The 121,896-nt window shown below is 40.7% G+C and overlaps 1 protein-coding gene across 2 annotated transcripts; it reads left to right on the top strand.

The window, feature by feature from the left end:
- Positions 1–8,268: 8,268 nt before the first annotated feature.
- SLAIN1 (SLAIN motif family member 1) lies at positions 8,269–71,653 on the top strand. 2 transcript variants are annotated; one of them, XM_072854093.1, is made up of 8 exons: positions 8,269–8,863; positions 12,099–12,238; positions 41,835–41,984; positions 44,139–44,288; positions 46,501–46,839; positions 56,915–57,079; positions 59,349–59,646; positions 70,637–71,653. In XM_072854093.1, the coding sequence occupies exons 1-8, from the start codon at positions 8,379–8,381 to the stop codon at positions 70,710–70,712; spliced, it is 1,803 nt and encodes a 600-aa protein (XP_072710194.1). In that variant the 5' UTR covers positions 8,269–8,378; the 3' UTR covers positions 70,713–71,653. The 2 variants fall into 2 exon arrangements, with proteins under 2 accessions (XP_072710194.1, XP_072710203.1); XM_072854102.1 differs by lacking the exon at positions 41,835–41,984.
- Positions 71,654–121,896: the final 50,243 nt, after the last annotated feature.

The raw sequence follows: 121,896 nt of genomic DNA, 5'->3' as shown, positions 1-121,896 counted from the left end.
TGGTCTAATTCATAATTAAAAGCAGTCTGAATGATTCTCTATCTCTGTTAACGTCATGTTCCTTTCTTAGAGGAGTTGTCTGCACTCAGATTTGGCCGGAGTAGGATGGTGAGGGAGTGGAAGTTTGGGGGTTTTCATCTGAGAGTACTAGGAATGTCTTCATATGATGATCTCTTCTAAGCCTTAGTATCTTCTTTGCCTTTCTAGTCTCTGAGCTCTTTTGGACAGGGACTAACTCCTTGTTTGTGCGGTGCCCAGCACAGCAGTGGCCTCTAGGTGGTACAGCTGCACCTGTGTAAGTGGCTCAAGAAAAATTCAGATTTCACCTCCCTTTCCAAGCAAGCTACTTGTAAATGTACTATTTTTCGTGGGGTTTTTATAACTAGGTCAGTTATAAATTGACAGCTACAGTCTCATAGCCTGTGCCAAGATCTAAAACTGGTTGGTTTTGTCCTGTTAAGAGTCAATACCTGAGTATAATCATGCCAAAAGCACTTGTCTGAGTCTTGGCATTGCTGTGCAATCATCAGACATCTGTTTAGGGAGCTTAGACAGCTATTGTGGTCAAAACAATGGGCAGCTAAGGTTTTAAAACTACCTACTCAGGAAAAAAAAAAGAAACAATAATTTCTGGAAGGCAAATTCAAAGTTTTGCTGGCATTCAAGCCATTTTTCCTAATGGGGGAAAAATAGTGTTCACTGTCAAAATACCCAAAAGAAGCAGAAAAAGGAGAAAAGATTAAGAAAAAGATGAAAGCATTATGCAAAGAAGCCAATTAAGGACAAGTAGAGTATGTGATTTTGAAAACTGCGGATAGGAATTTTAAAAGTAATAGTGTTGCCACAAAAAATGGTGCCATTGAAATTAATACTCAAACTTGACTGTAAGATGAATATGCCAGAAAACATTGGTCAGTCTTCATATCTTCTGGTTCCTCGAGGGAGTTTCCACCCATGGAACTTTGAATTATGTTATCCCCGTACGTAGTTCAAATCTTGGAATTAAGAACAAGAATCCAGCTAACTGTACTTGTAGCATTATAATCTCAAACAGCCAAATATTTAAAATACTAATATTTGGAAAATCTACAGAAGTGTATGATTGATAATGCATTTGAACACTGTTTTTATCTGTTTACACAATTGATAACGCATTTGAACATTGCTTTCATCCATTTACCAAAGTAACAGATGAGTAAAAGTAACAGTAAAGCCTTTTGTAGTAAAATAGCAGTTTTCTCATGACAAAATTCTCCATGGGAGCAAGCATACCAGTTTTGACATGAATGACATCTGTGGAACGCTGAAGGAGGAAAGCAGGGAAGGAGCAGTAATTTTTCTGTGTCTTCAACTGTAGTGTGAGACATCCCAGACACTCAGTCAGAGGAGAGCACATGCTTTGAGAACTCCGGTTGCTGGTTTTTAACTTGGTGATCACCAGGACTGTTTAAAAACTCCCCTGCCTTCTAATTCAGAATCAGGATCTCCTCAGAAGGAACATAAATGAATCAGGGGAGTGGAGGTAGCAGGGACTTTGCTTCTCATAATGAAATTGGAATAAACACGAGGAAAAGATCTAGCTAAGAAGAATATGCTCTTTTTGTAATACCACAATTCATACGTCCTTCATCAATTCAGTGAACGTACTCAAGAAATGCCTTTGCTGCACCGCATTTCTTCTATTTCCAGATTGTCCCAGAAAGGGCTGATTATAGACCAGCTCTCCTCCAGCCTTGGAGGTGTGTCTGACACTGACTGTACCCCTCCAGAATGGACAGAAGGGACCCAGAGGCAGAAAGATTGATAGATCCATCACTACCTGGGCCCCGGAGACCTGGCATGGCAGGAGGAATGGCAAAGGTTTTTATGCTGGTCTAATGACCTGTTGCAGGAAAGATCTCAAGTACTCTGCAAGTTATACAGCATATCGAAGAGAGGGTCTGGAAAACAAGTTTGGATTTAGGTTTTCTAACTGTACCTAAATCCCCCTCTGGGTATCTTTGCCATTTATTGGATCTTTTGTGATTGAGTGGGCTATAGATAGTGCAAGGACAGGTTTTTGCATGCTAGGCTTTTTTTTTAGATCCCATCTGATGGGAAAAAAGAAATCACTAAAATAAATTACATGGGCATTTCTGCATATTCACCAAAGATTTTTGCTTGATCAAACTAAACTTGGATGAAAGTTCAGGTACTTATTTTTTTAAATTCCCCATCTGAAAATGTAACACACCCACTTAGACACGAGGAAAACCTTCTAAGTAACTGCAAAGTTTCCATGCTCTTTTGACAGTCATTCAACCATGGTATCAGTGCCATTCAGATGTGCCTTCTCAAAAAACATATTTACTGCTGGACTGAGGGGTTTTTGCAATATTTAATTTTTCCTACGTATGTCACATAACCAATGCTAAGCATATTGCTGTTTATTTTTTTAACATGGCAACTTCTAAACCATTTTACAGTATCATAAAGCATTCAGCCTATTGGCCTATACTTACTAAAATTCTGCAAACTGTAAAAATCACTTAGTTATCCATATGATGGAGTTGCAAAATGGATAGTAAATTTTTTCTACTTTATTGCAAAGCTGCTGAATTTCTTCAATCTGCTTCTCCAACTATATGCAGATAGACAAAATTAAAGATGACAGAAGACAAAAAAAAAAAGAAAAAAATGACCAGAATTAGTTGAACCCTCCAGTATATTAATGTCATCATGAAATAAGGCATTTTTTCTGTGTCAACAGCCACTGTTCCCTGAAGACAAATTAAGCTGAAATTGGGATTCTTAGCAAAATGTGTGTCATGGATTTTTAGCCTCCTGGAGACAAGCTGTACTTCTGTCATTATGATCTTCAGCATTTTACACTCAGACAGCCTATCTGCTATTTCAAAACCTTTACTCTAACATTATCAGCTCATTTATTAACAACTTTGAACTCCACATCTCCCTCTCTACCCTCTCCTTCTTATTCATCAGCAGTAAGGTTCTGCGAACCAAATTACATTCTCCAATATACATGTATACTGGAGACAATGCAAATGTTCAGGCCTCTTTGGAAGCATAATTAGTCTTTGTTCTCGATGAAGACTCATTAGAAAGAAACAACCCATCCTGATTTGTAAGATTCAGGCCTGATGCTTTCTGTCTATAAAGAAGGAAGGGAAGGGAAGGGAAGGGAAGGGAAGGGAAGGGAAGGGAAGGGAAGGGAAGGGAAGGGAAGGGAAGGGAAGGGAAGGGAAGGGAAGGGAAGGGAAGGGAAGGGAAGGGAAGGGAAGGGAAGGGAAGGGGAAAGGGAAGGGGAAAGGGAAGGGGAAAGGGAAGGGGAAAGGGAAGGGGAAAGGGAAGGGGAAAGGGAAGGGGAAAGGGAAAGGATAGGATTAATGCATTTGAAAGCCATAGTGATTTGATATGGAATTGATGAGTCAAAATAAAATAACAATCCATTAAATTAGAACTGTTATGTATAGTTTTGTCTAGATGGATCTACAGATTAGGAGTCCCTAAACTTAATGCACAGACAATATCTTTGGATACCATAAACACTGATTTTCTGGAGCAACTGGGGCTCACAGAAAACGATGAAATTTTGGATTCGATCCTATAGAAAATCAATTCTAATAGTGATTACCATGTACTTCAATTTAATATTAACTCAATAAGGAAAAAGCCAGAAGGAATCATAGTAGTTTAAAAAAGGAAATTGTATAAAAAGCAGAAAGCCAATTAGCAGGAAATTAGCAACAGCTAGGAAGTAAAAACGTTTGCAAGAGACATTCAGAAGAATCTATGCTGTAACTCCAGGAAAATGCTTAACTACTCAAATATTTTAGAACAAATTTATAAATCTAACAATAAAACATTGCTAGGACCAGGTAGTATCTATGCAAAAACTCTACAGCAGCTGAAGCGTGACATTGTTGAACTTCTCACAGACATTTACCCTATCATTCAAAGCAGGCTTGGTGCCAAATGAATTGGAAGCATCAGCTGGGACATCAGTCTTGAAAAAATATGAAGGCTGTTTTGGGGAAACTACATTTCAGTTAGTCTGATTTTCTATCAAGCCAATTTGTACAAATTATAATAAATAACAGAATATAGAGGCATCTGGTTACGTGTGATATATTGGAGGAGAATCCATACAGCTTTTTTACAGCAAGGTATGCTCATGAATATATGAGTGTTGCTGAAGGAGCCAATATGCTTTTGGTTAAGCTGACTTCTTTAACTGAGTACATTTGGATTTACAATAATTTTTTGTCACAGTCTTTCCCTAAGCTATCACGACATAAGAAAACATGGAGTATTAATAGAAAGGAAACAAGGGGTTAGAAAATTCAATTTTCATTATGGAGGGAGACAGGAAACAATGGGAGGTTCAGCCCAACTTCTGTGGGGGCAAGGCTATATAAATTAGGGCTTGTCAGCTTGGAAGAGAAGTAACTGAGTTTTATAAAGTCATGAATGACAAAGAGAAGCTGAATAGAGAATGATTAATCATTCTGTCTTTCTCAGAAAACCAGAACTAAGGGACACCGAATTAAATTACTAGGCAGCAGATTTAAAGTACATAATAGGAAGTAGTTTTTCTTACAATACATAATTAAATTGCAGTGCTAATTGCCACAGGGTGTTGTAGAGTCCTAATGTTTAAATGGTTTAAAAATGGGGCTCAGCAACTGTAGTATTATTACACATTGGTGGCTATCAAAAATAAACGGTCCAGATGTCTCGATTCGGCAACTTCTGAAAGCTGGAGAAAATCCCTCAATATTTGTCCTGTTTCCGAGATATTTTCCTTACAAAGCTACTATCAGCCTTTGTTAAAGACGGAATACTGGATTAGATGCACTTCTGCTGGCATGGTAGAGGCTCTATTTTTATAAAACTACTTTCACAGTCATTTCTCAGACTGGAACTGCACTTTAAAATAATCTCACCAGCCTTGGAGTTTACTGTCCGTGCTCTGACCTTATTGTAACACATCTTTTGTACAGCCCAGACTGGATTACTGCAATTAATTCTTTACTGGCTTGCCTGAAAGGCAGGTCCAGCCTGCAGCTATTGCAGCATAAAGCAACAGGCTTATTAACAGAGAAGAGCAGATGGGATTTGTAGACTTCCTGCTTCTTTGTTCTCTGCATTGGGAGTCTATTAGTAACTATACTGATTCAGAAATGTCTACTATAGGATACCATGTAAGCAGCATCCTATAGTAGATCTCTACCGATTTAGGGCATATAAATTCTCAGGTCCAGGAATAACAGGTTTCATGGGCACGTTAAGATGATTGGGGTTGGTGTTAAACACATTTTATCAATGCCCTAAAAAAAGGAATGGAACCATCAAGTCTTCACTGTGGTTTGTAAAGAGCTTATGAAGCTCTGGGTTGATCAAACTCATCAGCTAGTGTTGGGATATGGAATGGAGCTCCTTAACAATTTATTAGTAATGTCAATAGTGGGAGAAGAATAATTTTTGTTTAAAAAAACAAGCAAATAGGTCAAATATTTTAATGACTAAGATGTTCAAACCATCTTTGCAGAAGACTAGCAGGCCAGCATGAAGACCATGAGACAGTATGTTCATGAACACACGTTTTATCTGCCAGCACCTCTACGTGAAGCTACATTGTTAGTGAAATTACATGTACATGTAGTATAGAGCAACAAATACACTACAGTGAAATGCATTTTTACCCTTTACTAGATCCACCTGTCCAGGAAACGCCTGGAAAAAAGACAGGGTCTCTCACACTGACTGTGAGCATGGTAGTTGAAGCATGCACAAGTTTAAGCTGGTTTCTACCCATACTGCTGGATGGAAATTAGGCTCAAAGTGGTCCCACTCAAGGAAGATCCAACCTTCTGGACCATTTTCTTGGGGACGAGACGTAATGAGCCTGATCCTGCCTGTGATCAATTGATCTGAACTGCCTGGAAAAGCTTTTGTACCCATACTAAGGCACTATGCTCAGTCCTAAGCTTTTTTTCCTGGGGAACTCGGCCCAAACAAGTGCCTGCATGCAACATTTGCGTAGGCGGCACAAACAGGAGAAGGCAGTTGAAAATTTGCAACTACTTTTACTCATAACTGAGGTTATGAGTATGTATATTAGTATTATTATTATAGTTATTATTAGTATTATTAGTATATTAGTATTATTTTACTAATAAACATTTCCATGGTGACTCTTAAGATCCTGTGCCATGATGCTACATGCTGTAGTGTGTCTCCAAATGTGTCTCCTGATGTATCTCCAAACTGGTGTCTGCATTAGATTTTTTTATTGATGAAACATCCTGACCACACTGTCATGTTCCTGCTCTGGCAATTGAAGAAATCAGATACCCATTTCCTGGTTTTTTGTTGGTCCACTAAATAACTTTGCTTGCCTGGTTCAAAGAGAAAACATAATTCCTCCATTTTGAATCACTTTTGAGTATTTCTTGTGCCTTATTGCATCATCCAGCACTGACATTATTATAAACTTCTTCTTGGCTTTTTTTCATTGTATATTAGTGATGTCTAATAAACTCTATATTACATACACTGCTAATTATCTTTTTTATCACTTTTCAATCTCACTGGTTTAGCATACGCATTTCTAAGAATTAAGGCTAGTACCATTATTAGTGATAACAACCTGAGATATATACCTTTTGCCCAGGGCTAAACATGTAGAAACTCAATTCTTCTTTTACTTATGGAAACAAAGATTACAGCTATCTGTAGTAGTGAAAACTGGATGACGTTACTCACTCTGATGACGTGTGGGAGAATTGGGGCCAGATGGTTTTTACACTCTCGGCATTTTTCCACTTCTTTTTCCCAAAGAGACAGAGGAGACCAAACAAAAGTTTTGGATTAAGCGCTATCTGGTTGCAATCTAGTACACTGAGGGCTACATTTTTTCTCTTCAGTGATAAAAGTTACATTATCTGGAAGTCAATGCTTCGTGCCGTGCTGTATCTTCCTTTCCAGCCATTCTTGTAGTCGGGTTGTTATTATTTGCACTGTAAGAGTGCTTAAAAGACTGACAAATAGTGCCACTGTCCTACGCATGTGCGGAAGAAAGTTTCCAGACTATAAACAAAAAGAGAGAAAGCTGTGACAGGCTGGATGATTTCAAAGTTGACTTACGCCCTGAACAGAGAATTAATCGCTGTCCCTCCTTACATAAGAAACCTGAGACAGCGACGGAGCACCGTGAAGGCAGCGGTGGCTGTTATTGCTACCACTCTGCCTAAAGCTGATGCTCAAGAATTGGGTAGCGACCGACCGATAGCTATTATCGGTGGCTGGCTGAGCAACTTACACGCTTTCTGGAGATTTGCTCCCTATTTCGTATCAGGGCTTTAGGAGACTTCAGGACAGTAACAAAGGAGGTTGTCCCCTGTAATTGTAGTTAAGGGAAATGAACCCAACGGGGGCTGTGTGATGGCTGAGCTGCCTAGGGCAACACAGAATCGCCTGCCAGGCGGGAGGAAGGGATGCAAGCAATGGTGTCTTTCCATAATGGGCAATGAAGGACAATATAAAACTGCTACCATGAGTGAACGTTATTCATCTCTCTCTCAAGCAAAGACTTGAATGTTACAAACCCTTCTATATATCCGGACTGTGTTAAAAGAAGTCATTTCAATATGAGGGCATATTTCATCTCAGGGATTCTCCTATACATAAGCAATCATGTAGTTATGTAGTCCTCTGCTACGCTTGGTTCGGTCTTCTTGCTTCACCAGCAACGCATCTTCAAAATTACGTCGCTTCCGTCGCTATGAATCAAAACTCCTAGAATCAGCAGGTTTGCAACCCACAAACGCCTGCTTTTGGATGAATCCGTTCCTTTCAAGCCCAACAAAGCCTCTATTTGCGATCCCCATTCCCATCACACTTTCAATCTGCATAATTACAACCCTGACACCACCAGGCTCTAATTACACGGCTCACGAGAGGAGCGGCGTCCTGGGCCAGATCCAACCCGCGGGTGGGGTGGGGTGGGGGAAGGCACCTTTGTTTAAAGACCCGCGCGGAGGCGGCCCCGCCGCTCCCGGGGCTACCCGCCGAGGCGGCCCCCGCCGCCCTTCCCCTGGGCGGATGGCGGGGGAGCCGGGCGGCTCTTTGTTCCCGCCGTGTGCGTGTGCGCGGCGCTCCGGCTGCCGGAGTGGGAGGGGATCCCACCCGCGTCCTCGTCGCCGCTGACGGGAGGCGCAAGAGCAGCGGGGGCGGGCAGCGCAGCGCAGGGCCGGGCCGGGCCCCCAGCGCGGCCAGCGGCGCTCCCCGGCGCTCCCGCCTCCCCGCCGCCCGCGGGGGCCGGGCGCTGCCCTCCGGCGGCGCGGCGGAGCAGGTGCCCGCGGCGGGCCGGCAGGATGGAGGCTGCCTTGCTGAAGCCGGCGATGATGGCGGAGGTGAAAGGGAGCGGCGCCGGCCCCGCCGTCAGCGCCGAGCTGGAGGTGAAGAAGCTGCAGGAGCTGGTGCGGAAGCTGGAGAAGCAAAACGAGCAGCTCCGGAGCCGCGCTGCCGCCGCGGCCGTGGCCGCCGGCCCGCCCAGCCCGCACCTGCTGCTGGCCCCGCTGCCGGCCCCCGCCGGGCTGCGCCCCGCCAGCCCCCCCTGCGCGGCGGGCGGCGGCGGGGCCGCACCGTGTATGCCCAGCCCGGTGCCCACCCTGCTGTGCGCCGCCGCGCTGGGCCCGCCGGAGCCCCTCGCCTATTTCAAGCCCTCGCCCGGCCTGCCGGCGGCCGGCGGCGGGGGGCAGGAAGCCGGCGGCGGTCCGGGGGCGGCGGCCACGGTGCTGGACGAGGTGGCGGTGCTGGAGCTGGAGGACGGCAGCTGCGGACAGGACGAGGATACATGGTACATGCGGCTCGGCCCTGCCCCGCCCCGCCCCGGCTGCGCCCCCGGGCCCGGGTGTCCGTCGCCCCCCGGTCCCCAGCCGGGCTCCCCCGCCTCCCGCAGCGCTCACCCCGCTGATGCTCTCCGGGCTCTGATTAGCATCAGCCCCCAGATCCACTTGATCTCGTTCTGCTTAAACTTAAATCCGCCTTTCTTTCTTCCCCCCAACGTGTCCTCAGTGCGGTTAACCCCACCGACGGAAGGGGCCGTGTCCGGGATGGGGTCCAGGTGGGGCTTTACCCCCCATCCCGCCCAGGGGGTCGCGCTCTCGGCGGGGGATTTGTGCCCGTTTTCCCCTTTGAGGAAGATCGTTCCTCTTTAATGTCAGGTCTCAGCCTAGTTTCACCCCCCTGTTTACATAAGGAATTAAAAATAGCGGAATCGTTCCGGGAAAGCCGCTGTCTGAGCAGCGCTGCCTCCCCATCCTAAAATCTCTGCCCAATTGTCTCCCATCTTCAGGGATTTGGGAGGGCTTTTGTCTTTTAGACATTGATCTAAATGGTTGGTTGTGTATCTTAAGCGCCCCTGTAGCTCCCAAAAGGCACGGTTGGGTGCTAGTAAATTGAATAAAGCAGAAATGAATAGTGAATGAATAAAGCAGAAAATAAAATCGACCTAGAAGAATGATTATGCTCGCTTAAAAACAAATAGAAGGGGAAACTGTAGACTGGAGATATAAATAAATAAGTGAGCCTGGTGCCTCAAAACTTGTCTTGGCAACGTGGACAAATATCGTAGGGACTATTCAAACACTGCTGGAATAAATCATTGGCTGCGTAACCATGTTAAACGTAATTGATGCTCAATTGTTTTAAAGCATCAGTAATAAAGTCTATATTAAATAACTGATTTAAGTATCTGTCAAAGCTTCAACGTAGCTTTTTATGTGGTTAGTTTTTAAACCAAGTTGAAGTTGACATCAGCTGGGAATAAAATACAGTATAATGCAGCTGACGTGCATTTAAACATCCTTATTTTTGGTAGCAGAGAAAGGAGTTAAAAATTAATCTAAATATCATAAATATTTCTTGAATGCTGGTTATGTGTACTCCATGGTACAAGTAATACCATGCTGCAGTTTTGGAAAATTGCTTTTGAGAATCATCAACAAATCCTATGGAAATTTTTGTCAGTGTTGTTTCATTGTGTGTACCATTAGTCTGGGCAGGGCTGCTCTGGGGTTGTCGTTCCGGACTTGAATCAAATTTTACCTCCATCCTAACCCCTAACTTGCCTTCACATTAAGGAATATCGAATTTGTTTGATCCCGTCCTGTTAAACAAAATGTTTTCCCTGTTTATATTTCAGGGCAGTACAGAGTCAGCATTATTTCATGTGCCTCAGTAGAGTTTCTGATTTGATTTGCCCCCTGGAAGCAATCCTAAATGCTTTTAGGGGGGTAAAACTTACCTTCATGTTACACACGTATGTGTCCACGGGAAGGATTTCATGACAGGGATTTGTTAACAAATTTATTCCACTAAGAATGAGTTGGTTTAGCTCTTTAACGTTTTTAGTTCAAGGCTGAATCTCTGTCTTTGTCCATGAAAGGTCAGCTGTGTGATGCCAGCTGCTTGGGGCTTTTTTATAATGTCAGTCTTTAAAGCAAACTGCTATCTGGAAAACCAAAGACCCATGCGTATCCTAGTTGTTGATTAGTAATTTTAGGCCTTAAGTACCTTTACTTTTTTTTGTAAAAAAAAAAAAAAAGTAGAATTAGCATAATTGCAGGCAAGCCAAAGCTCTTTTTACTGTTCAGCATTTTACATGAACGTCTGATCACTGAGAATTCATCGGTCAGATGTTTAGCTTTTGAAGCACTTCTGCAAGTTAACAGGAAAGCTGAAAGCTTTTTCTTTTTCTTTTTCTTCTTTTTCTTTTAGTTTTTCTCAGTATCATTTTTTAAATGTGTAGCCAGGCACCACAGGAAGTCAGGGGAAATGAGTCCTCTCCTCAGAGAAATTCAATAGTTGATCTCTGCTGGGATTGCCAAGAGAGATAGCAATCGCAGTGAGGATATTTGTTCCTTGTGAGCTGGATAGAGAGTGCTGATTGACTTCACAGGAGAAAAAAAAAACATTGAGCAGACACTGGAGAACAGTTGCTCTCAGGGGACTTGGGTAACTGCTGGGCCAAAACCCTGAAGGTGAAAGGCTGCTACCTGTTAGTGGTTCCCTGAGGAGCTCAATCCTTTTTTTGTTTTGTTTTGTTTTTGCCTTTCGTTTTTGCCTTTTGCCTGCACACCCCCTGTGTGCAGGCCAGATGCCTTTGCAGCCCATGGAGAGTTTTGCTGGTGCCTGAGAATCTGCCTCTGACTGTCTGCAGCCCCGTCGATCAGAAGTGGTCAGGCCAAGGAGCTGCGAGCCCTCTCCAGCGGCCAAGAATAGTTCCCTTCCTGGGAGATCTGCGCTCTCCCAGGTGAACCGGCATCAGCTTGTGTCCTGCAAGGGCAGCAGCAGGAATGCAGATCCCAGCTCCAAGAATTTCCCATGAAATCTGCTTTGATACCTGGCTTCCTAATGTGCTCGACAATCTCATTAGTTGCCTACTCTTGTCTGAGAATAACGCATAGACGCTAGCTTTTCTTGCATTTTTTTTTTTTTTCTGCTGGAATTGAATATCAAAATTGCATTTTCATTGTTTCTCAGAAAATGTTTTCTAATCTTTAAAAATCTGACTTGTACAACATTTGGTTCATCTGGAAGAAGATACTGAAAATTAAATTATAATCAGCACTCTGACAAGTGATTAAATTGTTATAGGTAAGAGAGTGAAATAAATAACAGTGAAATTGTGATTTAAATGTAAGATCAAATACTGAAATTATCTAATCTCCAGTACAGGTAAATATAAAAGGGAAAACTGATAGCATCTTTGGTGTGTGTACAGCTCCTAATGGATTTGAACTTTGGGCAGTGCTGAAATTCAGACTGTGGTAATGATGAGATGTAAGATTTTTGAGAAGTCTCCTTCAACTTTCATCTGACATGCCAGGCCTGTAGAGTTCATTTTTTTGCCACCTACTTTTCTGAGGAGGAAAGAAGAAAACTAAACTCTTTTACTTTGTAATATCTTTTGTTATTAGAATATCATATTGCAGGACATTGCACTGTTATACATCATTAGTATTGAGAATACAGAAGTAGACTTTAAAGTATTGCATATCTTGCTGATATCTGTGTGTATTTTGGTTAAGGTTGTACGTCTTGCCTACCAAGACTCTCGCTCCTCAAGAGAAATCACTGAGTCCTCTCCAGTGGTGCAGGCGTGTTCTGGATCATCCAAGTCCTGAGATAGAGGCTGCAAAACGTTCCCTATGCTTTAGATTGGAACAAGGTAATCATATTCTTTGAATTTCTTTACTAGTAAGTTGGCATTTTTGGTCTGGCATTTCAGTCACGCTTTGTTTTTTTTCACAATTTAGCAAGTTTTATGAATGGCAAACATGCAGTTTTTTCCTATGTACCCAAGTCTTCCTCCACTACATAAATGCAAACAACAGTTTGAAATTTTTTTTTTCTGATTGTGCATTTTTTAAAGTCTTCTCCTCCTTCATTATCCTTTTCTTCCCCTGCATAACTCGTGATTTTTAAACTTGGCAGTTTTCATCTGTTGCTTAAAATAGTGGACCTCTTGGCAAGAAAACTTTGATGTTAACTTTACTATTGGTATCTTTATTGAGATTTGGAAAACAGTGCTTTTGTGTTTTTGTAAAGCCAAAATTATCACGGTGCTATAAATTTTTAAAGGCATACTTGTCCACATCTAATGTACTGTTGGGACTTTATTAAATATTGGACAGATCAAGAAGAGCTGTAACATGACTGCTAGCACTACTTTGTTGGGCTCTTAGTAGCCTCAAGTACTGGGATCAATCTGATGGCTGTTTGGTGCCAGTGAACTTGTAGAGTTATATCTGGGTGTGCTGAATTTTGTTCTAAATAAGTATCAGCCGCCATTATGTTCAGTTTTTTACCATCTAGGCTCCCATTAAGATTGTAGTTAAGTGTTGTTGAAGAGAGTGATTAAAGTAGGAAATATTATCTTAAGACTTATAATTCACTAGGAAAGAAGATGCAAATGAACAATACAGGAAGACGACAGGAGAAAGAAATAAAGCTAATGACAATATGAGCATATGGTTGTATAAGCTAGCTACAGCCGTCATTAAGAGAGATTGAGCATGTGCCTGTATGCTTTGGAGGATATGGGTAGTTGTGGATTAGTCTTATCCAAAATCAGGCATTTAACTGAATCAGTCTCTGAAGGCATTTGTCTCTTTGCATTGACTATAAAAGATCCTACAATGGTTATTGTCCTAGCAATATGCAGTTGAAGTCATTTGCATAAAGTTAGGTGGACCAGACTGTGGTTTCTATGTTGGTAATCATCCCACCTAGCTTTAGGGTGGAATTTGGCTCATGATGTGGACACCTCAGTGTAGGTGTCTGTAGTGTGAGCTGGGTGTCCCTGCTTGGCAGTCAATGTGAGTTTTGCCCATAGAGTTAGAGCAATCAGGGGAGCTGCTCAGGTGACAAGGTGTAGGTGTTGGCCGTAGGATGAAGTCGATAGCTCTCTCAAGTCCACTGACAGTAATGGGTGCTTGGTACTCAACTCCCATCTGGTCACCTGAAGGTATGTCTGTGTGGTGTAGGGTGTCCCAGTCTGGCACTGAATCCTGGTGTAGAGGCTCCATTGAGATTGCCCTGCATAGTGCCATTCGAGATGTCCTCGGTTACCCTGGCTGACCTCCAGCTTCCACTCAGGATGGATACAGACCTTCCATAGGTCCTGCACCCTGTCTGCCATTCCTTTGATGATATCTTGGCCTCCCGAGGGCGCCTCAGATGGACCAGCACACCTAGGTATGAGCAACTGAATCAAGTCCATAATGTGAATGTAGAAACAAGCCAGAGGAATGTATGACCTATTTTTCTCTTACAAGGTATTATTGAAATTTAATAGGCAATAAAGACATTAGAAAGGCAGATTTATTGTTTCAAATTTAAATAATTCTATGGTTATCAGTTCAATCTCTCTCGATGCAGAAGTCACAGCGAGTGACATATGTCACGTAGAGTTACATTGACAGTGAGTTGCTTTGTTCCATATGTTCTGCTTGTGGTGATGTGGATGATGGAAATTCATGAATTTCCTGGGCTCTGTAGAAAGTTTCTGAGACATTATATGCCACCTATAAAACCCATTATGGGAGCAGTATGCTCAAGGACAGAATGGGCTTGTGTTTTTACTGCAGTAATTCTATGCTAAAATTGTTTTAATTAATAATTCAGTTAGACTTGATTTAACTCGTATTGCTAAAGATTTTCTTTTTATCACCTATACCTTTACAAATAATACGTAATAAGCAAATGTCATATTTCTTACCCTAACTTTGTAGAGGTTGGTTTTACAATATTTATTTCTTCTTCAGTTTTGAAACCAGGTGTGAGATTGTTGTAAGAATCTAATAATTCTGTTTTAAAGTTCAACAAACTTTCTGTAATCTGACTTCCCTGGGTTTTGTTTTGCAGCCCACTCTATCAATAAGTATATGTGTATAAATACGTATACATAATTTTATCCTAATTTTAAAAGTGACTCAGTAAGAATGGCATTATTCTTTTCTGGTACTAAAGTTTCAAACTTCGTACGTGTAAACTGAACAGTGGTTTTCCCCTTTAGCCGTATGCTTTGAAAGGGCATTTTAGAGGGGTTTTAAAATCTAGTCGTGCCTTTTCTGTTTGACAGTAAGTCAATGGTAACACCGATGTACTTGAGAATTATTAAATATGTAGTCAAAAAACATTTATAATGTACCAATCTGTGATTTCTGAAATGGCTTATAGGTAGAATTTGCATAGTAATTTTGTCCATGGTGCATTAGCCAAAAATTAATCCAGTTTAGATTGTCATAGCTCTTTAGGCAGTATAGTACGCATAGAAATAAAAAGCAGTAAAAATTGATTTTTTGTCTACAAAATCAGCATATCTGAATGAATGCACACAGAGAGAAGAGCTGTGAGCCAAAAGAAGTAAAATTTTTGTCAGGCTGTTTTTCTGACTTTTAACTAATTCTCTCTTCTATGTTTTTAAAATCTGTGCTCATTTATCCCTGCTCATGTAATTTTTCTTGTTACGTTTGTCCTGGTTTCAGCTGGGATAGAGTTAATTTTCTTCCTAGTAGCTGGTATAGTGCTGTGTTTTGGATTTAGTATGAGAATACTGTTGGTAACACACTGATGTTTTAGTTGTTGCTAAGCAGTGCTTACACTGGGCAAGGACTTTTCAGCTTCCCATGCTCTGCCGGGTGCACAAGAAGCTGGGAGGGGGCACAGCCAGGACAGCTGACCCCAACTGGCCAAAGGGCTATTCCATACCATATGGCATCATGCTCAGTATAGAAACTGGGGGGAGCTGGCCAGGGGGCAGTGATCACTGCTCGGGGATTGGCTGGGCATCGATCGGTGGGTGGTGAGCAGTTGCATCACTTGAGCTTTTTTCCCTGGGTTTTGTTCCTCTCTCACTCTCCTTGTTTTCCTTTTCATTACAATTTTATTATTATTATTAAACTATTCTTATCTCAACCCACGAGTTTTCTTACTTTCGCTCTTCTGATTCTCTTCCCCCATCCCACCGGGGCGGGGAAGGGGTGAACGAGTGGCTATGTGGTGCTTAGTTGCCGACTAAAACTAAACTATGACAACATTATATCCATATTTTCATAAAAGCATTCATTTGTTGTCTGAATTATCCCAGCATTAGGATAGCTCATAACAAGAGCTTGTGAGAGACTTCTGGCAAAGCAATCCTAAGCAATGAAATAATACAATGACTACTTGGTCTTTCAGGCTGGAGAATCACTTGAATGATGCTAGTTTACTTTTCACCCTGTTGTGCTCACCAGCCTGTTTCTTTTATAGTGAAAATGACTGGTTTAAGTATTTCATGGTGGAAGTAATATTCCATTTTGGCAAAATCTTTAAGGGTATAAGCACAGTGGTGGTCTCCAGCAGGTGGTTCTTCTGTGAACCACTGTGAGAACTTGGACAAGCTTCTCAACATTCCTCTGGTTTCCCACTATGTAGGTAAAGCTTTTATCGAGTTTATAATGAACTAGACTTATTACAAGCCCTGTTTCTGTGGATTAGGCATGCTAGCTTTAAGGAGGATGAAAGTTAAATGTAACCTCCTATGATAAGATCTTTGCTTGGAATTGTTCCTGTTTTCCATAAGCAATTCTAGTGTCGAGGTAATATTTGTTTGTTTGGATTTTTTTCTCTATGGCCTGACCTGGATCAGTTCTTTCTTTTTGCTCTTCTTCAATCATCATTTGTTTGAAACCTTTCTGGTTTGTTTCATTTACAGCAGTTCTCTGTCTACTGTAGGGTCAGTTCCCTCTCCCTTCGGTTTTTAATCTTGCTGTCTATTTTGTTTCTTTAAATTCGTTCAAATCAACAGGGACACATCACAGTCTTAACAGTGTGGTGGAGCTTCTTCTGTATTTTCTTGGTAGTACTTAGAGATGTTGGGACGTGTCAGTATTAAGCCCAGTGAGCAGAGGGATGCAATGTGTGAACTTCCTTGCTGGTGCAGATGGGTGTAACTCCTCTGAAATCGATGAGTGGTGTTGATTGACACCCTGGCTGAAGATGCCTTATATAGCTTCACTTCTGCAAAATGCTGTGGAGCGGGAGGGTGGATAAACTGTGGAGTTAAGAGGCTTAGCAAGGAGTCAGTCTGTAGGAGCTCAGCTTTTTATGCAGGGCTTCAAAGCATATCTCATCCAATTCAGCCTTCCAGACAGAAAACTCCTCTTTCTTGGAGAATATGAAGTATTGGCTAGATGCAGAGTTTGGCTTAGATGAGTTCTTATTCAGAAATGCTGCTTCAGATGTTTAAAAAGAGTAGGCAACAGAAGTCTGTAGGTTTTGCACTTGGCTGCAGTAATTTATAGTCTTAAGATTAAACTCTGCTTTGTTTCTTAAAATGAGTAATGTGTTTCAGGAGGAATGCTATTATGTCATCTGTGGATGATAAGGTATGTTGTGAAACAGATCCATTGTCGTTTCTTTGCGATTGCTCATGATTTCACAAAACCCAAGAATCTCATCAGTGAAATTTTAGCTTTTATTGTGCTGGATCCCAGTGTCACGTCAGTTAAGTCTGATGTCCAAACATGTAATATATCTAGAAGAAAAATGAGGGGGAAGATTTAATTTGACAGTACTATATTATTTTTACCTGTAAAAAAAAAAAAACAAAAAACAAAAAAAAAACCCCCAAAAAAACGTTACAGCTGGTAGGGCCCCAGGCAGAATGTTTTTACCTGGATGTGAAACTTTTTGCTTACACAGGAGGAGGCCAGGTTCTGTCCCGTTCTCTTAAATTCGCTTCCCCTTCCCAGGGGTTCATAGTGAAGTCACTTAGTTTGGAGTCTTGACGATATAAAATACATTTCATCAACTACGAATTGCTGTCATAGGGGACTTTTACACTGTAGTCTAACAGCAGAAGCAAACAAAATACTGTAAATGGACGAAAGCTTCTATTTTGTATGCTTGAGCTGGATCCAGTGCTGCACCCAGGGCAGGGTGGGATTTTTTTATTATTCTAAAATAGGTTTATTTGCTGTCCATTGATGCATCAGAGATGTATGTTCTAGCACTCAGGACTGGATTAATAAGATTTAATACAGCTTTCTCATCCTTACTTTTCATATGTAATGGAGATTAAAGTTTTATGTAAAATGCTTTTGGGGTAGCAAATGATAATGTGCTGAAGCTTGCAGATGATTGGATGGTTTCCATCATAAATAATAACATTTCTAAAGCTCTAGAAGGAATGAAAGAGGTGGCACGACTGATTTGGTTCCTTTCTGTATATGTTTCTGATAATAAAAGGTGATGACCAACAGTAACTCCTATCAGCATCTGAGCACCTGCCAGGGAATGTGACATCTTGGAGGACAGAATGCATAGCAGTCTTCTGCTGCAGTTAGCGCTCAGAGCGCACATATACATGCACAGGAGTTATTTCCTATTAGATTTCATTTATTTAACGTAACCTGTTGTAACAGCTGCATAATTCCAAGCAGTTCTTAGAGGTTTTGCAAATGCTGTTATCACTGGATTTTCTAACACAGCTGCTGAGGATGATTTGTATATTTCAACTCGGAAAAACTTGGTTTTGATATTCTGCGTAGAAGCGTGTACTTGCATTTCAAACAGAATATTTCTCTCTAGCACTGGAACATTTCTACTCTGCAAGTACACCTCAAGGTAGAAGTGTTTAGTTGAAAACCCTTATGGCAACAAATGCATAGAAGATCAGATGCTTCACTTTTTATTCATTTTACAGATATACCTTGCCTTTTTAATATGGCTCTTAGATATGACTTCTGTTTTTTATTAAATTGTAATATGCATACTATTTAAGAATTTAATTTCATATTTGGGGATAGATTGTTGTACAGCTTATAATTAAATATTTTCATAGAATCATAGAATGGTTTGGGTTGGAAGGGACCTTAAAGATCATCTAGTTGCAACCCCTCTGCGATGGGTAAGGGACACCTTCCACTAGACCAGGTTGCTTCAAAGCCCCATCCAACCTGGCCTTGAACGCTTCCAGGGATGGGGCATCCACAACTTCTCTGGGCAACCTGTTCCAGTGCCTCACAATGGTCATAGTGAAGAATTTCTTCCTTATATCTAATCTAGATCTACCCCCTTTCAGGTTAAAGCCATTACCCCCTGTCCTATCACTACATGCCCTTGTAAAATGTCCCTCTCCAGCTTTCTTGCAGGCCCCTTTCAGGTACTGGAAGGCTGCTATAAGGTCTCCCCGGAGCCTTCTCTTCTCCAGGCTGAACAACCCCACCACTCTCAGCCTGTCTTCATGGGAGAGGTGCTCCAGCCCTCTGATCACTTAGAATTGATTTCTGGTTGTCATGATACTTACAAGAAGATGCTGAATTCTGAAGTCTATGTAAAGGTTGGTAGAGAGGTGGCGTTGGATCTTACCTTAGTTGAGAAGATATCCATCCTGTTTTAGAATGTGTTCTATTAATCCATGCTTGCTACTGAGCTGGGATTATCAGCTCATCATGAGTGGTTAAACAGCTAGAAACACTGTCAAATTTTACATGAGGATTTCAGTAGGCTTGTTTAAAATAAGAATAATTTATGCTTGCAATGTAGGCTCAAAGTCTGTAACGCAGCATATGTCTAAAAGCAATAGTAGTAGCATCAACCCTAACAGTTACGCTAAAAATACAGGCACAATTGGTGTTATCCAGCAGAGTACTAATCACTGGTTTTCTACTTTCCTGGATAGATATTAAAAAGAAATTAGGTTTTACTAATGGACCTGGGGGCACTTGAAAGCTTATCCTCTGAAGATATTTTTTCTATGGAAAAGATGATCTTTTCAAAACTGGGCTGTTCTGGAAGCTGTCATTTCATTCTTGCTCCTGATAGTCTATGTGTCTTTGCTCATTGTTTGCTATTCCCCAAATTATTGTTACAGCTTTTGTCTTACATGCTGACTTTCTTTCGCTGCCTATTTTTGATGTCTGCAGAAGAGAGCTAGGAATAACATTTCAGAACATAGATGAGCCTCCCTCGTTGTATATAGAGGTAGCACTGCTTCTTTACTAAAATGTTGTTTATTTCTGTGTTTTCACTTTCAGGGAGCACTTTGGTTCTTGTCTTTATAACATTGCATCTTTTGGGAAGCTTTTGTTCAGACTGTTTTATGCCATGACCCCTTAAGTATCTTTTTGTTGGTTGCTTCTGGGATATAGTCCACAGTCTTGTAAATATGCCATACAGTCTTTTTCAATATATTAGAAAAAAGTTGATTATCTGCACTTGCTTTACCAAGTGTTCAACATCCAGCATATCTCTGTTCATATTTTGTGGAAATACAACAAAAGTAATTTGCTTTTACCTGGAGATCGTGTAAAAGTTCTTGTAATACAATAAAACTTTTTTGACTCTACCTGATAATGAAATGTAGTCAGTAAGCTCTAATCTGAATATTTGTGAGGCCTGGACATTCACAGATTTGCTTGATCTTTTTTATGTTGCAAGACAGATAAGTTAGTATGAATGACATAGGAGTTTATAAAAATCAAATTCCCAAGTCTTTTATATCATTTTCTCTCATGCACCTCCCCTAAAATATGTTTTTTTTTAATTTTACTTCTAGATGGGATATATTTGTAAAATTTATAATTACAGAAAATGTTTTCTTGTGGAATATTCACTTTTTGGTAGGTTACTAAGCCAATCTTAGTCTTTAAATGCGACTTGATCAAACACTGTAATTGAATCCTTAAAAGCTTCACACTTCTGAGAAGACTGAGGGAGAAAAGTAGTGTAAGACTGCCTGCAAGACTAAAAATTGCTTTTCTCAGCAAAAAGAAGTTGAAACCCAGGTAATTCTTGTTTTGAAAAGCATTTTGCAGCAGTTTAAAGGTTACACTTTTACTAATTTTAAAGAATCATAAGAAAATAAGTCACAAAATAGACTTCAACATGTTCTTGAATATTTTATTTTATGATTTAAGTATTTGGCTATGAGATGTTATGGAAAACTGATATGGAGTAACAATTGATTTTAAAGTGACATTGAGCTGATAGCTTAGGCATTATTTATTTACTTTGTTTTATTTATTTTTATTTTATTGTTTTACCACAATTAAAAAGTGATGTAAACCAAGACACAAGAGGTGAATTTGGACCACCATTACCGCTTCTACAATGTAAAATACCTGAAAACGGATTCTACCCATCTCGCTGAGCTGAGATTGTACCCACCTTGTAACACCAGAGAAATCTGTATGGTAACACCATTTTGGGATAGCTTTTTCTTGAAAGCAGAAGCATGGAAGTACAGCTGATGGCTGAACATACTCAACCCTGTGTGCCCCCCCTGCTGCAGAGGGGCATTGCAAATGAATTCTGATGTGGAAAAAATTAAGTTTTCCCACCTTTGGAAAGAAAGCCAGCTTCTTTTGTATTAATTTGTCTTTATTACATAGTACCAATATTGATCTTGCTACCCGTGCTATATTAATTCAGGATGAGATGACTTGTACTTGGAAGTGCGCATTTCTAAAATGGTTACACATAGAGGTAGAGGTGGCTAACTTTGAAGATGTCCTCAGGTAGTCAGGTAAATTTCACTATAAGAGTTGATGAGTTGTATCCTCTGCTGCATATGAGAGAAGAACAGTTAATTTATCTTCTCGCTCAGTTTTGTCTGCAGCTGCTGGAGGACAGATTGTTTCTGACTAAGTAGGGGAAGCATTAGTAACTATAGAGCTCTTGTAATTGTTGGTACTAAAAGTTATGATTAATTTAATCTAACTTTAGTAATTAAAGTTAGATACCTGGAAAAAAGCAGTTGTCTGTTGGCTCTGAAGGAGCCAAAGGGCAATTCATCCAACCTGTCTCACTCCGTTCTTAAGCAATTGTCTGGACTGCGTCTGGAGATACTAATTTCTCTCCACTAATTAGAAAAAAAACCTTGGGTAGTACTTAACATTGGAAGGAATTAGATGAGAATATTCCTTTGTACTTTTAACAAGTCTTGAATACCCTCTGCATTTTGCAACAACTCCCCTGATGGCTTTCATTCAGAGATTGTTTCTCATTGTCTCCTATTTCTTCAGTCATGGCACTTCAGACCTTGCTCATAATCATTTGTTTAGAAGCCTAAGTTCATCCTCCAGAATGGGGACAAACAGGACACTTGGGGGGTTTTTTTGTGTGTTTTCACACACTAGTAGCTGATCTGAATCTTTCTGTGATAGTTAGGCACAACAATTTTGTGCTGTAGTCCATACACTGGTGAAGCAGTTGATGTAAATACTATAGTACGTGTTTGCTGGTGTTAACTGAGATACATGGGGTATTGCTTTGTGTTGCATCTGAATCACAGAGGAAAATCTGGGCGATTGAATCTCCCCTGGAAAGATTTTTTTGTGTCTCAGTTACCAGGGCCAGACATGGAGCTGTTTCTGTTGTATCTGACTGTAAGTACCTTGTCCTTGGGTCTCACGCATTTGTTATGTGAATTCATAGAACATGATATGGCCCAGATTTATTCCACCTAATTTTAGGCATGTGTCTGGTATACCTAATTTAATAGCACAGTCACTTTGGCCATGATTCATTTATCTTAATAAAGGTGCTAAGAGTAATTTGTAATTTTGGGTCCTTGAGATATCCAGATGGGGCAGATGGGTATGATACAGGAGCTGCACAACAACCTCACTCATCTGAACCAGCCGGAGCACCTCAAATGTCATTACATTCTGGTTTTAGACAACTGAATCATGCCCCTGCTGTTTCGTGCTGAAGAGTGGGCTCTGCTCCAGACTCTAGGTATTTAAATGCAGCTGCCTAAACATATGAGGTATGTTTAGAGTGGCCAAATCCAGTGGACTTCAAGATGCAAGGGAGTGCACTGATCCATTTCTCTGAAGTTGCTGGAGTCTCAGACCCAGGAGACTCCTCCTCTCCGGTCCACTAGATGTGAGGCTGCTGCACTTCCCTGTTCCCAGGTCCAGCCAGTTGTAGGGCTGAGCCTTGCTGGCAGACCTCACGCCCGCACTTGTACATGCACACCCCATGTACCTACCCAGACCTATGGTCCCCCAGATGTCAGACCCCAGACCCCCACTCTCTGGTAGCTGACCGCTAGACCTGTTGTGCCTGCAGTGTCCAGCCCCCAAACCTCCAGTCCTATCCACTGGCTAGTCTGACTTGACATTTGCTGGCATCTTACCTGCATACTCATATGGACCTCTCTGTTAGCTGTCCTAGACTGAAAGTCCCTCCAGTGTCAAGCCTGTAGACCTGTAGTTGCTTGGTAGCAGGTTCCCAGACCTCATGTCCTGCTCACTGGCTAGTATGGTTTGAAGTCTGCTGGAGTCTCTCTCATACACATGGCACAGAGGACACCCTTAGTTACGAGAAGAGTTCAATAAGAAGTAGAAAGAGACTGATCAGGAGCAGGGCTGGCTCAGACCAGTGTGCTGACCAGGAGCTTGTTTCCACATGGCCAGTGCCTCTCATCCCCTTTCTCTTCATTTCCCATGTATGTTCTTTACCCATTCATTGTGATTCCCCTGTTCTTTGTCCTTGTCTCCTCCTGAATAAGCAACCTGCCCCTAATTCCTTTTGCCCATTGTTCCTGGTTTTGCTACATCTGTACCCAGATTTGATATTTCTGGTACCGTTACCCAAGTCATCTCAGCTTTACATGGTGTTACGGATGGGATTACTGAGGCACTGCTGACCTTGCAGCACTCTGCCCCTAAAGGTCCCTGGTGCTCCCCTTCAGCTACCTGTGATGTTCAGCTGTTTCTCATGGAACCGCCCTCAACCCCCTGCAAGACCCAGCCATCCCTGTCGGTCACTTTTGGCAGCTTCACAGCCTGTTCCTTGTTACGTTGAACATCATCTCGTGTCCGGTCCTGTAGTTCCTCGTGTTGCGTCCAGTTACCTTCACCTCTGGCCAAGGAGGACAAGCCATCTCCTGGCATACCTTCACACAAACAGTATTTAAATTCCCATTATAGCCAATAGAAAGACAGGGCTAGGTTTGGTTGTCCATATACATGGCACTGATGCCTTTGAAGTGCCCTGACCAATTGTCTAAATGGCACGAGATGCCTACATGGAGGCAGCTGAATTAAGCTGTAGATCTCCATTGACTACAATCAGAGCTTAGATGCAAAACTTGCTTGTGGACACTGTAGGTGCTCAGAGGAAAGGTCTGTGGTATACCGATGAATGCCTGAAACAATCCTATGAGGGAAGGTTGATTTCTTTTTCTCCTTAGAGATTTATTTCTTTTTCTCCTTAGAGATACATGTATTAGTGTGTTAAATTTTTTAATAAACATTATTTTTATTGGTAACAAAATTAATCTCTTCAACAATACATGTATTAACATTGCAGGTGACTTTAATATGTAACCTGTTTAATTTGATGGAAGTACTTTAAGAATTTTGGAAGGAAAATTTGTAATTCTTTTCTAATTAATTCTGGATATAGCTTCAGGCTATAGCTTTTAAATTATTAGCATGTTGGCATATGGCTCTCAAGGTTTTTCATGTGTCATACAGCAGTATGTATTTATTATTTTGTCTTTTCTGTTTAGAATTGCTTTTGACATATGAAGAAATTCAGTATGCACTTTATATTGATGCTGTCATGTCATTGAAAAATTATCAGCATGCAAGAAAATAAGTCATGCAAGATAACTTGCACCTGCATATTTTTAGCATGTGAATGGACTTTAAGTAGCATTAACTGCTTGCCACTTCTTTTAAAATCACTTGAAAGCCATGTAAAGATTCGTGTCAGAAATAAAAGTAAGCTGTTAGAGCTAGGGGCTGTCATTTGTTTTATCCTTCAGGAGTGGCTCATATAATGTAATTCCAATTTCATTGGGCCCAAGGTACTACCACAGTATAGCCTTAGTAAAAGAGTAGAATTGAGCATTAAGTCTCAAGAATTTGCATCTGACTGATAGCATATCTTTTTTTTTTTTAATTTTAGAGTTATTTGGGACTTGATGTATTTCTGATTTTTGGCTTCAGGCAATATTTTCTTCCTAACATGTCTTAAGTTTGTTATGGGTGCAGGGAAGGATTTTGTGACCTGTAGTGTGTGGGTGATAGCAACTTAGTCATCTGTTGTGTTGTTGTCTGCACATACAGAGGCTCAGCATCCTAACATCTTAAGGTCCTTCCTTCCTAGAAGTCCACTATGTCCCTCAAGTAGCTCTACGAAACACTAGCAAACCTCCTCAATATTCTTTGTTCCTCTTCCCAACCCATAGGAAAGGCAGAGGAGAGAGCGATTTGTAGGCCAGCACGAAATAGGACAAGATGGAGGTAATCATTCCTTCAGCCTGCTCCTCTGTAGTGTCACCAGTTTTCTTTTTTGTCATTTCTGCTTCATGTGTTGCAGTCATATGGCCTCATGGTTGTTTTTTAAGGTCTTTTCAAACACTGGGTGTGAAGTACTTCACTGTAATCACACATGGATCTTTATTTATAAATAAAAAAATAAATTTCAGTTTGTAAGTAGGCACATATGTTCTTGTTATGTTGGACTTAGTCCAAAACCCATTTTGTTATTTTTGGCCTATGTGGGTGCTGATAAATCTGAGATAATTACTTGGAAGAAACAAATTGTTTTTAAGGAATAGCTTGAAGAAACATCTCAAAATTTGTTGTTCAAGCCCATTTCTCCTTACTGTGGACATGACTGTTTTTGGTGGTGGAAATGCTTAAAAGATACTGTAGAGTGCCTTTTACCCTGAAAAGTAAGATATGGGCAGAAGGATGTTGCAGCAGCATTAATAATTGTACTGATGGTGCTTCTGCAACTTGTGTGCTTTGACTCCTGTCTTTTGTGCCATTATCGTGCTTCCCCTATTGTACTGTACTCTTGGTCGATAACGTTACACTCCTCTCTTCTTATCTGTCAGCTTATACTTGTTTGCGAGGGGCGAGGATTGCCTCTTTGTTAAATGCTTGTGTAGTTCTCGCTGCAGTGTAAGTACCTCTGGGAGGTACGCAGAAGGCAAAGTTTACTTAGTGAGTCTCTCTCGAGATGGCTGAAATCACCCCAGAGGAGCTTGAATTTAGGAACGTGCTCTGAGTTAGTGCCAAGAGGAGTCAGTCTTTCTCTAGGGAGTCTGAAGAGACTAGTCTCTCTAGGCTAAAACTTGTCGTTGCAGAAGCCCTGACCTCCGTAACAGTAATGATAATGGTAATGGTATCGGGGTCAAACACCTGTATGTCATTTTACCCATTTTTCTAGAAATAACTATCTGGTTAGTGCTTCTTAATGTGACCCTAGGTTGGTGTTGAACCTTAATTCTACACGAGGATGTGGATTCTGAATACTTTATTATATTTGGCAGTCACTTAAACCTCTATCAGAGCTTCTCTTAATCCTTAACTTTCATTATTTTTTCCCTGTTTGGCATTTTAGAAGTATGAAAAACCTATTTTACAGTATCTTTTATTTTTGAAGGGTTTTGTATCTTTTCTCTGCTTTGGGTAATAGTGTTAACAGTTTCTCGTAATAAGCACATAACTGTGACACCTGCTGTATTTATCCAAAAAGCCACAGGGGTCCTGAAGGGTAAGTGCTGCTTTTGACCTCAATTTCAGCCTAACTTTTAGCTTTTCCAGCCTGATTCAATATAGGCAGTAGGTGTACTTGCGCAAAGAAAAGAGTGTGGTGGCATCTTGGAACAGGGTGTCAGAGTCAGAAACTGTAGATGGAGAAGCTCCCCTGCAAAACCCTCTTACCAGAGGTTTAACCTGTGGATGAAGATGGCAGGTAGGTACCGTTGTAGGGGAAACGATAATGTGTTTAAGGGTGTTTCTTGGATGAAGGGGAAATTCAGGACTAACCGGTAGGGTTAGAAAAAGCACAATTTAGGGTTAACGTTTGAATTATTTAATCTTTTTTTGGGTTATGATAAATGATCAAGAAAGTTATATCCCAACAGGCACATATATTTGGATTCCACCTGGTATGCAATTATTATCCTGTACTGTTAAGAGAAGGATGGAAATTGTCCTTCTGTGAGTGTTATTTACAGAACAGGTTCCTTACCTGTTATGCTTACCTCTGTTGCAGATGGTAATGTACAGAAGAAAAAAAGAATTATGTATGCTAGCAGAAATTTTAAATTTAGGAAATGTAATTAGCTATATTTTTCCTGCAGCCACCTGTTCTCCTGAGCAAAAAATTACATCTTTGATTCGAATTGTTGCTAGCATATCTGTTTAGCAGTATGGTACATGTCCACTTAGGAGAACTGTTGTATATGCTGTGTGGCATGTGGAAATGAAGTTCTCTCTTATTAACTGGAGCAAAACCCTAGCTACCTTCTCTGAAGTAGTGCACTAACCACTAGATAATAGGTTTTTTTTGTTTGTTTTACCTCTAGTCCAATGAATAGACTAAAGGAATAGGACATCTTCTTCAGAAGAGCATGAGAGCACCTTGTGTAGTAGCTGAGCACCGATCTGAGAGGGGAGTTGAACTATTACCTGTTCTTTAAATCAAGCAGAAAAGGGTTAAGTGGCCTTGCTCCTCATCTTAGAGGAATCCCCTAAGCATGGACTTAGAGTGAAAGGGCAAAGGTGCCCTTCATCTTCCTGCATTTTGTGAATGGCAGCTGAGCCCTTCTTGAAATCTATATTAAAAAAACTGTTTTATTCCCTAAAATAATCGTTTCAACATGTTTTTTTTAAAAAAAAAAATGTTTACGCTGTGGTTGAATGTTTGTCCAAATTATTACATATTTGTGAAGAGTTTTAGTTGATGTGATCTTTTTTTTTTTCTGGAATGGCACTTTTACTGCTGTATCCTCCAATCTTTTATTCAACTCCTGAGACCAAAGCTGCAGAAAGGGAGGCTGTCCAGCAGAGTTCTGTGGGACTGCTGTGATTGCAATGACTCAGCTTCTGTACTGAATGCACAGGAAGATAAACACAGTGGCACTGACGATCTTGGACCTTCCAGTACAAAGACACAAAGACTCAACAGATTACAAAGCAGCTGTTGTTCTCTAAGGGATGAAAACAGCATTTCCAAAAGAGTGGATGCACTGCTATCACTGGGGTTTTAAAACTGCTTTTGGCTGATTGAACTGAAGACGTCTAATGTACAGTTGCAAGAGATTAGGGAGATTTATTTCTGCACAAAAAAGCCCTGTTAGGTTAACTGGTTTTGAAAACAGGCCTCCTTCTCAGACTGAAGTTAAGAAAATACACAAGACCCATACTTTTTTGCTATGTAGAAAGCAGCTTGCTGACAAGATAAAAGCTTCTCATCGTCTTAGTAGCCTTGAAGGGTACGCTTGTATACAGAGCATATACAGGCATACAGAAGACCTCACCACTCCTTGTTGTGTTATCAAAACATAAGTAGACCCTAAGAGTTGATCCTGTCAATGCATACAACCTGTCTACACCATGCAGAGGCATGCCAAACAGCCTAGCTCCAATACATCCACACGCTGTCGTGCAGTGCTGCAGGGATAATGTACGTGCTGTCACTTGGATCGAACTTGAATGAATGTCATGATACTTCTTGTATTTCAACTTTCAAGTCACATCTTCTTTAGCTACTGTATATGTGTCTGTTTCTGTGTTAAATATGCTATAAGTGCTTTCAAGATAAGGTTCATACTACTTTATTTCAGCCATCTTAAACTTCAGGCTTTAAATCAGGGACTAGTTGAAAAACAGAGACATCTCCAGAGCATGAGATCTGTCTTCCTCCAGTGACAGGGAGGGACAGAGAGGAACATAGTTGACTAGGTAGGACTGGAGATCAAATTTGAACATTGAAAACTAGTTGAGGTGAATACCGAGCACAGAGTTTATTAAAGACGGAGGACATACTGCATTTTGCAAAACATTCTTCCTCCACCTCTCCCCTCCTGTGTGGCTAAAATTCAGATTGGCTTCCATACCATAGCTTTTCTAAGAAATTTTAGTAATCAAAGAACATTAATTTACAGCCTTTACTTATGCAGTGGTAAACTGGAATTAATTCTGTTGAAAGCAGGCCTTCCACCACTGCAAAATTAACCTGAGACAAGAATCAAGTAAAGTGTCTCCAGTCTTATGGTAGGAGGGGAAGTAACTAAGTAAATAGTTTTTTTAAAAAAATCTTTTGTAATTACATCTCATGTACTAGACAGAAGTAGTAGAAAACTTATAGCAGTAGAAATGTAGTAGGAAAAAGACCATGTTGATCCAAAACCTATTAAAATCACTGGAAATCTTTAGATGACTTTCTTGTGGTTTGTGCATTGTCCTTATGTTAATTCCTTAAGGTATTTTGCCAACTAATTGTATGCTTTTTGGGATGAATGTCAAATAACTTTGAGAGGAGTCTTCTGCTTTATATTTGAGGTTACAAGTATGATAAGCTGAGATTCAGTATTTATTGGTTCCCACATGACTGAAAATGCAGTAAGTTCTTGCTCTTGATTTGGCTGGCAATGATCAGTACAAACTGTTTAAAACTCTGGAGCTTGATTCCCTATAGTCAGCGATTTTGCTTGAGGAGGACTTTGCAAAGCTTGCCTAGACACCACAGGGTTCTTCTCACACACACGTTAGAGATACATGTGGTGGTATTGCCATTGTATAAGTGTCGGGAAGGTCAGGTCTGTGCTGGAGCACCTGAATGCAGCATAGTTTTGTTCATCAAGAATGTGAAAAGATGTGAATCCATGACCTGCTTTGGCAGAAGTCCCTGGTATATACACATTTGCTCTGGAAAGTTTTCCTTGTATTGGTATAACTTCTTCAGTTCATGGCAATGCTTGTAGAGTGTTGACACAAAGAACAACTTTCCTCAGTGGTGTAAGAGTCATTTACAGGTCCTACTATACTGTGTTGGCAAAATACCCCTGCACCAACAGGCTTACTTGGCCTTTATTAAGTAATTCAAAGAATCGAGTGGATGTGTGGAGTAGACTGGTTTGGGGAAAGAAGTATCTTTGAGCTGCAAGAGAGATGCCCAAGAAGAGCATCATTATCATAAGTACTAGTTCAAGGAGTAATCTGACAGAGAACTGTCCAAAAATGAATTTACCTTTACCAGCTTTTACTGCAACTGAAAAAGATTGTCACTGCGCCTACATGACTTGCAGAAGGGTGGATGAAGCCCCTCTGTGAATAGGGGACATGAAACTGCTGCTCCTTCCCCTTGGATGCTGAGGCAAACTCTGCATGTAAGGGTAGCCCCAAGGGACAGAGCTGTGTGGCTGGGGAAGAGGAGGACCTGTAACTAGAGTCGCATACCCAGGATGTGTACCAGATGGATTAGTAGATTGAAAGCCTGCTCCTGAATAATAGATAAGCATGCCCAAAGAAGTGGCAGGCCAGATTTCTCTTAAGTCAACTTTACCACCAGATAGTTTTTAGGATGATGAAGTGCTTACCTAAGTGCACAGATTTATGATCACGGGTCCATATTACAAGCAAACCCCCCACCCCGACATGTGTTATTAAGCTTATATATGATAGTAGGTTTCTCTCTTCATTGATCCAGAATCTCGGCTAGCAAGAGTTGTGAGTTAGAGGGCTCAGCACGCGCCAGGGGACATGCCTGGGAAAGGTGGTAGAGCTACAGCTCCCCGGATCCTTTTTGTAAAGTGGTTTGCAGAGTCTCTCAAAATAGCAACTCTGGTAACTACTTTCCGTCTCAAAGTGGAATGACCCATCCTTGTGATTTGGTACTGGGATAGCAAGTGCTGCTTCTGGGACACAAGGAATTTCTGCCTCCCCTCCTGGTTAAGGCAGTTTAATTAGCATTTTTGTTGAATATCTTGATTAGATTATGGTCCTGGCTTTAGGCTTCAAACTTTCTTTGTTTGAACTTTCTTTGTTCACTAATTTCTGAAAATTAGTGACATAACACATTTTATACAGAAATAGGAAATATTAACTCTCTCTATTCTGGTCAGCACTCTATAGCTGTATATAACCTTTGCACAGGGACAACTGTAAAATACAAACCCTACAAACAACCTGATTTCAGGTAGGGTTGCCAAGACTGCACCTCCTTCTCCCTCCATGAGCGTATGTCGTTGCTCCCATTACAGTTAAAGGCACCTCTCTGAGAGATGATGACAGTAGGACAGTTTTGAGTCAGAGAAAACAGATTTAGGTCCTTCTTCTATTTTTTATAATGCTGTGTTCCACAGAACTGTGGCGTTAATAATCTACCACAGTAGTTATCAAACTGCTGGTCACCAACGCTTTACTGTGTGAGAGCTGCATCCTGGGCAAGTATCTCCAATGAGGATGCTGCAAGTGTTGAATTATGGAGGCTGCGGAGGTGACTCCTGCAGCTTGCATACTCCTTGCTGCTGTTGCTTATCTGCAGACATTTCCTTGACTCCTTTCAGACCTAGAGAGAGTATGTCATGCCGCTCTGCAGAGCAAATGTCCACTGGATTGAAACGGTATGAGTTATATGGCAGACAAAGCTTGTCAGGGCTCTGCAAGCAGCGGGCAGTGAAGAGTTGTCCTGAGACACACACTATAGGCACACTATTTCTCAGACCTGGGAAATGCTTCAGACCTGAGAGCCAACATTTAGAGAAAAAGACAAAAAGATGTCTTTCAGTTCAAAATTTAGTTGGTTTTGATATTTTTGGAGTATTGGGACAAACGGAGAATTTAAACCAGCGTTGAGTGATTGCAAAATATGCTTTCCACAGTACAGATTTTGCTGTATCACGCTGTCACTGAAATATAGGCAAAGCAGTTACCAAAGGTAATGAATTCAAGAAGGAAAATAAGGTTGGGATGAGTTTCACGATGCTTATGCAATGAGCATGAGATTTCTAATTTTGCTTATGGTGATGTTACAGAATATGAATGTCTCTTTCATAGCAGTAACATTAGAGTGCATGTAATCAATGATAGACCTGTGATTTGTAAGGGAAAATGTAAACTGTGTTACAAATTGTGCCAACCAAAATGTTTTTCCTTTGGATTAGCAGGCAGTGAGTAAAATGTGATTCACGCTGATCATCCCATTCTGTCACCACTTCTGACATTGCTTTGCTTAAATCTAATGCTTTGCCATGCTGTAGACTGCAATAGCAATGTCTGTGTGAAGACACCTGTTTCACATTAGAGCAGTGAAGCCACCACTCATAAATTAGTACTGTGTGGACCTTTCGGCAAGGTTATTTGAACTGTTTGAGACCAGATTAGTTGTACCCACCAGGTTGGGTGCAGCTAGCTGCTAGTGAAGGTATGCTGATTGTGGAAGAGATGTTAAGTTTCTTGCCACAGTCCCACCTTTCTCTAGGTGGATGCACCAGCTTCCTCAGGGATTCTTCGGGACTCTTGGACACTCTGCTGTATGGTATAAACAAACCTAAAAGTCTCTTGTGGATCCACTACATTTGGAGTAAGATGATCTTAGATTGCTGTGGTTGAGTCTTTCTCTCATCCCTTTACACAGCAATGTAACCCACTTTCTCTTTGGCAGGGATATATGTCCTGTTCTAACTTCATTTGTGCCTACAGAAATTGCTGCCCCTTCAGATCTATGAGCTGAGACGATTACAGAATCACAGAATCACGGAATCGTATAGGTTGGAAAAGACCTTTAAGATCAAGTCCAACTGTAAACCTAACACTACCAAGCTCACCACTACACCATGTCCCTAAGCACCTCATCCAAACGTCTTTTAAATACCTCCAGGGATGGCGACTCCACCACTTCCCTGGGCAGCCTGTTTCAATGCTTGATAACCCTTTCAGTGAAGTAAAATTTCCTAATACCCAGTCTAAACCTCCCCTGGTGCAACTTGAGGCCATTTCCTCTTGTCCTGTCACTCATTACCTGGGAGAAGAGACCAACCCCCACCTCACTACAACCTCCTTTCAGGTAGCTGTAGAGAGCGATAAGGTCTCCCCTGAGCCTCCTTTTCTCCAGGCTAAACAACCCCACTTCCCTCAGCTGCTCCTCATAAGACTTCTGCTCTAGACCCTTCACCAGCTTTGTCTCCCTTCTTTCGATGTGCTCCAGCACCTCAATGTCTCTCTTGTAGTGAGGGGCCCAAAACTGAACAGATTAGATCATGGCTTCCTTGCCTAACTTGGTACATGCTGGGTGAGCTTAACCAGAGACCTGATAAGTTACAGCTAGAACAGGCTGAGGCAGGAGGTCTATCCAGCTGGCATAGCAAGGGTTGGAGGAAGACGTTTCTGTGGCCTTACGTGCATTGTCTGCACATCATGGTGATAGATCTTTCTTTACCCTTTGAGTGGCGTTGTAAGGTGGTTACCATTTTGTTCCCTGTTTTGTTGCTAATTGTTAAAATAGGATGCAAGTGCTGTTGTTTTGCTCTGTGCTGTATATGTAAGCAAACAATCAGTGTCAGACTTTGAGTTCATCTCACCTGCCTTGAGATGCATCGTAGAGGCTGTTCTCCGCCAAGCGTTTCTTTTGGAGGTAACATTGGCTTCGGCAGCTCCACCTTTCTGCTGCTGTTTTATGCTTCTTCATCTCTCTTTAAAGTGCCCTGGTACAACTGGGCTCCATCTTCCTGGTAAAGGGGATTGAGGAACTCTTCCTTGTTTAAAAAAATAAATTAACAAAAAGGTCTTTTTAATACAGATCGGATAATTGATCTGATTTAGCATGAAGTCTTGCAAGGATGGTTGTACTTGTTGGTACAGTGTATCAGTACAGCTGAGAGGATGGCATGGGGAGGATTGGGGTAAAGCATTAGCCTGCAGGAAGGTAGCAAAGGTTCCCCTTTCAACTGGAACTGCTGCCGAGAAAGATGTTCAACAACTTTAATTAGATATCTACAGCTGTTTCGGTAGGATGGATGCAAGCACTGCAATGCTCTAATGCTGCAAAACAGTTGTCTTTTTCAATTGCTTAGAAAAAAGGAAAACTGAATGCAGTCTCTGAAATCTGTTTTTAAGCTCTGTTTATTGTTCTCTGTAATGAATGCTGTCAGAGTGAGTTTTGTCTGAATATATGCAGAGATCTGTATCCGAGCCAGTCACACTGGGCTGCCTTTGTAGGCGGTGCGGACAAAGAGGCACAGCTCGTGCCCTTTGAAAGTGGAGGTGAGGTGAATGGTGCCACGTCCTTTCTCTTCGGAGTCTACTGCATCCCATGGTGACTAGGTCAGCCATCAATGTCTATACATAAGAACATCTTTATTGAGTCTGTATGACACAGGATCCTGCATCCAAAAGCACCATAAATAGATAGTAGAAGAAAGCGAGAATACGGGGAAAGAGCATAGATGGCTGCCCGACACCCTCCCAGATGTCTTTCCAGTTCAGAGACTGACTGAACCAGATGTGAACTCTGATTTCGATGTGATTTATTAACTTTTGGATTCCTCTTCTGTGAATTTCTGTAGTCTCCCCATGTAAATTTTTGCATTCACAGTGCCCTTTGGTAAGAATTCCTTGTTTTGGAAGGCTTCTAATTCCTTATTTGAAGGCTCCTAAAATTAACTGGGGTAAACCCTCTCCTTAATGAATGAAATGCTAATAGTTTGGCAGAAGAATCTGGGGCTATATATTTTGTTTCAGGTTACCTTATGTAGTAATACACGAGAATGAGTCTTCTGCTCAGAAAGGTATATCTTATTTCCAACTAGCTGAAATGTGAGAGCTTCTATGCTCGTGAGTTCTGGTTAAGAATGCACCAAATGGAATGAAAATGCATCAGACTGGCAGTTTACATAAAATGGCACTTGCTGAGTATGGGAGCTGGGGAGGCAACAGACATTTGGGCCCTAGGTCATGCCTAGGGCTTAATACTTCAGCATAATATTTGTCCAGTTTCTCAAAAAAGAGATGCTGGGAAGCCAAGTTTGGCTATTACCTCTGCTCTGAAAATTTGCTTTTGGACCTCTGCATGCAGGGAGAGTTGTGCACACAGAAAGAAAATGAATGCTGAGACAATTACAATTTTAACAAAGCCTCTGTCCCTGTCTGTTTATATAGTTGTTCAGTAAAAAGTTTGCCTGAAAAAAAAAAAGCAAGTTGAAAAACCTCAACAAAAAACCCAACCCTCCAAAGCACATAGCTAAGATGCAGTATCCTTTGATGTAGGAGTTTTGTAGGAGGTAGCTCATACCTCTCAATTCCATTTCCTTTCTAGTCTTTTGAATACTTTGATGTAATAAAACCATGTTTATCACAAAGTTGGGTCAGAGAATGGTTGTTAACAGTCTCTCTGCCCTTCAGCACACTAAAGTTGGAAAGCAGTGTGGTCATTTTTCCAGTATGCAATGTGTCCAAAGATAATTTTCAGGTCAGCCTTTCACTGAATTATGTTGAAATAGAGTAGCTGTGCATCTGTCTTGAAAAATAGATAAATCTTCCCTGCTCACACCAATAGGTAATCATTGGCACAACTGGAATATGTCAGACAAAGTGCGTCATTCCTGAACCTTACTTAGATTTACATTTTTGTCACCAATTGCAGTATGCCTAACACCACTGCTTTGCTGTGCGAGCTGAAAGTCCTAGAAACTACTGCAATTTAGATAGGCTTTCCAATTGTACCTTTAAAAGAAGTCTATGCTATTTTTGCTGGGGCAGCTTTTGAGATATACGTGTTGTTGCAGTTCTATATATTTAAGCAGTTTTATACCAGTACATACCAACTGAACTGCTTTCTCATTCTACGCTAATATTAGATCCTTTTATATAATTTCTCAAAAAGGACTTGCTTTATGTGAATGAATTGGGAAACAAACTTCTTCAGGTACTCCCAGTTCTCACATACTGTTAAAACTAACATTATTTTTCAGTTTTCCTAGGCTTAGAGGAAAGTGGGCAGTCTGTATTAATTTTCTCAGCTGTTCCTAATCTATCACTCCATGTCCAAACTATAACGGCTGTTGTTTTCATTAGACATTTGAAGATAAGTTTGATTGCTTTTTGTTATTCTAAAGTAGCACAAGACAAGTATTTAATCTCTTTTTTACTGTACATGGCAATCCTGTATCTTGAATATTAAAACCACTGTGAAAACTTAGAATTTTGTAGAGAATTTGATTCTTGCAAAAGACAATCAAATGAAGCCATTTCATTGCTATGTAGTTTCTCACTAGATGACCTATGTTAAGAGCTTGAGAAGCCATAGGATTTTTGTGTAGAAAACCAAAACTAAAGAAAAATGTAGGCATATATTTGTTCAGTTGTTGTAGTCTAATGGAGGTTCAAGGGTAAGGATGTACACTAAATTGTATTTTAGAGACCCCTCTTCACTGACGCTTGAAAGGAGTCCCCTTGTGCAGTCTACACTTAGGGGGTTTCTCTCTGTGATCATTGCAGCTGGGGAAGAGGGGGTGCTTTGCCTCTCTTGACCAAGAAATCAAGGGACAGAAACAGCAAACAAGCCTGGAGAGCATTTTGTGAGCTGGATATGGCAGTGTAGGGAAATGGTTTCAGGCAATAACAGATTCAATGTGACTGAAAATGTGCATTAAGCATATGAAGTTTCTATCACTAGCTGGGTGGCTGGGGGAGCTACAGCTGTGGTAAGGAAACCATAGGTGCTGGAACAAGCTGTTGAGGTGACCATGGCTGTGGGAGGCTGGAACTAGGAGCGTACTGCTTAAAAAAATGAGACATTTGTTGTACAATAGCATTCAACAAGATAGGAATATGTACATGCCCTAGACTAACTTCCAGCTTCACAAGTACAACTGAATGCTCTTACAGTTACTAGAGCTGAAAACATTGCTGCCTTGGGCCTGGAACTTGTAATCTTGTAACTAATAAAACCCCTAATTTAAAAAAAAAAAGGTTTTTAGGATTTGTAAGCTTGGAAACACTGGGTTCAAATAAACCCTGGAAGATGTTACAGTCCTCTTCTCACAATGCCTCACCACGTGAAGCAGACCTAAGGATTGTACGTACTTCTAAGCTCCCTGTGTTTGGGAGCTACTGAGGTACTTGAGAGACAGTATCTACTTAGCCTTTGCTTTGAAAACTTAGCTACCTGAAGATCTGTTCCTACGTGGTGGCACCACCGTGTTGATTGCAGTTGAGTATCTAGCACCTCTCTTCTATCTCAGTTTGAAGTTCTACCTCAGTTTGAAGTTCTTACAAGAGCTCTGGGTTTTCCAGGGACTCAAGGTTGGTGAGTAGTAGGTGAGTAGTCAACATGTCTCCTGCTTCTTGAGCAAGTGTCCCAACAATGGCCCTACTGAGTGAGTAGTGGGAGCTACCTTCATCTCCTCTAACTCTGGCTGTCTTTTCAAGCACGTTAGCCACTTGTCTGTTCCCAGACATATGTCTAACTGCACGAGGAGTTTTCAGATTCTGAATCACCATTTTACAGGGTTCCAAAGCCTGCCCCATCCCTGGAAACATTCAAGATCAGGTTGGACAGGGCTCTGAGCAACCTGAACTAGTTGAAGATGTCCCTGCTCCTTGCAAGGGGATTGGACTAGATGACCTTTAAAGGTCCCTTCCAACCCAAACTATTCTATGATTCTATGAAGATTAAATACTTATTTTTGAGAGGGAGATAATAGAGCAGCTGGTTTAGATGTTCTTACCTACAGTAAGGAGGAGGGAGTTTTGAATTCCCTTCTGAATTTCTCCAGTGATTAACAAAATACTTCTGTTTCCCATGCAGGACTGTGCACTTTACTCCTGAGAGAGATATTTTCCTTTTAAGCGTGGCTGCTGTGCAACTGCGCATATGCAGAACACACCAGGGAAGTGGTTTGGGTTTCCTGCTCTGAGGAAAGTATGTCAGCAGGAAAGTGCTGTGTGTTCAAAACTTGCAGTTACGGGATTGACAGTACTGTAAATATTCCTCCAGTTGTTGGCTCAAAAGAGTGTTTTTGTTCAGGCTGTGTAATTAGTACCCGTATTCAAATATCTGCATATGTGCAATTTAATTTATTTTTAGCTTGAGCTTAAAAAGTATTTTTGACTGTGGCCTGAAGGCCTATATGAAACTTGAGCTAATTGAGTGAATAAACAACCTAGATAGCACCTCAGATATAATTTAGTATGGTTAGTCAGTAGTACAACACAGTTATTTATTACTTTATTGTTTTCTGTCTTTATAGCAAAGAAATATTTTTTTTGTGTTGCTTAGAGTGAAAGTAAGTTACCGTTCTGTCAAACTGAGTTCACTGAGTTTCATAAAGGAGTTATAAAAATTGAAGGTGTTTAAAATGTGCATGGACTTCTTCTGGTTTCTTGGAAACCCTGGTATCCTTAGTTAATATAATGTCCTAGGTATATCTGATTCTCAAGTACAGGACCTGTACTTGGTCTGTCTCTGGTTACATCAGTGTAACCCCACAAAATTAAAACAACATAATGAGAATCTGTGCTGTTTATACCTCATGTCCCAGCTTATGAAGGTTCCTATTGATTTGAATAGCAAATTTAGTCTTCGCTTTCAAAAACATGCTACTATATATGTTTAGAAATTGTGTACCTTATGCAGCTTAAATGAGAAATTGCTTTTAGTAAACAAATTGCTTTAGATATGGTACAGCATGCTCTGGTTTTGCAGGGTGCTCTGTTCCTTTTGAGCCATGCAATTCTGTAGATGTTTACTTGTTCAGGTTTTCATGTGAAATTTTCCATCAGTTCTTATCAAATGCTGATAATTCACAGGAGTCAGTATGGTGAATATTTGTGTTTATGTAGTTGCTCATGTTTTTCTATGTGAGTTACTATTCTCATTTATTTTAGCATTTTGATATCTCCAGGGAAGTTCTAAAAATAAGGTCTTAATTAGTTTTTAAACCTTCAGTTGTGTTAGTAAGTATTTTGAAGTTAGGAACAGGCTCAATTGTCGCTGATTTTGTTTTTTAAAGGAAAGGTTTTGTTTGATTATGTAGTCATTTTCAAAAGTCCTTTTTAAAAATATTACAGTATATCTTGTGTAACGCTGTACGTTATCAGCAGTCTAGTTACTAAGAATTGATCAAAACCAAGGAAATAATACCCAAAAAGTTGGGCACTTCCAATCTAACTGTAGACTTTGACTGGGACGATTTGTGCTTATTGTATTAGAGGATATTAGTTCCTTTGTTGGTGTGAAAGGCCAAGGGTTTCATGCTTCAAGAATTCAAATTGTTAATGCATTTAACTCTTCGCCATCAGTAAATCAAATGGATTTTTCAGCTTCTTTTCTCTTTATGGTTCTTTGGATGCCGCTGCTTTCCTTTCCATGCCTGGTACTTTTTCTTCCTTCAGTGCATTGTCAGTATAAGGTAATGAGCAGGATTATTCATGTTTCTATTCAACTGCAAGGGTTAGAAACTTCCTTTGTTTTTTAAAGGTACCCGAGTTTCTTATTTCATCTGTGTGCAACTAGAGTTGCGGCTTTAAGAAAAACAATAATATTGTAAAACCCAGAGCTTAACAGCTGGGCTTTTACATATAAAATATCTTGACAACATTGTCTCATTCTCTGGAAACAGCCTACTGGGAATGGGTAACAAAGAGCAGGTCCATGCACACCATAGTGGTGTTTTACCATGCTAACCAGGGCAGTCTCACAATCAGTTTGGCGCAAAATGACTATCCTAAAATGACTATCTATGGCACAATTTTTGGATTTTACAAATTTTACAGTAATTTACGTATTTGCCTAGATGTCTGTAGCACTTGCTTCCTACATACCTTTTTACATTTTTGGCATTAGCACAAGACTTCAGTAAGTCTAATTTTGCTGTCTTTGTTAATACTGTAGTAGTACTCAATATGTACTTTGATATTTCCATTGGAAACCTAAAGAAAACAATTTTCTATATTTGATCCTAAACAATGGAGTTAATTGTATGCCTAAAAAGTGTCAATCTGTTGCTGATGCTTAAACACTATGAAGTTTTATTTTAGGCACGGTGGCAAAAGTTCTAGAAACGGGTATATTTTAGATCTGTCTATCTAGAGATTTAGTATAGAGAGAAATTCGTGTAGATAGAGTTTCTTGGCTTCTTCATCTTTCCTTGAGAACACATACTATTTGAAAGAGGAGTTTGGAATCTGGTTTGCCATAAATACTAATTATATTCTTCATGTGGGTTCTTGCTTTCATAGTCGCGATAACTGTTGCTTTGTGCTTAGTGGCCCAGCTCACAGCAGTTATTGTAGAGAGTAATGAATGATGTTTATTTGTGCTGTATGGTTGACCACATCTGGGGGTGAGAACACGCTGGCAGCTAATTTGCCTGGCAAATGATCAGGCTGCTACAAAACAGGATGTTGTGTTAGGCAGAAAAATAAAATTGCAAGGAACTGTCATCCCTTGCTCCTTACTGGTGGTTTCTAGTGGAGGTGACAAACCTTAGCTGTGGATATGATACTGAGATCTGCTCTATCGCGTGCATTTCTTTCAATGAATGCCTCAAATCAATTTGCAGTTATTAACTCCGTGTAAGTTAATCTCATCCCCAGCGATCTGTGTTAATTACTAGTTTGTAGAGTTCTGTCCATCTGCGTTTGCTCTCCTTTTTGTCCTGGGACACTTGCGTACTTGACTTTTGAACTGACCACATTAGTGAATGTTAAGGACGAATAGCCTTGCCTGGAAGTCTCTGTCGTATTGCCTGGCATCGAGCAATTTCCTGGAAGTGGTGCTGATGCTGCTGCTAGTTAACATCTCAGACCTTTAGATTTCTTTAAGCTTGAAGGAACTAGAATAATGAAAAATGAGGGAATTGCAATAATTCTGTGATGAGGGGACAGCAAAGATCACAATTTGCATTTTTGTGTCTTACTGCTCTGTAGTTTAGCTCCCTCCCAGAGAGCCTGAGCCTTGCAAGTGCTCCCCTTCCCTGGCAGACTGTTTTGTGCCTGTGCTGGAACCAGGCTGTTGCCTTTGCTCCAACTCTAGCAGCACAAGTGGGAAGAGTAGTAAAGGCTGGTTATTTCATATAAACCCAGAAGTACCTTTGAGTGGGACAAAGCAAAAGGAATAGAGGGGAAACAGCATCTTTTGGACCGATGACAAACAGATTGCTCCAAAAGGTTGCAAGGATGCTAACAAGAAGGAAGAATAAAGTTCTTATGTCCTGCCAAGTCATTTTCTTGACAGTGAGGTTTTTAAATAGAGAGGGCTTCAATATTATTTGAATATCTGTGTTTAAAACGACTAGATCAACAGGTCCAAATAACAGCAGATTTATGGCATTAACTAGCCGTGTGATGGAGAATAGCTTTTGAGGGCTCTTGGTCCCTTCTAGTTTTGAAAACCTGTTTATGGCATCTGACACAGCAAAGTACACCTGCTAAGCATAAAGGTTATGCCATTGATTTCTACGCTAGGTATAGGTATGTTCCTAGCTTCCTGCCTTGTATCACTGTACTTAACATCTGTCAGGAAAAAATAGATCCTATCACAAATAAATATGCGATAGTATCATTTGTTTTTCATCTGTACAAACTTTGCTTGTATCTGAATGGGTTCTCTGAAATTTACATTTTTTAAATTTTGCCTTTTCCTTCTTCTTAAAACAACTTTATTTATTTATTTTCTGAAGAGCGTGTGAATATTGTTTATTTTACCTTTTGAACGCATGTTAAAAATAGGCAAACCAAAGGACAGTTGTATTCATATTTTACTGGATGAGCTAAGAAAATGTAAATTAAATAAGCCTTTAGGTTTTTTGCCTACTCTGAGCTCTCTGCGGTGTTACTGAGCAGACCAGATGCCTTGCAAGCTTGTTGTAAGCAATATGTAGAAAAAGAGGTGCCCTGTTCTATTATTTGGTTGATCCTCAAAAAACAATGAAAAAATGTCACGCTTATGTAATCAGGAATTTGATGCTGTAAAAAGAGAAGGAAAAATATGGTAGCCTAAAAGCTTGCTGTGGGATTACAGTTGTTTTTAGCACTTGACGGTTAAGCATCTTTTACTGCTGTGTCTCTGAACTCTCATAACTGATAATTTAACTGCTAATTCAATTGTGTGATGATTGATTGCCATGAACAATTCCTTGAAGAGCACTACAAATTTCATCTGTGTTTCTCTATTAACCATAGTGGTTTTTACTTCCCCTGTTACTTTGTGTGTTGGCACACAGTGATGTATGTAATAAATATATAACAAAATGGTATATACATAGAAAATGGTAAACAAGACATACTTGCTAGAAAACTTTTTGGAGCACACTTTTAGATGTAGAAGGCCGTGCTGATCCTCTGTTTTGCTGCTGAACTTTGACCATTATTCTCCTCTTGTCATAAGTAAAAAAATGTGTAATGAACAGATTAAGATGAGATGATTTTTCTCTCTAACAGCACTATTCTATTTATAACTGTAAATCTTTTTTTTTTTTTTTCTTCCCCCCCTCCCCTCCTCCCTTGCATCTGTAACAGCTAGCCGATGGCGGAACCTCTTCTCTACACCTGTCTCCTTGGCTTTTCCCTATAGTCCTGTTGCAAGACTCACCCCATATACCAATGGCTTTAATAGTCCCAGTTTCTCTAAAACCTCCAGTAAAGCAATACTAACACCTGAACGGACAGGTAATGCTTATCTTTTTATTGATTTACGGTGCTTACAAAGTTGCTTAATTTAATCTAATCTTGCTAGCATTTAACAGCAATACACTGTTTGGATGATTGTATATAGACTCTCATCTGAGAGGGAGATTTTTTTAAAATGACCTAAAATTTGGCAATTAACTAGTAGTGTAGGTTATCTTCTGTGTTACACAGGATGTTATAGGAAAGTAATGCTAGTAAACAGAGCCTATTTCTCAATAACAGTTTATCTGAGAGTATAGTTGTGACTGTCAGCTTAAACGGTCCCCAGCTTTGTCTGCCCTTTACTGCTCGCTTCTGCCCCACTGTGCCCCTTCCTTACATCTACAGAAACATTTGTGCAGCTGTGTAATGAAGTTGCAGGGAGAACTTACCTATTATAAAACTAGCCAGCAGAATCATGGCTGTTTTCAAGCTGGCATCGTTGCTACTATCCAGGATTTATTTTATGTTTGTCACTGATTTTCAGGGGACACAGGAGTTTTAGGAAAAATACAAACTTTCTATGGGCTGTAAATTGCAAAGCGTTGCATTTTTCCTTCTTTGCTACAGGTATCAGGAGTCAATTTATATCTGGGACTTCTCTTAAGGTGCAGCGGCAGTGGAGAAAATAATAATCTGGGGAAGAGGCATTAACATTTTATTGCTGGCGGGAGCAGGTGTGGTCTAAGGAAGTTAGCATCAGTGTCACACTGATCTGTGCACAATTTTCTTTATAACGCATGAAATGAGTGCAGAAAGCCCTGTTAGGGATATGGGCACTGTGGGTGAGATACAGCTCCAGACTGAATGCCTGGTGTAGGTGTCAGTGTGAGGGAGGTGTCTAAGCTCCCCTATGCAATGGGATGTAGTTTACTTCCTAAATGAAGGCATCTCCTGCTATTTGAGATACGCTCAGGTATCTTGTCTAGCTTCCCACTGCTGCTCTACGAGGGCACAGCTGTTACCACCTCTGCAAAACCTAGAGTACCGCTGTAACTTGCAAATTTAAAAAAACAAACGCATTTACCCCTTACAGTCCTTCCAAAGCAAAGTAATCCCCTGTGTGTCCTTTTCTGTCAGAGGTGTTATTAGAGAACACCTGAATTTAGGATGAATTTTAGGTGGCTGTTTTGAGCAGTGCTAGAGGACGCAAACACATCTGTGATACAAGCACAGCTGATGAGCCATCGTCACAGCAGTTCTCGCCCTGCAGGCTGTCGGCCTCTGCAGGTCCAGAGGATATTAGCAAGTGATTTCAGAAAGAAATTTTTTACAATGAGGGTAGTGAGGCACTGGAACAGGTTGCCCAGAGAGGTAGTGGAGGCCCCATCCCTGGCAACGTTCAGGGTCAGGTTGGATGGGGCTCTGAGCAATCTGATCTGGTTAAAGCTGTCCCTGCTCTTGCAGGGGGGTTGGACTAGATGACCTGTAAAGGTCCCTTCCAATCCAAAGCATTCTATAATCCTATGATCCTATGATTTACTGTCTTATTTGAAGAATTTTTCTTTAAAGTTGGGCAACAACTAGCTCATGCAACTAATTGCGATTTAGTTTATATTTTACTATAATGCAGCGAAAAAGTAGAATCCAGAGCCCTCCCCAAAAGGCAGCTCTGTGAAGGAGGCAATGCTTTCTCTGTTGTTGCATAATGTTCAGTCTTAATTGTTATTGTCATTGATTTATCTGATGATTATAAACAGTTTAAAAAAAAAAACAAACAGTAAAATGTAGGTAAATGGCTCTGATATGGAATCTGAGTACTGAGCAGAAGTTGGTGACACATACGCGCTCGCTTTTCGGAACAGAGTAGGGAGAACGACAGTCCCATAAGAAGGATTCAAATGCAGATGTGTTTAGACTATGCTAACTAATCTGAGCTGTATCAGAACTGTATTGGGTAAATTATTCATTGTCTGGGCTATGTGATGCTATTTTGGGAACAAGCAAAGGAATTCGTGATCCATTACTACGCTTGCTACTTCTCACAAGTATCGAAGCCCTTTGGTAATTGTTAGTGGATTGCTCTACACTTCTGAAAGTTTTTATCTGTTATACAGAAAATATTTTAAGCTACTGTAACATAAAGGACAGATAGTCATGAATGAAAGATGGCCAGATATATTCACAGACTAAAGGTTATGTTCTCTTACATAGGTTACATTTCTAGGAGTTCCCCTTTGAGCCCACAGTCATCGATAGACAGTGAACTGAGCACCTCGGAGCTGGAGGATGATTCCATCTCCATGGGATACAAGCTGCAAGACCTCACTGATGTTCAGATCATGGCTCGTCTACAGGAGGAGAGTAGGTGGCTTTTTTTCATTTTTCAAAATAGTCTGAGGAAGATTTCCTGCAACAGTCAAAACTGCTCCGGTCAGACAAGTGGATCTTTCTTAAAGGGTTTCACTTCTTGAGTGGCAGGTGGAAAAGCTCTTCGCCTGCACGGAGAAGGTGCACACGTTGTTGGGTTCAGGTTAATGGTACTGGATCTTTCAAAACTTGATGCTTATATATTTCTGAATGCCAACTGGTAGCTCCATACCCATTGAGTACATTTAGATTTAGAAGATTTATAATGTCTTACCACATTAATTAAAATAATTTTCTTTCTGGGGAGGGAAGATGCTAAAACATTTTTCTCATGCATACATTTCATGAGAAAGGTAAAAATAAGCAGCTTTCATGGATTTCTTTGCCTCTACTTTGATTTCCTTAATTGTCAGATGAATTTTGAAATTAATTCCCCTTTACATCCTGAATTGGGGCATTTAAATTTAACATTTTGGTTTGAGAGTAGTGATAATGCACAAGTCTGAGCCCAAGAGCTTGTTTGACACAGATTATAGTTTGGCTTGATAGTAATTTTTGGAAAATGTCTTTATTCATAAATAAAGGGCATTTGACTTAGAAGTCACTCAGACAGTAAGTGCAGTATCTTTCTCACTTCCTGTTAGTACCAAGTGAGACATCAAGGAGGAAATTATGAGAAAAAAGAGAAATTCAGGGATGGTGACTGAAGGAAAATGCCAAGTAATGAGTGATTAAATAAAATAAAAATAAAATGTGAAAGAAAAAATTAGAGCTGCGGTCTGGCGGCAGCAGCCAGACTGAGCAGGTCGGCGCGATCACTTGTCAGCGGTTGAACTTGCTGAGCATCTGGTGACACATGTTATGTTCAGCAGAGAAATTAGCAAGCGTGAGACTTTCCAGGATAGCTGAATTCCCAGCTGGCGAATGTGTGTGATCACAGCTAGGAAAATTTCTGATATTATGAGAAAGTTATAATAATTTAAAAAAAAAATTATGACGATCAAAGATACAAAGGATTGCGTTACTTAAATGACAGCTGTTGTCATCTCCTTCGGAGTGAGGTTTAAAAAAAGACTTCAAGTACTTAGCTCTTTAAGGAATCAGGTCATTGGTGAACTGGAAAGAAAAACACTGTTTTTCTTCTAATCTATGTCAGGTGTAATGGTTGTATCTCATCCTTGTAGTGGCAGCTGGTACAGAATGTTTGAGCACATGACTGTTGTTGTCCACTTAATCCTGTGGAAAGTGGTAGTATTATATGTGCACGCAGGCACGCTCTCTTCATGGCCACGAATAGAAACTCCCACTCAAGGGAGGGGGAAGCAAAGACATTATGAAGCAAAGATATCCGTCAAAGCTGCGGGCTTTTTGTAAATCTAGGAAAGTTGTTATCCGCAGGTGTTGGTGGAATGACTCGGCTCCTGGAAATACGATGTACACCCCCCTTTTCCCTGGCTGCTGTGCCAGTTGGGAAAAGGGGGATGTACAAGGGCTGTGGATGTTTCCGTCTCACTTAACCCGGAGCAAACATGCTCTTTTGGGGCAGTGCTAACAGTGGGATGGTTTTCAAAACCTGGCCTTCTGAGAAGGGGGTGGTAGGATGTGTACCTGTCTAAAACATAGGTGTGTTACCACTAAGCCTTGTCTGTGAGACCGGCTGCTAGCAGGAACTAATTCTGGTTGAGGGAGGTTGGAGAGCCACAATATTTACATGGGTTTTAAGTTTAGGAAATGTCATTGTCAGCATTTTCATTGCATGAATATAGAAGTTTAATAGCAATACCTTGGAAAACTAATTGCGTGTTAATTCCTCTAATTAAGAATGTTTAAAAGTTAAATACTTAATAGTCCTGTAGTCTTTCTGTTGGTAGAGAAATAGGTGCCTCCTGAAGGCAATTCATCTTACGCTGAGAGGCATCTAAGACATCTCACAGGTACTGAGTTTTGGAGATGTCTGTATTCTTTTTTTTATTTTTTATTAAAAAGGGATCTCAAGGGAAATAATTCAGTCTTAGATGCCCAAAAGGTAGACACTGAAAGTTAGATCAGCTGAATCCTACCTCAGATCTTCAGCCTGGTGACACTGTAAATTCAATTCTTGCCGTAAAACTATGTCTCCTTACCTGCTTAGTTTTCAAGATTGAAGTGCATGTTAAGAGTTAATCACTTAGCAGAAGCCGAATCATCCTCTTCTTGGAATTTACAGGCCTTAGGCAAGATTACGCTTCAACTTCAGCATCTGTGTCAAGGCACAGTTCAAGCGTCTCTCTGCATGCGGGAAAGAAAGGGACGTGCGGCGACCAGGAATACGATCGCTATAGTCTTGAGGACGAGGAAGAGTTTGACCACCTCCCACCTCCGCAGCCGCGGCTGACTCGCTGCTCCCCCTTCCCGAGGGGGATTCCTCACTCACAGACTTTCTCCAGTATCCGGGACTGCAGGAGGAGCCCGACCTCCCCGCACTTCCCCTCAAATACTTATCAGCAGCCCTACTACTCTCCTCAAGCCCAAACTCCAGAGCAGCAACCAAATAGGATTAATGGAGGTGGGTTGCATGCTTTTCTGAGAAGTGGTGTTTTCTCTTTTAAAGATCAAGTTGTGTCAACAGAGCAAAGTGCGTTTAGTGCAGGACAGCTAGATCAGTCCGTGAATTGTAACAAGCAATTTAAGCCTGTGCAAATGATTGAGGTTTGCCATTGTTAAGTAATTTGCTACAAAATGTAATCTGTGACCTAGTCATGAAAGTTGTTGCTTTAGTCTGTTTTAAAGTGCTGTAAGTGCGACCACAAGTGAAGAAAGAAGAAAAAGGAAAGAGCAGCATCTTTTAGCAGGCTAATAGTGGTTAGAAGAACTGATAAGGCTTTTGAGCTTGGCCTGTGCATGTCCGTCATGGATACAGTAAAATACAAAACAGGGTTTTCAGTTTTTCATTCCCTTTCTTATTCCTGACTTTGCTGTTAATGCAGCTATGCTGTGAATCCGCAATGGGTGCTTACGGCAGGGGTCAACACTCGGCTCCTGTCCCAGGTCTGGTAGGGCGGACTGTTAAAGTAGTGGGAGATAACGTCAGTCCCAAACTATCCTGAGCCATTGCTGCTTTTTGCACTGCATTTGAGATGTATTCCGGAGTCTCTGGAAGATTTGTGTCTTGGTGCTTACTCAAGACTTAAGTTTCCCTCCGTTGTTGCTGTTACCTTCCTTTCATTCTTTATTATGATCACAATTTTCTTCCTCCTACTGCATCTTACTTTCCTATTCCTTCTGTCTTTTCCCCAGGCTAATTCAAAACAGTTTTCAGTCAGGGTCTTGTTTGTAACTTTACAGGTTACAGCTCACCCTGGGGCAAGAAAATAAATGTGTTGTTCAAAACAACACAAAGCTGCTATTTATAGAGCGCTACAGGTATGCATGTTGCTTTCCAGACAAATCAGACATGATGGGTTGGTGCCAAAAGCACTTGCATTCAAAGTAAGACATGGTGTGGAAGTATAATCAACAAATGGTGATATATAATGAAAGCTGATGTTAACAGAGTGTAGAGAGACATGGGTGTTTGTTGGTACAGCATATGTGCCATATTAATTTCAGTGTTATTTTTCTTGCTGGTGAGGTACAAGAATGGGATAGCGCTGATGGGCTTGCAGAAAATTTGCTGGGGAGATAGAAAGGAAGAATATGGAGCATTTTTTATTCAGGAATGAGGGCAGGATGTGGTGCTGCAATCTTTTTGTATGGTCCCCAAATGCTTTTTCAATGATTTTTTCATGTTCCATGTCAGTGGAACTTAAGCATTGGATTCCCACATGGAAACCTCAGAAAGTACTTACAGGGCACAAAAAGTACTAAACTCCTAGTTTATTAACTAGAAAGTGTATAAATGTAAAAAGGCCACCAATTTTACCACCTGGTTGCCTTTTTTCTCAAGAACTTTGAGGTGTTGGATAACATGTTTGGTGTCGCTGTGAGGACGGACACAGGCGACTTCAGTTACCTGTTTGCTGGAATGGCAGGCAGTCCTATAATAGCCAGTACCACTATCTTTAGAGAGGAATTATCTCTTCAGCTTCTGCACCTTCAGCCTCTGACTCATGCAGCACTGATCCACATAAGTGGCAAATACTGATGGTGAGAAATGTTTTACTTTGTCTGTGTTCTGTTGGCAGACAAGGAGTCAAGCGTTCGCTGTGTTGAGTATGTCTGAGTAATATTACAACATCATCTTCCAATTGGCACTTCTCATCATCTTGGCAACAATTTCATTGTCTTTCAGGACCTCCTACACATTGAAATGGAGGTAGACTGCAAAACAAGAATATGTCTGAAGCTCAATGTGACGGACAGTGTGTTTCCACACTGTTACAGTTTAAGAAGGCAAATGAGAAAGAGGGGTGTGATAGATGGAGGGGCTAAAGTGTTTAGTTACTGCTTTCAATACATGTGGAAAGCACCATCCATAATTAATCAAACTTGCACATGCCGTATGCTGTGCTGCTTTTGGCTGTTCCAACAGTCTCCTCAAATCTTTCTTCCTTCCTCTTCCCCCAAAGAGATGACTTGTGGTCTTGTATGTGCAGTCAACAGTCTGGACACTGGTTCGCGTGATCGTTCACAAGGCTCTCCATAAAAGAAGAGTAAGTGGCAAGTAAATACTGAATTTTGGCACTCAGTCTGGGGTGAAAAAACAGTGTTTAACTTTGACCCAGTGTCTTCCCAAAACTTGTTTATGTGTTTAGGTCAAGTACAGTTTTTTGTTTTTAGGAACAAATGGTATCAGGGGTGCTATCCTACCTGCTTTTAGTGAAGTTTGGTATGGCATGATAGTTGAGGTACTTATTCCAACTTCAACTACCTGTACTGTAACAAATATGCTGCAGGTGTGATAAACTTGGAAAACTTTAATAATTCTTTTTAAGAGTATAATATTGGTCACCTGATGAGGAGCACCTACGTTTAGATGCTGAGGTGTAGGTGCCCACATGTGTATGAAGGGCCCAATTCAGCTGCCCCCATATAAGCACTTAGTGCTGTATGAGGTACTCGGATGCACCCTGCTTGGCTTCACAATCGCCATGTGTCAGTGCTTTTTAGATGCCTTAGACAACCCAAGGTCTCTCAAATGGCATGAGGCATCTCTACATAGGCACTGAATTGTGCACTAGGTGTCCAATCTCACTATAGCCAATGGTCTGCTTGTTCTCCTTCCACAGGATCGCATTTTAGGTAGCAGAGAGATTGTCTGGTGTTTCTGGCACCCTAGTAATCTTCTGCCTGTGCTTGGGGTGAGAATACTCTTCACAGATGTTTTCCAGCTGTGTTTGAGGCCATAATTTTGAACTCATACATTGTTCTTGCCAGTGTATTTTAGCAAAGTGCTGCCCCTTGGTGTAATTTTGACACTCTGCCCTGTTTTACGTTGCTGTACATCTATTTTAAAATACAATACCATACATCTGTTTTAAAATACCACACCATCTAGCCCCCACTCTCAGGCCCAGGTTCTTTCTCTCACCTTATCCCACCAGGATATTTTCTGAGTCAATGGTACCAGTCCTGTTTACTGCCAGTCTCCAACAGCTTGCTGTACTGAAAGGCTCCTGGTAAATGCTACCATGGAGTGGTAGATGTGTGCAAATGTAAATTTGGTAAGATGTGTGTAAAGTGTATTTGGGGCCACCTGTAGCATAGGCTGTGGGCATACCTGTTGTTACCTCTCAAACAACATTTTGCAGCCATCACCTGTAGAGTGTGTGTGTGTTATCTTTGCTTTCAAGTAAGTTTTATTTCCAGTTCTGCCAAGGATTTACAAATAGAAAAGCTTTGCATGAAATCTGCTCTTTTTTTCTTCTTGTTTAATTACACCCTCTCCCTAAATCAGCTGAATTGTCTGTAATGATGAGTTACGTCAGAAAAATTCCATCTCTGAACTTTTTTTAAGGCATTCTGGTTTTCAGGGATTTTGTAATCGGTTAGTGGGTCAGAAATAGATCATTTAAAGATCTGAGAGAGACAGGAGGTGAATAGCTTTGGAGTATCTGTTGCAATTAGCTAAAGCGAGTCCGTCTAGTTAGTGTGTGTTTTATAATTTAACAAAGCTTTTAATATGTTGGCAATTGAAAGATTTATGTTTATACCTCTCTTTCATTCCTCTAATTTGAAGTTGTTCATGGTTAACAACTTAAAATGTTGCTAACTATCAATATCAAGAATACTTTATATTTAGTCATTTTCATGTAAAAAAAAATCACCAAATTTCATAAACCCAAGCTGTTTTCTGCTTTATGTTATCCATAAATGTACTTCTGTGTCACAGAAAAAAAAAAAAAAAAAAAGTGTAATCTCATCCATTTTAACTTTTTAAAAAATAGTTTTTATTTCTGTTTGGTCACTTTATTCTTTTTTAATTTTTATGCCCTTTTATTAGTTCTGATTTTCTGAAACCAGAACTAACAGAACTATAGTACTGTGAAAACATCCAGAACAGTTAAAATTCAGGATAGACAAGATACTGAAAATGGGATTGATCTTCTTGTGTTCAGGCCTACTTTCAAGATCTTTAGATAAGCTTCCTCACAAACTTTTATCCTGGCACCTCTTATTTCATGTGCATTTTAAAGTGACCATTGGTATAATACCTGAAATTTGGAAACTTTGTACTTTGGACAAATTATTCCAGCTAAAGAAGAAATTTATTATAACACAGTAAGAAGGGGCAGATGAAAAATACGTCCTTCATTGAGTAGCAGTGCATGCAATGTGGTTAATATATTTTCCATTACCTTTTCATGTTGATTTTTAACTTTTTAGCTTGGTTGATACCTTCATAAACAGGCCACGGATACCATTCACTTGAAAAACGTTGCTTTTATTTTCCAGAAATTACTAGTTAAGAGTTACTTTACTGCGTACGCTTCTGAGGAACAGCTTTTCTCAGGCAAAATATTATGATCATCATTGGCTGTTGCAACACTCTTGCCTCATTTGGAAAGCTGCAGATGTTTTCATTGCTGGTTCGTTGTGGTTTTTTTTTTAAGCAAACTCCAGGCCAGTATTGAAGAGCAGCATTTCAGGGGCAGTAGGTCTGTGTTTAGATATCAGTTCAGTATAAACTAACATTGATTGGTGTGTTTGGAGAGGTGAGAAAAGGTCTGTTCTTACTGATTTAGAGTGTTTTTCTGCTCAAAACCTCTCTTGTTCAGTAAGGAAGGGAGAATTCACTGTACGAAATTGTTGCAGACTCTTTATTAAAGAAAAGGAGAAAAAATCTTACTTAGTCACCTTTGAAGTTTTATTGAGAATAGTAATCAGTGGGGAGAAGCCATGGAAGGCTAACGGAAAAATCTTTAATTTGCTGTAACTATCTGTGGAGGGAGACATATGCCTGTGAAGCCAGGGTGAGATGAAAGAATAATTCTAAATAAAATGGAAGCGTTCAACATTAGTAAAATGTAGGTATTGACAATTATGAAGAATGGTGTCTCTCGCTTAACTGAAAGACTTGTTTTTAGTTCTTATTCTTTAGTTCTTATTGTATTTTTACACACTGATGTCCCTGTTGTATCAACTGACAATTCCACAGACCTTTAATTAGACCCTGGTGTATTTATGTGTGTATAAATGTTATAACCATAACAAATGTAATGCAGATACTGAACTCAGGTCTTCAAAGATGAGAGAAATTAGTCCCTTAAAGTTAAGTTGTAATTGAGTCTACAAGTTTGTTAAGGATTTCAGAACAAACCCTTAATATCTACATAATATAGAACATAATATTTAAAATAGAAAAGCACAGATCTTTTCCTTATGATTTTTCCCCAACTTATTTGTGCATACAATACAGATAAGGCAGAGCTGAATTTGCAGGGTTTGTGTGAAAGATTTAAATATGTGTAAGAAACTAATGTAGCTTAAACAGTGATATAGATTTCTCCGAGACACTAATAATTATGATTCATTATATCACATTCCTTAACGATAGTGCACTTTTAGCAAGGCTTGTGAGTCCTTTTGTTCAAATAAAACGTTGACAATGCTTGCGGAGAATAACAATGAATGAATAAATGTGTTTTAAGACACTTCACTGTAGAGTCAACTTAAGCTCTCCTTGCAAGGAGATCCTTACTGGATGAGGCATCTTGGCAGAGAGAAGATGATACTTAAGAAGAACCGCTACAGAACTCCCAGTCTGGCAGCTCACCAAGAGCGCACCTCTTCTGGGACAGCTTTGCTCCGAGGGCAAGGTCAGTTTGTGTGCTACATGGACATTAATCTTTGGCTGGTGATAGTATTAGGTCAGGGAAGGAAAAAAAAAAAGAAGCAGTGAAATGAGAGCGGCCACCAGCGGTGCTGGGACCAGAAGACAGAAGGCAGGTGCTGCCTCTTCTGGTGTCCTGCCAGAAGGAAGCTGGACCACCAATCCCAGGCTGACTTCAGAGAAGAAACGGCATCAGGGGAAGAACTTCCTGGAAAAAATCAGAACTGAAGCAGCTGCGTAAGAGGCAAACTGCTGTCTTTACTGCAATTTTGTGGAATGATTGACAAAATAAGGGACACTTTTGCCTGCTTTTTGACCCGTTTCTTACCAGTAGTGAATATGATCTGTGCTGTGGGATGGTCTTTCCATGTACATTTTCAGTGGAGGGCAGAGGACCCTATATTTCACAATTCCCAGTTTTTCCTGTGCTGTAGGCAACAGGCAATTCGGCAGCATGGATGCCACATGGGAGGAAAAGTGTAAACATGCAGTAGGCAATTTTTGATGTATCATTCTGCTGCAGATGAAACAAAGGCAACGTATGCCACCTAAAGAACACTTATGAAGTGACAAGTAGTATGTATATGCACGAACTATTCTGAGAAGGTGGTAATAACCAAGAACTGATTATTAACTCCCTTGCATGACCTATCCTTGCATTTTCTTCACATTTTCAAATATCTCAATAATACAATGTCTGTAGGTCATGCTATTACATCTCAAAGAAGGCTGGGAAAGGTGAAGATACATCTGTGATGCTTTATATGGCTGCATCCTACTTAAACATCATATTTGTTTCGGACTAGGTTATAGTTGAGACTCAGTAGTGGGTCACAATAACTTTGAATGCTATAGAAGGTGCAGGTCCTTTGGAGTTCCTTGCTGGTGTTAATATCCACATCTTCCTAACAGAACAAACTGTAAACAACTGATGATGTTTTTAGGTTTGCCACTGAACCAGATTAGTGCAGAAGAGGTAGCAGAAACCGTAGCAAATTTCAGCATTCATCATAAACAGGACTGTTTGGGCAAATTACTTCTCACCTGAGAATACATCTCAGCTCTAGTCTGCCTCTCTGTTAATTTTCTCATCAGTCTTAGGAGAGCAAAGACCTCTAGAAAGGGAAGGTTTGCTACTAGCGGCTTGGGAAAATATTTTTGTTTTCTTCTCATATATTTCTAGCAAGTTCGTATCTAGTCACGTCTCAGTGGCCTGAAATAATACTAAAATCACATAACTCCCACCTTCTGCTTCCATATATCAAGTTCACAAGAGCCATCATTTCACTTACAAACAAAATGTTTGTAAGGCTCTTTCCACTGTTCTTAGGAGGGGAACAGGTGACAGAACAAACTTCAAGAAAGAGATGAAAGAGGATGCATCATCCAAGGAGATGAAAGCTGCAAAATGCCATCAAGACGAACGTTTCTGGCTTTTCCCCAAACACAAAACTGACCTGCTATTTTCATTGCTTTTCAGGGCCATTTATCTCAGCAGACACAAGGACCCATCAAAGAAGTAACGCAGATGCTCGATGGATGAGAATTTGCAGGTGCAGCAGGAATCTGCTGCCTGAGGACTGAATGAATCAGCAGCAGAGCAGACTGCTGGAACGAGAAGGGACTAATGAACAGGAGGCAAAAGACATGCCCACCCATGACATGGAGGAAATCCAAGCTACTTCTGTACCTATGTTTCCTGCTATTGTAGCTGCATCTACTGGACGATTCAAGGCACAGATCATGCCTGTGGTGGCTGATGCAGTCCCTGAGTGGAAGAGTAGAGTCCAAGGAATTCTGCTTATACAACGTGATATGTGGATAGTATTAGAAGAGCTATATTATGCAGTGCCATCTTCCCTACCACCATCCTGCTGCTCAAACCTTTTTTGCCAAGTGCTGTAATGTTGACCTAGGATTTTAAAGGGTAGGCTAGGGCTCCAAAATTAACAGTAGCTACAGACATCCCATATTCATGAATTTTCTGCCACTCTGGGACAAGGATTGCATTATAGGAAGACAGTTGCCATTCCAGGTTGCAAAATCATGAGTATTTTAGAAATAGGGACATATAGTAGCTGTATGGATGCCATTGTTTGCATCCCCAGGACAATTTTGGAAGCCTGTTAACTGTTTTATCATTGTTATATCAGTGATATTAATACTTATCACCTGACTGAACCACCGTGGTAATCCCTTTGCTAATGTTCATTGCTGTACCACTGGCAGTTTCAGCCTGCCAGTGTCACTTCAGTCATGAGTCACTGAAGCACAACTACTCTAAGGATGAAGGATTACTCTTAAACTGGTTCTTTATTAGGATTTGGCTGTACTCTAGTTTCTGGGAACTCAAACCTTGCATTTCCTTTTCCTGCACTGAACTCCTCCCTATCTTACCTCCCATACCTACTGTTTGATTTCAAAAATATGAAAATGTGTATTTAATTCACGGGAATATTTAAACTATTTCCTAGGCAGCAATGGTTTTCTATGTCAGACCATCTGTAGTGACTGAAAGTCAACTTTAGTTGAGATGAAAGAGACGAAGGTCTCATCATTACAGGACTAGTGTGCATGACATAGTGTCAAGGGTAGGTAGGCACTAGTGATTGGGACTCAGGACATGAGGATATTAGAAATGCTGGACCTTTGAAGTACAAGGATGTTTTTGACTATTTGCAGGATTCTGTACCAGTTCTTACCATGAGGACCAGTCATAAAAACTAGCTGGAGTTGTAGCCTTGCTGCGACTCAGTTTGCTGGAGTTACATAGGCATCCCGTATATTGAAGTTACTGTTAGTGACTACTAATACCTTGTATAGATAGAACTGTACTGTCACTTCTTATTACTCGCCAGTTGTTAGCAGCTTTAAGGATTAGAGGAGCTCATGATGGTGCTAAATAGGTTATATATTTATGTGGACTGATAAACAGAGATTCCCAAGTCAATTCATTGTTTCTGTGGAGTGAACTTGCCCTGTGTGAGCTAGGAGGTCGACCCAAAACAGCCATTCCAAGCTGTGTGTGATGTGTCGTTCCTGTGCATAAATCCAAAACGTCAATCTTGAAATGCCCTGCTGGCCGTTGGAGAGAGCAGTTGTATCTGCTTGACAGAAGACAAGCATACCCTGCTTTCTGTTGCAGTGTAAGAACTGGAGGCAGATATCTGCCAGGCGCTGGAACCTATGGCCGGGGCAGGAGCTGGTGGCCTCCACGCTGACCACGATACCAGGAGAAACATAGCCACCTCAGTAAGGCACAGCACTTGTGCTCCTGAAGCTGGCCAAGGGGCCAGTGTTAGTGGTGTTGTCAATGACAATTTAGCGAATGACCCATTATTTCTCCACAGTGGTGCTTTACTGAAGTCTGTCACATCACAGGAGGCAATTCAGACCAGGTCATTCAGCGTGTGCCTTTCTGGCCCTGCCAGCCTCTTCTGATTATACAGAATTGAGTCATCTCCCTTTGGCCCTATGGCAGAAGAGAGCGAAGGAGCTTCACCTTAGATTGCCTAATGCTGTTGTGGTTGGGAAGTCTGCTTGAGATGTCAGACTTGGTTTCAGCTTCTCCCTCCAAATCAGCTAGTGTGAGTGGGGCTGCAGACATCTTCTGACCTCTTAGACATTTGCCTTAGCTGTTGAACCTGCCCCAGAAACATTTGGGGCATTTGCAGTTTTCTTTTTGTGAAAGGCCCTGCAGGCCTGTTCTGAAAACGCCCAACAGATCAGGCACCACAAGTGGGGTAGGAGGAAGAACCACCAGATTTGAAAATCCTGATGCCAACCCAGGGCTCCAAGCAACTGAACAGCATCAAGACTTTACAGGGTTTGCGCATGGCCACCTGCAGAAACTTAACATGCTAATAAGGTTAGGTACCGAATGGAATTTTTTAGCATCTCATTGGCACCTGAAAGCAAGACTTTAGTCACTTAGGATAGATTCATCTCACCTGTCTTTAGACATCCACAGTGTAGATACCTGTGTGTGACTTTATCACTGCAGTCTTCTTTTGTATTCACTGCAAAGAAACAGGCAAATTTAGGGCATGATTCATCTGACCTACTTTACACATTTATGTGAAACTCATCCTTATTATGACACTTTACTGTTTAAATCCTTGTGATTCCGAAAATGTACTGCCTATTGGTGTTTTTTAAATTATTTGTGAATAATCATGCTGTTACAATAGTCAGAAGGGTTCAATTAGTAGCCTGTCAATAACGTATTCATATTCTTCCTGCAGAGCAAAACCTTTCTTTGTGTTGAAGTAATTTGTTTTAATTTTTATTTTCTACAGAAATTATTCAGAGGCTGCTTGTGTTTGTTGGAAATTTACATGATTATGGACGTTGTCTTCTTTTGCTTCAGATAAACTTCGAAGAAGCATGCCTAACCTTGCTCGGATGCCAAGTACCCCCACCATTAACAGTAGTGCTGGCTTTGCTAGTTCTCCAGTCACTGTGAGGAACAGTCAGAGCTTTGACTCCAATTTGCACGGAGCGAGTAATGGAATTTCAAGGATGCAGTCATGTAGTAAGTACCTGTGTTCTTTGGCTATGTGCAAGGAATTGATAGAGTGGTAAAATACATGTCCCAGTCACTGATCCTCTGCTTTATGAAAAATTAAAAGCAGATTGTGTTCCTTTCCCACCAGATTTTAATATAGCTCAGGATTTTCAAAGTTTCTATTTTGGAAAGCAAATTCTGCCCATCTTGTTATTCAGTATTGAGAGTTTCATCACCTCTTTTTTTCTTTGTCCATTCATTTTGTGCCAACTTTAAAACTGAAATTATAGTAATAATTAGTAGTAGTATTGTAGAAGCACCAATAATGCAATTAATTAATATAAGCTTACATTTTTAGTTCTGACACTAGAATTGAAATCTGCTTTTCTTGGTAATTTATACAATGCTGGTTTTACAGTACACTGTAGAAATGCTATCTTAAAATACATGACCTCTCTCCTACTGAAGTTGAGCCACTTCCTTCCAAGAAAATGTGGTAAACAGAGGGCTATATCCTCAAGTATAATATACTTCTTGAGTGGGGGAATTAAAATGACTCTGTAATTAGTTTAATTTAGGTGACTTCTTGATGGGGGGGATGAAGGGAGTATTGATCTAGTCGATGTTGAATTATTAATGTGGAATGTGAACAAGATAGATCAAGATCCAAACCCATCTTTTCTAGCACAGTGATTGAGGTACTCTGGCAGGAAATGGAAAAAGTGGATTTCATTGGAGACAGGCAGGAGAAAGGATTTAACTTATGCCTTGCATGTCCAGTGAGGTTTCGGAGGGAGAAGTTGGCAAACCCGGTTCCTGTGGGTGTTGGTTTTTGTTTTTTTTTTCAAATTTGAGCAGTTTACAAATCATAGAATCATAGAATGGTGTGGGTTGGAAGCGATCTTAAAGATCATCTAGTTCCAACCCCGCTGCCATGGGCAGGGACAGCTTCCACTAGACCTGGTTGCGCAAAGCCCCATCCAACTTGGCCTTGAACACTTCCAGGGATGGGGCATCCACAGCTTCTCTGGGCAACCTGTTCCAGTGTCTCACCATGCTCATAGTGAAGAATTTCTTCCTTATATCTAATCTAAATCTTCTCTCTTTCAGTTTAAAGCCATTACCCCTTGATAGTAGTGATAGGATATCACTACATGCCCTTGTAAAAAGTCCCTCTCCAGCTTTCTTATAGGCCCCCTTCAGGTACTGGAAGGCTCAAAACTATTAAATTGCATCTTTTCTGGAAAATATACTTGACTGCTGGATTTATTTTGTTTTATTTTTGTCCTGGTTGAATAGGAGAATGGAAGCAGTTGTTCAGGTTCCCACTTGAATTTGCATGGTAGTGTGCTGAGAGTTTAATTTTATTTACTATCTTAGAAGTATGTATTTCTCTGTGTGTTTATGTATATATATGTGTGTGTATAAAATGTGATTTTTATGAAATAATTTTTTGAAAAACATTTCTAATAAGTGGCTGTGCTGGGGTATTTAAGGAGCTGTGTTATGATAAGAGTTCCATAGCAATATATTGCCAGTATTGTTTAATTGAATGACACATCTGTATTTTCTCTTGTGTCTTTAAATGATTTTAAGATGTAGTATGCGGCCTGTATGCGGTATGTTAGTTTATGTGTTTCAAGCTTTTGACGGTTTGCTTTTGATATGTGGACTCCAAAACATGCATGGCTGATGTACACCAGAGGGCAGGATTGTGTAGAAAATCTCTATATAAAGTTTCTGTAACCCATAGCGTTGATTTAAAATTATAGTTTACCTAACGTCGGCCGTAGAATATGCTGTTACATTCAAGACCTTTTTGTAGCCCTTTTATTGTTTTTATACATAAAGCTTAGACTTCTGTGATGTTTTATAATGCTTTAATGCAATGTTCCTTAAACAAGATGTAGTTATTGCAAGCAACCTTACAAAAATTTAAATGATCTGACAGTAATTAATTTATACCTTCAGCAATTTCTCCTGTTTAAAGCTCTAATTGCATAGGTGGAATTAGTGTGCTTATAATGGCTAATGAAACCTCTTTGAGGGGAGAAACAAGGATGAATATGGGGTGGGATTTTTGTTCAGGATGGGGATGAAACAGGGTATTTTAGTTGAATGCAGTGTTACTGAATACAGTAGTGGATCCAAGGGGTTTTTCAGCAGTTTATAAATAGCAAGTGAATTGTATAATGATGTGTTTATCCCTGTTCAGCTCTATCTAGAAATGAGCGTTACTACCCAGCCTTATCTTTGCATACTGACCTTGTTACTTCTTTTCTACCACTCTTTACAGTTCCATCACCAGGACAGCTTCAACATAGAGTTCACAGTGTGGGACATTTTCCAGTGTCTGTCAGACAGCCTCTCAAAGCTACTGCCTACGTAAGCCCAACCGTACAAGGTAGTAGTAGTAGTAGTAGTAGCAGTATTCCAGTGTCCAACAACTTGCAGTTATATTCTAACACTGGGATCCCAATGCCAAACAAGACTGCCAGTCAAGGGATTGTAGGGCGCAGTGCTCTTCCAAGACCATCACTGGCCATCAATGGGAGTGGCATACCCAGAAGTAAGATTGCACAGCCAGTTCGAAGGTAAGAGTTAAACAGGCCTCCTTCCCTATGTGGATGGCTTTGGCTTAGATTGTGGTTTGTTTTTTTTTTTCCTCCTGAATATGAAGTAGGGCTATAAAACAGAAGAGTTTCTAGCTCACAGTGCTGAGTCACTGAATGAGTGAAGATTTCTTTCCAGAAATAACGATGAACAATGCTTGCTGGTAGTTCCTAGCAAACTATGATAATTGGTAGAACGTAATCACATATAAATAAGAATGGATTGCAACCCATCAATAAGAAATCAAAACAAATGGAAACATCATATTAACATATGTGGCTTGCCTTCTTCCAGACTTGTGCCAACTGCTATTTCAATATCACAGGATGAGCAAATCTTAGAGTACTCAAATAGAAAGAGTTGCATCCCTGTTGTTGTAAATGGTGGTAGACTGTAAAAATACAACTTGTGACATTACAGCATCATGAGGAAGGAAATATCCTGGATAGTGCAGTCTTGGGTTGAATCTTTTCAATTCCAGCTGGCAGACAATCGGCAAACAGGGGATCCTGGAGTATCGCATATCTGCAATGAACTATACTGTTACGCAAATGCGTTTTTGCATTTTTCCAAGAGAATTTAATCTCCAAATGATTTTTTTTTTTTTTTTTTAGGGCAAGCAATAAAATAAGCTTGAGGAAGAAGACTGTGTTTTAATCACCTTATCACAGCTGGGAGTTAAACTCTTAGCTGTATGTTCTGTGATTAATAGGTGATGAAGTTTCTCAAAGAGAAACTTCTATCAACTTGTGTCAACTCTTCCAACTATTTTTTCCCATTGCACGCATCCCTCCTCTTGTGAGGGCCTGTGTGACCACCTGGTTTTCTGTTGGATGAACTGTCACTGTTCAGCTCTCACCATTTTTATACTTTTCACTAGATACTGGCTAGATCCAGAATAAGTTCAATTGCTCATATTCTCTCTTTGGTTGAGTTACTCAGGGATTACACCAGTGTGACTGACAACAGATTTTGACCAACTGTCGTGAAACTTTGATAAAGAGCTGTCAGTTTATTTTTTGATGAAGACTGTACCTTGAGATTTCTATTATAACCTCCTTTGCTCTCTGCTGGAACTCTGTGTGTTAGAGTTCTTTATAGTAGAGGGTTTTCTTCCTTTTTTTCTTTTTCCTTTCCTCCACTTTATGTTCTTCTGCAAAGTTCTTAAATCTTTCATAGCAACATGTGAGAAAGAGACTTTCTGGCCCATGAATACCAGTCCCTTGCTATTTTATAACTTTTCGTACAACAGACAATATTAAAGAAAAAAAAAGTTAAGAAGTTTCAGTGGGAGGGTGAGACACTGTACTCTCAACACCGTTTTTATTATAAACTGATTCAAATCAGTAACAAAGCTATTTATAGTCCAGAAAGTCTGGGCTCCTGTTTTTTCACCTTCAAATGTACCTTAGCAGCATCATATGTTGCTGTAGAGCCAGACCAATGATCCTTGAAGATAGATGGTCTTTGCACTGTGGGAATGACAAGTTTACAGGACTCTAAAAGCACAGGCAGATTGGAGCTCAGCCTACAGTTCTTCAAGACCCTTGTTTCATTTTATTTATTCATGTGGAAAATAAAGGTGGTTTCAGTTCACATGGAATTTTCTTGGAAAGAATTCAGCCATCAGTGGCAGATTTTCTCACCATTGATTTTTGTCGCTGTGGTCATTTCTAAGGAATGGTATTTCTGATTATCAGTTTAAGAGTCTAGCTTCTGTTAGTATACTGAAAATTAAAGTGTTTTTAGTCATAACTTGATTCAGCTGACCTGCTGAAAAGATGTTTTGTTTTGGTTTTTTTTAATTAATCAGATGGTCAGGGAGGAAGTGCACATTCAGAGCAAAGCTGTGTCTTCATGCCTATGGCCAGACTGTTAGGTAGCCAAATTATTGGTATTTTAGATACTTAAAATAGGTTGTTAAACACTTTGTATAGGGCCTGCATTAGGGAAGTTCAGTATTTACTGCATAGGATCAAGCACATGAGGGAGTGCTTTTGATAATTTGTAAAATAAAATTATAATAGCCAAGAGAACCAACTTGACTAAATATTAACTGCTTTTCTCCTTGAATCAGAGATTCATGCATCCAAAAAGCAGTTGTCGTGGTTCAGCCCCAGCCAGCAGCTAAGCACCATGCAGCCACTTGCTAACTCCCCCCTGGAATGGGGGAGAGAATCGGAAGAGCAAAAGTAAGAAAACTCATGGGTTGAGATAAGAACAGTTTAATAATTGGAACAAAATAATAGTAATAATAATAATAATGAATTGTAATGAGAAGGAAAACAACAAGAGAGAGAGGAACAAAACACAAGGGAGGGAAAAAGGAAAAAAAATTTTAAAAAAAAGATACAACCGTTCACCACCCGCTGACCGACGCCCAGCCAGTCCCCGAGCAGCGATCGCTACCCCCCAGCCAACTCCCCCAGTTTATATACTGGGCATGACATCATATGGTATGGAATAGCCCTTTGATCAGTTTGGATCAACTATCCTGGCTGTGCCCCCTCCCATTTCTTGTGCACCTGGCAGAGCATGGGAAGCTGAAAAGTCCTTGACCAGTGTAAGCACTGCTTATCAACAGCCAAAACATCAGCCTGTTATCAACATTATTCTCATACTAAAATCCAAAACACAGCACTATACCAGCTACTAGGAAGAAAATTAACTCTGTCCCAGCCGAAACCAGGACAGTATCCACCCTATACCATTTACATGATGCCCAGGTTCTACCCTTTCTAATACAATTAATCACCACCACTTTTCCTGTCTCTTTACATATATATATATATATATACATATATATATATATATATGTACACACAGCTATCATTCCCTTGGTCTATGCGCCATCCTTCTAAAATGTTTAAGTTCATTTAGTCCATGACTTTGGGCTCCATCTGTCATAATAGTCCTTCAGGGCAGAAGAGATCGTGTGTGGTATTGGATTGTTGCATGCTGAAGCCAGTTCTGGTTCCATCACTGCTGCACTTTGCTTGGTTTTCATCGAAGTTCATTCTTCATTAATCTGGGTGGTCCTTACTGAAATACCATTGATATGGTGTATAGTAACCATAAAAGTGATGACATACAGTATTATATAGCAATTAACATCTTACCATTTAGTTCATTGGCTATTCTCACCCAAATCAAAATCTCACCCAAAATCAAATTGGACTTCCCCATCCTTTTGCATCACCCACCAAGTGTACCCGGGTCCTTGAGCAAAAGCAATCCCATGAATGGGCTTGCCTTTGCCTGAGGCAGGAGTAACCCAGACTGTCTTCCCCAGCATGTTTTTTATGTGTACTACAGGGACCTTATCCCCTTCTACAGTATGTAAAAGTTTTGATTGGGCAGGGCCAGCTCGATTGACAGATCCCCTAGAGCTGACTAACCAGGTGGCCTTTGCTAAATGTGTATCCCAATGTTTGAATGTCCCACCACCCATTGCTCTCAGTGTAGTCTTTAAAAGTCCATTATACTGTTCAATTTTCCCAGAGGCTGGTGCATGATAGGGGATGTGATATACCCGCTCAATGCCATGCTCTTTGGCCCAGGTATCTGTGAGGTTGTTTCGAAAATGAGTCCTATTGTCTGACTCAATTCTTTCTGGGTGCCATGTCGCCATAGGACTTGTTTTTCAAGGCCCAGGATAGTGTTCTGGGTGGTGGAATGGGGCACGGGATATGTTTCCAGCCATCTGGTGGTTGCTTCCACCATTGTAAGCACCTGGCGCTGGCCTTGGTGGGTTTGTGGGAGTGTGATATAATCGATCTGCCAGGCCTCCCCATATTTATATTTCAGCCATCGCCCTCCATACCACAGAGGCTTTAACTGCTTGGCTTGTCTGATTGCAGCACATGTTTCACATTCATGGATAACCTGTGCAATAGTGCCCATGGTTAAGTCCACCCCTCAATCACGAGCCCATCTATATGTTGCATCTCTTCCTTGATGGCCTGAGGTGTCATGGGCCCACCAAGCTATAAATAATTCACCCTTATGTTGCCAGTCCAGATCCACCTGAGCCACTTCAATCTTAGCAGCCTGATCCACCTGCTGGTGTTTTGATGTTCTTCAGTGGCCTGACCCTTGGGTACATGATCATCTACGTGACGTACTTTTACAACCAGGTTCTCTACCCAGGCAGCAATATCTTGCCACAGTGCTGCAGCCCAGATGGGTTTACCTCTGCGCTGCCAGTTGTTCTGCTTCCATTGCTGCAACCACCCCCACAGGGCATTTGCCACCATCCATGAGTCAGTACAGAGATAGAGCACTGGCCATTTTTCTTGGTCAGCAATGTCTAAAGCCAGCTGGATGGCTTTTACTTCTGCAAATTGGCTCGATTCACTATCTTCTTCAGCAGTTTCTGTGACTTGTCGTGTAGGACTCTATGCAGCAGCTTTCCATCTCCGATGTTTTCCTACAATACGACAGGACCCATCAGTGACCAGGGCATATTGCTTCTCATTTTCTGGTAGTTTATTGTACAGTGAGGCCTCCTCAGCATGCGTCACCTCCTCCTCTGGTGATATCCCCAAATCTTTGCCTTCTGGCCAGTCCATAATTACTTCCAAGATTCCTGGGCGATTGCGGTTTCCTATCCGAGCCCGTTGTGTGATCAGCGCGACCCACTTACTCCACGTAGCATCAGTTTCATGATGTGTAAGGGGACCTTCCCTTTGAACATCCAGCCCAGCAGTGGCAGTTGGGCTGCCAGAAGGAGCTGTGCTTCAGTACCAACCACTTCCAAAGCAGTTCCAACCCCTTCATATGCTGCCAATATCTCTTTTTCAGTTGGAGCATAGTGGGCCTAAGATCCTCTGTATCCCTGGCTCCAAAACCCTAGGGGTCAGCCTCGAGTCTCCCCTGGTGCTTTCTGCCAGAGACTCCAGGTAGGGCCATTCTCCCTGGCTGCGGTGTAGAGCACATTCTTTACATCTTGCCCTGCCCGGACTGGCCCAAGGGCTACTGCTTGAACTATCTCACGTTTAATTTGTTCAAAGGCTTGTTGTTGCTCAGGGCCCCATTTGAAATTGTTCTTCTTCCAGGTCACTTGGTAGAGAGGGATTACGATCAGACTGTAGTTTGGAATATGCATTCTCCAAAACCCCACAATGCCTAAGAAAGCTTGTGTTTCCTTTTTGCTGATTGGTGGAGACATGGCTGTTATTTTGTTGATCACATCCACTGGGATCTGATGACATCCATCTTGCCATTTTAATCCTAAAAACTGGATCTCCTGTGCAGGTCCCTTGACCTTACTTTGTTTTATGTCAAAACCAGCTTTCAGGAGGATCTGGACTATTTTCTTCCCTTTCTCAAAAACAACTTCTGCTGTGTTGCCCCACACGATAATGTCATCAATGTATTGCAGATGTTCTGGAGCTTCACCCTGTTCTAGTGCAGTCTGGATTAGTCCATGGCAAATGGTAGGGCTGTGTTTCCACCCCTGGGGCACTCAATTCCAGGTGTACTGGACACCCCTCCAAGTGAAAGCAAACTGTGGCCTGCACTCTGCTGCCAAAGGGATTGAGAAAAACACATTAGCGATATCAATTGTAGCATACCATTTGGCTGCTTTTGACTCCAGTTCGTATTGCAGTTCCAGCATGTCCGGCACGGCAGCACTCAGTGGCGGCGTGACTTCATTCAGGCCACGATAGTCTACTGTCAGTCTCCACTCTCCATTAGACTTTTACACTGGCCATATAGGACTGTTAAAAGGTGAACGAGTCTTGCTGATCACTCCTTGGCTCTCCAGTTGATGAATCAGCTCATGGATGGGAATCAGGGAGTCTCAGTTGGTACGATATTGCCTCCAGTGCACCGTTGTGGTAGCGATTGGCACCTGTTGTTCTTCAACCCTCAGCAACCCCACAACAGAAGGGTCCTTTGAGAGACCAGGTAAGGTGGACAGCTGTTTAATTTCCTCTGTCTCCAAGGCAGCTATACTAAAAGCCCACCAGTACCCTTTTGGGTCCTTGAAATACCCTCTCCTGAGGCAGTCTATGCCAAGGATGCACGGAGCCTCTGGGCCAGTCACAATGGGGTGCTTTTGCCCCTCATTCCCAGTTAGGCTCGCTTCAGCCTCCAGTACAGTTAGCTGTTGGGATCCCCCTGTCACTCCAGAAATACAGATGGGTTCTGCCCCTATATAGCTTGATGGCGTTAGGGTACACTGTGCACTGGTGTCTACAAGAGCTTTATACCTCTGTGGGTCTGATGTGCCAGGCCATCGAATCCACACAGTCCAGTAAACCCGGTTGTCCCTTTCCTCCACCTGGCTGGAGGCAGGGCCCCTCTAGTCCTGGTCATAATATTCATTACCCATTTCTTGTATATACGAGTCAGGAGTTCCTTCATTAAAATCAGGAGTGAGATCAGCCCTTTTACTCTGTCTGGGGAACTGTCCACTGGAAACCAGAGCAGCAATTTTCCTGGAAGAACCCCCTTTGGTGATTGTTTTTCCTTGCAACTCACGTACCCGTGCCTCTAGGGTTGAGGTAGGTTTTCCATCCCACTTCCTCATGTCCTCTCTGTGGTCACGCAAGTAAAACCATAGGGTTGCCCCGTGGTGTGTACCCTCTATATCCTCTCTCTTGAGCAGAGGAACGCTGACTCTTAATAGCTGAGACACTGGCCCTTACAGGTGGGGAGTAGGACATATCTTCTTTGAGTCACTGGACCTTCTGGGACAGTTTCTCCACAGCTGAGACAAGGGAGGAAGAGATACTTTCTTTGTATTCCCAGAGGTTACTAGCAGCTTCATTCACTGTTGGACCGTCTCTGTCTTTCCACGTCAGTATTGCCAATGAATTGGCACATGATGGTGGTGCATTCCGTACCAACTTCTGCCACATAGGTTGTGTGCACTGGACCTCATCTGGATCTTTGGGTGACCACACATCATCCAGGTCATCATAAATCACGTCCAGCACAGCTAATTCCCTCAGGTAGTGGATACCTCTCTCCATGGTGGTCCATTTCCCGGGGCGATATACAACATCTTCCTTGAAGGGCTATCTTTCCTTTATAGCTGACAGGAGTCGCCTCCAGAGGCTGCGGGCTGGTTCCCCTTTTCCAATCGCTTTGTCAATGCCCCCTTCCCTAGAAAGAGATCCCAGCTGCTTGGCTTCCTTACCCTCTAATTCTAGGCTACTGGCCCCGCTATCCCAGCATCGGAGCAGCCAGGTGAGAATATGCTTGCCTGGACGACGGCTGAAATCTTTTCGCATATCTCGCAGCTCACTCAGGCATAGGGATCGGGTGGCTTCTGTCTTGTTTACGAGTTCTTCCTCTTCCTCTCCCTGTGATGGCCCTGCTCTTTCATCTTCCCTTTCTAAACGAGCTGACTTTCGCTTCCAGGATTTCTTTTTATGTATAGGGGCAAACTGATACTGACACGGGTTGGTTCCCTGGTTGAACCGCCGTGCTTGTAACGGAGTTGTCCGGAGCAGCTGCAGCCGCAGTGCCTGTCGCAGGGGGGGCTGGAGCAGCCGCAGTGCCTGTCGCAGGGGGAATCGGAGCAGCCGCAGTGCCTGTCACAAGGGGGGCTGGAGCAGCTGCAGTGCCTGTCGCAGAGGGGGCTGCAGTAGCTGCAGTGCCTGTCATTTTGTCACCAGATCCTTGAGGGTTGTGAATAGTGTTGAACAGGGCTCGGTAGGCATGGGCCAGACCCCAGCACATTGCAGTGATTTGCGTCTCCCTAGAATTGCCAGGGTGATGACATACTTTTTCCAAATATTCTACTAATTTTTCAGGATTCTGCACTTGTTCAGGGGTGAAGTTCCAAAACGCTAGAGGTGCCCACTGTCCTAGGTACTTGCCCATGCTATCCCACACACCCTGCTACTCATAACTATCCAGCCTTGGGGCAGATCTCTGGATGATATTCTTAAATTGCTTACTAATCTTGGACAAGATCGAAACAGTATTCCCAAGCAATACCAATAGAAGTATCTTAACTACCCAAGGATGTTCAAGATACTGAAAAGTTATTGTAATGAAGGAGGAAGCATTGTATAAGAAAGTAGTGAAGGTACAATTCTGCATTTCCTCCATAAAAAACCTCTCAGAGGAAGAGGTATAATTGCGAATTGTCTCCATAAGGTAATACCCGACATACAATAACTGTTTCAGCACAGCACTTAGATACCAAAATAAAGCCAAGGTCACTGTTTTAATAACAAATCTCACAGGCAAAACATCACCAATTAAAGCAGAGCACAGCAAACTGCAAAAACCAACACCGATCTTTAACATGTACAGCAAAAAAATGAGCATGGTGCAGATCAGGTAAACCAATGCTAGGAACAGATGGATCAATATCATGTCCCACAACTACTAACAGATCTGAATTCCTTAATATGCTCTGGTTAATCTGTTATTATCTCAAACCCTTCGTGCCCCATGCTGGCCACCAAAAAGGACTGTCGTGGTTCAGCCCCAGCCGGCAGCTAAGCACCACACAGCTGCTCGCTCACTCCCCCCCCGGTGGGATGGGGGAGAGAATCGGAAGAGCAAGAGTAAGAAAACTCGTGGGTTGAGATAAGAACAGTTTAATAATTGGAACAAAATAATAGTAATAATAATAATGAATTGTAATGAGAAGGAAAACAAGAGAGAGAGAGGAACAAAACACAAGGGAGGGAAAAAGAAAAGAAAAATAATAATAATTTTTTTTAAAAAAGATACAACTGCTCACCACCCGCTGACCGACGCCCAGCCAGTCCCCGAGCAGCGATCGCTACCCCCTGGCCAACTCCCCCAGTTTATATACTGGGCATGACATCATATGGTATGGAATAGCCCTTTGGTCAGTTTGGATCAACTGTCCTGGCTGTGCCCCCTCCCAGCTTCTTCTGCACCTGGCAGAGCATGGGAAGCTGAAAAGTCCTTGCCCAGTGTAAACACCACTTAGCAACAACTAAACCATCAGTGTGTTATCAATATTATTCTCATACTAAAATCCAAAACACAGCACTATACCAGCTACTAGGAAGAAAACTAACTCTATCCCAGCCAAAACCAGGACAGCAGTGTAAAGACATTTTTACAGTACAGTCCATCTCTACTTAGCCTTACAAGTGAGGCAGCACTTTTTTTGTTGTTCCTGTTGAATGGATCCACGCAACCCCCAGCCCTTTCCAACTCCACGCTCTGGGCAGCTTGCAGACCTACCTTCTCACCTCCCATCCCGTCTGCCAGTCCTCCACCACCTATCCTTACCCTGGCGCACAATGTGAGGGGCAGCAGAGGCAGCTTCCAGTAAGGCAAGGTGAGCCAGGAGCCGAGTAGGACAGCCAGGCTGCCCCACAGTACCCAACCAAGAGCAGCTTTGATGGTGACCAGGGTCACCCAACAGTCCCAGTCTCCAGACAAGTTCACAGTGACAAGGCAGGTCCCAGATAAAGCCAGGAAGTCAATCAGCAGGTCAGGGTCTGGATCATCCCAGGTACCAGGCACAGTCATGGCAGCAACATAAGCACAGCTCTGGAGCCAAGGTGGGAGACTTGGTTGTTCCTGCTGCCTTGTGCTGGAGCCAGTCACTGCAATGCAGCCTGGTGATGGGAAAGTAGAAGGGGACTACAGCCCCTCCAAAACTCTGTTGTCTCAAACCACGTAGCATCATACAGCTTGTGCTTGTTTGAAACAGTTTTCAATGCTGATGTGTTTTCCTGTTCACTGCCTGGTAGCAGAGATTCGACTCTGGATACCTACCAGTATTCTTACATTTATTTTCAACCTAGTTAATTTTTCTTTACTTCTGTCCTCTCCATTTTCTCTTGAAGATTGTTAAATATACTTTCATCTTTTTCTGTCTGGAAAATAAGAAATGAAAGCAGCAGTTGAAGAAAACGGCAGAGGCAGGTCATGTTTTATGCCTCAAGTAACTGGCTTTATATCAAAGATAAGTGATACTGGAACGAAGTGGAGCTGCACAGAAGCAGCTTGGCTGAACCTAAGTTTAGCCACCTTTTTTACTTAGGTGCAATTTTTTTTGCCCCTAAAAAAGCAGTTGTAGCAGAGAGGCGAGAAGCTGCTCTGGTGACTGCTTTTAACTTACTGACTGTCTGCCTTACAACATACCTCTGCCTTTTTCCAGCCAAGGGCTGGAACATTTGGCAGTGAGAGGAGGCATCAGTAACTCACAGAAAAAAGCAGAGAAGAGTGAGAACAAGGCTTAAGACCTGGTTTTATAAGAAACAGGTTCACAGAATTGGGACACTTTATTTTCAGCAAATTGCGCTGTAACTAAAATGTGGTTGCGGCAAATTAAACAGTTAACTCGGTGGTACCTGGAGGGTTTGGAAGATGGTCAACAAGCATTTTTTAATAAGTCCTCATTCCTTAGTGAGAGATGCAGCCCAGGTGTGAGGGTGGGGGCCCGGAGAATGGCAAGTACCCTGCAAGGGTGTTGGTGCTGGGACTGGTGACTCTCGGACTTTGGCTGTGGGATGGAAACACGTCATCATGTGTCTGGATCAGGAGTTGGTAGAGTTCTTCACCGATAAGATGCCTAAATTCTTCAGTGTTAGTGCATAGTGTTTTTACAAAGTGCTGGGTTTTGATGAGCATGCTGAGCACAACAGCTTTTTAGCAAATATTTCCCATTAGATCTCTGCTGTCCATAGTGACAAAAACAGGTTTTTATCGCCTTTAGTCCTGAAGAACTAAATCTTCCCATTTAGAGGGCTCTCATGCATCATGAGAATTATTCACCAAATTCCTTTTTACCAACCTTTTATCTTGTTAAGACTAGTAACAGTAATGGGGTCTCATTGGAAGTGGCCTTAATTTCACATTTGCATTAGCATGGAGCCAGAAATATACCAGAGTGATGTCTCCAAACAAGCCACAAAGCCAGTGTTGCTACAGAAGTAAATGATGTTTGTAACTTTGATCTTTTACATGAAATATGACTTCCTTTGTCTTTTTTTTTTTTTCATTCATTTAATATAGTTTTCTTCAGCCTCCAAAGCCACTTTCGTCCCTCAGCGCGATGCGGGATGGGAACTGGAGAGACGGCTGCTATTGATGAAGGATGCCCATCAACAGTGGAAAATAAATAATGCGGATTTCATTACCCAGCTGGCTGGGTAGCAATGATTTGGGAAAGGAGGGTCATACAGTATTATTTCCCCCGGGATTTTAATATGTAACCATCCATAATGCAATGTCATTTTTAAAAAATGAACATCTTATCAAATACTAAATATTGCACTTAATCAGTTACCTGAACAGCTGCATTGTTATCAGACTAACAACGGCAGTGTTGGCATTTGGAACTGAAGAAAGTATTATATATGTGCAAAGTACCAGACTATTTCCTTGGAAAGAACTAGGAGATAATGCTTTCCAGGCAGCTTTGCCGTACTGAAATTCTAAGATAATTTATTCAGTGTAAAGGCATCATGCATTTTATTTTGAATTTGGGGGGACTTATGTATGTGCTTTAATTTTTTTTTTTCTAGTGTTTCCAGTACATTTTATTTTGTATACTTAAGTTCATTTAAACTTGCCTGAACCTTGAACAACACAGAGATAATTTAACTTTTCTGTGCCATAAATAATATTTTTGGGGTAATGTACTTTTTTAGCGCTAGGAACATACCTTACAAAATCGTACCATTGGCAATACAAAGCAGTATATTTATGTTGCAGAAGCACAAAAAAAGTAGCATTCACTGGGAATTGCCATCCAGCTGGGTCAGCATGGTTTTGTTGGTCTTTCACCACTTGTTCAATTGTTAATTTATTGTCATAGTGTTTTGTATTTAAAATCGCAGCATAATAAGTCACATTGCACTTACAAAGATGCAGTGATCTCTAAAACTACAGTTGGTTTTCAGTACTTTATTACAAAGAATAAAATTGTAATGTTTTATTAACAGTTGCTTATGGAAAATGAGTTTTAATGCGAATAAATCTTTTTGATAGATCTTTTACAAAATCCAATTGCACTAATCAATGCTTTCTTATAATGGCATATGACTTAATATTTGATTACAACTGTGTATACTGCTGTTTTGGAATGTTTCAGAAATAAAGAATCTATTTCAGCAATAATGCTGTTTGTGAGCGTCCATTGTCAGAATTTAGCAACTGACATCTACTTAACTCCTGAAGTTTTTATTATTTAGCATTTAGATTATACTGGACTTCTGAAAATAGTAACTAAGTTCATCTGAAATTTTTTTAAAACCTGATAAATTTGTGTTATGAAGCCATAGTATGCATAGAAGACAGATAAGTATTTTTAAATCAATCTTATTATTATCTTTTTTTTTTTCCAATTTAACGTTCGAATTCTGCAAGTGCAAGTATGACTTGCAATGGGAAACAGTAGTTGTGTACCAAGTGAGTCTTTCACTGTGGCTCTGCGTTTGCTCTGAATTTGCTCGAGGACCTGTTTTTCTTAAAAGGGCAAACTAAAATAATAAACTAAAGAGAAGCATTTAGTGGTGAGTAAAACCTTTATTACTGTGAGAGGTGATTGTATAGTAGTGCAGTAGTATCTCTGCGCAGCATAGTATTGTTTAACAGAGATAAACAATTCATTTTTCACACTTTAGTTCTTTTAATCCAGTTAAAATCCATTTTTTTTTCCAAAAAAAAAAAAGCAGAACCATTGAAGAGGGTATCAAGAAATATTCCAGCAAGGAAATTACCTCTGCACAGGTAAGTATTTCAGCAGGAGTATGTGGAACTCATCTTGTTCATAAGAAACTTTAATTTGAAGACATTACTGCTGGTTAAAGCAATCAGTCATTTGTGGACAATCGGTGTTGTCTTGAACGGTTTATCTCGCTTACAGACTGCTTGTGGCAGGGGTGCAGAGCCAGCTCAGGGTGCTTTGCTATTTGCCTGTGACAAGGAGGGCTGCAGAACCTCCCAAATTAATAAGATCTCCTGGCTTCTGGTTCTAGGGAACCAGCACCATCTTTTTCATAAAAGATGGCTGAAGACCGGTGGCAATGATTAGCTTCTGCTCCTTGCTGGCCGTGCCAGCCCTGGTCTGAACTGTCTTCACTCTGTTCCCTAGTGCCGGGATTTTATCCCTGTTCCTCCATTATCTGGGACACATCAGCCCCGCGTTACTCTGAATTTTTGAAATAGGTTGCAACTGTTGGAGGTAATGCTGAGTTGTACGCTGGAGGGCACTGTATACTTTGAAAATGTTTTCTTTTTAGTAGCTAAAGCTCTTCTGTTTTCCAGGCTCGTGGTTTGAACCCAGTGCATATGTTTCTTTCCACTGTTGTTTATGCACGATGACAGCGTGTTAAAGGAAGGTGCCCAACTGCTTGTGATTTGCATTTTTAAATTTCACACTACAAAATGTGTCGTGAACCAGAGAGTCAAGCATTTTGGATATCATGAGCTCTTTGAGAAGATGCAGTTGTTTTTCCCTTTTTAATTGTCCTGTTCCCTTGCAATACATGCTTTCATCATGTCAGGATTTGGTAACCTTATAGCTTTGCTGTTTTAAGTGGTTTTGTCAAGTATCTGTCACATTGGATGCCATCAAACTTTAGGAGGAAACCCAAGGTGTGAGCAGCTTGATCTCTTCTACACTCAAAGAATCAGCAATCACACTCATTTCAGTCATGGGCTGTGGTACGGCTGCTGTTTGCCTGTAGCTGAGAGAGCTCCCTTGAGATTACCATCGATGAACCAGATACTACTGCACAGTGCACAAAGTGTCATGTACTTCACCAGTCTCACTGGGAGCAAAACGTGGAATATGCAACACAAACCCACTTCTGTCATGCTCAATTTTGTGAGAGGCAGAATCTCCTCCAGGGCAATGGGAAACAGCAAGGCCATGCAGTTATCTTTATTTTTAAGGACTCAAGCTTATTTTTCACAACCGAAGTTTCATTTCTAAGTATAAGGGAGCATTTGAGAACTCTCTCTTTGCCGCCTCTTTGGTTCTTCTCTTTTGGTCCATGAATGCAAATCACACTCCTGTTTCCTTGTTGCTGCATCCCAAGAATGACCTACCTCCTTCTGTCCAAACTGCAGTCTTGGGCTCAGATCTTGAGCTGATGGCTGAGTCATGACTCTCAACCTTTTTCTCAAAGACTTTTTCCCCCTCCCTTTTTTTGTCACTGGGGATAAAACCTCTACATTTCCAGTCATTCAGCCCCATAATTTGTCTTTGACTTTCCTACAACTTAATATTCTGGTTAAGTCAAAGGCTTGCATACTTTGCATAATAAATTGAAGATATAAATTTCATTTTCATCCCTACAGATAGTGCATTCATCCATGATCTCCTCACCTGAAGTCATCTTTGGCCTTGTAGTGTCTTCAGCATGTGAGGTCTGTCCAAACAATAAACGATAAGATCATTTTCCTGTCTTCCTGCTTTGACCATGTCACTGCTTTGGCCACTCCTTGTGTATTGCTACTGATTTTCTCCTCATGGTGGAATACAGTTTAAAAGAGTTATAAGCTAGCTGTACTCTTACAAAGCCACGGACACTATTCCATCCCACTATTAGTTTCTCGTCGAGTGTGGAAATGGATTCCCCTAATTCAATGATGCCTGTGCTGTGCCTGTTGCAAGCAAAGCACTTTCTTGCTCCCTTCCATGTTGTCCCTCACTGTGGGGGGAATGCCCCATAAACATAAGGGACTCAATTTTTATTCACCCTCAAATCCTTCCGTATAGGCTTTTTCTTTGCAGTACCACTAAAAGCAGGACTACAATTAAACTGCCACTGTCTTCTGACTGCTCTTGAGCCCGTTAACGAATGTTGCCTTGTCATTTTTTCTTTCTCTGACTGGTGTGTGTTGCTCTACCTAAATAACAAGTTGTTGGAGACATGGACTCCTGTCTTTTCCCTTTGTGTTTGTACAGCATGAAGCCCAGGATTTCAGGCCCAACATTACAATGCCTGTATGCTAACACAGATACTAAAAATTAGCATCTTCCTATGGAAAATGCTATTTAAACATCCACTATGAATGATGGGTAAGGCTTCATAATTAAAAATAATTGGGGAATAACACACACTCTCTCTTAAAAACAGATTTGTGGTCTTTAATCCTCAGCCATGATTTACCAATGCAGAAATTCGGGATAAAAAAGGAAATTACTAAGCCCTGATGGCTTTCCCTGTCACCGTTGTGGTGAAAAGGGTATGTCCTGTCTGGTCTGGTTTAATTTTCTTTTTCCTAGCCGATCAGAGTCACATTTCATTTGCAATATCTCCTGCAGCCCATCTGCTCAGCCATCTTTTTCTTTTTGTCTACACTTCCAACTCTTGCTCTCCCCAGATTCCCACCTTTCCTGTGACCTCTGTCAGTGGTTACGTGTGCTCTTGTGGCTGGTGCGGTTCCTGACTGCCCACCTGCAGATCCCGCTGTGGTGGGTTGACCCTGGCTGGACACCAGGTGCCCACCAAAGCCACTCTGTGACTCCCCTCCTCAGCTGGACAGGGGAGAGAAAATACAATGAAAGGCTCCTGGGTCGAGCAGGAGAGATCAAACGGGCAGGGAGAGATCACTCACCAATTACCATCATGAGCAAAACAGACTCGACTTGGGGACATCAGTTTAATTTATTACCAATGAAATCAGAGTAGGTTAATGAGAAATAAAAACTAAATCTTAAAACACCTTCCCCCCACCCCTCCCTTCTCAGGCTTAACTTTACTCCCAATTTTCTCTACCTCCTGCGCCCCAGCAGCGCAGGGGATAGGGAATGGGGGTTGCGGTCAGTTCATCACATGTTGTCTCTGCCGCTCCTTCCTCCTCAGGGGGAGGACTCCTCACCGTCTTCCCCTGCTCCAGCGTGGGGTCCCTCCCACGGGAGACAGTCCTCCACGAATTTCTCCAATGTGAGTCATTCTTCACAAACTGCTCCAGCGTGGGTCTTTTCCACGGGGTGCAGTCCTTCAGGAACAGACTGCTCCAGTGTGGATCCCCCACAGGGTCACAAGTCCTGCCAGCAAACCTGCTCCAGCGTGGGCTCCTCTCTCTCCATGGGTCCACAGGTCCTGCCAGGAGCCTGCTCCAGCATGGGCTCCTCCACGGGGCCACAGCCTCCTTTGGGCATCCACCTGCTTTGGCATGGGGTCCTCCATGTGCTGCAGGTGGATATCTGCTCCACTGTGGACCTCCATGGGCTGCAGGGGCACAGCCTGCCTCACCATGGTCCTCACCATGGGCTGCAGGGGAATCTCTGCTCCGGCACCTGGAGCACTTCCTCCCCCTCCTTCTTCACTGACCTTGGTGTCTGCAGAGTTGTTCCTCTCACATATTCTCACACCTCCCTCAGTTTAAGCCATGAAGAGACACTAATAGGTCTGCCAAGGTAGTAATTAATGCCAGGGTTGGTGATCCCTCAGCAGGGTCATACCTTCACTCTCTCATCTGACCAGGCTGCCTGTTAGTTCCAAGTGCAACACGAGGGGTTGGCTTTGACCTAAAGAGGCCTGAGAGATTATCTTTCCACGTGTGCAGTTCAACAACACTTTTTGCAAAGCATCTAATGGAAGGAAGTGAGAGATTAGGTCGGTTCGTTCTTGAAATCTCATTCCTCTTTTATGTAAGCCAAGCATTTAGGTGGTTTTGGTATTACAAAACTCTTGCCCATAAACAAAACAAAACAAAACAAAATAGGTATGCAGGGTCCTTTGGTGCCTAAATGCTGATTTTGGCATAATCCTTATGGCATATTCGTGAGTGCACCGCTGAAGGTTTGGCAATACCAGGTGGTTCATGTAGCAGTGCAGCGCTCATTGCAGTAGCAGATTTTAAGCATCTTGAGCCCATAAGGGGAAAGGGGAGCGGTGGAAGGTCAGAAGTTTAGAAGCCTTGGTATGAAACCTGTTGTAGCTGCCATTTTCTGAACAGTAGCTCTGTACATGTTTGAAATGTCATTATGATATATTTTTGCAGATCCTGGCACTTTTTGGTCATGACTAGCTCATGTGGCTCCCCAATCCTTTTGAGAGCATGTGTAAATAAGTGCTAATTTCTTTGCATGTATTCTGTGCTACATGGTAGGTTTTAATAATCTGGGCATAGTAAGAGGCAGAACAGGGTATTTTGAGCATAACATTAGCTGAAAACTACTATGTGGTTTCTGTGTCAGATTTAACTCTTCTTTGCTTTACCAGAGAAAAATCTGTCCTCAACCATTCATGTAGAAGCATATGCTTGTGGCTATCTCATCTTGCACTGTGAGCATTATAGTGCTTGTATTGAGTGAGTGTAAGTATATTTTTGAGTGTGACCCTGATTTTAGCAGCTTTTATTCCTCAATAAAAGAAGCTGGGCTAGTGCAGTGATGTTTATGACTACAAATAGATGAGACAGGTGAGAAGATAATTTAATATTTTTTTCTGAGATTGATAGGTACAGTGACAAACAACATACTAACCTAGACCTGGAGAGGTGAATGGTGCATTTTTACTTTGTTTTTTAAGGAAGTGCTAAACAAATTTCTTAATTGGTGCATTACCTTGAGCAGAGTATAAAATTATAGCAGGCAGAAGTACATACATACAAAAGCAACTGGTCATCTTGTTTTCCACTGGTTTATGTGAAAAATAGATAGACATATAGATTGAGCTCTCTGAATGATGTTAAGAAGTTTGGACAATGAACGGTGGTCAAACTTCAAGCTTTCTGTAGAGAAATACTTAAAAAGTTAATCTCTTCTATTGACAGTCCATCTTGACTTTTTAGAGGTGGAGAGAAGCTTGGTGTCTAACACAGTCAAAAGACATGCACCAGATGTTCCCAGATGCAGCTATCAAAATTGAATGAAACTATAGGTAGATAGACAGTAGATAACATTCACAGACCATAAAGTGACGCTTACTTGAAGAAAATGTGACAAACACACAAAATGAAGGCAATTCTGTCACTACCATCACTTTGCCTTTAGCTATTTGGTGATTCACACTATTGAATTCAGCTGTCTTAAAGTAGAGGGGTTAGACATCTGAAACTGATTGAGCCACATAATTTGTTCTTGTGGCTGGGCAGGAAAAAACCTGATGGCTCTTACACACAGAGTAGATTTGGCCATGCGGTGTGGAATTGCAGTGCGGATCCACCCCTGTGCAGCAGCCCCATTGCTTTCCCAGGCTGGCAGCACCTGCTGCACATGTGGTACCCAGATGAACAGCTATCGTTGTCCACTACCCTTCACAGAGGTACCAGAGAGCGGAAGTTCCTTTGCTTGCTAAGGTGGGGTGCTTAAAAGAGGCTAATTACTGGGGCAGAGTCCAACTAGACAATGATACTCAAACGTGTTGGTTTTGTTCTGTGAGCACAGCCAAAAGATAATGTTTTGCCTTTTCAGACATGACCTTTCTGCTCTGTAGAGCTCTTTCCCTACACTCATGCATTTACAATTATATTTTTCTGTTGTGAATATTTTTTGCGTTAAAAGAATGAAAATAATATTTCTTCTTTGTTAAATGCAAATATTTCTTCTTTGTTTCTGTTCGCTTCACTTACTCTTTGCCCCTGAGATTTCTGTTTTTCCCCTAGAAAAATAAAATGTTATTCCTTTGTCCTTGTGGACAGACCTATAGAAAGAATGAGCCTGCAGCCAAATTCCCAAACTGAGCTCTAGCAATCCAGCCAACCTTCATACTTTGCAGACAGTATGCACGCAGATGCATACTTGCACATCTGCACGCAGATGTTTCTAAGCAAGGTGTATTATCTGTATCCAAGACTGAACTTTTCAATAGTAGAAGCAGCAGAAAACATGATGTGGATGTCAACTACAATACATCTAAATTGGACTATCTGGAACCATTTTTTTTTCAATAATAGAAAATAGAAAAGATACCAGTATCTTTGCTTTTCAATTCTTCCTACAGGAGGTTATAATAGCTTCATTTTTGGATACCCTTGATAAGTGCTTTTTACTTCTGATTATGAATTTCACTGAGCCACTAAAAATGTGTTGAATTTATTTTTAGCAAAATGTTTAGTGACTAGTGACTTCTTTAGGAGACTTATACTGGTTCTAAAACTAAGGTATTCCAATGCCAGCATCTGGGTAATGCCGGGTATAATCCATTTTCTTTACATAATGTTGCTAATATCCCATTCAGTTCCTTTAAAATGTAAATAACTGAAGTAAAAGTTCAAGAACTCAGAAAGAAAATCAATTTAGAAAAAGTGACTTTTTTAAGCCAAAGAAAAACATAAAAATGTGTTTTGATCTAATCCATGTTTTTCTAGGCAGTCACTGACTGCACTGAATTATGCAGCTCTGATTACACATACATATACAACAGGAAGGATTTTTCTGTATATGAGAGAAGGAAAAAACCATCAGACAAAATGGTGTTGCTGTATCGCTGGCTTGCTATTCTTTTCTGGATCAGAATTCACATTAAATAACCTACTTCTGCCTCCAGAAGAGGAACACTTTTAGCACCTGATCTTTTCAATCGAAGTGAAATAGCATTGATGTTGTAAAATGGGCCCTATCCCCCTTAATTTACAGATGCAGCTACTTGGGTGGGTGCAGATGGGCTCGACTCCTTTTAGGTATGCTCTCATCTGGTTGATCTAAGTGAAGTCTGATCCAGAAGCTATGCCGAGTGTTAGTGGAGCTTATCTTGCTTCTCAAGATATCTTACTACTTTGGATACAGCCTCATGCAGATGGAGATTTGTGGTTGGGTAGAAGGAGATCGTGCATCTGCCTTACCTAGTTCAGTAATACCAGCCTGGTAGCTGATAGCTGATAACAAATCTGTGGCTTTGTTAGCAGGCCCTACGGTTTGTAAGCGAACTACCGAGTGATGCTCTTTGATGAAGAGCCAAGTGTAATTATGCACAGTCTTACAATATGGGCATGTTTTTCTGAAGCACTGAGTACTTCCAGCTCCCATTCCGTCTAGCTCAAATGGTAAGACTGAATTAGAAATTAGGCACTGGGCAAATTTTATCTTCCTGATATTCTCTTACTGAAGTCCCATTTAAACTGAGGTTTCATTATTGTACTTTCACAGGGCAATATCTTAAAGTCTGTTTCAGAAAACAGTTTATACAATGGCATTGAGTGAAAATGGCTTGGAATAAAATTCACTGTCTGGACATGGATAGTCTCTACTTTTGTGGAATTTCAAACTCAGTGCACAGAACATTCTGTTAAAATAATGTTTTGCATTGTCGATGATACATTTTCCAAAGGAAACAGGAAGAAAAATGCTGTTTATTTGACAAGCTATTCCAGACAATTGGAGTGATAGTCTTCCCTGGCACCCAATTGCTTTATACAGAACTGAGTGTAAATGCTAATATTCATTAAAAAGTCTCAGGTATTCATAAAAGTCCCAGTTAGCTATATAATGCAGCACAGCAAAAACTACACCCAAGGTGCATTTATGTAACAGAGAACTCCATCGTGGTAAGTCTTAGCACTATTCCCAAGAGTAGGCTTACCACCTCCTTATAGACTAAACCAACAGTTTGCTCAAGAAATTCATGTCTTGCTTCAAAATGTAAATCATAGGTGCTTGTCAGGTTTACATAAGCACAAGTATACTTCCAAGAAAGAAATGGAGATGTGGAAATCTGGGAGCATTTCAGCAGAGTTTCAGAACATAAACTGCTGAAAAGAGTTTTGTTTCCTTCTGCATCATTTTGTAGCCTCACTCAATATCCTGTCTACTTTATATCCTCACTGTGAACAATATATGATAAGATGAAAGGCAGTTTACGTAAAAGCAGGCCATCTCCTTGAAGAGAACTTATGAAATACATCTCCTGTATATTCCTTTAATCCTTTGTGAAGCAGTAAACTGCAGTTTTGCCCTCCGTTTTGAAACTTTTCCTTAGTTCCACAGAGCACATGTTTGTTGTGAAATAGCTTTGTTTTTCCCTTTCCTCTGGGAGAAAAAAAGATATGGGAAAAACTGTCTTATGGCATGTGTTAGCCTGCTCACAAAAATCACAAAGCAGTGAAAATGAATGCATTTTTATGAAAACCTCAGTACCACCAGAAAACCCGCTTTACATGCCCACACGTGTGTAACAGGATTAAATGTTTGTGCTCTGGTACTGTCTGTGGGCTGGAATCAAGTTGGACTTCATGCAATAAAACCAAAAAGCCTTGTCCGAAGCAGCTGGCAGTCTAGGTGAAGGCACTGCCTGATATCTGTTTGTGCACCTCTCTGTATGAATACAGCTCTTCCAGCTGCAAGAGAATTGCAGAACTGATTCTGGGACACGAGCAAATAGACAGGACAGAAATCAGAAAACCTGGGTTGTCTTCCCCAAACATCTTCTGTAGGGCTGATCATTTTTATGTTCTTTCCTAATTGAATCTCTGCTTAAACAGTCCTTGCTTTAATGAATTTACCCTGTACTCATAGAGCCTAGCAGAATGTAGCTATTGGTTAGGTCTTACAGGAACTACAGTGAAGCAAATAATAATTTCTGATGCTAATGAACACAGGTGACTGTATAGCAATGAAGAAAAGCAGTGGAATAGAACTTTCTAATTCAAATTTGAAAACAAATTCCTATATGGATATATACTGTAGAGATGGGATTATTTTGTGTTATCAATGCATTTAGTCAATGAGCAAAGGCTCTGTAGCAAGTTTAGGTATCTCTAAGGAAATAACTGCGTACAGCTTATTAAGTTTTGTTCTTTATTCTGTAGGCTGATGAAGGTTTTGTATCTTCATGTCATGGAACAAAATATGACAAACAAAAGTGGAAGGAAACGGGAGAAAGAGAATCAGAAATAAAGCTAATTGATGGGAATAGTACTCGTTTGAAGACAAGGAGGCTTCCTAGCAGGTACTGATCTGTCATTGTGTGCACAAACAGTCTGCATTTTCCTCACTAACTTCAACTCCCAGCACAAGAAAGGGTGTTTAAAGCAACTCCTCTGTTTGTTTTCTCCCTCTTCCAGGCCCTTTATGTTTTTATATTGTTGAGTTAAGTGCATGTTTCTCAGAAAAAATGGCTTTTTGATGTCCTGTAGCAACTTCATAGCTGCCAAAGTAGTTTTCTACAGGGAGAAAAGTCAAAATTTTCCCTATCACTATTCCCTGAACAGTGAGAACCAGTATGGATGGGGCAGGAACTTGATATTTTTTTACCTCACAAGCCATATTTTGGGCTGGCTTAGCTTTTTAATTTTGTTATTTTAAAATCTAATAGAAAAGTGACAACTGTGAGCCAGGTTATTGTCCCTATGCTGTTTCCTTTGAGCTGTAAACAGAGAGCTATCTTAAAAGATCTCCAGAGACCTTAAAAGCACTGTAAATGGTACTATATATCTCATCATTATCTCACACATACTGATTCTTATCCTGAAGGACAGTGGACTTTCCTGGGATGTTCCACAGACAAGATGATATAGATATGACCAGAATTCAGGTAGCAGAAAATTTTTGTCTAAAATGAGGAACGATTAGTGTCCTTTAGTGCCCACTCTGATATGTGCCAGCTGCTAATCCAGCTGTCAAGATTGAGGGGAGGAGAGAGGATGGTAGAAAACAGAGAATTGTGGTTCGTCTGTATTTATTATTATGTTACATTACATTAAGGTGGTTCACAAGTGTAATAGTGAGCCAGAGCATCTGGGCTAGGACTTAATGTTCTGATGGTATATATTGGTTATGCATGCACTTTCCTTTCCATCACAAACCAAACACTTTAGTATTTTTGCCAATGACTGTAAACAAAATTACTGTTCTGTTTTCTGATGTTCAGTGCAGAGTTGCTGCAGAATCAGGCCTGCTGTTCAGCTGCTGTGCACATGGCGTTGGTATGGAGGTAAAACGGGATCAAATCAAGAACAAGTCCCTGCCTTGAAGAGCTTAAGAGTCTAAAAAGCAAGGAAAAAACCAACATAATACTAAACAAAACAAACTGCGTGTACTTTTATAGAGCAGTTCAGATATGTTTTAGATTGTATGTAATTAAAAGGGAAATGTCTCTGGCAACTTTCTTTGGCATCCTCTTTTTTTGGATTTACCACAGAAGCTGGTCTTGAAGTATTTGTTCTGAGATCAGGGACTATGAGAGTCACCGACCACACAACTGTGGTAATCCCTGAGCTGGTGTTGACCCCTTAAAAGGGGAAGAAAGAGCAAGAGTGATAGCATCTACAATGACTTGGAAAACAGCAAAGGAAAAGTAATATGGTGCTGTTATTTGATGTTTTAAAATCTTGTGACACGCTTCTTTTCCTAGCGTGTGAGCTTCTGTCCTGCCTGGCGTCTTAACCACTTCTAAGCAGTTCCAACCGGGAAGCTTCTGTTCTTCATCTAAACTTGCATCAGCAGAGACTGTATGAGCAGAGATTAAGTCTAAGCCTGGTGAAAACCCATAAAAGAAAAACTCTCCATGAAGGAGTGTAGGGACGGATCTGGTTATGGAGGTGGGTGCCTACATGGTACAAAACGCGATGCCTACTTTTGACATTCCCGTCCCTGCAGGAGGTAGTCCAAAATCCTAAGTAAAATAAGGAAGCATCCTAATTGCTAAGGGAGAGAGAAACACCTCAGAGGAGTGCTCCCATTAGGGCTAACTAATAAAAAATGCTCATTAAAACCTTCTCATTTTCTAGACTGTAGGTGCTTGAATTAAGTCTGCAACAGAGATTACTCTGCTCACTTGGGATTCACAACTACAAATCCTCTAATGAGGTTTGACACCCACATATGTTCTTTGAAGTTTTGTTTAAGCTGCTAATTAAAAAGGGGCTATGAGCCAATCCCTGACCTGAAAGCCAAATGGCACAAACTGGCTTATGGCTACGCAGCTGAGGGGTAGCTCCCTCTGGAACAAAATCTATCTTTGAGAGAGTTACCTGAAGCAGTCCAAAAGGGGAGCCAGGGTGTGAACTAACATTTAAATATTGTGGATTACTGGTGGGTTTGCTGCTTAACCTAAATTCCTGGCTCTCTTATTTAGCAGTAAAGATGTGCCTTGTAAGAACTGGGCAGGACTATCAGCCTTAAAAGACAGCCTCCAAGATAGCAACCCTCTATATAAGTATCAATGGTTGTAATGCTTCCTGACGAAGTGGTAGACCTGGTATCTAGGATGTCACAGCTCATGTCCCAAAGGAGTGCCACTGTCACGAGGTTCCCTCAACCACTCCTATTCAACTGGACAGAAGAGACTACCAGAAACTTCAGGCCAGAGAGGGAACACAAGTTGCTGCATAACTTTGAATACTAGTGGTTACAGGAAAGGAAACACTGTGTTGGTTTTGATTTGTTTGTTTCTTTGTTTTTTCTTCTGGGACTATTTCCATGTTTTAGATCAGATGGTTCTTAAATATAGGAAATGCTATGTAGTTTAAATGCCTACAGTTCCTTTTATTTGCTCTATTTCTAAAAAAATAAGCTTGGAAAAATCACCAAATATGCTACTGTAAAGATGTGTACAAGATGTAGATGCAGGCTGTATATATTATCACAGAAAGGATCATGTTCTGCAAGAGAATCTGAAAAGCATCTGTTGTAATAGCCTTTTAGACTGCTACTCTCCTGGAAGCGGCTGCAGCTGTTAGAGGTACTCAGCATAGTAAACCTTTATGCAGATGTTAGTAACTAACATCAGCAGACAGAATGTGTGGTTTCTGTCTGGGGTTTTTTTCTGGACATAGCTTACAAGAATTGTAATTATTCTTTCAAAATGTGACCAGAAGAGAGAAGATCATGGAAGGGAAAATTAGCAGTCTTAAACCCTAGTATTAATTGCCTCAGTGTTTTGTTGCTATATGTAAAGCCATATGCCAAATGAACATGTTCCTTTCTATTGCTCTGCAGATGAAAACTGGAATGTAATAGCCAAGGGCAAATACATTAATCTACAAATATTTTGCAAATACTTTTATGGAGTACTTCTTTAAAAAGATTGTGCTCAGTTTTCAGAGGCTTTCAGTGTGCATTGGTTTTGAAGAGTTTCCAGAAAAAAATGTCTGCAATTTCTTTGTCCTGGAAGAAATCAGGGAGCATTTTACTACCTGAAATGATGCAGAGTCCCCTCTGTATCCAAATCAGGCCTAATGTAATCGAGCAGTTGCTGATCACCCGTTTGTCATCTGGCAAGATCCCAGTTCTCTCTTCTGAACAGAGCGGTGTGTCAGCCAAAATACCAGTTAAATGTTTCAACAGCCGAAAGAATAAGGGAACTAAAAAGGTTTTATTTTTGTTCTCTGTGGTTCTGACACCCCAGCAGCAGGCACTGTTAGGACATCAGGAAACTTTCTGTTTCTGAAAACTAGAAGTTTCACAAGTAGAAGAACATGGAATGAATGTTGCAACTTAAAATGGTATGCTGTGCAGTATCATTCCTCAGTTTCTAGGGAATTCCTATTAGAATTAAACAAACAGAAACTGTATCTACATTGCCCGCCATCCTAGACCCTCCAGTGCCTGCGATATCTTTCATAACCAGCTCAGTATCTTCCCTTCTGGGCAGGACTTGACATACCACACAACATCACTGGAGTGAGAACTACAGAAGTAGTTGTGGAAGGGCATCTCTTACAATAGAGTCCTCCTGTTCACCTGATAGCATTCAAAATGGGTTTAAGCTTATTTAAAGCATGAGTATTACTCTAGTTTTGTTCATTTGGCTTGGTTTGCTTTGCTTTGCTTTAATGACTCCATGCTGATTAAAATCTTTCCTGTTTTCTATGAGTTTACACACTTACCTCACCTATGTGTTTAGCTGAATGTCTGGGAAGTCGTCTAGTCATGATTTGAAGTGCTCAGGAGAGAGAAAGATATAAAAATACTTCCCTGATAAAGTTTTCTTTTGCTCATAGCTCTCCCCACAGGTAAAAGCATATACCTTGCTTCTCACTTCAGTAATGTAAAAGTCATTGACCACCATCTTGATCATTTAGGAAAAATATTTCAAGGAGTTTTATATCTCATGTTAGTAATAAAGACAAGTTAATAAAAATTGTCAGGCTTACCAAGAAAGGTAGGAATCCAAAGCTTGGAAATTGACTGCAAATGCCAGTCACTAGAAAGATGAAGAATGGGTGTCCAGCTCAATACATTTGACTAGATTTTCTCAGTGGCAAGAACTGGTAAACTAAGAGCATCGCGAGTTGCTCTGAGTTTGTCATATGGCATGTCCTAGCATCATCAAACATTCTTTGCAGTATTAAACTCAGGTAGTTTAAACCATTTTATCAGACACACACGAACTAGATTTGCCAGTAACACAGGAAACTACCCTACGGATATGTTTTTGAACATTTTTCCAAGATGTATTTTGAATGCTGTTTCAGCTTTCATTCTTAGATATTGGCAGAAACATTATTGCTTTTGCTCCAGATAAGCAAGGCTCTTTAATCACTCCAGATGCCAGGGAAGGGAACGCTGTGAAAATACAGTTGCAAAAATAGTTTAGAGAGCTTGTACTCTGTGAAATGAACATTGCATAGATATTGTTTCACTACACACAGTGGACATGCAGTTCTGTTTTGAAGCCCCAGAAATGGCCCTACCTATCTGATTCTTTTAATAATAACTGTAGTTGGAATCTGACTGAGAAAGCTCACAGTACCACAGAAAACAACACAGTATCACTCTCATTCAGGAAAGCATGAAAATAGGTGCCTAAGATTAATTACAATGTATATTTAATTAAGAAGCACTTAGTTGCATTCTCTGAATGGGCTGTTCTGAATCTGAAGAGCTGAAGAGTTCATGTGTTAATTTCCAGTTCTCAAATGTTTTAAAAATGCTACTTCTTAAAAACTGAGGACCATATCTTTTACTGAGATACATCCAGTTAGTTCATCAGACTTCAATGAAGCTGCTGTTCTGGGGATCATGTTCTGAGTGTCTTAGTAGTCCTAAAATAAAATTTCATTTTCTAAGATGGCATTGGGACTCTGCAATAAGGTACCTCTTTTTCTATGTTTTTCTGTCCCAGAGAACCAAATACTCATACTGTGAAAGAGCCTCAATGTACTTTATTAACAGTGATTAGTTAAGCTTTTTAGCAGCCATTGAAGGGAGAACAGTGGTGGTTCTTGCCCATTTCACAAAAGAGGTCGGAGGTACAGATGGTAATGTCCAAGTCTCATGCAAGTCTCATGACTTCCGGGCTTGTGCCAAATGCTCTGCCTTCTGGAAAAGCTGCATTCACATCAGAGGTCACCATCAAACAAGCACATGCTGTCTACCTGTGACCCTCTATGTAAATCAAAAACCAATGCTCAAGAAATATTCAGTCATCTCTGGCATGCATGCTACACTAGCATACAGCTTTTTCAGCACTAGAAATAATTGTAGAGCATTTTTCTAGCAGTCCCAAATTTTCTTTTGCGAATATCAGTTTGCTTAATCACATGCTGGCTTCATTTTGCACTATGAAAATGAATTTTGGAGTGGAAATGCTACCGCAGTGTGTAACTTCATTACTGTAATGGAAAAAAGGATGCCACGGGCAGGTCCTGTGGCTTCTGTGTATGTGAATGCAAATGGCTCTAAATCTTCATTCCACTTGGTGGCAAGATTGCAGATTTATATGAGCTAGGTCCTTATAATCATGCAGAGATGAGAAGGGCTGTAGAACCTCTGTAATTTTTTTCTCTACTTTGCACAGTATATGTTGCTGTTGCACAGTTACATGATGGGGAGAAAATGCATCACTGTGCATGTACAACCCAGCACAGCTGGGTCTGTTTTGCTCTTCATTACTCTTACTGAACATGAAAGAAACCTAAATAGGGACATTTGCACAGCTAGCTAAAATGCTGGAATATCTTCCCCCTTCCCTGAAGGAAATATAAATATATAAAAAGGTAAGTTCTAAAACCGTTTTAAACCCAGAATGGGAAACAAAAGTCTTTTTTCACTTGAATGCCAAGAACTTGCTTAAACTTATCTTTTTTCTTGCTATTGAGAGCTATAGAAACTAGCTTTCAAAATCATTATAGAAAATACAGCACAAAATAAGATTTATATACTCTGAATGCATGCACAGGTCACCTACAATCTTCTTGTTCATTTTATGAAACCTGTTCCTAAGAAAAATCTTTTGGACCAAAAGCAGATTATTGTTTTTTGAAAGAGAAAAAATAATATTTTATTGGCATAAATTATTTCTGGTAAGTTCCAGAACCTGGGTATTCAGTAAATCACCATCCCAGATTTTAAGTGCATTTTGAACGAAAGAGTAAGACTTTGCAAGTTATCTTTTCACAGCTCAAGGGGAAAGCTCCCTCCCTTCCTTTCACACCAGCTATTCTTGACTGCTAAATTGTCTTCCTGCTTCCTCCCTCTTAGATTTCATGTTTAAAGCTGCAGAAAGTTAAGATAAACAGGAGCTGTCACACTAACATATGACTCAGTAATATTGCAAAGCTTTGTCTGTTTTGGGGTTTTTTTTTATTAGGACTAGGACTACTAGTGCTGCACAGGATAATTTTTTTTTTTTAAATATAAGCGGCTGTCTGTGGATGCTTTAATTAGAATTGATTTGCTCATAAGAGATCTTTACAGTCTCACTCTTTAGTAGATGGCTGTCATCATTTACAGTCAGACAAGCTATACATGGCTCTCCAATTTCATTACCTTCCTTATAACTTACATTTATGTGGTCTTTCAAATCATCCAAAAGCTGATATATCCCTGTAGGTATGCTGCCACAGAAGAGTGAGCAGTCTGTTGTTGGCAACGTATAAAAGAGAAAAGGCCTAGTTTTATGATCCATGTCCCAGGATCTCAAATGTCCCCTCAGAATAAACAGGAACTTTTAAAGCTTTGTGCATGACACACACTCCCCAGAGCACTAGTAAACTGCACTGCATTTTGTTTGCCCAGAGGATGGGAGGGACAGTAAACACTCACAAGTTTGAAAGTTTTTATTCTGAGATAATAGGATACTTTACCACCTAATGCTTAAAAATGTATCTCCTTTCTCTTTGGGTAAGTAAACTCCTAGTGTAGGGAAAATAAAAGCCATAGGGTTTGTAGGGTTGTGGTATTCCCCCAACCTCAATGGTTCTGCAAATGGTGAAATTTGCCTCTATGTATGTCTGGAGATATTTCATACCTGGTGAAATCAATTACATTTCCTCTAGGACAGGGAGTAGCTTGTCAAACATCTGCGCAGAATGAACTGTATTCTTCCCAAAATAATATATACTCAAATGGTGCCCAATTGGCTTTAATGAAGCACACCTAGTCTGAGCAGCAATAGCCAAAGTGTACGCATCTTTTAGTGCACCTAACAAATGCTTCTTAATACTGAGTGCCACCAAGGGACACCCAAAAGCAGAAACACTGCGGTGTGTGATTCCTTATTACCAGTTTAAGGAGCACTCCTATCACAACTACAGGAAAAAACACGTGCTTTGTTTTATTATTGTTTTAAATCTTTAATAAAGCTTGTCTGGCCTCCTGTCCCCTCATTGTTTTAGAGGGTGTTTTCTTTACTATGTTAAAAAGAACTAATTTTTTTATTCCAGCTGTATCTTTCCCATTTACTGGCTATCACAAATGATTTTTCATTGACTCTAGGATTGTTTGGGTACACATTCTCTTGCATCCTTATATTTTCGCTTTACTGCAAAACACTCCACTAGTGCATTCAGTGCGCTGCCTTCCCTTTCTTCGAGAAAGAGATTTACTTAGAAAATGCCTTATGCATTTCTCTTTTCTGCTTAATCCCACTTTTCTTTCCTCTTGTCTTGTTCAGGTGACTTAGATTTGGAGCACCTGAGCACCACCACAGCTCTACAGGTCTCTAGCTCTTCCGAAGCTGGAGAGAAGCTGTAGCGCAGTGCAGCAAGGAGTAGTGCAGGTGCCTGTGTCAGGTCTGTGCTCCTGTTTCCCAAACTCTGGCTCCATTACTACCCCATGCAATGGGGCTGCTTCCACTATCTTACTTCCCCTATCTCCCTTTCCGCAGCCTCCCACCTGAACATTAAATAATTTAATGCAAAACCTGTTGCAAACTATTCTAAAACTCATATAACGTTTCATGTCCCTGGGTTCATGTTGCTTCTTGTTACATCCCTTCCTGACAAGCATTTCTCTGTACTGACTACTGAATTTCAGGTTGAGGAAATCTGTATTCAGGTGTGATCCTTAATTCAGGTATGGATGGGTGTGTTGCTTGTTGGTTGAGGAAGACAACCCAACTGACGTTGGAAAAGGTTCTTTAAATTAAATGGTCATTTATTATTCACATTGGCTTACTAAGGGTTTTATTGGGTCTCATTTGCCCTTGAAAGACTGTAAAACAATGGTAAGTTGTTGTGGAAATGTTTTTGAGTTTTGTGCCTCAGGTCTAACCTAATGCTCACAACATCAAAGGAGATACTCTGTTTTCAAGAGGATTGCCAGTTTGCTTAAATTTGGAGCAATGATGTAGTCACAGCAATGCCTTTTTTTGTTCTGTTGGGCTGTGGCACCCGAAAGCTCTCTCAGTGGGGAAGCACTTAAAAGACCGCCTGGGAAATTCAGCTAGAGCGAAACACAGCCACTTGGTTTGCTGAATAGGGATCCTGTAAGGGAGGATCTAACGCTTTGCTGAAGCACAGTGCTCACAGCTCTGCTTAGCTGCAATTCTTTCAAGTTTGGTCGCAGGTGAAGAAGAGAGTGGCAAGACTGCCCTTGGGAATCTGGGATGTCTTTTGGATGGCCTGCTGCCTGCTCTCGGTGGGCACTGTTCAAAATGCTTGAACCTTTTCTGGGCACAGGATTTGGGCTAGGAGGACTCACTAATGGATCTGGGTCCTGTGCTTGTAATTAATAGAAATATGAAGGAATCAGAGGACCTACAGGTCTGCAGTACCATAACAGACTATTTTTGGTTTAACACAAGCAATGTGTTCTGCATTTGCAATGTCTTCTATATACATTGCAAAGCACTATTGGATGTAGGTAGCCTAGAGTTTACAAGACAGACACAGGAAGATAGGAAATACATTGGTCGAGATAACTTAGTGCTTATTGTCATTGCTTCCATGTCTTCTAAAGTTTCTTGAGTAATATTTGTTTTTATTAGTTTTATGTATTTTATATCAAGCAGTGGCTAAACTATACAAAGCAAACTCAAAAGCTAACAAAGGCAGTTGGCCAAATTTAGATTTAAAACATAAAGGGTAGAAAGGAAAACCCTTCCAGCTTTGAGAAGGTAGCTTTTTTGTGCATGACTGCTAATATGGTGAGGAAACTGCAACAGCACTGAAAAAACTAGACCCTTAGTTTAAATACAGTGCAGGTTTTCATCTGTATTTCTTAGCCGGTTCAGTTCTCCAAACCAGGTGTGAATCATTCCCTCAATGGTTTGACCTAAATCTGTCAAGACGATCAGCTTGCTGGTGGAAATGCAAACTAGTTTTAGCAGTCGCCAGCAGTAACATCTGAACTGGACTAGCGCACAAACTGTTTAGTCAATGTGAGAAGGTGTTTTCAGCAGCATATCTTGTTGTATTAAAACGAAATTTGCTTGGGAGATATAGTTCAAATACAAAGGGGGCCTTTCTCTTTTGTTTGATTTGTAATGTTTGCCTGCTGTGTATGTCTGCTCTTTCATTGCTTTCATGTATTCACAGTTCAGCCCCAGTAAAAACCTAAAACGTTACAAACAAGTAATAAAACAAGACAGGTGGTTTGGATATTTGATTTATTAATCTAAGGGGAGACAAAAACTGGCAAGTGGAGCAACTGACAGTGAAAAACCATGTCGTATACACTGCTTGCTCCTGCTAAGTCAATTGCCTTCCCACTCCTTCCATGTCATTACAGGTGGGCCGATGTTTCTCTGTCATCTGTTCTTCACGGTTTCTGAATTGAAAAACATTTATTCCCAAAGTGTAATTTCTAAAGCTAGGATTTTTTTAAGCTAACTTTAGCCATCCAAAAGTTAGGTATCTCCTCTAAGCTCCAAAAGTTAGGTATCTCCTCTGAGCTAGTCATGAGGGATTTCCCTATATTCAATGAAGAAAGAGAAGTTTCTCTTTGGACCAATTTTTCTCTTTTACTGAGACCTTTATTCAGATCAGCTTTCCTGTGGGGGTGTCAGTGTCTCTCTCTTCCATTAAAGCAGAGAAGACCTAGGCAACTAGATAAGACTTTGGGGAGAGACGAATCGTGCCCCCAATCTAACAACATATACCTGTCATTTCCTAGGGCTTCTGGGACTGTTGCAAAGGCTGTTACCTGTGCTTTCAAGACTCCTGCCAGCAGAACATTAGCTTTTATATTAAGTGAAGTAACAGACTGTCTAGTTGTCAAGATCAAGGTACATTTCATCCAAATGCTGCTTGTGGTCCCGGTGACAACTATGGAAGGTGGTTTTATACATGTAAAATAAGTGATTCGATGTCATTTGGTACATGCCCATGGGCAACTTTGGAAAGACTTAAGTGACATTGGAAGATAAACTTTCTCTGTCTTCTTTGTACACGTACTCACATATAATATTTATACTGCTTGTCTAATAAACATTTTATGTCTGAAGCACCATGATTGCTAAGTTACTCTAGACAGATGAAAGCAAATATGATGGACTGTAGCTAATCAAGTAACCACTGGAATTTGTGCAGAAAGAAGGCACTGATAGGCAGCAGGGGAGGCACCCATCATACTAATTAAGTAGCAGCAAGACATTTGTCCTCAGTTTTTTCATTTCATCATGTTCTCGGTTTCAATGCTCTGCCACATTATGATTCTTATCCTTAAATGTCAATTTGTCACCACTTACTGCTGTTCCTCTCCACTCCACAAGTGTTCTCCTCCATGGTTTCTGCTCACAAACTGTTTACTTCTGGCTCCTGGAGTTATATGTACCCCTTGTTTCCCCAGTACTTAAAGTCACTCACACTTCATGCATTCCTAAACAGATATAAATGGGACACATCTTACGTTAATGTGTAGTGGCTTTACAAAATAACAGCTATGTACAAGAAGCAGTACTCTCTTAACAGATAACAGAAGAAAATCAGGTTGTCTGTCTTTTGTCCTTATCACAAAGAAAGTATTCTGGGAATTGAGTTTTCATTTTTACCAGAATTCAATACACAAAAAATATAAATTATGTATTTCAGAATTTTGTAAGAGGGAGAGCCACATAATAAAGAGGTCTAAATTTTCCAGAGAGTTTTTTAAAAGATTTTAAGATCTTACTTCGAAATTCAAGGCTTGACATTAATCATACTAGCTACCTCAGCCTGACAGCAGTACAATTGCTTTGTTTTTACTATAATATATGCAAAATAAATACAGGTACATCCACAAGAGGTTCCTGGCTTCAACTTGACCATTTTATTTTATGTTAAAGGTATAATTCTTTTTTTTCTTGGATGTATTCCTATGAAAGTCAGGCATCTAACTACAGTATCTAAAATACGAATGTCATCTCCTTTTGTAGTCAATAGAGGGAAGTAAGTATCAGGAAGGTAATTCAGTCTTTCTGAAATTCTTACTTCTCTCCATTGACTAGAGATAAGCATCAGATATTTACATTTCTGCCTCAGTTTCATCACCTAGGTATTAATAACTGGGGGTGATGAATCTTGGCACTATTATTGTACATTCGGATTTTATGTTAAGTGACATGTTCTGAAAAAGTGCTGGATCTAATGCAGACAAAGCATGTCCAGATGAGAAAATGGAAAGTGTAGCAGCTATCATATGCTTTGAAAACTTGGAGAATTCAAAGCAACCAAAAGCAGATAGGACTTGGGAAAGAGAGACCTTGCAGAAATACTTTACATTATTTTACATTTACATAATGTTGCTACAGATGAAAGAGCCATTGTTTAAAAGACTCCAAGAAAACAGAATCATTTTTAAGAAGCAGAGCAGCAAAATCAAGACAAGTTCTCCATCACAAAATAGCTCCAGGATGTGAGGATGGCCCTTGAGATTTGACTTGGAGTAATGAAAAACAGATTTTCCAGCATGGTAGGAGATAATGAGGGCCGAGTGATTTTTACAGAAAAGACAGTGCTGGAATTTTAACTCTTCTCAAGAAGACTGACTATAGCAAATGGAAACTCTTGGCACTTAGGTTAAAGCAAATTCAAAAAAGTTAATCTGAAAAATGTGTCAAGATATAAAAGGAAGGTCCAACGCCAACTTTCCTGGGGATTAACACACAATGTTAATTATCAGATGAAAGAGTGATTTTTGCTGTGATTTTTTTAACTATGACTTCTGCTGTGAAAACCACATTTTCCAGCCCCCTTACCTTGGTTTCCATGGTGCTTTTCCATGAAGGTGAGGAAGCTTTTAGCTACTTTCAGTGTATACAAACATACATGATTTCCTCATCCTTGTTAACCTCTCCTTTCCGATATAACACACCACAAAACCTGTCTTGTTAAGAACGAGTTCCTTACATGGCTGTATGAGTTCCTTGCTACATTTCTATTTTGCATTTCCCTATGGCTGATGTAATTTCTTGCTCTTTGGTGGTTTTGGAGGTTTTATTTTGAATATGTTTTAACATTCATTCCCCAGAGCTCTTCTGAAATACATGCTCTTCATTGTTAGACTTGAGGTTTGGAAACTGCAGTCTGCCCTGGCCCAAGACCGAGTTCCTTTGGGTGAGGTTATACCTGGAGAGTACCCGCACCAGTCATCCAGTAAGGCCAAGGAAAACATGAAGAGCAAACAGCAATACAGGGGCTTTTTTATGAGTAGGTAATCCATGGCTACTGACACATGGAAACACTGAAATGTAAGTGGAAACTGTAAGACTGGTATTAAGAACGGTTCTCTCTCTCCAGGACAAGAGGCACAGATAGGAAATTATGTTGGTGCTTTCCTTGTTTTCCTTTCAAGGAGATACACTCAATGCACCTTCAAGACAAGGTATCTGTCTCTGGATCTGCACAAAGACTGGGGCAAACTTTACTTACCTAGTTCCACTTCAGGATTTTTCAGATGGGAAAAGTTCATCCTCCAGCACTGTTGAGTCACCACCACCCTTACACAAATCATCTGCAGGGGAATTCTTCTGCTCAGTTTTGATACCTGAGCTACCAGCTATTCTTTCCCTATACTCAGTAGCGAGAAGCAGGCAGTTCCGTGATATTGTTCATCTCATCTAAAGGTTGACATGTCGGAACCAATTCAGTTGTCTAAACATAGTTGCCTGTTGCCATAGGGTGTCTTGAGCTGTCCACATGAGACTGGTAGATAAAGTATGGGACTTGTGGGAGGCCTGTGCTCTTCCCTAATGGAAGGCAGGAGGCCCAGCGTGATGCCCTCCTGTATTGAAGCTATTGAATGGGGTCCTAAATTCTCAAGTTTTCACCACTTAAGCCATTTAGGAGAGGATTTTAGTACCAGACTGTAGATGCCTGAATGCAATACTTGCAAATGAACTGCATGCCTAAGCTCCCGTTATAATCAAAGCACATTTAATTACTACTGTCAGTGGTGTCTGGAGAGCTAGGATGTAATTTAACAGAACTTTTTCAGAAAACAAGATTGATGATTGTAATAGTTTTTGACCTGACTTGTGGAAGCCAAATTCTATTAGCAGGCATATGAAGGAGTGTTTTAGTGATTAGTCTCATTTGAGAGCAGTGGAATTATTTATTAAGAAAACTTTTCCAACCTGTGTACAGATGCCAGACCAGGGCTTTGCATTAAAGTAATTGATCTAGCACCAGTTAGATGAACTTGAATATGTTAATTCTAAACAACAGCGACTTTGGGTTTATTTAGACTCATAAAGCCTTTTTTTAATGCTCATTTTAGTCTCATTTGTTTGAATTTTCAGTGGTAGGTTTTAATCAGAACATGTTTATATGTTTTAGAATGTTTATATTAAGCTATGCAGTGCCTCAAGCAGCTCTGCAGAACAGAGGTACTCCGTACATCGGTTTATTTTTACTGCTAGTCAGATGATATTCTGTAACATGACAGTACACCTCTTACTTGCCAAAATGTTGTAGAAAGGTAATGCCTGAAAGCGTGATAAAAATATTATTTTAAAAAAATCTCTAGGTCATGTTTGCAAGAGACTTTTGCATAAGGAAAAATATTTTTCTGTCACAGAGGGCAATTAATAACATCTGTAAGAAGTATGACCAATACAGCAGAGGGGTTTGGCTTTTTTTTTTTTAAATGGATATGTTTCCATGTCCAAAAGAAAATATCACAGGATACAAACTTACAGCTGACTGTTCATGTAACATAATACCTCTAGTAGCTTTTGGTCCAGAAATGTGCTCTGTCACAGGCTGGAAGTCCTTTGGATGCTCTATAGTGCCTGGAGCATTTTTAAAATCTGCATTAAACCAAAAGAGCATGAGTATAGCACAGGCTTTAAGGTGACAACTCAGTCACTTCCTCACTTTGGCAAAAGAGTTACTCTCAAAGAGAGATTATTTGGATAAACAAACCATCTGTCAAAAGGCAACCTCGAAAGACGAATGCAATGGGATCATTCCAAGCCAGCTCTGGGCAGGGTGACTGACAGTCTTGAGATTCCTAATCATAAGACCCTTCCAAAGTCTTGTCAGCACCATCCCTGCTAACAACTAGACTCAGGAACTTTTGTGTTGATGTCAGCTTCTGCAGAAATACTTGCAGGAGACTCCCGGGGACTTTCCTGTATGTCCTGTGAATGGTGCAACACACTGCACACAGAGGAGTAGACTATGGTGCAAGGCTGTGGTCTGACAGCCTTAGTTAAAAGCCACGTATTAGAATCTCTGTACAGGTAATAGCTTGGAATAACCAAAGCTTTCTGAGGAGCAATGCAAAACAGAGCTACCTCCTCTATTCTGTCCTAGTTTGAGTGAATTAATCTGCTTTCTTGAGCTGCATTACTGCAGCTCTTTGCAATTGTCATTGATACATGAAAGTGGTATGAGCTCAGAATCAACTTTGCCATATTACTTGGGAAGACTCTGGTCTCTCTTGCATGTGATACACTCCAGACTTTGTTGCTGGATTTGCTCTGGTTTGTGGTTAACACCTCAGAGGCAGCACTTAGCTGTGCTCCCTCTGCTCTCTTTGCGTTTCTGTCCTGCAGCACAAAATGAAACCATATGACTTAAACCCTTCCCAATGCCCCTGGCAGGTGGTAAGACCTACTACCAAGCTGTTCCCAAGCCTCCTCTAAAAGGGTGCAGGTACTTATTAGTTGTATGTTGGTGCCATCTCACTTCCATGCTAAATGTTGAAAGGTGAGGGTAGGGCTCTGTCATCACTGCTGAACAGAAGAGGGTTGGGGAAGGAGCTCAGGCACTATACCCAAGATGATCTACATCACTTAATTCCTAGCTCATTCCCTGGCTTTGTTTTGAACTGCTTCAACTAGCCACCTCCAAGACAAATCTCTAGGAGATTAGTCCGAAGGCAGTTTGAGGTAAGCAAGCTGGTGCCACCTGGCCTTCAGGGCAGACAAGGTGGCATGCTTTGTTGAGCAGTTTAGATGTAACTTCAGGGTCTGTGGTAATGGAGTAAGATCCTTTTTGATCAGTGACACACTTCCCAAGATGAACACCTTAATGGTCAGATTTCATACACTGCAGCTTATTTTCCCAGATAAAACTTAATAACAGTAATCTTTTTGTCAGGCCTTATTGGCAGCAACAAAAGGCTTCTAGAAGTCTCTTTACTAAAATAGATTTGAATATTCACCTAGAAACCTGGGAAAATAAACTTAGTTTGTGTGGACAAATACTTCTGCAGATGTATGTGATGAACCAAACAAATGAATAGCTTAATTAAACAGTGTTTTGCGGAAAGGAGGGAAGGAGGAAGGGAGGGATGGGAAGCAAAGAAGCAGAAACAATGTACAGCTCCTTCCCTGAAGTACACAGCTACTAGTGTGAGTCCTTCTCTTTCTAGCAAGAGACGTAGAGCTCTGGCTACTTGTTTCTTACTTTTGGTTATATCTCACTCATCATTGGACCATCCAAGTGTCAAGCCCAGGGCTCTATTATATCTCCCAGTTTAGGATGAAGGATTAGGAGGCCTTTTATTAGAATTGCAGTTACATAACTACTTTTGTTTGTATGAATTTTTAGACAAATATACAACATGAAATGTACATAAAACATATTTAAGCATGTTCATTGGTTCATTCCTTCAGCTTCCCCTCTTTCCCCTCTATACCAGCAAGGGAGCCTCATCTAAGAGAGCTTCCATGCATGCAGAGCTCTCTTAGAGAGGCTGATCTTCTTTGCTCAGCTGCCTGGCCAAATCATTTAAAATATCAATCCTAAGCAACATGTATGGGGTTTACTTCCAAATATTTGTAATCAACCTACTAAGTAAACTGGTTAACATACGGTGAGGTTAATAACTGTCTTTGACTAGTCTCTGGGGTGCCTTTCACTGGCAGGTCTCCATTGAAATATCAAAAGTGTGGTAAATAGGAAATTGTGAGTGGAGTGGAGGAAATTATAGTATTCTTAAAGACCTGGGATTTAGCTGTCTCGTCTGTTGTAACAGCTGCCTAATAATGACTATCTCAAAGAAAAAAATGTGAAGGTAAATGACTCTTATGTCCTCTCCTGAAACTGGAGATATTGGCATTTGCCTATTGATGCCAATCTCATAAGCATGTGGGACAATCATATCGGAGTCCATTTGAGGTTTAGAGGGCTGGGTCTAGCCACAGTATGAATAGGAAAAGGTGTGAAGTTGGGGAAATTTGGCCAATTGTCATATGATTAGAGTGCATGGCATGAGACACTTTTAATTGGACTTTGTGCTTCCTCCATCTCCTTTGTTTTCTAATCATTGATCTCCATCATGTGCATATATGGCGCTTCAAGCCAAGGGATTGTTGAGAACTCCATGACCATCAGATCATATTGCATATAGCTGTATTTATACTTCCACAAAACACTGACATCAACTTCTATCATCAGTAAAAGCATTATAATTCTCCCTCTCTACTAAAACAAATACCTACGGGTGGCAACCTGTATTTAGTTGTTATATCCTGTAATTTAATTGTAGTAAACTTTTTCAAAGTCACTGTTGGATTATGGCTAAGGGCGCACTAGCACGCACTAGCAGTAACTTGTCTATACCCAAACTTCACAAAATACTGCTTCTTAGTAAACTTAGTCCAGAAAAAAGTACATTTATTTTCTTGGCCAATCTAAACAAATCTAAGCCTATTTTGCTCCAGGGGAACAATTTTTCCTGTGCCACCAACAGGGGCTTTTCTGCTCGACTTGGCTTGTTTTTCTGGCATATACAACAAATCTCAAAAGTTTCCTCAATATCTCTGTTCAGCTGAGCCAATATAAAGCATTTCTGGTTCTCTTCTTAGGTTTTTCAATCCTTAAATGACCTGTATGGTCTTTTTTATAAAAGCAAGAGTGCAAGAATGACCTTTTTTCTGTCCTTAAACCAAAATTCCATCTAGGTCTGAAAGTCCCTCTTGAACTGGCTGGTGGGGCCATCCTCTGTTAATTGCTTTTGTTATTTTTTAAAAGTTTTATCCTTAGCTAGTATTCATCATTTTTGTTCATACTCAGCATAGGCAATTGATGCTTAAAGATCCTTGCAAAGCTGTATAACTTTCCAAACTGAAAAGTATGGACTAGGAATCACTAGGGCTACATCTAGATGATGAGGGCTAGAAGTGCATCTAGGACTGAGGTGATGAAGATACAGCTTTCCCAGTTTACACTGAAATGAACGCTAGGAACAAGGGCTGAGCAGAAGTTACTGTGCTTAAACACATTGTGATGTGGACATCTGGGAGTACATCACTGCCCATCCAGATGGTAAACTGGGCAGAGCTTAGATATCTTCCTTCCTTTGCCATAAAGGTCTTAAAACCTACAAAAGAAGCAGCAGACCTGAGCCAGCCAAAGAGTAAAGCCGACAGAGCCACTGCAGAAACTGTGGAAGCATTAAAACAGTGATGACTTTAAAAGCTTATTTCTGCTCTCTTAACTCTGTATAGCCTGTTGTCCATACAGATTTGCTATTTGGTCTCACAGATTTACTTCTATCCTTTTGTTTTTCCACCTACCTAATTCCTCTCAGAACTCCATTGAAAAGATCTAAGCAACAAATAAAGCCAATAATAACAATACTAACAGAGCTAATATTTGCTACTACCACATCGTTTGCTGTGCTCGTATGTTCTTCCTTTCCTCTACCCCTTGTCTGTCTTGTGTATGTATTTCCTGAGTTCTGTGGTCCTGAGACTTTCTCTGATTATATATTTATATAATTGAGGTAAATTCCATGTTTCTTCATGGTTCTTATGGCACAGTGTGAGCTTCTATTAGGTCTGCATAGTATATGCATATGAAAGAATAGAGTCAGAGGTTGTGACGACAAGGGGGAAGCAGCACTTTGCTATGTGTTGGACACCAGAAAGTTGTTTCTTTGATACAGGTTCTTGTGTTTGGATACACACAGTTACACTTAAGACTATCACTAGCACATCTCCTATTTGAATACAGCTGCAAATATACTTTGGCCTTGAAAGACAGACTGTAGAATAGGATTTCATGTTTAAATCTACAGATACCTGCATCCTCCTTTGAAAATTAGTCCAAGCTGTAGACTATCATTAAAAGATTGTAGTCTCAAGCTACGTATATTATTTGTCACAATGTGTCTTGTCTTGTATAGTGATCGATTTACCACAAGGAAGAGTACTGTACATAAAAAGTAATTTGAAAGTTAGTCCATGCTGTCTGTTATACATATTTATCACATACGTAATGAAGACGGAGAGAAAGAACGGATGTTCAGCCTTTGAAGAACTTTCAAGCTTTACATTGTACCATCACAGTCGCTAGCAATTATTTCATTTGGACTCCACATTGGTCTGTTAAGTTAGGTGATTCTTTTTCTCCCACAGTTGTGTGTGACGATATTCTAGCATAGATATGTGTTAGAATCACTGAATCGAAGAGTAATTTAAGTTGGAAGAGACCTCTTGATGTCCTTTGATACAACTCTCTGCTTGAAGCAGGGTCGGCTTAGATCAGGTTGCTCAGGATCTTGTCCAGTGAAGTTTTAAATATCTCCAGTTCTCTATATGACAGAGACAGGCACTTAACCTCTTATTTGGACTTGCTACATAATTTGTCCATTGCTGTGGCTGCTGTTGTTGTTAGTGGCAGTGTTATGCCTTTGGGAAGAATATTTCAGGTTTGTTCACACCCCATGTGTTGGAGCAAAGAGGTCTAGCACAGGATGAGTAGACCCTGGCAAGACAGACCTCTCTCACCTCAGATGCTATTAGACAAGGCTCTTTTGACTGGGACTTTACCCTTTATTTCGCTTTGTCAGGGAGGCAGCTGCAGTCTTTGCTACTGAGTGGCAGTTTTTGATGAGGGGGGTACTCTCTGATGGCAGCATTATATTTTAGACTTGGGGTTCTCAAAGTACCACCAAAACTTTAAGGTAGGTATGGGAACATACAAAGCTCTTTGTGGGGAGCTTATTCCTGCCCTGCAGCAGCAACATGCCTTTCTGCCATGGACAAGAAGTAGCCCTGGGGGGCTGTCCACCCCAAGACAGTTTGGAGAGAGAAAGTTCCCTGCCAGGTAACTCAGACGAAAGGTAAGCAAGACCCTTCTGCCAGCTGTTCATGTCCATGCATTGCTGTGCTCTTGCCCTCTCTGAAGCAGTAAGTGCATCTTCCCACTGTGCATGTAAGACACTAAAGGGGCACTTTCCCTGAGATTTTCCAGTGCTAGGACCTACAACTGTGTGAATCGGTAGAGGCATCACTCCCTGATCCTGCAGAGCATTGTTGATCAGTGAGGAGATTTATGAATGCCATGACCATGTGCCTGTCCACTTCTTCCTGGGGCCCTCACCACCATGGTTACCAACATCTGGAGGCTACTCTTGTGGGATGTTGCACAGCTGGGCCCTGGGGTGTCTGGAGATGTTGAGACACAGACCTATCTCTTGGATTCTGGCACCTCTGTGTAGGGCTTGGCCTGACCACATGGGATCATGGGCATATTGGATAGTTACTTCTCCATCCAAGTTGTTGTGCATATTTTGGAAATACTGAAACTTCCCACAAATTCCAGTTTCTTTCTTTAGTCTTAGGTGATGTTTTCCGAATTTGAACTGGTGAAACCATGAGTGTTGATCTCTTGACCCCAGATGGCACTTTAAATGCTGTTTAGCACCATTCTATTCAGCAATGGACTCAAATGAGACAGCTGACTCACAATCTAACACAGGAATGTTTTGCAGCATGTTGCCAAGGCTAGGGCATGTTGCTTTTCTCTATAGCATGAGAATCAGGAAGGGCATGCAAGACCATGAAGCCTGTAGTCTGAAGAAGACAGATCTGCCAAGATTTATGTTTATATTTTATATAGGAACAAACCCTTGGCATGCACTGTTTTCCAGTTCATGCTTGGAATTTTTTTTCACAAGGGAGCTGTTTAGGCTCCTGCCCTTCCAACTCCACCCCACAACGGGATCTTGGGTGATAAATAACATGTATGGAGCCAGGAAGATCAAAGGACTAAGACCTGAGTGTGAAACATGGGACACAGCAATGCGACAGCATAGATAGGACACTGTTTGGAATTCTGCAATGGCCAGGACTCCTCTATATTCAGTGCTCTTCTAAGAAGCACAGAAAACACAGACCCTGTCCCAAAATTATCTGAGACGAGCTGAGAGAGGTATGAAAAGATGTGGAAACAGAACAGAACTGTGACACAGTATTTTCCAGCATAACAAACATGCAAGCTATCTCCCTCATCATGTAAGAGACTGAGGAAAATTTCCTAGTATTGGATTCACAGAGCAGTACACAGAGAGCATCCTGCGTGATACAGTCATGCAAAGACATTTTTGGAAGAAGACAAGTGAGCATTTCAAGCTACTATCAGTGCAGAAGCATTGGCCAATAAATTAAAAATTTTGAGAGCTTGTCTGCAGGGGCATGATGTGTCCTGGTAGAAAAAGAGTACTTCAAATGAAAAAATAATAGCAACAACACGTGTCAGTGATAAATACAAGACAGAGGCAACAGAGAAGAAGTGAGCTGTGAAGGACCGGGAAAATAAATGTTTGTGTTTATGTCATGAAGACGGAACATAAAAATTATGTAAAGGTGCTTGGAGAAGACAAAAAACCACTTTCCTGATTTCAAGTGTTTAAGTTCAACATTTAGTGAATATTAGTCCAGGGTACCCCAACTCACTTTATAAGAGCCATTAGTACAGTGAATTGCTGTCAAAATCCAGCATCTAATACCAAAAGGGTTAACTTATCTGCTTAAACCAACAAATAAATCATCCTACAAGAAGCTCTTTCAATTACTGTTTTTTGGAATGACTCCCAATAATATTAATGGCATGAGTTCTTTCAACTTGAATCTTTTGGAAGGGCTCCCAATAAAGTTAATGACACAAAGGTCTTTCAACTAGTGTCTTTTGGAATGCATCCCTGTAATATTAATGTCATTCCCTCAACTCATTCATCATTGTAACATCTTAGTCATTACACATTCATTTTCCTATATATTGAACTACCTTTCTTTGTAATAAAGTAACATTTTAGGTAATTAAACAGCATTTTGATCTAAACTATATTCAGTATTAATATATGCAGTGTTTACAGCCAAACACAGAGAACTGAATTAGTAAAACAAAAATTTCACTAAACTGGAAATACTGAAATTTTCAGATGCAGTATATGCTTTAACGAATGACTCTATTATAGGATGAATTCAGGTATGCAGAAAGTAACGCAAAGAAGACTTGTTTCATAATTACCCAGTAGAGTTGTCAAGCTAATTGACATAACAAAATGGTCTGACTTCTTTGTGTGACTACATGGAAAAGAATCATAAAAAGACAATTTATCTTTTAACCTTTTTAAAATGCCTGTCTCTGAAATGCCTACATTGTTATCAGGTGTAGTTATTCTTTGATGTACTTTTTCATGCTGCAATGAAGTTGAGTCTTTTGGACTCGTCCAGACTGAGTTGGATCTGTGGGTTACTGTTGACAATAGTAACTTGTCTCTTTACACTCTCTGTCTAAATTACACCTACTGAGAACAGACTATCTATCTGGATCACACTTAGGACTTCAATGAAATACCACCAACTGACCCAGGCCAGGTTTCTCCTAACAGTCTCCTGCACCTTTCTTTTTTTTTTTTTTAGGCTAGAAATGCCAGATGCTCAGAAATTTGAAACAAGAGCAAAGGAAGACACATGGATGGAACTATATATCCAGGCTGTATGCCATATGTTTTTTATTGTCTCATCTCTTTCATCCTTCTTTCTCACACAATTGCTGACCTCTAGGAAAAAGAAAAGGGAAAAAAAGAAATACTTGTCATGTATCCTGCTCAGAAATAAAATAACAGCCTCAAGTGGCTCCTAAATGGAGATAAAGAGAGAAACATCCTTTCTGTCAAACTTCTGAACTGTCAGAGAGCTCTCATATTACAGAGACAGGAATGCCAGCTTTGTGACAAGAAGTCATCTGAATATAAATCTTTCTAGAAGCAAGTGCTGTTGCCAGCACTTCGTTTCCTTGTCATGCCACAATGCCAGTTCTTTCTGTACAGCCTTTCCACCGTCTTCTTTCCTTCTTCCTTCCAGAAAGAGTGAAACTGAGTTTGTTTCTTATATAAGTGGAGAGATGAATGAAGAAGGCACCACGACATTATCCAGGTAAGATTAGTTCTCACTCCACTGCTGGCCTACAGAAAAGCCCACATGGATATCATGGATGGGATCAGAAACAGAGGCTTCTCCTTCCTAGTGCTAAGGGCATAAAGGACTTGTGGAGATGCTGTCACCTCCTCTGTTCCCTTCCAGAACCTCAGCTGAAGACAGCTTCTCCTGTCGTGTTGCAGTCAAAACAGTCTTGCCTCTGAGAATTTAACTTGCTTGAATTTATAGCCAATCAACATAAACTTTTAATTACGGATTTGGGTGTTGAGAAACAAAGAAAACGAACAATTAAACAAACACAGGGAAAACACCTTCCCACCACTTTCCCCTGGCTCAGAGTCAGTTGAGACATCTCTCAATCCCTTCGGTGAGGCAACGGGTGGCACAGGAGGTTGGGATGAGTGCATAGTGGTTTCTTTCTGTTGCGCTTGGTTCTTGCTCTTTTCCTCTGCTCCGGTGTGGGTTCCTCCACCGTCAGTCATTTCAGTCACTTCAGGGGCGTACCTGCTCCAGCGTGGGCTTATCCATGGGCTGCAGTCCTCTGGCAAGTAGTGTCTTCTTCAAGAGTGCATCTCCATCCATGTCCCTCACAGTGTCCCCTTCTGTGTGCCTCCTCCTGTATCTTTAGTGCGCCTTCTAAATGTCCCCTCCTGTGTTTCCTTTTGTGTCTCCTCACATGCTTCCCTTTGGGCCTGCTGCCTCCAGCAGCTATTGCCCTTTCTTGCTCATGCCTGAGCAGAGGCACTGTGTGCCCCTCTGACTGGCCGAGGTTTTGGCACAGGTTGGGTTGGTTGTTGAGCTGGCTGGAACTGCCTGTGATTGCACAGGATGGCTCATGGCCTCCTCCCACACAGCTCACTCCTGCAGCCATCTGCTACCCAAACCTTGCCAGTTATGCCCACTATACATTCCCAGGATGGATTTTGGCCTAGCTCTGCTCTTGCACACGCACACACACACACTTTTTCTTGGCAAAGCAATTCCCTGCTCACACAGACCTCAGGCATACCTGTAGGCACTGGAGTCATCCAAAGTGGAATGAACAAACACCCAAAGATGGGACTTACCTGTGAATAGAGCTCTTATGCTGTACACGTGTACATTTTCTAACACTTTGTCTTCTTCCTCAGAGTCCCTTGTACTCTGGGATCCTGTAGTTGCAAGGAAAGTGGGGAACAGAAAATGCCCACCTCTCTATACTGTCTGCGTGGGACACAAGAGAAGATGCACACGCAGTGCTGGGACTCCTGGAGAGAAAAATTGTTTGAGGTCAAGCATTTGATGGATTTGTGTACCCAGGGGGAAGAGGCTTTTGACTAGCACATGTTGGTGAACTCTACTTACAGTAAGTAACTTGTCCAGCTCAGAATTTAATGTTTCATATACCAGACAAACATCAGTGGTAAATATAGGAAGGAAAAAGTATACACAAACAAGAATAGGATCATTCACCAAAAATAGAATAGCACTGTAGGAAGCACACCTACGAAATAGTCTCTGTTTGACACTGATGAAACTTTCAACATTTCTATGATGAAGATGAGTTTCATTTCCATCACCTAGGGTAAAAACTGAAATACTAAAAAGTTAAATGACATGGTAATCTAAGAGGTTCATAGCTCGTTCAGGAATAGATATTGTGGAAAATCTCCCATGTATATACCTAATAAATGATCTGTCCTTAAAACATGCAAACTCTTAAGCACCAAATACCAGACCCTTATCTGCTCTTGACAGGTATCACTTCACTACCTCAGATGGAGCATTTTAGAGCAGCTGAGAATCAGACTCCTTTTCTCCATGTCCTCCATTTGAGGGAATACAGACTTGATGGTCTGACGGTCAGTTGGTTGTCTAGACTTAATTGTTTTTACAAGCTATATGTAATTCAGTGGTATGGACTTCCGAACAAGATAGATATTTTATTAGTAGGAAGGGTTGGGTTGTTTAGGAACATGGAAAAGACATGTAGGGCTTTTAACCTTGAGGTCATTGATTTGAGCTTGGTCCAGCCTGATAAGAAACCAAAAACATTAAGTCTGTATGTTCTCATGCAACTCTTGCAAACAAGCATTTCCTAAAGTATTAGAGGGAGGTCATTGCTGTTGTTTTTCCCCCTTTTTCCTGCTTTCCCTTCTGAGTTCAGACTTGAACACTCTGCCTGGTATGATGATCTGCTTCTGCTTTTAGAAGAAATGCAGCAGGGTTTTTAATGAGATTTTTCTTCCATAGAAAGAATGTTTCTGCTTCCCACATACATAGTGTATATGAATACCATTATTACCCAGTTGACTTGCTAAGATATTTAAATGGAGTCTCAGCTAGATATTGTTCACTGTGAACAGCCTTTTATCCAGGCCACATGTTCTGGATTTATTTCACATAGATTCAGGCACGTAGTCAAATCACATAATTTAAGGGAGGGTTTCTCTAAACTCTGTCATCCTGGAAGAAAGAAGAGCACCAGCATGACTGAGGTTCTTACGTGTACTACCTTCTCTGCAATAGCAATGCATTTCTGCAATTTTGCTTAACGCGTTTTGAGAACGGGTATAATTTGGGATTATGCTCAGGTGCAGAAAGGCAGTATCAGTGTCAAATCAGAATGTTCACACTGGGATTTGAGATGTATTCAGCTGGATTTAGGTTGAGGTTTAATGCCAAGGTTCAAAAGAGAAATTAAGGTTGTCTACAATCCATAGCTGATAGCCCTTGAAATAATCTAATTCTATTAGGCTTGCAGTGCAGAGTTCCCTGAGCACTGATGACACAGGATCCCACGTGTCCTCAGAAGTTTCCCACTCTAGACCTGTGGAAACCTGAACTCCAGCAATTTCCTCTGATCAGAGCTGATTTACAGTGATCAGACTGGTTAACACACATGGAGAGCACTAATTTCACTTTAAAACACAGAAGAAGAATGCGGTGACACTGCCTAAAGACTCTGAGGCTGAAGAGGTTCTGGGGTTTGGGTCCTCTGTTCCTGGCACTACTGCCAGCTTCTTGCACTTCAGGAAGCTTCCTCTCCCTTCACTGTGCAATCCTGGGTTAGACATCAGTACAGCGTTGAACCAATGCTGCGACTTTCTTATTAGCGACATGCTCATTGCTCAGGGTCTCAGACTGTCTGAGATCCCTATATAGTGAATGATGCCACAGAGGTAACTGTTCTTATCTCTTCTACTGTTATTCTGGATAAGATGCTTCATTTTTGACATCTATTGCACTATGAATGTTGCTTTTTGTTAACAGTAGGCCATTTTTTAATATATACCTAAGAGTATTTCATGGTTACTGCCACAATGACTATATTGTGTACACTCCTTGTTTCTGAAAGAAATACTTTACACAGGTCCCATTTTAGAACAACTGTTCTCCCTGCTGAGGGATGTTGAACATCAGTTAAACCTTCTTCCACCAGAACTCACCACTCCTTTGGTCAGAGTCCTGCTTAACTTTGAACCTGTTTTTTCAGGCTGACACCCAAAATATCAGTATTTAGGGTGACCAGCTACTCAAACTGTTTGTAAGCAGAGAAAGAAATCCAAGAAAAGTATTTGAGGAAGAGGTTGTCAGCAGTATCTAGGTCTTTGGTTCCATTTGTTTTGATGGTCAGGAAGCAGTGTGGACACAGTGCTGATGTGAGTTGATGCTGATCTCTCTTAGTCCAACTTGTATCTCCATGTTGCTCAGTTGCTCTGAAGCAGCTGAGTATGACTGCACTACTGTTTTCCAAAGACCATGTCAAGGCATTAGCTTTATACTTCTTAAAAATGCCTGTAGCATTCAGCTGGCCTCCTTTTGTCATTTTAGCAGCTGAGTGGAGGGGAAGCAGAATGAGGAAGAGAATATGTCCTTTAGTGTTCCAGCAGTCAAGTGAATGGGGTGTGTGTTACTTGCATCTGTTACCAACAATAGGGTACTGTTGATGTCACCGGAGTCTGTGATATTTTCAAGAGATCTGAAAATGACATTTTATTTTCAGCAGCAGAAATACATCATTTGAATTGCTTGTACTTTCCCACATAGTAAATATTGCTGATACAAAGAGGAAATAAGCAGCTTCTCGTGGGATTTGCAACCATTAATAGTTGAGCATTCAAATAAATTTGCTTGTGAGCTTTCCAGCATTGGTGGTGCACTGCTGGCATTGTGTGCAGCTCTGGGAAAGCTGTGGTGGACTTGAACTGGGCATGGGAGAATGATGTCAAAAGCCCAGTCTGTGTAGCAGCCTTAAGCTATTATATAATCCAGTTAGAGCACCGCTTTAGACAATTGTAATCTGTGTCCATACCTGTCATGGCTTGGTCTCAGACACTGAAGCTGTATCTGAGACATATTTTAACCCTGATCACAGTACCAAGCAGTTATTGTATTATATGGCATTATTTCCATATGCATAAATGTTCAACGTTATATCTGTATAGGTGGGATGGCAAGTTGTTCAGGCTGACTGCTGTTTATACTTGAGGTGATCTCATATGTATAGTGTTTCAAATGCTCTTTTTGTAATCAAGTCTTCATCTCCTCTATCCTCACATGGAAGTACAGTGTTGAATATAGAACAGGTAAACCTTTGCCAAATTACATTTTTCAGCCGGAACTGGCTGCCAACACTCACTTCTCAGAACTGTTAGCAGTAGCTCTCAGTCATAAAATAATCTCCGCATACATGTAAGGGCATAGGAATGGTTCAGACAAAGAGTCTCTCTAGCACAGTACCCTGCCCTAGCTGTGTCTCTATGTGGACGTGGAGGGAAGGGAAAAAACAGGGCGAGTTGTTGCCAGTTCCTAATATCCTTTCTATGATGAAGGCATCAGAGCTGTACACAGTATTCAAGGCATGGGTGAACCATGAACTTAAACAATGACATAAAGATATCTTCTGTTCTGTCTGGTATTCCTTTCCTAACGTTTCCTAATATTCTACCTGGTTTTTGAGCACCAAGTTGGTGCTTTCACGGCACTATCTAGCCTAGCCACAAGATCTTTCCCCAGAATATATCAGCTCATTTTACATGTTACCTTTTCACGTGATACCAGGTCTGTTTTTCCAAAAGGTTTCCCCCATGACTTTGCATTTATCTATGTTGAACTACACCTGCCGTATAACTGCTCAGTTGCTTAAGCTTCTTCTGTGGTTCTTTACAATTTGCCTTTGCTTACACTACCTCGAATGACTTCATATCATCCACAGACTTCACCACCACACTGTTGGCTCTCTTTGCCAGGCTGTTTACGAACATCTTGAACTGCACACGCATGACCCAACTCATGCCACCTCGGAGACTGTTACACTCCTTGAATTTAGGAGGTTGCTGAAACTGATCAGATATCTGGAAAAACTTCATCTGTAAGGCTAGAACATCCCCTCTGTCTGGTAACTAATTAACTACTTGTTCCTTGTGAACTAGACTAGTAGACCTGCACTACGCTGTTTGTGATATATATAGAAGATTTAAATACTTCCCATATGCTAGTTTTTGGTTTTTTATAAGGTCATAGTTACGCATTACAGATTTCTTTTTTCAGTGCTGAAATCATCTTGAAAGGTTTCTGTCCACCCATAGCTGCTTGCTGCCCCACTTCAACTTTTTCCAAAGCCACAATAGCTATGTTTGGCAGGGGGTAGGGGTAGGCCTTTTTTTTTTTTTTTTTTTTTTAACCTAGATCACTGTAGAGGCCTGGCACATCCCTGTGATGTTTTCTGAGCACAGCTTAGGGTGGAGAACTACAATGGGGAGTGGAAACAGGTGACAAAAGGGAATGGGACTTTTCAGGAATTAATTTTGTTACCGAATAAAATGGAACATGTAACTGGCACTCTAAGAAAAAGATAGGTTAGATACCATTTCCTGAATAAGCTGTGTTTAAGCAATGTTAACTTTAAGCATCAGCATTCAGACACTCTCAAAATTTCTTCCTTGTCTTTCCTTGACTTTCAAGAAGTCACAAAGGTTTTTAGTACATCAGCATGATGTGCAGCACTGGCTCCCATATTGCGAACTCCCTTTTTTATGTATGTGTCTTTGGTTTTCATCATCCCTTGAGGAAATTCTGAACCAACAGAAATTTTCACAGAAAGCTAACTCATTGGGCTGTAATGGAAAGATAGTTGCCTATGATTCATACTGGGCGTGGTCCCAAATTCATCAAAAGTATTGCTAGGATTGTAAAAAATGTCAAGTCATTATGGGTGCATGGACCCTGCCAAAGGCAGAACTGAGGAAGCTGAGGGTCAGCTAGTGTGAGTCAGCCTGACTTCTCTGTCATCAGGAGAGCAATCCTATTTTACACCAGCTGACAGCCTCATCACAGATATCAGATTGCAGACCCAAATGCAATAGGATTAGAAGAAATCACTGTAAGTTATTGCTTTGTGCAGGACTATTGGTGGGCTCAGCAACGGATGAGCATAGGTGGCATGGAAAGACTAAGGCAGCAGGGACAAAAAGTAAAAACATCAACTAGACAAAACGATGATCGTATCAAATTAACAAGATAACATATCTGCATATTACTGAGGTTTACTTTCATTTGTTGAACAGCAGTTTGTTTTATAAAAATGTTGTTTGGCATGCAGGAATATTCACTGTCTCGTTAGCTGATTTGATTCTTTGCAGGGAGAGATTATTCTGTCTGCCTTTTTAAAATTCATTTTCTATTTAGTATGGAAACAGTCACCCTGGATCTAGGTTAATCCATCTTCTGGTTGGACATGATGAAGATCTGAATGAACTGAAAAAAAGACAAATTGCAGCAGGCATGTAACAAGCCCCTCTTCTTTCTGTTAAACCTCTGTTAATAACGTGTGAAGGAGTGACAACAAAGAGCTTCTGTCCTCTTTATAAAAGACCCTTAAGGGCAGAAGCAGGCTCTAAGAAACTATTCTTTTGCTAATGATAGCAGAATTACTGAGAAAGCTCAGTGTTAAAAATCCACAAAGATCTTGTACGTGGAAAGGAAGTATTTCCTTGGATGACTTTCTAATGACTGTCAAACATTTGCAGCCATCAGACAAAAGGAAGCATTGTAATGACAAGACTCAAGCAACCTAGTGCTAGTGCTGTGGTTACATCTGCCAGTTGGGTAGCTGTGAGCTGTAAGCACTCGAGTGGTCCCACAAACAAATTAAAAATTGACTCCTGATTCTGAATTTTCTTCACTTCACTCTCCCTACTTGTTTCTTTTACTTTTTTCCAAGGGTAGCTTGATTATCATGATTTTACTAGAAAGATCTTAGAGCCTTTCAACCAGATACAACTCTTTTTTTTCTGAGTTATATAAAAGTCTTTTTCATACCAGTAAAGTTGTTCACTTTTTCAAGATCCTTAGGTTTCTATGTCACCATAACTCTTTCCTTAGCTCAAACCATACCCATTAATATACATGCTATATGTAAAACTTAGTGGCTTGAAGAATACTCTTGCTCAAACACAGCTATAGATTTTCTATATGTGACTCAGAGGTTTGTGTCATTTCCTGTGCTTTGACATGTATTCCAGTGTAGAGTTTACAAGTGGGAATTTAGTCCTAGGCACATATTTTTTATGCTTCTAGAAAAATCCGCAAAAAACCTGACCCCTCTCTATGCAATTGTAACTTTAATATTTTGGGTTTTTTTCTCAAATACAAGGCAGGAAGAGAAAAAAAGAGTTGATGGTTCAATAATTACATCATATATAACAAAGCAACCTCATCACGTAGTCCACAACTGAACTCTCATAATAGTCATTTTTTATAGTAGTCATATTTTGGCAATAACATGGAGAATTAGCACGAAAGATCATTCATGCAGCTTATATTGCAAGCTACACTCAAACAGGTGGTATACACTTTTTTCAGCACTGTGATAGCAACAAGGGACTGATTTTTGGGGGTGGCACTTCTATAACAACAAAAGACTTAGAAATGAGGCAGTATAGAAGTGTGTAAACATGTAACAGGGGAATAAGAGTGTGTTTGCCAGTGGAGCTTGCCAAGTTATATCCCTAAAAATACTTTTTTCTGAAAGCTATGTGTACATTAAGATTCTTTTTTGTTTGGTTGTCCCTTTGCCCTGGCATAACTATATCATTAAGGCTCTGTGGGCAAAATTTTAAGTGTGGATCTGGTCTATGATAGAAAGTTTTTCTGTCAGTATGATGTCTCAGCTGAGCTGGGGAAAAAAATCATTCACCCTAAACTCATATATCTGTCCACACAAAATGCAGCCCTAATTTTGGCTTAGCTAGAGTCATTAAAATAGGCATGGTAGATAGATACACTGGTGGAAAAACTCCTTTAGTATCTTGTTTTGCTAAAATAGCTCTGCCAGCAGAGCAAATTTGTAGAATGTCTTTAGTGGAAACAGGTTTATAATACAGCTAATTATGAAGTATTCACTGTGGGAAAAGTGAATATAGACTATATTACTAGTCAAGGGTATGTGCCTTGAAAAGCAACATGCCTAAAAGCACTAAGGAGTTTCAGTGAACACCAAATTATCTATGAGCAAATTGCATACTGCTATGATTAAAAGGGCTAATGCAATCCTTGAACATATGGACTGTGAACTCAAAATTAGAGAGGATTTGCATCAGACGGTAAAGAAATTATGAAGTTCAACCAGAACCAGGATAGTCTGTTTAATAGTAAGGATGATTAATCATAGCAATAACCTAACAAGGGATGTGATGATGTCTCCATAATTCAAAATATGTACACAGGAGCAGTTGTTTTTACCTAAAATATGTATTCTAGTTCAACAAAAAAAATTATGACCTTCCCATGCAAGTCAAACCAGCATGTTATGCTGATTGCATCTAGCCTTAGAAATGGAACTGAACACCAGCATTGAACTACCTACTTTCCAGGCTTAAAGGATATCTCTTATAATTTTTAAAAAATCCAGTAAGGAGTGAGATATATCTGCCTTAATTATAGATGGCTAAAAATTAGACATGTAAGTCTGAGTTAGCCATTCAAGCTTCCCAGTATGATCAATAGTGAGAAATAAGCATCAGAAGAAGGCTGTTCATCTCAGCTGAAAATATACATCTAAGACAGATCAAATGATTTGCCCTCTGGAGGTAACTCTTCTTTTACTGTGAAGGGAACCTGAAGGATTAGCTTCCAATTTTTAGGCACATTCATTAAGGCAGATAAATCCCTTCAGAGGTGTAGATTTGGCAGAGTGGAAGGCTTCAAGATTTTACTTAATATTTACTTTGCTTTAGCTTTTCTTATAGGATACGAGATCTTATGCTCTCATCAATAAGAAAAATACACAAAGATATATTTTTTCACAGTAACTTGCACTGATTGCTACCATTCACCTCCCATTGCAGCAGTATCTACATCACAAACCCACACACTTTCATAATTTTCTCTCTCAGTGACACAGACACTGAGGATTAAAGGCTTGATTTAAATCCCATTAAAATGGGAGAGACTTGCATTGACTTTAACAGGATTTAGATTGAGTGCAGAGGAGGCTGAATGTTGAACTGCTGTCAGGTTTGAAGTACAAGGGGTATTAAAGGGCAAACTAATAATGCTTCTGTTAAATGTTAAGTACCCATTCTTCAGAGAGACTTGCCAACCTAGTCATTCAGTCTCATTCAGGATTACTAAAGTAACTCAGGAAGCAATAAACAAAATTATTAATATGATTGCTAGTTGTCTTCATGTCTTCTAATTTTTGCTACATTCCAATAAAGTAAGATAGTGTTTAAGACATGATGTGTTTACTAGATGCTATTAACAATTTATTTTATAAGGTACTTTTTGCCATCTGATACTGTCAAAGAATGTCTGTCTTCTATTGATGCATTCTTTGATCAATTTACAGGCCAATTAAAACATGTAGGGCTATATTAAGCCTACCAGTTGTAGTACCTAAGTGACTCCTGTGGACTGCAAGCACCTATATATCTGGAAAGTCCTTAGGTACCTGCACAAAATGAAGAGAAACCCAGTTGGAGTTGATAGGTGCCTATGCTCCACTGAGCGTATGGACAATATAGGGTTCATTATGTGGCTGGAGGCAGGACATGGCTCTCATTAAATAGTCAGGAAGTGGGAGCTTTGGTTTTCAAGTCTTTCTTTTCATAAAGAGCTTTGACTCCATAGTTGCTATTTGATACAATCACTGCCAAAGTAAAGATGCAGGGACAGTCTTCATTTTCTGTTAAAGCTGAAACACTGTGCAGGGATGAAGGTAAGAGGCAATGGCACAAACTGAAACATCAGGAAACACTTTTTTACTGTGAGGGTGACTGAGCACTGGAACAAGTTGCCCACAGTGGTTGTGGAGTCTCCCCCCTTGGAAATAGTTAAAAGCCATCTGGACATGGTCCTGGGCAACCAGCTGTAGGTGGCCTTGCTTGAGCAGGGGCGGTGGACCAGATGACCTCCAGAGTCCCTTTCAACCTCAACCATTCTGTTATTCTGTCATTCAGTGATGAAAGAAGAAGTCTGTGGGGTAATGGGGTGTCAACCAGGTCCCTGATTCTGAATCCTTGTGAGAAGAGAAATTTGTGGAGGGAGGGCATCCTGGCTTCAGCTCTATTCTGCTGGGACTGCTCATCCACTTTTTATTAATAAACTACGGGATTACACCAGTGCTTGATGCATGGACCAAAACACAAACTCCCTCGGGGAGCCCTTCTGCCCCTGATCTACTGAACAAAGTGTTTTCTTTCCTATGCTGTCTCTGGCTGCATGAATCTTATGGTCCTTTCTGCACAGTGGTCCAGCTTCAACATGGAGAACAGAAGGCACGATCTTCTCTGGCTTTGTTATGGTCTATTTTGAAGTATGGGGTCACTCATTTTGTCTGTGTTCTCTCAGGCTAAAATACTTCACATTATCTTCTTTTGTTATGGTCTATTTTGAAGTATGGGGTCACTCATTTTGTCTGTGTTCTCTCAGGCTAAAATACTTCACATTATCTTCTTGTGTTATGCTGCATGTGAAGAGTATCTCACCGACTTTTCTGGGATTGATTTGTAGTCTGCTATCAGGTATTATCAGTACCTCCATCATACCTATAGGATGCTCATGTCCCTGATCAATTAAGTTTATACCATAGTTAGTTAAATTGGACCATGGGCTATTTCCTACTTCTGAAGACTAGTGGCAGAGATGGTCCAGCATCCAAACTGCTTAGGTTTAGCCCATCTCTAGGGATTTGTCTTGAAGAGAGCTAGTATGAGCAACCCAAAACAAGTCCAGAAAGCTAATAAATAGGCAGTAATAAAAGGCTATCATGAAGGGGTCTAGTGTTTGACCCCAATCTCTGTTTCTCTCTACTTAGTAGTATAGAAGTACCCATATGCTACATTTAGGCACATAAACTAAATGTGCCTGTAAGCATTCGCTAGCATGGAGTGGCCTACATCCACAGAGCTGAATTCCCTTAGCCCTCAACTAGTGTGGCTGCACTGTGTCTACGTAGAGTGGTCCTTGGCCCATGCTAACATCTAGTAAGTGTTTGAAAGTATCTTGATTTGCATGGGCCAAAACTGCAATGGGAACCTACTAATAATTTACAAATTTACACCTACTCAGTATTGTATGGATTTTAGTCCTATGCTTGGAGGATACAATGAACACCTCCTATTCTTTTTGTGCTATTCCATTAATGTGAAACTAAATATGAAACATGCTGCATATGGGACATGTTCTCAGTGAACTTCCTGTGCAGTTGATCTCTAGTCATGCTGCAATGAAATCCAGGTTATGTAGGCAGGAGATCAAGCTACCATTCAGGATTTCCATACTGAATCTTGGATGAATATTCAAAATTCTCTTAAATCTCCCATAATTAAGTTTCCAGGCAGAAAATGAAGCCATGTGGAAGCAACATGGCCAGTGACAACTACGTGTATTTTCAGGAATTCTGAGGAACAGTAAAAATCCAGCATACTTCTCTGTTGGCTGTCTGGACCAGGGGAAAGCTGTGTGTAGTGTATAGCCTGGGAGGTAATGGTCCTCTGCCTTGGAGTAGGAATGCTGGCTGGGGCCTGTGGACTGCTCTGCAACATTATTGAGAGACCACACGCCAGTATAGGTAGGACATTGCTGGCTTTACTGATGTAGTGATAAGAGGGTAGTTTCCCTTGGTTGCAGGGGCTAGGTTTTCCCAGAGGTTTCGCATGGTGTTCTGGAGAAATGTGCATGCAATATATGTATTGACTACATTTGAGATTTGGGACTGAAAATACCCATTATGTCATACTGTCACATTAAGTTAATTATTCTATTTAAAAGAGCCCAAAGAACCAGTATACCAAGAAGGCATAATGCTCTTCACAGTCCTTGTTAACATTTTTAAAATGTTATATAAGTTTACTTAAAGAAAAAGAACCTGCATGTGCAATTCTAGATTTGAAATTTAAGACATGTTTTATTGTTTATTTTGGTTTAGAGTTGGAAAAAGAGAATATATGGTACTGGAAGTTAAACTGAATTTAAATATTTTTGTAGAGGCCCAAGATAGATACTAAAACCCCCAGACAAATTTTAGAAAATCTTCTAAGTGAAGAAGAACAAATAGACGTGAGTACAAAGACAGAAATCCCAGAATTGCAAGGCAATCTTTCACATGACATTCAGGTAGAGTCAGTCTTATTTACAGTTTGTTTGAAGAAAAGTAAAAGACTGTCCGTCAGCAATCTTAGATTTGTGGGTATCCGTGCCAATGTTAACATTGATGCTTTTTTGCTGTCTATGCCACACTAAAAATCAGAATTTAGAACTAATTCCTAGCCTGCCTCACAAGTTGCAGCTTAGTGAATTTCTGCTCTTATTCATACATAACAAGAAATACAAATAGCAATCCGAAATAAATAATTTGATTTCTGAGTTAAATACTTCTGACGACTGACTTGCAATGACCTTACCCTCCTAGTTCTAAATAAAGACTTGAATAGATACTATTTAGTCACAGAAAACAAACCCAGCTTTTTCGTGATGACTTTTGTAATGTGTTGATGAGGCGTTCTCTTTCTGGTGAAGAAAGATAGATTTCATTGGGTTTCTTTCTTTACATTCAGGGCTTTGCATAATTTAGCAAGAAAAGGAAATCATGAATGCACTCAGTGCTCATGCTGGCTGGTGACTGCTTCATGTCAAATGCAGACTTTGGAGTAGGAATGAGAATCCAGCTTCCCACATTTGTGAGTGAGTGCCCTAATTGCTTGAGAAGAGTAATCAGATTTCTGCTTGTTCTCCAGACTAATCAATCTTGGCTGCATTTTAAATTTTTGTATAGCAGCACAGATGAACATCAGGGATGGATAATCTTTGCTTCTTGATACCATCAGCCTGCAGTCTGATGTCTGGTACACTTTTCAGAGGTGAGAAAAGGCAAACTGACATTTGAAAACAGTTCCCCCCCTTTTTAGAAGGTACTGTATCTGTTGAGTTACTGTATCTGTTGAGTTACTGTATGAAGGGCTGGAAGGGAATAAGTCAGTAAAGAACCTTTTTTGAATAGTAAATACCCTTTTTGCATAGCAAATGCCCTGGTTTTGAATCTTAGAAGGAAGACGATCAAGACTGCTGTATTCTTCATGGAGTTTATGCCTTAGAAGTGTGTTATGTGTACACAGAGTCTACCTGCCAGACTAGACTTCTAGGGAAAATAGGCATAATTTAAAATCCCACTTATGCATGAACATGAGACATGTGCTGAGCTGCTCAGCTGTGCCAAAATGGTAGCAATCTTGTGTGTGCTTAGAAGCACACTATCGCAGGAGATTCACTGGTACAGATGTGGGACTGTATCCAAAATGTCACTTGTTAGGTTGGTCAATAAGTAGCGGGGGAGATCTGTGGGAGATGACCCAGAGACCTCAGGGAGGTTTCTCACCATCCATCACACTGAGCACATCAACTATGGCACATAAAAAGAGACACTGGGGAGAGCAGGCAGAGTGTAGGACATCTCAAATTATTCTAGTCACCTGTGTTTAGGCAACTGAAAACCACCACTTGGGCTTTAGCATGGCTGATACCTGATTAGAGTACCCATTAATGTATCTATTTTGTTCCTGATTTCTAGCAGAGCTTGAAGTACCATGTTATGCTATGTATACAAAACCATGGATCTAGATTTGGCTGTTAGTCCTTGGTCTTGTAAGGTATTTTCACACCTTCTTAAGACAAATGGTTTAAAAAACCCTGATTTTAATCCGATTATTCCCATGTCTAAAATTATTCATGTTCTCAAGGCTTCCTACAAGAAAGCATAGGCCTAGTCTGACTTGTTCTTCCTATTTCAATTTTTCTTTTAAGTATCCTAGATGATGTTTGACACTAGAACCAGGAATCCAGACACATTGACATCAAAAGCAATTGTAATATGTATGTGGCAACAAGGGTGGGGGGCAAAGTGGAAGGAAGAGGAGCACTTTGAAGATGTCATGATAACTCGGGTATGTTTAGATTCAGTAAGTAGGTGTGCCTTTTTCTGTATCCTGCTCATCTGCAGACTAGGATGTTTGAAGAGAGGGAAAAATGAAATGTTATTTCCAGTAAAGGGGAGGAGACTTAACAACGATAAAATCATTACGAAAAAACAAACAGTGGAGACAACGTTATAATTTTTAGCCAGGGAATAACTGAAAAAAAGCATACGTATTTGAAATAAAGAGGAAAATTGCTGCATTTAACTGTTTTCCAAAGCACTGATGTTTATAATTAATTTGTGGTTGAATTTTATAAAAGCTGTTACAATAAATATAGGGCTGGGACTGAATAATATTTTCCCTTATCAGTGTGGTTATTTGCCAGAAATGTGATTGAAATTAACTGGAAATTTAACTTATATTTGCAAACAAAATTTGGTTGGTTGTTGTTTAGTTGGTAACAGATAGGTCAGGACCCTGTCCATCTTGTGAGATTTTGGCAGAGGTATCTCACGCGGCCCATGCACTGAAGTGGCCTCTGGTGTATCACAGAACCAAACCCAGGGGGACCAGTGAATAAGTCTCCCCCAACCTTTGCCTACCACCACAGCCCTCATAGTCCTAATAAGCTGGGACCCAGACCACTCATGGAGAAGGTGCACCAACAAGGGTTTGATAAAGACTTTACATCATGTCTGGTAAGGGTATGGAAGAAGCCATTTCCCAAGTGGATCTCAGCCACAAAATTGGCAGTGATTGTCAACAGGACACACCACTTAGTGAGACATTTTTATCAATAGGGCAATGGCATGTTAAAGGAAGGCCAGGAACTGTGACTTTGCACAATGACAAGGCACACCTGTAACTGCGGAGAGTTTCTTCCAGCTCTACTATTCTTCAAACCTTCCAAGCCCACTGGCAGGGTGAGGACAACCAGAAGTCACCACAGTCACTGCTGGAGTGGTTGTGCACTTAGCTCCAGCAGTATGGATATCCAGTAGGACCACAAGGAGGGGACACAACTGGTTCAAGACCAGTTAGTAACTATAAGAGTAATTTTTAGTTTGCAGATGTTTTCAGGGCTTTATCCACACAAAAAGAAAGGAAAAAGTGATTCTACCTTTTTTCTGAATGTTGAGGGCTTATACTATAATCCAGATCATGAAGCTGTAACTTCAACATATTACCCTTGTCTGAGACCATCTCAACTCCTGCTACTCATCTGGCCTAAAATCTATGTTTGGAATTATTCTCATAACCTTTCATTCTCCCAGGTGAATTAATATTTAAGTATTTAATAGAAAATGAAACAGTGTCAGGAAGACACATTCAGAGAAAGTATCAGAATACCCCAAGTATCTAGAGGTACATAAGGTATTTAAAACATCAACATGGATTTAAAATTCTTTGTTCAACTATTGCACATATATATATGTATATAAATTTGTGTGTTGGGGGTGGTGGTTCTGGGACATAACTTGAAAAATATTCACTTTGGTTGGTGCCAGATCAACCTTTCCTAATTTTGCTCTAAGTATTGCCAATTTGAGCTTGGGCTGAAGACATACATTCACTGAGTTTCAGTGGTCTGTTTCCCTCCAGCTGTTTGTTACCACCTTTATGCCATTTACTATCCTATATCCAGCCAGTAAAGTGATTTGTAAGCACTCCCTAACTAATTTCAGGAGAAATTACTTGGACTGATTTCTTCAGTTTAAGCAGTTTACCTCATTTGCTTTGTCTGAAGTGGATTAGGAAACCCTAATATAAACTGTTATTCTAGCAGAATTGTAGAAATGCTAAAATCTTTGGCAGTGCCTTCCGTAGCAAGTCCTCACTCAAAGGCGCAGGGCAGGGCAGTGATCTCCAGGGACAACTCCTCAAAGCACAAGAGGACCATCCGCATGTTCAGGAAACAGCAGGTGTGGCAGGCGGCCAGCTTGGCTGAACAGGGAACTCCTGACTGAGCTCAAACACAAAATGGAAATACACAGAAAGTGGAAGTGGGGATGGACTAAGGAGGAGTATGGAAAGCATTGCCTGAGCTTGAAGGGATGAAGTTAGGAAAACCAAAGCCTGGCTGGAGTTTAAACTGATGAGTGATGGGAAAGGCAACAAGAAGAACTTCTAGAAGTACATTAGGGGCAAAAGGAAGCCCAATGAAAATGCAGATCCGCTGCTGAATGGGATGGATGACATGATGATGAAGGATGTAGAAAAGACAGATTGACTCAGTGTTTGTTTTGCCTTGGTTCTTACTGGCCAGGTCTGCTTTCAGGCTTCCTGAATCTCTGTGGCAGAGTCTGGGGGAGAGAAGTATTACCCATGTAATGTAGGCCGGTCTCACCTCAGTCTGTGGGAAAGTTATAGAGCAAATCCTCCTGGAGACTATTTCCAGGCACATGGAGGACAAGAATGTGATTTACCAAGGGGAAATCATGCCTGACCAAGTCTGATTGCCTTCTATTATAAAATGACTGGCTGTGTGGACAAAGGGAGAGCAGTGGGTGTCCACAAGTCCTGAAAAAAGTGGAAGAGATCTCTGGAGGTATGTAGACAAGAGGCATATAAAAAGGCAAAAGAAATATATATCGTATAACTTTTCTAAAACCTATTAATGCTTTTTTTAAATACATGATATTATTTTATTGACAGATTTTGTGTATCAGAAAAGATGAGGGGTTTTAGTTTGCTAAATTTATTATTTGGAGATGAGTAAGTGCTTATGTTTCAGTTTATTCTCAATTTTTCTTATCTGTTAATTGCCAAATCATCCTAGTAGTTAGTAACAGTTATCACTATAGGTATTCTGTTCTAAGGATCTCAGAGCTTCTGTATATGCACATCCTTTTTTTTCAAAATAAAACATTCTAGGTTTAACAAAAGCTGTGGTTTTAGGACTTTAACTGCTGAAGCTGCAAATTTGAGGCATAGCTCACTGTAGCTGGACATGTGAGAAGGAAAACACAGATATGTTTCAGAAAATATTGCAACATTTTAAAATCGTAGTGCGGAGTCTGATTTTAGTTTTGTCATTTTTGTATGATTTTAAACTTACACCCATGTAAAGAAAACCCCAACGTATTTTGCCCCTATAAATAAGGCTATTGTATTTGGTGTTCCTCTTCAATGTAAAATTCAAGCTCCACAAAAAAGCTCCGGTGCAGGGTTAGATAAGATGTTGACACACTGCGGGAATGAGAGCTAAGGC

This window comes from Ciconia boyciana, chromosome 1, assembly GCF_034638445.1.
Source record: "Ciconia boyciana chromosome 1, ASM3463844v1, whole genome shotgun sequence".
Lineage (NCBI taxonomy): Eukaryota > Metazoa > Chordata > Aves > Ciconiiformes > Ciconiidae > Ciconia > Ciconia boyciana.
The sequence above is the reverse complement of the archived record's forward strand: the minus strand, read 5'-3'. Positions and strand labels throughout refer to the sequence as shown.

Excerpts from the sequence above, each read along its gene's own strand:
- SLAIN1 (XM_072854093.1), top strand. The coding sequence starts at position 8,379 with ATGGAGGCTGCCTTGCTGAAGCCGGCGATGATGGCGGAGGTGAAAGGG. Across the intron at positions 44,289-46,500 it reads GGCTCGTCTACAGGAGGAGA|GCCTTAGGCAAGATTACGCT; the intron begins GTAGGTGGCTTT and ends TGGAATTTACAG. Across the intron at positions 46,840-56,914 it reads ACCAAATAGGATTAATGGAG|ATAAACTTCGAAGAAGCATG; the intron begins GTGGGTTGCATG and ends CTTTTGCTTCAG.